Source organism: Narcine bancroftii, unplaced genomic scaffold (genome assembly GCF_036971445.1).
Source record: "Narcine bancroftii isolate sNarBan1 unplaced genomic scaffold, sNarBan1.hap1 Scaffold_130, whole genome shotgun sequence".
Taxonomy (NCBI): domain Eukaryota; kingdom Metazoa; phylum Chordata; class Chondrichthyes; order Torpediniformes; family Narcinidae; genus Narcine; species Narcine bancroftii.
Window position 1 is genome coordinate 391,233 of NW_027211865.1, and position 144,179 is coordinate 535,411.

Here is a 144,179-nt window from a genome sequence, read left to right on the forward strand (position 1 = left end):
ATGCCAGCAGGAATGAGGGGTACCAGTGGTGGGTGAACAGACTCACCTCACTATCAATGTTTGAACGGCAGTTAAAGAACACAGTCACATGGTAGAGCTTTTAAGACATTTTCCTGCCAACAAATTGGATAACATTTCTTGGAAGGTATTAGTACAGCTTCTGCTTTACATTTTGCACATCCTCTTCCTCAAGACACAGAAAGGATATGTTGTTGGCAATTTAATCTCATGTGCCCATTATAATTAAGAACATCCTTCTGGTCTACAAAATTTCAACAGAAATCTGGAAGGGTTGCTCACAGTACACATTGGTAATCATTCTCTGCCTGTCTGATTTCTGGTTTCCAATTTACACATGTAAATGTCTAATTTCATAGTCATTTTTAATTCTTGAAGTTGACAATGGTGGCTAACAGTTCAAAGCAGAAACAGCCATTCTGGGACTGAGTGGTGCTGAAGGCTTCTTGCAGCCTTTGGATCAGGCCTGATGAGCCTCCTTCAGGTGGCCAGAATACCCCAGATGTAAAGTCACATATTCTGCCCGAATGCGGCTGTAAGGAGGCCATGTGAAAGAGCAGATGCGGCTCGGAGGAGTACTTACCAATCTTCCTTCGGGAGGTATGATCTCCGTGTCTGAGCAATTCCCCCGAGGAACCTGAATGCAGCCGCCTGATGATAATCAGCCAGGGACCCAAATCCCCGCGCCTGACAGCCCCTCTCCTCATGCCCGACAACCCACCCTTCCCGCGTCCGACAGCCCCATTCACCTCACCCGAGAGCCCCCATCACTGCTCCCGACACCACCCATGCCTCCCCTGCCCCAACATCCTGTGCCAGCCGCACCTGCCCTGATGTCCTGCGCTGACAGGAACTGGAGTGCGCTCTGAGGCGCCTCTCCTGAAGCTTTCCCTTTCAGGCTGCCATCTGAAAGAACATTCCATAGGGCTGTTTCTGCTTCTGCAGACTGATTCTTGACGGAGAATGCAGCTGAAAGTGGCTCCAGCTGTAGTCAATTCACACTATTGTTTTAGAGATGAGGCAGGCATTAGGATATGAGACTCAGTCGTGGAGTTGAGAATTGATTCCTGTCTGAAATGTCCTTGGTCACTCTCTCTCCTAGCTTCCTGGCAAAATCTGTGTGATGATGTCTTCATCAGAATTATCAGAACAAGATCCAGCTAATATTCTGCACCCTTCATCAAATTGGAAAGTGAATGGGGGGAGTTGTGTGGTCAGGGCTTAATATGACACAGAATGATGCAGGTCTGTGTGGATTCAGTTGAAATGAGAGGGCAGATAACCTTTAACTTATCCCTGATCCCCCAACAAACCCACTCCCCCAATGCTAATCCCCCAAATGGCACAAGGTTGAACTGAGTCCTTTCAGGGTGAGAGGCAGAAGAGTGGCCTTTGTTCTGTACAAGGGCCAACAGATGCCAAGGACCGATCACCTCAAGGAGTGAACGAGGATTTAGAATAGGTTTTCCCCAACACAGAACAAAGTAGGAGCAGGAGGCTGTTTCTCCCCGTGAGCCTATTCTGCCTTTAGGTGAAGGACCACCAGAATGAGGAATAAAGAATGAAGCTGGAGGAACTCAGCAGGTTAGGCAGTGTCCATGGAGAGAGATGGTCAGTTAATGATTCAGGTCCGTACACAGACTGAAGCGAGAAGGGGAGCTGGCACAAAATTGGGAGGGGCCAGTGCCTCGGAAGCCACAGAGGATCACAAGACCACCCGACAGGCTGAACTTGTGATGGACACTATGAACTATGTATGTCATAAAGTACAGTACGTGCTCTGTGTCGCCAGATCACCTCGTTGGGTTTTATCTCAAAGAAGTGGTGAAAGGCTTTGATATAGATGTATGGACTGGCCAGTCCATATCTACCTGACCTTCTCCAACCTCTCCCTTAGCTCCACCCTGGATTTCCCGGACTTGCCCCCTCTTGCTTCTGTTCATGGAACCTGGCCCAGTCGTGTATCAGTAATGCTCAGGTTTTTGGTCATTGAAGGTGTTTAATCACTCCATCCTATTTGACGTGATTATTGTGTGCACCACAATGCTGATCCCAAAGGCTTTGGGCAATGTGTACACCTGGTGTAACTGTGCCCAAACTGTCTGTGCTGCACACGTGGATGAGGAATCGAACTCCCACTTTGAGGTGACTCAGAGAATTAATGAAGGACACAGAGTTTCACCAAACCACACTCCAACTCTCTTCGTTCTTATATGCAAGATTCTTTGCACAAAACAGAGAGAGAGTTATTGATCGTATTTACACCAGCTTGACTTCAAGTCACAAGATAGTCTCGCGAGCCATTTACTTGAATGATGGCTCGCGTGGCAGCACCCACTCCTGGCGACTGTGGGTCACTCTGATTAGGGCGTCCGAGCAATGCCAGCATAAATGTTGCCAATATTTAGGAGAAGTGTTGCCCAATTAAGGAATGGTTGTGGTGTTTTGGAGAATTTGTGTACAATGGTTGTTTTGGGAGAAGTGGAGGTTCTAATAAACAAAAACTGAAGGTTGTGTTTTGAAGGAAAGTATGGAGTGCTTTGCTAAAAAGGGACAAAAGTTGTATTTTTCAAAATAGGTCCTGTTTTTGGGTCAAAACCGACATCTTTACTGTGCAAAAATGTGTGCAATTTTCATTTCAAAAGCCAAAACTGTGATTTTCAAATTGGGGTTGAAAAAAACATCTGTGCTTTGTAAAATATGATACAATAAGATACAGGAGCAGAAGTAGGCCATTTGGCCCATTGTGTCCATTCCATCATGAACTGATCCATTCTCCCACTCACCTTTAATACCTTGACTATTCAGATATGTCACGGAGTTGTGTTAACCTTTAATATTAATTTAATATTTCTCGTATATAAAAATGTCTTAGTAAATTAAATTACTGAGGTAAAATATTGTACCTGTATTCTTGATGAGTTAGCTTGGATGTTTCCAGGTGTACAGAAGCCATACCACTTGGGATCATTAAAGCAAACACTGTGTCTGGGGCTCGAGAAAAATTTTTTCAATTGGTTTGGTTTGCCTCAAGAAATGAAATCAGATCAGGGAAAGAATTTTATGTCAGATGTATTTCAACCGTTAGTTTATAAACAAGGAGCTCAACAAATTGCATTGTCAGGATTTAAATATGGCGGTTCGGAAATTATGTAAAGATAAAATGCCCAGGGTTTCTTTGGAAAAATTGACTTGGAAATATGAGTTGGTGGGGGGGGGGGGGGGGTGGGTGTGGTTTGTGTCTTCCTCATTTTAAGAATTTTGAAAAGCAGCTCAATTGAGATTTATAAATATATTGAATAATTTAGATGATATTCCAGCTTGGGTTTCTGTTGAATTTAATGCAATAGGGAATACGAATCCCCAAGATTTTATTTACAAATGGAATCCTAAGCTTTATTTGGAAGTGGGGAATCATCTATTTTGAAACATTTGATTGAGTTGATAATGAAATTGGCATGAAAGGTTTAATATTGAAATAGGCATTTTCCTTCTTCAATAGACAACCAATCCTGGAAGATTTGGAGATGGAAGGGTATTAAGAAAATTAGTTTTGAGGATGTGAGATTGAAATCTTTGAAAGAATTATCTTGTTATTACCAAGTTAAAGCTTTTTTATCTGTAAAAATAGGTCTTACTTTGATGTTACCTAATCAAAGTGAATTAGAATTACTGATTTGTTATCCTACTGGAAATAAATTTATTTCAGTAATGTTTAACTTGCTTCAATCTCAGGCCCCCAAAACTGGAGTGAATAAATCTAGATGAAGATGGGAAATAGATTTAAATTCTCAAATAAGCGAAAAGGATTGGATGGATTTGTGTAAATAATATGACTAAGATATAGGTTGGTTCAATATAATTTTTTACATCAGTTCTATTTGACAACGTAGAAAAGTTTAATGAAGCTCATCAAGGCTGAGGGGGGTCGGGGACCCAGAAGGCTGAGGGGGGATGGGGTCCCAGAAGGCTGAGGGGGGACGGGGACCCAGAAGGCTGAGGGGGGACGGGGACCCAGAAGGCTGAGGGGGGACGGGGACGGGGACCCAGAAGGCTGAGGTGGGACGGGGACCCAGAAGGCTGAGGGGGGACGGCGACTCAGAAGGCTGAGGGGGACGGGGACTCAGAAGGCTGAGGGGGGCGGGGACCCTGAAGGCTGAGGAGGACGGGGACGGGGTCCCAGAATGCTGACGGGGGACGGGGACCCATAAGGCTGAGGTGGGACGGGGACGGGGACCCAGAAGGCTGAGGGGGGACGGGGACCAAGAAGGCTGAGGGGGGATGGGGACCCAGAAGGCTCAGGGGGGACGTGGACCCAGAAGGCTGAGTGGGGACGGGGACCCAGAAGGCTGAGGGGGGACGGGGACCCAAAAGGCTGAGGGGGGACGGGTCTGGGACCAAGAAGGCTAAGGGGGGACGGGGACAGGGACCCAGAATGCTGAGGGGCGACGGGGACCCCGAAGGCTGAGTGGGGACGTGGACCCACAAGGCTGCGGATGCCTGGAGCGCATGGCCGGGCAGGATAGTGGAGTCTGGAATAATAGGGACCTTTAACATTTAGACAGGCACATTGATGCAAGAAAAATAGTGGGTTACGGGTGTGAGGGGAGAACGGTTCAGTTTGTAGAAGGTTTGAGCTATTGTCTTGTGACACCAATACCCCTGAGCAAAAAGCTCTGCAAAAGTACGGACACCGCCCAGAACATCTCATGTAAAAACCCTCCACCATTGAGAACATTTGCAGGGAACGCTGCTGTCAGAGAGCAGCAGCAATCAAGGATCCACATCACCCGCTCTGTTCTCACTGCTCCCATCAGGGAAGAGGTATAGCCAGGTTCAGGAACAGCTGCTACCCCTTCACCACCAGACTCAACACACATTCAGGGACTCATTTAAAGACTCTCCCTTTTGCACTTTGAATTTTTTTCTCTCTGTTGCAGTTTGTTTTCATATCCACATTTTCAGAGATTACAAGTCGATGAGTCCAGTTGGGGAAACTTGGTTTTGGTCTATATAATGGTTACTTTCATCCCCTTTTATTGTTCATTTGTATTAGTGTCTGGGCCCCTATGTGGTCCAGGTACAGCTGACAGACCTTTACCAAAGGGTCACGTTTATGTGATTTTTTTTTCCCGTAGGTAACTGCAGTTCGTTTCCACAGCCCAACGTGCTATCGGACATCCAGTTGATCGTGATACATCTCTTCGCGAAGGCCAGTGCTATTTTTATAAATGAGATTAGATATTTGGTCAAGTTGTCGCTTGTTTCAATGAAGAGATTGTCAGGTCTCACGTGGAGGTCACTGCTGTGATCGTGGTTAATTTTTCTGCGCTTTCTTGCCAAAATGGCCTCACTTTCACGCACGACAACGTAGAAAAGATTAATGAAGCTCATCATCCCATTGGCCTTCATAACTATCTTATCAACCTGAGCGGCAACCTTGAGGGATGTTTGGATTTGAACCCCAAAGTCCCTCTGTTTATCCTCACTCATGTAACCGACTGGTAACCTTGTACCCAGCCTTCTGGTTTGTCCTTCCAAAATGCATCACCTCACACTTACCTGGATTGAAATCCTTATCCTTCGACAACCTTCAGCATCATCCACAACTCCTCCAACCTTCACATCATCTGCAGACATACTGACCCATCTTCTGCCTCTTCATCCAGGTCATTTATAAAAATCATCAAGAGCAGGGGTCCCAGAACAGATCCATGTGGCACTCCACTCCTCTCTGCTTTCTTCCAACAAGACAATTTTTTATCCACAGCCAAAGTTACCCTGATCCTTTGCCAAATTGCTTTCGAATGAGTCTCGTCAAATTCTTGCTAAAATCCATGTAGACCACATCTACCACACGACCCTCATTCATTTCCTTTGTTACCCCACTCAAATAAAACTCATTTAGACTCATGAGGCATGACCTTCCCATCACAAAGCCATGCTGACTGACCTTGAGAAGTCTGTACTTCTGCAAATGCTCATAGATCCTAACTGGTCTATAATTCCCAAGATTCTCCCCATTACCTTTTCTAAACAAGGCGACTGCATTTGATGGTTTGCGCTGGATTTTGGGGGCAGGGGGCTAGGTGTTTGTGGGCAAGGGCTGGGTTTGGGGGCTGTAGGGGACTCAGGGAATTCTCTTTTCCTCTTAACTGCAAGGAACACTATGTCTAACTTCCTGCTGATGTGACTCTGTCTGCTTTATGACTGAATGAAGTGAATTTTGTGTAATATTGCACTTTATACCATGACAATCAATTGAATTTTGATCTTGGCATGTTTGGAAGAATGTTCTGAGTGACAGTGACCCAGGTTCAAATCTGTCACCATGTAAGGGGTTTGAGTGTTTTTTTTTCTCACCCTTGTTGAAGTCGATTTCCTGTCAAGGTACAAAAAGGTACAGTAACAAACCACAAACTCTAAAACACAGTCTTTATTGAGTCATGCCAGCAGGAATGAGGGGTACCAGTGGTGGGTGAACAGACTCACCTCACTATCAATGTTTGAACGGCAGTTAAAGAACACAGTCACATGGTAGAGCTTTTAAGACATTTTCCTGCCAACAAATTGGATAACATTTCTTGGAAGGTATTAGTACAGCTTCTGCTTTACATTTTGCACATCCTCTTCCTCAAGACATAGAAAGGATTTGTTGTTGGCAATTTAATCTCATGTGCCCATTATAATTAAGAACATCCTTCTGGTCTACAAAATTTCAACAGAAATCTGGAAGGGTTGCTCACAGTACACATTGGTAATCATTCTCTGCCTGTCTGATTTCTGGTTTCCAATTTACACATGTAAATGTCTAATTTCATAGTCATTTTTAATTCTTGAAGTTGACAATGGTGGCTAACAGTTCAAAGCAGAAACTGCCATTCTGGGACTGAGTGGTGCTGAAGGCTTATTGCAGCCTTTGGATCAGGCTTGATGAGCCTCCTTCAGGTGGCCAGAATACCCCCGATGTAAAGTCACATATTCTATCCGAATGCGGCTGTAAGGAGGCCATGTGAAAGAGCCTGATGCGGCTCGGAGGAGTACTTACCAATCTTCCTTCGGGAGGTATGATCTCCGTGTCTGAGCAATTCCCCCGAGGACCCTGAATGCAGCCGCCTGATGATAATCAGCCAGGGACCCAAATCCCCGCGCCTAACAGCCCCCCTCCTCGTGCCCGACAACCCATCCTTCCTGCGTCCGACAGCCCCATTCACCTCACCCGAGAGCCCCCATCACCGCGCCCGACACCACCCATCACTGCTGCCTGACAGCCTCCCCTGCCCCAACATCCTGTGCCAGCCGCACCTGCCCTGATGTCCTGCGCTGACAGGAACTGGAGTGCGCTCTGAGGCGCCTCTCCTGCAGCTGTCCCTTTCAGGCTGCCATCTGAAAGAACATTCCATAGGGCTGTTTCTGCTTCTGCAGACTGATTCTTGACGTAGAATGCAGCTGAAAGTGGCTCCAGCTGTAGTCAATTCGCACTATTGTTTTAGAGATGAGGCAGGCATTAGGATATGAGACTCAGTCGAGGAATTGAGAATTGATTCCTGTCTGAAATGTCCTTGGTCACTCTCTCTCCTAGCTTCCTGGGAAAATCTGTGTGATGATGTCTTCATCAGAATTATCAGAACAAGATCCAGCTAATATTCTGCACCCTTCATCAAATTGGAAAGTGAATGGGGGGAGTTGTGTGGTCAGGGCTTAATATGACACAGAATGATGCAGGTCTGTGTGGATTCAGTTGAAATGAGAGGGCAGATAACCTTTAACTTATCCCTGATCCCCCAACAAACCCACTCCCCCAATGCTAATCCCCCAAATGGCACAAGGTTGAACTGAGTCCTTTCAGGGTGAGAGGCAGAAGAGTGGCCTTTGTTCTGTACAAGGGCCAACAGATGCCAAGGACCGATCACCTCAAGGAGTGAACGAGGATTTAGAATAGGTTTTCCCCAACACAGAACAAAGTAGGAGCAGGAGGCTGTTTCTCCCCGTGAGCCTATTCTGCCTTTAGGTGAAGGACCACCAGAACGAGGAATAAAGAATGAAGCTGGAGGAACTCAGCAGGTTAGGCAGTGTCCATGGAGAGAGATGGTCAGTTAATGATTCAGGTCCATACACAGACTGAAGCGAGAAGGGGAGCTGGCACAAAATTGGGAGGGGCCAGTGCCTCGGAAGCCACAGAGGATCACAAGACCACCCGACAGGCTGAACTTGTGATGGACACTATGAACTATGTATGTCATAAAGTACAGTATGTGCTCTGTGTCGCCACATCACCTCGTTGGGTTCTATCTCAAAGAAGTGGTGAAAGGCTTTGATATAGATGTATGGACTGGCCAGTCCATATCTTCCTGACCTTCTCCAACCTCTCCCTTAGCTCCACCCTGGATTTCCCGGACTAGCCCCCTCTTGCTTCTGTTCATGGAACCTGGCCCAGTCGTGTATCAGTAATGCTCAGGTATTTGGTCATTGAAGGTGTTTAATCACTCCATCCTATTTGACGTGATTATTGTGTGCACCACAATGCTGATCCCAAAGGCTTTGGGCAATGTGTACACCTGGTGTAACTGTGCCCAAACTGTCTGGGCTGCACACGTAGATGAGGAATCGAACTCCCACTTTGAGTTGACTCAGAGAATTAATGAAGGACACAGAGTTTCACCAAACCACACTCCAACTCTCTTTCGTTCTTATATGCAAGATTCTTTGCACAAAACAGAGAGAGAGTTATTGATCGTATTTACACCAGCTTGACTTCAAGTCACAAGATAGTCTCGCGAGCCATTTACTTGAATGATGGCTCACGTGGCAGCACCCACTCCTGGCGACTGTGGGTCACTCTGATTAGGGTGTCCGAGCAATGCCAGCATAAATGTTGCCAATATTTAGGAGAAGTGTTGCCCAATTAAGGAATGGTTGAGGTGTTTTGGAGAATTGCATTGTCAGGATTTAAATATGGCGGTTCGGAAATTATGTAAAGATAAAATGCCCAGGGTTTCTTTGGAAAAATTGACTTGGAAATATGAGTTGGTGGGGGGGGGGGGGGGGGATGTGGTTTGTGTCTTCCTCATTTTAAGAATTTTGAAAAGCAGCTCAATTAAGATTTATAAATATATTGTATAATTTAGATGATATTCCAGCTTGGGTTTCTGTTGAATTTAATGCAATAGGGAATACGGATCCCCAAGATTTTATTTACAAATGGAATCCTAAGCTTTATTTGGAAGTGGGGAATCATCTATTTTGAAACATTTGATTGAGTTGATAATGAAATTCGCATGAAAGGTTTAATATTGAAATAGGCATTTTCCTTTTTCAATAGACAACCAATTCTGGAGGATTTGGAGATGGAAGGGTATTAAGAAAATTAGTTTTGAGGATGTGAGATTGAAATCTTTGAAAGAATTATCTTGTTATTACCAAGTTAAAGCTTTTTTATCTTTAAAAATAGGTCTTACTTTGATGTTACCTAATCAAAGTGAATTAGAATTACTGATTTGTTATCCTGCTGGAAATAAATTTATTTCAGTAATGTATAACTTGCTTCAATCTAAGGCCCCAAAAACTGGAGTGAATAAATCTAGATGAAGATGGGAAATAGATTTAAATTCTCAAATAAGCGAAAAGGATTGGTTGATATAGGTTGGTTCAATATCATTTTTTACATCAGTTCTATTTGACTCCACAAAAATCAAATAGATTAAATCCTGCCGTATCGGATTAATGTTTTCGATGTGAACCTGAGATTGGAACATTTTAGCATTCAACTTGGCAATGTCCTAAAGTTAGACAATTTTGGATTGGGGTACGTAATTTTCACAGGCCTTCATGTTATTTTTACCGAGTAATATTAAGCTCACACCAAGACACAAGAGCAACTTGTCCGTGAACTACTCTTTGCAGACGATGCCGCTTTAGTTGCGCATTCAGAGCCAGCTCTTCAGCGCTTGATGTCCTGTTTTGCGGAAACTGCCAAAATGTTTGGCCTGGAAGTCAGCCTGAAGAAAACTGAGGTCCTCCATCAGCCAGCTCCCCACCATGACTACCAGCCCCCCCACATCTCCATCGGGCACACAAAACTCAAAATGGTCAACCAGTTTACCTATCTCAGCTGCACCATTTCATCGGATGCAAGGATCGACAACGAGATAGACAACAGACTCGCCAAGGCAAATAGCGCCTTTGGAAGACTACACAAAAGAGTTTGGAAAATCAACGAACTGAAAAACCTCACAAAGATTAGCGTATACAGAGCCATTGTCATACCCACACTCCTGTTTGGCTCCGAATCATGGGTCCTCTACCGGCATCACGCTTCCACCAGCGTTGTCTCTGCTCCATCCTCAACATTCATTGGAGCGACTTCACCTCCAACATCGAAGTACTCGATATGGCAGAGGCCGACGCTGCTGAAGATCCAACTGTGCTGGGTAGGTCACGTCTCCAGAATGGAGGACCATCGCCTTCCCAAGATGGTGTTATATGGCGAGCTCTCCACTGGCCACCGAGACAGAGGTGCACCAAAGAAGAGGTACAAGGACTGCCTAAAGAAATCTCTTGGTGTCTTCCACATTAACCACCGCCAGTGGGCCGATATCGCCTCAAACCGTGCATCTTGGCGCCTCTCAGTTTGGCCGGCAGCAACCTCCTTTGAAGAAGACCGCAGAGCCCACCTCACTGACAAAAGACAAAGGAGGAAAAACCCAACACCCAACCCCAACCCACCAATTTTCCCTTGCGACCGCTACAACCATGTCTGCCTGTCCTGCATCGGACTTGTCAGCCATAAACGAGCCTGCAGCTGACGTGGACATTACCCCTCCATAAATCTTCGTCCGCGAAGCCAAGCCAAAGAAAGATTAAGGTTATGAGGCCAAAATTAAATTGAAATATTTATCACATTGAATTTGTGTCAATTGCTTCAGCAGTTGCTCGGAAATGTATAGCTGTAGCGGCACACATCGAGACGCAGTCGAATCGGCTCTGCACTGTTACGGCCGCAGCAGCAGTGTAGCCGTGTCAAGATGTTACTGCTGGGCGCATCTTCTCCCCAGCTCAAACGGGCCATGCAGATGCACTTGGCTGCGTCGTTACATCACCGCCCCTGTGTGGGCGGCACTTACGGGCCACCTGATAAGGTGCAGCATGGGAATTTTCCAATATAAACTGTTGGAAGTGCAAGCGACTAACAAAGTCATCTCCTTATTTCATTTCTCCTTGTAGCTACCGCTACAATTGGTGACCCCGACGAGTCCAGACGATTCTGGACTCCACACCATGGATGCTGCAGCAGTCAACGCAGTGGCTATGAAATTGCCAACCTCTGGACGCTTCGCCCACGCACTTGGTTCAGGCAAGCGGAAGCACGATTTCACCTCCGGCAGATCACGTCTGACTCGACAACGTTCTACCATGTCGTCAGTTCCCTGGACCAAGAGACCGCGGCCAGGGTGGACGACCTGATACACGATCCCCGGAGGAAGGAAATACCCAGCCCTCAACAAACTCCTCTTGAGGGCTTTCGGCCTGTTCAGACGACAGTGCGCTGCCAGGCTGATGCACCTGCACAGCTAAGGAGACAGAACACCATGTGCCCTGATGGATGAGATGGTTGCACGAGCAGAGGGCCACAAGTCATGCCTCATGTCTGAGTAGGCTTTCTTGGAACAGATGCCAGATGACATACAACTGCCGTTGACGGACGAAGATTTCTCAGAGCCACGTAAGGTCACGGCCAGAGCTGATGCGCTGTGCACATGAAACATGAAAATGAGTCCGCCGTGAACCGATTGACTCATCCTCATGTGGGGCAGCAGAACTGATCCCACCCGAACCGAGCACAACCGCCCCCCACCAAATTAGCAGAGGCACTGAACGTTAGCTGGTGTCTTTATCAGCAACATCGATGGGCTCGAGCGTGAAGATGCAGCCAGCCCTGCTCATTTTCAGAAAATGCCCAGGCCAGCCGCCGCTCATGGACAAGGTGGCTGACCTCACCAATAGCCTCTTGAACATTACTGACAAGGCTAGTGGCCGGCACGGGTGCTGAACTCAGTGTCATCCCACCAATCGCCCTGAAGAGACGAATATACCCACAAGGTCCCACCCTCTGGGCGACAAAAAAGACTGCCATCAAGACCTTTGTCACGCACAATGTCCAAAAACAACTCGGCAGAGAAAATTTCTAGTGGAATTTCATTCGAGCCACTGTGGACACATCACTTCTCGGCGCAGACTTTCTACGAGCACACAGCCTGCCTTTGGACGTGAAGGCCAAACGCTTGGTCCATTCCCAGACATCCCAATAGATATTTCTCGAGGAATGCTTTATGTTCTTGGCATTCTCCAGTTTATTTGTTTTTTTAGGAGTGGGGGGGATGTTGGTAGGGTGGGTTGAGGGGGATGGGAGGATAATACCACATGTTTAATTTTAAAAAATAATTTACAGTTGAATGTAATACAATTATTATTTTGGTGAAAAATTGAGAAATAAAGTATTAAAAAACCAAATTGCATTGTCTGCAAATCACCCAGAATGTGTGATGTGTGGCGGCTCACCACCAGGCAGGCGAACCAGCCCCGCTTGTAAGCCACGCGGTGGGACAGCCGGCCAAAATGGCGCCATTGGATGTGTTCCTTTCCTCCCAGCACGGGGCTCAGAAGCCCCGAGCTGGGGGACCACGTGATGCCCAGGTGACGTCAGCGCCCTCCAGCATGGTTTTCAGCCAGGTCCAGGATGGGAGTATAAGTACAGCTTAGCAGCCTGCAATAAACTAGTCTGCTCACTGAGCTCAAACTGTCTGGTTGTGTGTGTTCTTTCAGGAGCACTGTAGCTGATGCAACAATTGGTGACCCTGATTGGATCAAACGTCTTTGAACCCATCATGAGTGAGCCTGGGGTGATCAGCGCCTTAGCCGCGAAACTCCATGAATTCTGGGTTCAGGAGCTGGAGACCTGCGTCAGCCACGCGGAGGCTCAGTTTCACCTCTGCCAGACCTCGTCCGACACAACCAAATTCTATCATGTGGTCGCTGCCCTGGACCTGGCCATCGGCAGACACGTGCTGCACCTTGCTCAGCACCCACCCGCCGAAGACAAATACGAGACCGTCAAGCAAGTGCTTACTGGATCCCTCGGACTATACAGACACCAGCATGCCGCTCAGATGCTACACCTCGGCCCCCTGAGGGACAGGTCCCCAATGGAGCTGATGGACGAGATGCTCACGCTCATGGGTGAGCACACCAACTCCCCACTCTTCGAGTGCATTTTCCTCGACCATATGCCCGGAGACGTCCAGCTGCTGCTGGTCCAGGAGAGCTTCACTGACGTGAGGAAGGTCCCCAAGAAGGCCCAGGAGCTATGGCACGCACTATTCCCAGAGGGCTCAGTGGTCCAGTAGGTCTCGAGGCACAGACATGACCACGCCAAGCCTGCCCCGAGCGCTGCAGTAGAGCATTTGGCTCCTGCAGGGGTGCCCAAGAGCATAACCAAGGCCACAGCATCCGCTCCATGCCTCTGCTCCTACCACCAGCGCTGGGGAGCCAAGGCTCGGAAGTGTCATCAGTCTGGCTCATTCCAGGGAAATGACCAGGCCGGCCAGGGTTAATGGCTGCGGGGGCTGGCGAAGAACACAGCCTCCTCTATCTGCGGGACTCAGTCAGCAGCTGGCAGTTCCTCGTTGATCTGGAGCCCAGATCAATGTCATCCTGGCCACGACCGTCGAGTCCAGGAACTGACCTTGTGGTCCTCCCCTCCGTGCAGCCAATGCAACAGCAATCCAGATGTATGGAGACAAGACAGTCCACTTCCAGATCAGCCAATGAAATTTCACGAGGTTCACCGTCTTGTCCTTTCCAACTGCCATCCTGGGTGCAGACTTCCTCCTCGCACATGGGCTTCTGGTAGATATTCGGGGTAGGCGCCTGGTGGATGCCGTACCTTCCAGGCCGTTCGCCTCGACGCCTCCTGCTCGGAGCAACCACAGATGGCCACGATTAGCACACCCAGAGACTCGTTCCAGTGAGTCCCGGAAGAGTTCACGACACTCATCAAGCCATAGTTCTCCGCTGCCTCACCGCACCACGGGCTGTTCCACCACATCCCCACTCAGGGCCCACTGGTTCACGCCAAGGCTCGCCGGCTCCTGCCTGACAATCTCAAGGAGGCGAAGGAGGAGTTTTGGCACCTGTTGGACCTGGGGATCATTCGGCGGTCTGAAAACCCATGGGCCTCGCCGCTCCACCTGGTCCTGAAAGCCTCCGGTGGCTGGCGTCCCTGCGGAGACTATCGACGGCTCAATGAGGTAACAGTTCCTGACCGTTATCCCATCCCTCACATCCAAGACTTTGCGGCCAACCTGCATGGTGCGAGGGTTTTCTCCATGGTTGACCTGGTGCGTGGATATTACCAGATCCCGGTGCACCCTGAGGACATACCAAAGACAGCAATCATCTCCCCCTTTGGCTTGTTCGAATTCCTGCGCATGCCATTCAGGCTCAAGGGTCCCGCTCAGACCATCAAGCGCCTCATGGACTCTGTGGGCAGGGACTTGGATTTTGGCTTTATTTATTAGGACGACATTCTCGTCGCCAGCAAGGGCCAGGCGCAACACAAGGCCCACCTTTGTGCCCTTTTCTCCCGGCTGGCCGATTTCAGCCTTGCCATCAACCTGGCCAAGTGCTAATTTGGGAAAGAGTCCATGCAGTTCCTGGGCCATACCATCACGGCCGAAGGAGCCACGCCCACCGCTGCAAAGGTCTCCGCTCTCAGGGAGTTACCATGTCCGGACAGCCTCAAGGAGCTGCAGGAGTTTGCGGGTATGGACTACTTTTACAACCGCTTCATCCCGGGATTTGATGGATGCAGCCAGTGCTGTATTAAAAATAAATATGTCTGATGATGTTAAAAATCCACTGGCTTATGATTCTCAGACATTGAATAAACACTCAAAAGAATTATTCTGCTGCTGGAAAATAATTTTTGTCCCTTGTATTAGCTCTGCAACATGTAGAAGAATGTGTTTGTGCTGCTATGGGATGAAGTATTGATCATAATTTTTGAGTAAGATTAAAAATAAGAATAGATGATGATTCAACTGGAGTTTAATTTTGCAAGAATAGGACTGAAGTATAAGACACTATAATGATATTAAGGGCCAGTGTCATTGAGGATTGCTTATTTAGATGTTGGATTTAGAGGTTTCTGCTATATTTGTTTTTATTCTATTGATTATGGCTGTGAAATCTATTAAGAACAAATCAGAGATTGCAGTTTAAAATTTTGACCTTTCAGAAGTCTAAAAATTTCTCCATGGGAAGGAGGTGTAATGGAATTGTGTTAACCTTTCAAATAAATCCTCAAAGGCTTAACTTTATCACACCACCAGACAGACAAAAAAAGGTATTAATTTGAATCCCACAATGAAAACATAAATCTGAATGACTAAAGTTAAATACAAATGATGTAAAAAAAATTATAATTCACCCAATTATATCGCACATTCATCAATTTAATCCACCATCTTCACACATAGTAAGTAGTCCGTTCTTCTTGGGTTAATTCTAAAGAAGAATCTCCCATTTAATCTAAAGTTGGTTTAGCCATTTTCTGTTGTCACAAACATTTCTGAAATAGATCCCTTTTTTTGCCCCATTTACAATTTTCAATTTTAGTTAACTTGGGTATCTTCAATTCCCGCCCAAATCCACCTGTGACAGCACTTGCATGGAATGACACCCGTTTACCATGTCGCTCTGTTCAACCTCACTCCTCAGTGCCCGACCGTTCACCGTGTCTATCTTTTCTTGGTTTGCCCTTCAAAATGTGACACCTCACACTTGTCTGCATTAAATTCCATCTGCCCTTTCTCCAGCTGGTCCAGATCCTTCTGCAAGCTTTCCTGGCTGTCCACAACTCCACCGTTCTTGGTGTCACCTGCAAACTTGCTAATCCAATTCACCACATTATTGTTCCAGCACCTATCCCTGAGGCACAGCTCTCGTCACAGGCCTCCACAGAGGATATATGGATGGATGTTAAAATTCTCAAAGGTACATTAGTTAAAATGGTGTCAAATTACAAGGAACAGAAGTTGGCCATTCAGCCCACTGTGTCTGCTATCCCCTGATCTAAACTGTTCTCGCCTCTCATTCCAAGTTCTGGCTTTTTCCCCTGATCCCTTGATACCCTGACTCATTAAACATCTATTAATTCCGCCACCCCCCCCCCCCCCACTTAAACTCCCTCAACAGTCCAGCAACAAATTCCATGACCTTCTGGTGAAATAAATTTCTCATCTGCTTTAAATAGGTATCTTCTAATTCTAAGACAATGTCTTTTTATCCAAGGGAAACATTATTCACATCTACTGTCCAATCCTTTCAGCATTGGAAAGGTTTCTGAGATCTCCTCTCCTTCTTCTATACTCCAATGAAGAGTGGAGATATATCATCCTGGTAAATCTCTTCTCTCTCTCCAACATCAGCACATCCTTTTTAAGATAAACTTCGCAGTTCTCCAAATGAGGTCTCTCCCATGCCCCATCAACACCTCCCTACCCTTGAAACAAAGGCCAACATAGAATTTGCTTTCTTTTCCTGCCGATCCAACCTGGTGGTTACCCACTCACTATGTTTTCCTGAACGAGAACCCCCCCCCAAGTCCCTTGACACTTGAAATAATTACATGTAATTTATGTAACAAATTTGAAATTTTTGGAAAGATTTGGGAATCCTATTTATAAACTGTAGGAATTAAGTTGTAATCGCCCAACCTGAACCTTCTGACTCCTAAAATCAAGAAAATTTGTTCGATTTTATTTGATAGCTTTTTAGTAATGTTTTTATAAATACTTTCCAGATGTTATCTTTCTTTTCTATTGGGTTGTTGGGCAGGGGGAATTTAAAAAAAAATACTATGTATTAATTTTTCATTATCTTTGAATGAGAAATTTATGTACGCATTTAATGCATGTGAAATTAAAATTTTCAAAGAGAAGCTTAACTTAACGTAATACATTTTGCTTATTTTCAAGAGTTGTGGAGAGTGAGGAGGCTTTTCATGGACTACAAAAGGATTTGGACTGTTTGGAAAGATGGCAGATGGAGTTTAATGTAGGTAAGTGTGAGGTGCTTTATTTTGGGAAGAATAACCAAGACGTATGCAGTGAAGGGGAAGGCATTGAGGAACAGAGGGACCTTGGAGGAATGGTTCAAAAGACAATAGGAGCAGGAGTAGGCCCTTCGGCCTGTCGAGCCAGCACCACCATTTTACAGATCATGGCTGATCACTACTGGAACCCCTTTCCAGCCTTATCCCCATAACCCTTAACTCCTTTGCCCACTAGAGTCTTATCTAATCTCTTTTGAACATAATCAGCGAATCTGCCTCGACCACCCTCTGTGGCAGAGCATTCCACAGATTCACACTTCTCTGTGTAAAAAAAAATGTTTTCTCATCTCCGTCCTAAAGGGCCTACCCTGTATTCTTAAACTATGCCCTCTAGTCCTCGTCTCCCCCATCACTGGGAACAAGTAATCCGACTTCACCCTGTCCATCCCCCTGATAATTTTGTATACCTCAATCATGTCCCCCCTCATCCTTCTAAACTCCATCGGATACAAGTCCAGTTTTTCTAGCCTTTCAGCATATGTCAACCCCGCCATCGCTGGAACTAACCTTGTAAATCTGCGCTGCACACCCACTATAGCTAGTATGTCCTTCCTCAAAATTGGAGACCAGTACTGGGTACAATACTCCAGGTGGGGTCTCACCAGGGCCCTGTACAACTGCAGAAGGGCGTCTCTGTTCCTATACTCCAATCCCCTCTTTATGAAAGCCAACATGCCATTTGCCTTCTTCACCACATTCTGAACCTGCATGTTAGCCTTCAGTGACCGGTGAACAAGTAAACCCAGATCCATTTTCTCCTCCCCACTCCCTAGCCTGTCTCCATTTAAATAATACTCACCTTTCCTATTATTGCCCCCAAAATGGATAACCTCACATTTGCTCACATTGAACGTCATCTTCCATTCAGCAGCCCAAACCCCCAACCTGTCCAAGTCCCTCTGCATTTTCCTGACTTCCTCCTCACACCCCACACCGCCACGCAGTTTAGTGTCATCTGCAAATTTGCTCATGTTATTAATAATACCCTCATCCAAATCATTTACATAAATTACAAACAACTGAGGACCCAATACCGATCCCTGCGGCACTCAACTCGTCACATCCTGCCATCCTGAAAAGGACCGGCTTACTCCAACCCTTTGTTTCCTATTTCTTAACCAATTTCCTATCCATGTCAGCACCTTACCTCCAATTCCATGCTCCCTGATCTTGCCCACTAGTCTCCCGTGCGGTACCTTATCAAAGGCCTTCTGGAAGTCCAAATACACCACATCCACTGGCTCTCCCAAGTCCACCCTCTTTGTCACATCCTCGAAAAATTCCAGAAGGTTAGTCAAGCATGACTTACCCTTAAGGAATCCATGCTGACTAGCCCTTATCCTATTTCTGCCTAAGTGTTCTGGTATTACTCCTTTTATGATAGATTCCAATATCTTCCCCACCACTGACGTCAGGCTGACCGGTCTATAATTTCCCGTTTTCTCCCTCCCTCCCTTCTTAAAAATCGGCACCACATCAGCCACTCTCCAATCCTCAGGGACCTCCCCCGAATCTATGGAACTTTGGAAAATGTCGACCAGTGCCTCCACAATTTCCATAGCAACTTCTGGGATGCAGCCCATCAGGCCCTGGGGATTTATCAGCCCTCAGTCCCAACAATTTACTCACAACCTTCTCCTTCTAGATCCGGATATCCATTAGATCCCCTACTTCCCCAGGAAAGATCCCCAAGTCTCTTGACTTATATCCTCCTTGGTGAAGACAGATGCAAAGTATTTGTTAAATTCCTCAGCCAACTCCTTGTTTCCGGTAATAATTCCAGCCTTTTCCATTCTTAATGGACCAATTTTAAACCGAACCAATTTCTTCCTCTTCACATATTTAAAAAAGCTTTTGCTATCCTCCATTATATTATTTGCTAATTTCCTCTCGTACTTCATTTTCCCCTCTCTTATGACTTTCTTAGTTACCCTCTGATGCTCTTTGAAGGTTTCCCAATCCTCTAACTTACCACTCCGCTTCGCTATCTTATACTTACTCCCTTTGGATTTGATAGTGCACTTGATTTCATTAGTTAGCCACGGCTGCCATTTGCATCTCCTAGAGCCTTTCCTCCACTTTGGAATAAATTTGTCTTGAATCCTGTAAAAAATGTCCAAAAATACCTGCCATTTTCCCCAGTTGTCCTCCCAGCTAGTGTATCTTTCCATTTTATTTTGGCTAGCTCCTCCCTCATAGCTGCATAATCCCCTTTATTTAACTGCAGTACAGATGCTTCCGACTTCCTTTCCTTTTCCCTTTCTAATTGCAGCTCAAAAGTAACCATACCATGGTCACTATTCCCTATGGCACCCCTACATCGAGGTCACTTATTAACTCTGCGTCGCTACACAGCACCAAATCCAGAATCGAGTTCCCCCTGGTATGTTCCTCCACTAGCTGCTCCAAGAAAGTATCTCGTAGACATTCAATAAACTCACTCTCTTGTGTTCCTGCCCCCGTCTGATTATCCCAGTCCACCTTCATGTTGAAGTCCCCCATAACTACCGTATTGCTACCACTTTGACATGCCACTCTTAATTCCTGATTTACACTGCCACCGATATCTGAGCTACTTTTCGACGGCCTGTAAATGACCCCCATTATGGTCCTCATGCCTTTACAATTTCTTAATTCTATCCAAACAGACTCTACCCACGTGTTTCAATGTTTTTCCTTTCAAATGCCTGAATTTCATTTCTTACCAACAGAGCTACCCCACCCCCCCTTCCCAACTTTCTGTCTTTTCTATAGGACGTGTACCCGGGAACATTGATTTCCCAATCCATTCGTGGGAATTCGGTCGTGTCCACAGGAAAAAGGGAATCTCAGGGTTGGATGTGATGTCGTGTATGTTCTCTGCCAATCAATGGGAAATCTCCAAATCTTCAATCTTGGTGCAAGAGCCCACGAGGTACAAACCAACCATCTCCTGTCCAAGCTGCAGATTGCAAGGGCTGTAAAGTGCTGCCACCGCCTGTTCACACCGAGTACTGCATGCATGAAGCAAGGGAGAGAGAGAGAGAGAGATAGGTATAATACCACCACCTGGTGTCCGGACTCGCGAACTACAGGATACATGATTTTTATTTTTCATGGGAGTGTTGGAGAATGAGAGGAGACTTGATTAAGGTTAACAAAATAGAGCAAGATGGATAATATGGAGCTCCAATGAACAGGGAGGTCTCACCTGTGAAGGAGCAAGTGTGAGATCTCCCAGTTCATTCTTGCTCGGGCAGTGGTGGCCAATTCAAGACAGCTCCAATTAGGGGAAGAGAATATGCTGTTTCAGGTCATGGGTTTGAAACGGTTTCCCCAGTTGTGCCATTCAGACTCAAGAGAGCAGATGCTTGCAAACAGGATGGAAACCTAGTTTTATTGTGGAGAATTGCTTGTTTTTTGGGGTGAAGGTTGTTTGTGGTCTGAGATTCCTAAATATTTTACAATGGAAGCAGCACTTTTCCTTGTGCCTGATTGCTACATAGCGGGTAATTGTCTCAAATCTATCGCTCAGCCAGTACTTTGGGTCATTGATTTGGAGAGAGAGTGATGGCTTGGCAATATTTATAGCATGGTGAGTCCAAAGCTCTCAAAGTGACAGTGTGGAAGGAGTTTGTCTGTTCTTTGTGTTTTCTGCCACCCTTGAGAACTTAAAAAGTGTCCGTGAATTGTGGTATTGGTGAGACACAAGCTTGTTTTGCCCTCTTTTTGTTCTGTATGTCTATAAAGTTTCAGTTTAGGGATAAAATGTCCAGACACTGTTCTGTTCAAAAGTCTAGTAACCAAATCAGATTCTCCCGAGTTCTTGTCATGGATATGCATCAAGAAGCCTGTTTTGCAGCAGTCGTGCTGCATTAGAGGTGCACATACAATTTTCAAAAATAATGAGTTTGAAACCAGAAAAAGATCAGGTCGTGCCCAAAGGTTCATCTGTGCTGTTGAATTGAATTGATGCCCCCAGGTCCAGAATGTGCACTTCCACCCCATGGTCTTGAGCTTCCCAAATCGCCAATGAACTTACGGCCCCCTTGAGCTGTGGAGTGTGGGAGGAAATCCACACAGACACCGAGAGGATGTAGAAACTTCTTGCAGTCAGTGCTGACTTGATCCTGGGGTGACTCGTGCTGGAGAGGTGGGACTACTGTCCTGCCTTCACCTTGTGATGGCTGATTTTTGTCTGTTGGTGGATGGACGTCTGACATGATATTCCCTTGGCCTTGAGGGAAAGAAGAGTAGAAATTGCAAGGGCTCTGACAGAAATATTTAAAACCTGTTTGTCCACGGGTGAGGTGCCAGAGGAATGGATGTAATCTAATGTTCCTTTGTTGAAAAACGGCTTCAAAAGCCAACCAGGTGAGCCTGACAGTGATAGGTTAATTATTGGAGGGTAATCAGAGAGTACCTCGAAAAGAATCTGTTCAAAATGCTGGCCTTGATCAACCATAGCATAGAATACGGGAGTCGGGCAGTGAGGTTGAGACGAGAGAAGATATTGGTGAGGCCCTGTTGAAGGTACTGTGTGCAGTTCTGGTCACCAAATGAGAGGAAAGCTATCAACAAAGTAGAGAGGGTGCAGAGAAGATTTAAGTCAATGTTACCTGGATATCAGCAACTGGATTACAAAGAAAGATTGAGCAAATGAAGTCTTTATTCTTTGGATTGTAGATGGTTGAGAGGGGATTTGATCGAGGTCTTTAAAATTACTAGGAGGATAGAACGAGTTGATGTGGATAGACTTTTTTCATTGCGGGAGCAGAGATTGAAACAGGAGGTAAAAGTTTGGAAGTAACATGAGGGGGAACTTCTTTACTCAGAGTGGTGGCTGAGTGGAGTGAGCTTCCGGGAGAAATAGTGGCGGCAGGGTCCATTTTGTCATTTCAGGGAAAATTGGAGGGGAGGGGAATGCAGAGAGGTGGTACGAGAGGAGAGTATTTAGTTCAGTGCAGACAAGAAGGGCCAAGTGACCTGTTTCTGTGCTGTAATTGTTATAGGGTTAAAATGTGTGGCAGTAACTTGGAAGTCCGATGCGTATTTGGGAATGGGTCGATGGCCACACTGAAATAGGCCGTTGATTCCCACTTGAAATAATTACATCGAATTCACGGAACAAATTTGAATTTCTCTTTTGAAGATTTGGGATGTGTATTTACCAATTGTCGGAATTAAGTTTTAACCACCCAACACGAACTTTCTGACTCCTAAAACCAAGAAAACCAAGATTTTATTTGAGAGTTTTGGTCAATTTTTATAAATACTATCTAGATGTTTTCTTTCTTTATTGTTTTCTATTGGGCAGCTGTGGGAGGGGTTACTTTTGAAATCACTATGCATTAATTTTATCTTATTTTCAAATAAGAAATTTAAGTTTTTTAATGCATATGTTAAATTAAATGTAAAAATGTTACAAATAAGATGAATGAAGAATTGTTTCAGGAACTGGCGATCTTCCACGAGTGCCGTCAACCCCAGGAAGCAGGAATGTGTGAATGAAACACAAAACTGGCCAGAAGAACTGAGGAAACACAGCTAAAAGTGTCCAAAAAGGTGCTGATGCCATCTTGATTTTAATGCAGGTGACACCGAGGAATGCGTTGGGGCAGAGATGGTCTATGGACAGCCAATACAGACGCCTTGGGGAACAAAGCCCACACCACCAGTAGGAATGGATAATGGTGGGTAATGAATAAGCAAATATTAGAGACACCGAGAGAGAGCGACACACACATACCCAGACAGACAGACACACAGACACAGAGAGACAGATACAGACACACAGAGAAACAGACAGAGACAGAGAAAGAAACACTGACAGCGAGAGAGAGACAGACAGAGACACACACAGAGACACAGACAGACAGAGACACACACAGAGACACACACAGACAGACAGATAGAGAGACACACACACAGACAGAGAGAGAGACACGCACACAGAAAGAGACAGAGAGACACACATAGAGACAGAGAGAGACACACACACGACACAAAGAGACAGACACACACACGACACAAAGAGACAGACACACACACTCAGCCAGAGACAGAGACAAACACACGACACAGAGAGACAGACACACACACACAGATACATACACACAGACATAGATAGAGAGTGACACACACACAGAGACATAGACACACAGATATAGAGACACACACAGAGACACAGACAGAGAGACACACAGACAGCGACACAGAGAGAGAGACACACACAAACAGAGAGAGAGAGACACAGACAGAGAGACACACACACGGACACACACAGATACAGAGACACAGAAAGAGACACAGACAGAGAGAGAGAGAGACACACACACATACAGACACAGAGAGACACACATTGTGACACGGAGAGAGAGACACACACAGACAGTGACACACAAAGAGACACAGACAGAGACACACAAACAGACACAGAGACACACAAACAGAGGGAGATACACACAGAGAGACGCAGAGAGAGAGATAGACACAGAGAGAGACACAGACACAGAGAGAAACACAGACAGAGAGACACTCAGACACAGAGACACACAGACACAGAGAGAGACACAGACACAGAGAGAAACACAGACAGAGAGACACTCAGACACAGAGACACACAGACACAGAGAGACATACAGACACAGAGAATCACACAGTCACAGATACACACACAGACCGATTGACAGACAGAGAGACACACAGACAGCAAGAGAGACACACACACAGAGACAGACACAGAGAATCACACACAGACACAGAGAGACACACAGAGACATAGAGAGAAACACACAGACGTAGTGACACACGCACACAGACAGACAGAGACCCCTTGGTTGTGCCCTTCACCTTCGCACTTAACTCCCTCATCTCTCCTGGCAGGATCTCATCACCTTTCCTACCCGTGGACCATGACATCTGTCTGCTCATCCTCCTTCCTGAGAATGGTGTGACCCTTCGGCCCTTCTCGTTCATGGTGAAATATCATTCTGCCAGTCTCATCGACCTGCACCCAGTCCCTAACCCTCCTGACTTCTCACATCCATGGATCTCTGCAATTGATTCTTAAAACGTAAGAGTTTGAATGTTAAATGGCAGACCATTGAGGAGTGTTGTCAAACAAAGGGATTGAGGAACTGTGGTACAGAACTGCCCAAAAGTGGAGTCCCTTGTAGAGATGGGGGGGTGGGGGGGAGTGAAGAAAGCTTCTGGTATTTTGACCTTCAGAAATGAGAGGATTGAGTGCAGGAGGTGGGAGGCCACGAGGAAGTTGGACGAGGCATGGGTGAGGCCAACTTGGGAACGTTGTGTGCCGTTTGGGTGGCCGGAGGAGAGGAAGGATAGGAATGAGACAGCGCGTCGAGGAGAGGGACAAGAAGGTGGTCTGGCTTTCGGGGTTTGAGTTCCAGGGGAAGGTTGGACAGGCTGGGACTTTATTCCCTGGAGCGTAGAAGATTGAGGAAGATTTGAAAATTGTGAGGGGGGACGGATCGTGTCCATGGGGACAGGCTGTTTCCAAGGAGAGTGGGAGAGATTCAAAGAGGAGGACATGGATTGAGATTGAAGGGGGATTTTTTTCCCTCAGAGGAGGGTGGGAGCGTGGAATGAGCTTTGGGCCAAGGTGGTGGAGGTGGGATGGACTGGACTCTTGTGGGGGGGGGGGGGGGAATGTGGGGCAGGTTCTGGTGTGGAAATGTGCAGCCTGAAGGGGAGATGGACTGGAGGCCCGAGGCAGCTCTCGGACCCTTCCCCAGTTGGACGAGGTTCTCAGGAGAGAGGGGGCTCCAAAGGGCTGGACCTCGAGCCCTGGGGCTCCATCCAGGGGCTCGGGGTGGTGGAGAGGAGATCCCGTGGAGGGGTGGCCCAAGCTCTCGCGAGAGCGACCCCTGGTGGCTGCCATGTTGTTGATCTTTGCCGCCTTTGGAGGAGTTGGTGGCGAGCGGGAGGGGGAGAGAGGTTCATGTCGGTTCCTCACGGGCGGGAATCGGGGCATTTTGGGAGCGAGACCAGGGAGGACAGAGATTCCACAGGTCGCCCTTTGGGTCGGGGGCGGCCGGAGCTCGGAGGGGAACGGGCAGGGGGATGGTTGTGAGGTGGGCCGGGGAACCGTGAGGGAGTTTGGGTCGGGGTGGCGTTAGGGTTTGTGGTAGTCGGGGACCCGCGAGGCTGAAGGGGGCGGTCGGGGTCTGTGAGGCTGTGGGGGGGGAGGGGGATCCGCGAGGCTGAGTGGGATCGGGGACCCGCGAGGCTGAGGAGGGTTGCGGCCCGCGAGGTTGAGGTGGGTCGTAGCCCGCTAGGCTGAGGGGCGTCGCGGCCTGCGAGTCTGAGGGGAGTCGGGGCCAACGAGGCTGAGGGGGGAACGCTCCAACGAGGCTGAGCGGTGTCGGGGCAAGCGAGGCAGACGGGTGTCGGGGCCCGCGAGGCAGAGGGGGGGGTTGGGGCCTGCGAGGCAGAGGGGGGAGAGGGACGGGGACCTAGAAAGGTGAGGGGGTCGGGGACCCAGAAGGGTGAGGGGGCCGGGGACCCAGGAGGGTGAGGGGGTCGGGGACCCAGGAGGGTGAGGGGGTCGGGGACCCAGGAGGGTGAGGGGGTCGGGGACCCAGGAGGGTGAGGGGGTCGGGGACCCAGAAGGGTGAGGGGGGTCGAGGACCCAGAAGGATGAGGGGGACCCGCCAGAGGGGTGTGGGAGATCTGCCAGAGGAGTGAGGGACACGCAAGGCTGTGGGGGGCGGGAATCCTGCGAGACTGAGGGGGACGGGTATCCAGAAGTTTGAGGGACACGCAAGGCTGAGGTACTCGTGGAACCAGAAGGGTGAGGGGAATGAGGACCCAGAAGGGTAATGGTGATCAGGACACAGAAGGGTGAGGGTGATCAGGACCCAGAAGGGTGAGGGTGATCAGGACCCAGAAGGGTGAGGGTGATCAGGACCCAGAAGGGTGAGGGTGATCAGGACCCAGAAAGGTGAGGGGGGACGGGGACCCAAAAAGCTGAGGGGGGACGGGGACCCAGAAGGCTGAGGGGGGACGGGGACCCAGAAGGCTGAGGGGGGACGGGGACCCAGAAGGCAGAGGGGGAACGGGGACCCAGAAGGCTGAGGGGGACGGGGACCCAGAAGGCTGAGGGGGGACGGGGACCCAGAAGGCTGAGGGGGGACGGGGACCCAGAAGGCTGAGGGGGGACGGGGACCCAGAAGGCTGAGGGGGGACGGGGACCCAGAAGGCTGAGGGGGGACCGGGACCCAGAAGGCTGAGGGGGGACGGGGACCCAGAAGGCTGAGGGGGGACGGGGACCCAGAAGGCTGAGGGGGGACGGGGACCCAGAAGGCTGAGGGGGGACGGGGACCCAGAAGGCTGAGGGGGGACGGGGACCCAGAAGGCTGAGGGGGGACGGGGACCCAGAAGGCTGAGGGGGGACGGGGACCCAGAAGGCTGAGGGGGGACGGGGACCCAGAAGGCTGAGGGGGGACGGGGACCCAGAAGGCTGAGGGGGGACGGGGACCCAGAAGGCTGAGGGGGGACGGGGACCCAGAAGGCTGAGGGGGGACGGGGACCCAGAAGGCTGCTGGGGGACGGGGACCCAGAAGGCTGCTGGGGGACGGGGACCCAGAAGGCTGAGGGGGGACGGGGACCCAGAAGGCTGAGGGGGGACGGGGACGGGGACCCAGAAGGCTGAGGGGGGACGGGGACGGGGACCCAGAAGGCTGAGGGGGGAAGGGGACGGGGACCCAGAAGGTTGAGGAGGTACGGTGACCCAGAAGGCTGAGGGGGGACGGGGACGGGGACCCAGAAGGCTGAGGGGGGAAGGGGACGGGGACCCAGAAGGTTGAGGAGGTACGGTGACCCAGAGGGCGGAGGGGGTACCGGTACGTGGACCCAGAAGGCTGAGGGCACCTGCGAGGCTGAAGGTGGGGGTGGGAACCCGCGTGGTTTGGTGGATCCGTATGGTTGAGGGGATCGGAGAACTGCGAGTGTGAGGGGGACCCGTGAGGTTGAGGGAATCCCGGCCCCATGGATGGGAATGAGCAGGAAGGTGTGCTGGTCAGTGGGACAAGAATATCAGTTCACCACAGACTGTAAGCTTTCAGCTCTGTAATGAGACGTCATTAACTATGACACCGACAGCCCAACCCTCTTTCTCCCAGTTTCACTGCAGACATTGGAAGACGGTCCTCTTTAAATTCTACAAATATGTTAATGGTAAGAGGAAAGCTAGAGACAAAATTGGTCCCTTAAAAAATCAGAGTGGAAAACTGTGTGTGGAACCTTGAGAAATGGGGGAGATATTGAACAGTTTCTTTTCTTCGGCATTCACTAAGGAGAAGGATATTGGGAGATGTGGGATAAAAAAAGCAAATTGGGTAAATATGGGGAATATAGAGATTACAAAAAGTGTAGTTTTAAGGCTTTTGAAGAATATAAAGGTGGATAAGTCTCCGGGACCAGACGGGATCTTCCCCAGGACATTGAGAGAAGTGAAGGAGGAAATAGCAGAGGCTCTGGCGGTAATTTTTCAAATGTCATTAGATATGGGGATAGTGCCGGAGGATTGGCGCATTGCGCATGTGGTTCCGTTATTTAAAAAGGGTTCAAGGAGGAAGCCTGGCAACTATCGGCCTGTAAGTTTGACGTATGTGGTAGGTAAATTAATGGAGAAAATTCTTAGAGATAGTACTTATAAACATCTGGATAGACAGGGTCTGATCAGGAGCACTCAACATGGATTTGTGGGAGGAAGGTCATGTTTGACCAATCTGATTGAATTTTTTGAAGAGGTGACTAGGAATGTGGATGAGGGTAGCGCAGTGGATGTTGTCTATATGGACTTCAGTAAGGCCTTCGATAAGGTACCACATGGAAGGTTAGTTAGGAAGGTGCAGTCTTTAGGTATAAATTTTGAGATAGTCAAATGGATTGAACATTGGCTGAAAGGGAGAGGCCAGAGAGTGGTAGTGGATAATTGTCTGTCAGGTTGGAGGCCGGTGACCAGTGGTGTGCCTCAAGGATCTGTATTGGGCCCATTGTTGTTCGTTATATACATTAATGATCTAGATGATGGGGTGGTGAATTGGATTAGTAAATATGCAGACGATACTAAGATAGGTGGAATAGTGGATAATGAAGAAGGTTTTCAAGGATTGCAGAGGGATTTGGGCTGCTTAGAAAAGTGGGCTGAAAAATGGCAGATGGAATTTAATGCTGATAAGTGTGAGGTGCTTCATTTTGGTAAGAAGAATCAGAATAGGACATATGTGGTAAATGGGAGAGCATTGAGGAATACAGAAGAGCAGAAAGATTTAGGAGTGACGGTACATCGTTCCCTGAAGGTAGAAACTCACGTGAATAGGGTGGTGAAGAAGGCTTTTAGTATGCTGGCCTTTATCAATCATTGCATGGAATATAGGAGTTGGGAGGTGATGTTGAGATTGTATAAGACGTTGGTGCGGCCTAATTTGGAGTTCTGTGTGCAGTTCTGGTCGCCTAATTATAGGAAGGATATAAACAGAGTGGAGAGAGTGCAGAGAAGGTTTACCAGAATGTTGCCTGGGTTTAAGCATCTGGACTATGGGGAGAGATTGGACAGATTGGGTCTTTATTCTTTGGAGCGTAGAAGGTTGAGAGGGGATTTGATAGAAGTATTTAAGATTATGAAAGGGATAGACAGAATGCATGTGGATAGACTATTTCCGTTAAGAGGAGGAAAGTTTAAAAAAAGAGGACATGAGTTAAGAATTAAGGGGCAGAGGTTTAGAGGTAACATGAGGGGGAACTTCTTTACTCAGAGAGTGGTAGCTGTGTGGAATGATCTTCCGGGAGAAATAGTGGCGGCGGAGTCAATTGTATTATTTAAGAAAAGGTTGGACAGGTATATGGATGAGAGGAAGATGGAGGGTTATGGGCATTGTGCAGGGAGGTGGGATTAGAAAGGGGTGTTTGGTTCGGTGCGGACTAGAAGGGCCTAATGGCCTGTTTCCGTACTGTAATTGTTATGTTATGTTATGTTAAAATAATTCAAATACCCCTGGGAGCGGACCCGCCGAAGCCACAGATTAGAATCTGCATCTCAGATGGTGAAGTCTTCAGATTTTTCTTTAAAATATTGTTTACATTGTAAAACCATTTGGAAAGTGCATTAACATATATTGCAATGTTCAATTCAAAAGGAAAAACTAGCACTAAGCAAGGTTCAAAAAAAAACACACAGGAATAAAGTGCCATCATCTTGGAGATGGATTTCACAGTGACTAAGGACAAGATTTGTTCTTGTCTCTACCTGTGCACACACGAGGATGAGAGCAGTGTTTGAGATGCTCTAGCCAGAAAGAATTCCGATCCATATCCCCACAGTTTTATTCCTCGTATTTCAGATTGAAATAGCAGAGAATGAGAATCCAGGCAAAAGGACAGAAGCCCAGACCAAGCAACAATTTGAGCAGAAGGATTTAGGTCCACCGGTAGAGAGAGAGAGAGAGAGAGAGAGAGTGGAAGGACACTGTCAGAATGCCCATAGGATTTAACCTGTTTAAAAGCAGGTGGCACAAATCTGTGCAGAGGGGCACAATTTAAAGGCGATTGCAGATGTTTGATTGGGAAGCTGCAGGAATTCAGCCCATCAGAATGAAGTAAATGCAATATCCAGAGAGAGAAACCTTGGGCTTTTCTCTGGAGTGATGCAGGAAGCTCATAGAGTGAATGGATTTGAGGCAGAGCTTGGTGGAGGAGCAGGCAGTGCTGAGGAAACACAAGGCTGCTGAAGGACTTGTAGAAAGAGAACGTGCAGAAGGCTGCGGGTGCCTGGAGTGCATGGCCGGGCAGGATGGTGTGGTCTGGAATAATAGGGACCTTTAACATTTAGACAGGCACATTGATGCAAGAAAAATAGTGGGTTTACGGGTGTGAGGGGTGAAAGGTTCAGTTTGTAGTAGGTTTGATCAGTTGTCTTGTGACACCAATACCCCTGAGCAAAAATCTCTACAAAAGTATGGACACCGCCCAGGACATCTCATGTAAAAACCCGCCACATTTGGGAACATTTGCAGGGAACGCTGCTGTCAGAGAGCAGCAGCAATCAAGGATCCACATCACCCGCTCTGTTCTCACTGCTCCCATCAGGGAAGAGGTATAGCCAGGTTCAGGAACAGCTGCTACCCCTTCACCACGAGACTCAACACACATTCAGGGACTCATTTAAAGACTCTCCCTTTTGCACTTTGAATTTTTTCTCTCTCTATTGCAGTTTGTTTTCATATCCACATTTTCAGAGATTACAAGTAGATGAGTCCAGTTGGGGAAACTTGGTTTTGGTATATATAATGGTTACATTCATCCCCTTTTATTGTTCATTTATATTAGTGTCTGGGCCCCTATGTGGTCCAGGTACAGCTGACAGACCTTTACCAAAGGGTCACGTTTATGTGATTTTTTTTTCCCGTAGGTAACAGCAGTTCATTTCCACAGCCCAGCGTGCTATCGGACATCCAGTTGATCGTGATACATCTTTTCGCGAAGGCCAGTGCTATTTTTATAAATGAGATTAGATATTTGGTCAAGTTGTCGCTTGTTTCCATGAAGATATTGCTCCAGGTCTCACGTGGAGGCCACTCCTGTGATCGTGGTTAATTTTTCTGCGCTTTCTTGCCAAAATGGCCTCACTTTCACGCACGACCACGTAGAAAAGTTTAATGAAGCTCATCATCCCATTGGCCTTCATTTCGGTTGAAGCACTGCATGCAGATTTTACAAAGCAGTCTGAAACCCTTTTTCCACGGGAATCCCAGTTCATTGGCCATGCAGTGTCTCAGGTTAGGAAGCCCTTGGTCCCATTTCCACTGGGACACAAGATTGCTTTTCCACTGAACACAACTCATCCCCGGGGAGCGGAGTGTTCTGCCTTCGACTGGAAACAGGTGATTTTCTGCTGTCTCTCTTCCACTGGTTTTACCATCAGGCCGACGTCGGCAAACGCCGAGGATATGAGTAGGGTTAGAGGTGGCGTGAAATGACATCGTTTGACACTGGCATTTGGACAGTGTCCCTTTTCCACTGGACCCTGTCCCAGTAAATTCCCGGGATTGGCCATGAGGGGCTGTACTTTTGAAGTTGAAACACTTTGCAGAGCAAAGTCTTGGAATTTAATTTCTTCAACTATGTACGCTATTCTGGCGCTCCATCCTGTAGGATGTAGATGGTTCCTTTCATAGCACCTGAATCAATTCCTGACTAATCACAGAGCACTTCTGGTGTAGGGATTGCTTCAAGTGGAATTTGAGTTTGAGAGCATTTTGAAAACCACAGGTCTAAGTTAGAGGGAAAGGTTAAGCAAAATTTTTATTCTGCGGAGCATAAAAGGTTGAGGTTGGATTGGGTTGAGGTATTTAAAATTATTGGGGTATAGATTTGACGTGGGTTGAGAGAAAGGGGCAGAAGTTTCGAGGAAATGTGAGGGGGGGACTTTCACTCAGAGTGGTGGGTGTGTGGAATGGACTTGCAGATGAAGTGGAGGAGGCAGGCTCAATATTAGCTCTTAAGGAGAAGTTGGATATGTATTTGGACAGGAAAGGAATGGAGGGTCAAGGGGCGAGTGTAGGTCAATGGGATTAGTTAGGACAAAGTGTTCGGCGTGGACTCGAAGGGCAAAGTTGGCCTATTTCGATGCTGTAATAGTTGGAGAGGTAAAACGTGTATGTGAACATTTTGGGTCCAGTGACCATAGATTAGTTTCCAATCAATTATGGATAAGAGTGGGGTCTGCTGCAACAGCACCACTCAATCAATGCACCGGACACAGTTAATCAGGAAAGATGTTTATTCAGACTTGTTCCTCTCTTAGGTCTCTTGCCCACGACCTTACCAGAGAGAGGGGGATCTTTTTCTCTTCTATCCATTAGTGACTGGTGTCATCCTCTGTTCTGCTAATATTTCAAACCAGCACTGAGCTCACGTTAAATGTTCCACTTGAAACTCAAACATGTTACAGACTAAACCAAGCCAGTCATCTTTGCTAAAATTAATGATGAGGGAGAAAATGAAGGGAATAGAAAGCAAGGGAGTAACAGGGAGAGGATGCAGAAAATAATGCAGGCTGAATGAGAGGGGAAAGAAATCAGGCTTCAGATGATTAAGGAAGACGAGGCGAAAGAAGGAGACCCTAGGACACTGCCACCCTATGTTGAGAATGAGGACTCAAAAGATTCCTTGTGGGCAAGGCTATCTGCATGTGCTTCCCAGCAGCCACCGTGACCAGTCCTGCATCTCACTTGATTCAATAAAAGGTGGTTTCAGACTTGGCTCTGACGTAAACAATTTGCTCATTTTCAAACCAACTTTCCTCCCTCCGTCATTGACGGCCGTGACACTGTGCACGAGTGAGGAAGATGGGGTGAAAGATCTTGAACTGAAAGTTACCTGCAGTAATTGGAAAGCTGCCTTCCAGAGAGCTTCAATCATGTCAATGTTTCACCAGTTGTTGGACTTTACCAGCGATGAAACAGCGTCCCACTCCCACAGTGTTTCCTGTTACTAACTTGGACAGGAGTAAAAAAATGATTCACACAAAGAATTATAAACCAGGGGAAAGATATACTCTGAAAACAACAAGAAATGTTGTTCATAGCCCACTGTGCTCCCGATAGAAGTCAAAATCCAATTGGCTTTATGAACTAAAACACAAATGGAACTTAACCCAAGATTATTCCCCCACCCCCCGTCCTATTAAATGTTGAATCCTGTTGCGTGAAGAAGGAGTTGCCTGGAACGTTAGCCCATCCCAGAAAGCTCACCAGACTTGGACTGCAGATCAACACTTAAGGATGACCAGCCGCAGCTTAATTTAATGCAATGCTTATTCCCCCCCTCCAGCAAAAATCTTCAGCATTGCTTCATTGAAACTGGTCTAATTCCAAATAAGATCAGCAATATCTTTTGGACCGAGTACAAAAGAGAGAGAGCTGAGGTACCTTCGAAACCCAGAACCAAATACATGCAACATTCAGTGGCAGCTCTCCTTGCATCTAATCAAGCACTTTTGAGCCACTATGAACTGTTCCCCAAGAGAATTCATCCAACCATCCATGAGTGCATTCCTGTCAACTCGAAAGCCGAGAGGGGATTTGGTAGAGTATTTAAAATTACAAGAAGGATGGATAGAGTTGATGTGGATAGGCAATTCCATTGCAAGTGGGAGAGATTGAAACAAGAGGTCTTGAGTTAAGAGGCAAAAGTTTTGAAGTAACGTGAGGGGGAACTTCTTGACTCAATGGTGGCTGAGTGGAGTGAGCTTCCGGGAGAAATAGTGAAAGCAGGGTCCATTTTGTCATTTAAGAGAAAATTGGAGGGGTGGGGAATGCAGAGAGGTGGTACTGGAGGAGAGTATTTAGTTCAGAGCAGACGAGAAGGGCCAAATGAGCTGTTTCTGTGCTGTAATTGTTCTAGGGGTAAAATGTGTGGCAGTAACTTGGAAGCTCAACATGAACCTTCCGACTCCTAAATTCAAGAAATTTAAGATGTTAGATTTTATTTGAAAGGTTTGGTAAATTTTTATAAATACTATCCAGATGTTTTTTTCTTTTTTTCTTTACATCAGGAAAAATTAAATGAAATGGTTCTTGCAGTCAAGAGCAAGAGAATTCCTCCAATCCAGCCCTTGCCCACAAACACCCCCCCCCCCCCCCATTCTGGGATCAACCCATCAGCAGCGTCCACTTCAGAGACAAACCTCAGGCACAAACATCCCAAAACCATCATCCCAAGACAAGGGGTTAATTTTTTTTAATCACTATGCATTCATTTGATGTTATTTCAAATAAAAAATTAGTTTTTAATGCATATGTGAAATTAAATAATTTTAAAAAAATAAGATGAATGAAGAATTATTTCAGGAATTATCAATCATCCACTACTCCCATTAACCCCAGACACCAGTACTGAATGAAAAACTAAACTGGCCAGATTGACTGAGTAAACACAGCTAAAATTGGCCAAAAGGTGCTGATGCCATCATTGATTTAAATGCAAGAGACACTGAGGACTGCATTGGGACAGAGATAGTCCATGGACAGCCAATACGGATGCCTTGGGGAACAAAGCCCGCACTGCCAGTTGGGATGAATTAGATTATGACATAAGCAAATATTAGATACTCCCCCCCCCCCCCACAGAGAGACCCAGCCTTGATTTTCATTTTTTATATTGATAGAGAGATCCCAGACATCACCAAATGTACCGAGACCCCACCGCATGTTATCAGTTAAAGGCAACGTATTCCTCTCTAATGGAACTTTTACTACCTCTATTACAGGAAACATCCTCCCTGCCTCATTTGCCATTGGAACGTTAGGCCCGCTTGTCGTCACAAGGCCAGAAAACGCTTGAGTCAGAATACTGATCATCGTTTGAGGAGTGACGAAGGAATTTGTGAGCACGATAAGAATCCTGTTTCCCTCTGGTCTGAGATTGGATGGTGAGTCCTCAGCTACACATCCCTGCAACACACTCTCCTTCGCCAACAACTGCCTCACACTCCTATTCACCCCACCAGCTCTGTGCATTCCCCCTCATTCACCTGTGATTTTCCCCCCCACAAACACCTGTTAACCTGCCACCTCCACTGAAGAGTGGGTGAACACACAAATCCCTTGCAGACGGGGCCAGATTTGATCCAGAGTCATTGACTTCTTTGGCTTGGCTTCGCGGACGAAGATTTATGGAGGGGGTAAAAAAGTCCACGTCAGCTGCAGGCTCGTTTGTGGCTGACCAGTCCGATGCGGGACAGGCAGACACGATCGCAGCGGTTGCAAGGGAAAATTGGTTGGTTGGGGTTGGGTGTTGGGTTTTTCCTCCTTTGCCTTTTGTCAGTGAGGTGGGCTCTGCGGTCTTCTTCAAAGGAGGCTGCTGCCCGCCAAACTGTGAGGCGCCAAGATGCACGGTTTGTGGCGTTATCAGCCCACTGGCGGTGGTCAATGTGGCAGGCACCAAGAGATTTCTTTAGGCAGTCCTTGTACCTTTTCTTTGGTGCACCTCTGTCACGGTGGCCAGTGGAGAGCTCGCCATATAATACGATCTTGGGAAGGCGATGGTCCTCCATTCTGGAGACGTGACCCATCCAGCGCAGCTGGATCTTCAGCAGCGTGGACTCGATGCTGTCGACCTCTGCCATCTCGAGTACCTCGACGTTATGGGTGTGAGCGCTCCAATGGATGTTGAGGATGGAGCGGAGACAACGCTGGTGGAAGCGTTCTAGGAGCCGTAGGTGGTGCCGGTAGAGGACCCATGATTCGGAGCCGAACAGGAGTGTGGGTATGACAACGGCTCTGTATACGCTTATCTTTGTGAGGTATTTCAGTTGGTTGTTTTTCCAGACTCTTTTGTGTAGTCTTCCAAAGGCGCTATTTGCCTTGGCGAGTCTGTTGTCTATCTCATTGTCGATCCTTGCATCTGATGAAATGGTGCAGCCGAGATAGGTAAACTGGTTGACCGTTTTGAGTTTTGTGTGCCCGATGGAGATGTGGGGGGGCTGGTAGTCATGGTGGGGAGCTGGCTGATGGAGGACCTCAGTTTTCTTCAGGCTGACTTCCAGGCCAAACATTTTGGCAGTTTCCGCAAAGCAGGATGTCAAGCGCTGAAGAGCTGGCTCTGAATGGGCAACTAAAGCGGCATCATCTGCAAAGAGTAGTTCACGGACAAGTTTCTCTTGTGTCTTGGTGTGAGCTTGCAGGCGCCTCAGATTGAAGAGACTGCCATCCGTGCGGTACCGGATGTAAACAGCGTCTTCATTGACTTAACAGGACCATAACACCACCTGTGGCATAAATATTCCCAAACCAATGCTCTAGGGCACTGTGAGAGCAAACAGCTCAAAATCTGCATTTGAGAAGTTTGAACTGCTGCACAACCATCAGGATCAAAGAAAACCCTAGTTTGCTTAGTTTTCAGCTGTCATAGACCACAAAAGGCTTCCAAACCAAAATTCATAAGACAAGCCCCACAAACAAACAAATCTCTCATAAAGCTCTAACACTCCCCTATCGAGAGGTATCATCTCCTCAAACATCTCAATGCCACAGGTGAGAAAACTGTTTTAACTCCCACTCCAAATTAAAAAGGTGCTATTCCCTTAATTGCAGCTCTCTTGAAGGGCGGAGATGGGCCTTGTTTAAAGGGCCAGCCACAATTTACTGAGATATTTCACACCTGAATTAATTGTCCTCCTGATTCCAGCTCAGGGTTTCAAACAGGAGAGTTTCCCCACTCTCGTCACTTGCAGCTTTCAGGCAGAGATGAGGTGATGCTGCCATCAGAGGAAGGTAGGAAGCCTGGTTTTACTGTGGCTGCTTTTTCTGGGGTGGTTCTTTGAGTTGTTGGGGTGAAAGGAATCCGGTGTTTGTGGAAGCCCCTGTTTGTGGGTAGTTTGCAAACTGGTGTTCCATGTGGTTCGTGGGTATTGAGCCAGAGAAATGTGTTGCTTTAATGTGTGTGGTTTATGGTGCCTGCAACTTTAGCTCTTGTCTTGGGATGATGGTTTTGGGATGTTTGTGCCTGAGGTTTGGCTCTGAAGTTGTCGGACTCTGGCTTTCCCTTACTCTTAATTTAGTCTGTATGTGGTCTGAGTCCAGCGTGTTCTTTGAATGAAGAGATAGGAGAAGGTATTCAGTTCAACAGTCAATTTATTACACAGCACAAGAATAAAACTTAACAGAGCTCTGGGTCAGTCGTTAGTTCATAGGTCACCTGCACAATGAGCTATTCCCCAAGACTGACCCCTATTGTCCAGTTGGCTCAGTTTATATAGATCAACCTTATCATACTGAACAAAAGTTGGCTTCCTTTGCTAGATCTTTTTGCACAAGGGTTATCACAAGTCATCTCCTGTTTTGCAGATATCTGGGGTGTAGCGCTCCCATCTTAATCCTCCAGGCCAGACTATCCTGTTGTTTTGATCAGAAATTAATTCATCACCAGATATTTCTAATCACCATTCTGTTCCTGTCTGGCCAATTTCTGCTGTTCTCTTTAACACCTCCTCATGCCTTAATCTTCCTCCTAGACTGGTTTTCCATTTCCTTGGTTTCTTGCAGGCCATTCTTTGTTCTGGTCTGGCCTGTGTCTCCTGTGCTACTCACCACCTCCTTCAGTTGGAGCTTTCTTCCTAAATCGTTTTATGAATTTCCTCTCCCTGTATTTGGGAGCAGACAATTTTGCTCAGCCAACTTCGCTCCATGCTGTGATTGCCACTTAATCACATTCCTCTTTTTCCCTGAACCATGCAGTACATATCAACTTATTAATTAATCATTTCTTTCATAATGTTTTAACCCCTAGATTCCAACAAAGTGTAGGCTGCTGATGGTTTGATCCCAGAATTGGGGTGGGGAGGGGGGCGGGGGGTGTTATTTGTGGGCAAGGGCTGGTTTGGAGGCTGCAGGGAATTCTTTTGCTCTTGACTGTAAGAAGCATTTCATTTAATTTTTACTGATGTAACCATCTTACCTTACGTGTGTGTAATATTGCACTATGTTACAGGACAGTCAGTCGAATTTTGATCTTGGCATGTTTAACAGAAAATGACAGTGACCCAGGTTCAAATCTGTCCCTTGTGTCAGGATTTTCCCCCCATCACCTTTTACAAAATGGCAAGGTGAACAGGGGCATTTGTGTGGGTCAGGGTTTTTTTTTAATTAATTTTTAAGAGTTAGTTATATTCTTGTTAATTTTACAAGAATATAATTCAAATCCCGATACATGTGGTTGATTAATACAAATTGAGATCTACCCAGACCCACCCTCTCCACATCCCATATGAGGGACCAGAGATCTTCAACAGATGTTTTATTTAACCATAATATTGTGAATATTTCAAAACTTCACTTCTACCCACCTTTAGGAAATGTGGGCTCCAAAGATAGAATGTTCATCTCGTGAACGATACATTATTTTCTTGTGGTGAACAGTTCCGAACCTCAGCCAGTTTGCAAGATATGGCCACACACTTTCTAGCTGTACAATTTGCAGCAATTTACACCTGGTAAATATTCAGTTCTAATTTAAATTTAATTCCTTAACATTTCTTTCTCATGGATCCTGTGGGAATTTAAAAAAAAATACTTATTTCAACCAAGCTGCCCAACTTTAGGACATTGCCAAGTCAAATGCAGAAAAGTACAAATGACTTGTTAACATTTGAAACAAATCCGATTCCATGTATTTTCTTTTGAGGTGTCTGGTGAATAAAATTGTATTGAACCAGTCTATCTCATTTATAACGATCAGTCCATTTTCTATGTTCAAATCTCCATCCCATCTTTGCCTCAGTTTATGAATTCCTAATTTCTCAGCTTTTGCAGTCATTTCTACATTACTGAATAAATTTATATTCCCATGACCTGTTTCAGATGGTCAGGGCTTGTTATGACCTGTTACTGTTCTATCTGCCACTGTATTTTACATTTTGCATATCCTCTTCCTAAAGACAAGGAAAGGACTTCTTCTTGGTCATCTAATCTCATGTACCAGTTAGGGTTAGGGAACACAAAAAAATCAACAGGAGTCTGGAAGAGTTGCTCACAGTTCACGTTAGTAATCATTCTCTGCCTGCCTGATTTCTGGTTTCCAATTTACCCAAATGTCTTAATTTCATAGCAGTCTTAAATTCTTCACTTCAAAGCAGAAACAATGCCATTCAGGGTCTGAGTGGTGCTGGGGGCTTATTGCAGCCTTTGGATCAGGTCTAACAATTTGCACCATTGTTTTGAAGATCAGGCAGGCATTTGGATATGTATGGCTCAGTAGAGGAGGTGAGAATTGATCCCTGTCTGGAATGTGCTTTTTAACTCTCTTTCCCAGCTTTCTGCCAAAGTGGTTTCTTCATCATAATTCCCAGAAGAAGATATTCTACAGCTAATATTCCACACACTTCACCAAATGAGGGTAGTTGTGGGAAAAAGAAGTTCCTGTCTGTGTGGATGGACAATTTAAGGGTGAAAAAATGACCTGATGTCCACATATAGTAACTCAACCAAATTCTGTAAGGACACAAATGCTGGAGAAGCTCATCTGATCAAGCAGTGAACCTTTATAGAGTACAGATACTCGTAGCCCTGTTAAAAGGCACAAGCCTGAAACACTGGTTGTGTATCTTTTTTTAAACTTTATTTATGAACATATAAAATACATAGTAAACAAAATAAACCAACCTCCCAAAAAAAACTATATTCCATCCCCCCTCCCCATAATTACCCCCACCAAACTCCCTCGACTGAGGGAGAGAAAAATCATATCAATTCGTTGCGGCAGAATGAAAACACCAAACCTAATTTTCCACGTCATCGCAATGCATTTACTGGCCACTGCTAATACTAACTGAATAAACTCAATTTGAGGTTTATCCATTCTTAATCCCGTTGTTCAAGTTGTAATATACCGCATTAGAAAAAGCAGTGGATCGAACATAAAAAGAGTTTCTTTAAAGTAGTTTCAAATAAATCCTCAAAGGCTTAACTTTATCACACAACCAGATAGACAAAAAAAAGTATTAATTTGAATCCCACAATGAAAACATTAGTCTGAATGACTAAATCCTTATCTTTTTTTCCTGGAGTTAAATACAACTGATGTAAAAAAAAATTATAATTCACCCAATTATATCGCACATTCATCAATTTAATCCACCATCTTCACACATAGTAAGTAGTCCGTTCTTCTTGGGTTAATTCTAAAGAAGAATCTCCCATTTAATCTAAAGTTGGTTTAGCCATTTTCTGTTGTCACAAACATTTCTGAAATAGATCCCTTTTTTTGCCCCATTTACAATTTTCAATTTTAGTTAACTTGGGTATCTTCAATTCCCGCCCAAATCCACCTGTGACAGCACTTGCATGGAATGACACCCGTTTACCATGTCCCTCTGTTCAACCTCACTCCTCAGTGCCCGACCGTTCACCGTGTCTATCTTTTCTTGGTTTGCCCTTCAAAATGTGACACCTCACACTTGTCTGCATTAAATTCCATCTGCCCTTTCTTCAGCTGGTCCAGATCCTTCTGCAAGATTTCCTGGCTGTCCACAACTCCTCCGTTCTTGGTGTCACCTGCCAACTTGCTAATCCAATTCACCACATTATTGTTCCAGCACCTATCCCTGAGGCACATCTCTCATCACAGGCCTCCAGTCTGAAGAGCAATTGGTCTCACCAACTCACTGGCTTCTCCTGCACAGCCGTGGTTTCACATCCAAAATACAGAGGACATATGGATGGATGTTAAAATTCTCAAAGGTACATTAGTTAAAATGGTGTCAAATCACAAGGAACAGAAGTTGGCCATTCATGCCACTGTGTCTGCTATCCCCTGATCTAAACAGTTCTCGCCTCTCATTCCAAGTTATGGCTTTTTCCCCTGATCCCTTGATACCCTGACTCATTAAACATCTATTAATTCCGCCACCCCCCCCCCCCCCCCACTTAAACTCCCTCAACAGTCCAGCAACAAATTCCATGACCTTCTGGTGAAATAAATTTCTCATCTGCTTTAAATAGGTACCTTCCAATTCTAAGACAATGTCTTTTTATCCAAGGGAAACATTATTCACATCTACTGTCCAATCCTTTCAGCATTGGAAAGGTTTCTGAAATCTCCTCTCCTTCTTCTATACTCCAATGAAGAGTGGAGATATATCATCCTGGTAAATCTCTGCTCTCTCTCCAACATCAGCACATCCTTTTTAAGATAAACTTCGCAGTTCTCCAAATGAGGTCTCTCCCATGCCCTATCAACACCTCCCTACCCTAGAAACAAAGGCCAACATAGAATTTGCTTTCTTTTCCTGCCGATCCAACCTGGTGGTTACCCACTCACTATGTTTTCCTGAACGAGAACCCCCCAAGTCCCTTGACACTTGAAATAATTACATGTAATTTCTGTAACAAATTTGAAATTTTTGGAAAGATTTGGGAATCCTATTTATAAACTGTAGGAATTAAGTTGTAATCGCCCAACCTGAACCTTCTGACTCCTAAAATCAAGAAAATTTGTTAGATTTTATTTGATAGTTTTTTAGTAATTTTTTTATAAATACTTTCCAGATGTTATCTATCTTTTCTATTGGGTTGTTGGGCAGGGGGAATTAAAAAAAATACTATGTATTAATTTTTCATTATCTTTGAATGAGAAATTTACGTACGCATTTAATGCATGTGAAATTAAAATTTTCAAAGAGAAGCTTAACATAACGTAATACATTTTGCTTATTTTCAAGAGTTGTGGAGAGTGAGGAGGGTTTTCATGGAGTACAAAAGGATTTGGACTGTTTGGAAAGATGGCAGATGGAGTTTAATATAGGTAAGTGTGAGGGGCTTTATTTTGGTAAGAATAACCAAGACGTATGCAGTGAAGGGGAGGGCATTGAGGAACAGAGGGATCTTGGAAGAATGGTTCAATAGACAATAGGAGCAGGAGTAGGCCCTTCTGCCTGTCGAGCCTTCAGTGACCGCCATTTCACAGATCATGGCTGATCACTACTATCAGTACCCCTTTCCAGCCTTATCCCCATAACCCTGAACTCCTTTGCCCACAAGAGTCTTATCTAACTCTCTTTTGAACATAATCAGCGAATCTGCCTCTACCACCCTCTATGGCAGAGCATTCCACAGATTCACACTTCTCTGAGTAAAACAATGTTTTCTCATCTCCGTCCTAAAGGGCCTACCCTGTATTCTTAAACTATGCCCTCTAGTCCTCGTCTCCCCCATCACTGGGAACAAGTAATCCGACTTCACCCTGTCCATCCCCCTGATAATTTTGTACACCTCAATCATGTCCCCCCTCATTCTTCTAAACTCCATCGGATACAAGTCTAGTTTTTCTAGCCTTTCAGCATATGTCAACCCCGCCATCGCTGGAACTAACCTTGTAAATCTGCGCTGCACATCCTCTATTGCTAGTATGTCCTTCCTCAAAATTGGAGACCAGTACTGGGTGCAATACTCCAGGTGGGGTCTCACCAGGGCCCTGTACAACTGCAGAAGGGCGTCTCTGTTCCTATACTCCAATCCCCTCTTTATGAAAGCCAACATGCCATTTGCCCATTTCACAGCTTTCTGAACGTGCATGTTAGCCTTCAGTGACCGGTGAACAAGTACACCCAGATCCATTTGCTCCTCCCCACTCCCGAGCTTGTCTCCATTTAAATAATACTCAGCTTTCCTATTATTGCCCCCGAAATGGATAACCTCACATTTGCTCACATTGAACGTCATCTTCCATTCAGCAGCCCACACCCCCAACCTGTCCAAGTCCCTCTGCATTTTCCTGACATCCTCCTCACACCCCACACCGCCACCCAGTTTAGTGTCATCTGCAAATTTGGTCATGTTATTAATAATCCCCTCATCCAAATCATTTACATAAATTACAAACAACTGAGGACCCAATACCGATTCCTGCGGCAATCCACTCGTCACATCCTGCCATCCTGAAAAAGACCGGCTTACTCCAACACTTTGTTTCCTATTTCTTAACCAATTTCCTATCCATGTCAGCACCTTACCTCCAATTCCATGCTCCCTGATCTTGCCCACTAGTCTCCCGTGCGGTACCTTATCAAAGGCCTTCTGGAAGTCCAAATACACCACATCCACTGGCTCTCCCAAGTCCACCCTCTTTGTCCCATCCTCGAAAAATTCCAGAAGGTTAGTCAAGCATGACTTACCCTTAAGGAATCCATGCTGACTAGCCCTTATACTATTATTTCTGCCTAAGTGTTCTGCTATTACTCCTTTTATGATAGATTCCAGTATCTTCCCCACCACTGACATCAGGCTGACCGGTCTATAATTTCCCGTTTTCTCCCTCCCTCCGTTCTTAAAAATCGGCACCACATCAGCCACTCTCCAATCCTCAGGGACCTCCCCCGAATCTATGGAACTTTGGAAAATGTCGACCAGTGCCTCCACAATTTCCATAGCAACTTCTTTAAGCACCCTGGGATGCAGCCCATCAGGCCCTGGGGTTTTATCAGCCCTCAGTCCCAACAATTTACTCACAACCTCCTGCTTCTAGATCCGGATATCCATTAGATCCCCTACTTCCCCAGGAAAGTTCCCCAAGTCTCTTGATACCGCATGACCACTACCCCCTAACTGTCCATAACCTATATCCTCCTTGGTGAAGACAGATGCAAAGTATTTGTTAAATTCCTCAGCCAACTCCTTGTTTCCGGTAATAATTCCACCCTTTTCCATTCTTAATGGACCAATTGTAGACAGAACCAATTTCTTCCTCTTCACATATTGAAAAAAGCTTTTGCTATCCTCCATTATATTATTTGCTAATTTCCTCTCGTACTTCATTTTCCCCTCTCATGACTTTCTTAGTTACCCTCTGATGCTCTTTGAAGGTTTCCCAATCCTCTAACTTACCACTCCGCTTCGCTATCTTATACTTACTCCCTTTGGATTTGATAGTGCACTTGATTTCATTAGTTAGCCACGGCTGCCATTTGCATCTCCTAGAGCCTTTCCTCCACTTTGGAATAAATTTGTCTTGAATCCTGTAAAAAATGTCCAAAAATACCTGCCATTTTCCCCAGTTGTCCTCCCAGCTAGTGTATCTTTCCATTTTATTTTGGCTAGCTCCTTCCTCATAGCTGCATAATCCCCTTTATTTAACTGCAGTACAGATGCTTCCGACTTCCTTTCCTTTTCCCTTTCTAATTGCAGCTCAAAAGTAACCATACCATGGTCACTATTCCCTATGGCACCCCTACATCGAGGTCACTTATTAACTCTGCGTCGCTGCACAGCACCAAGTCCAGAATCGAGTTCCCCCTGGTATGTTCCTCCACTAGCTGCTCCAAGAAAGTATCTCGTAGACATTCAATAAACTCACTCTCTTGTGTTCCTGCCCCCGTCTGATTATCCCAGTCCACCTTCATGTTGAAGTCCCCCATAACTACCGTATTGCTACCACTTTGACATGCCACTCTTAATTCCTGATTTACACTGCCACCGATATCTGAGCTACTTTTCGAAGGCCTGTAAATGACCCCCATTATGGTCCTCATGCCTTTACAATTTCTTAATTCTATCCAAACAGACTCTACCCACGTGTTTCAATGTCTTTCCTTTCAAACGCCTGAATTTCATTTCTTACCAACAGAGCTACCCCACCCCCCCTTCCCAACTTTCTGTCTTTTCTATAGGACGTGTACCCGGGAACATTGATTTCCCAATCCGTTCGTGGGAATTCGGTCGTGTCCACAGGAAAAAGGGAATCTCAGGGTTGGATGTGATGTCGTGTATGTTCTCTGCCAATCAATGGGAAATCTCCAAATCTTCAATCTTGGTGCAAGAGCCCACGAGGTACAAACCAACCATCTCCTGTCCAAGCTGCAGATTGCAAGGGCTGTAAAGTGCTGCCACCGCCTGTTCACACCGAGTACTGCATGCATGAAGCAAGGGAGAGAGAGAGAGAGAGATAGGTATAATACCACCACCTGGTGTCCGGACTCGCGAACTACAGGATACATGATTTTTATTTTTCATGGGAGTGTCGGAGAATGAGAGGAGACTTGATTAAGGTTAACAAAATAGAGCAAGATGGATAATATGGAGCTCCAATGAACAGGGAGGTCTCACCTCTGAAGGAGCAAGTGTGAGATCTCCCAGTTCATTCTTGCTCGGGCAGTGGTGGCCAATTCAAGACAGCTCCAATTAGGGGAAGAGAATATGCTGTTTCAGGTCATGGGTTTGAAACGGTTTCCCCAGTTGTGCCATTCAGACTCAAGAGAGCAGATGCTTGCAGACAGGAAGGAAACCTAGTTTTATTGTGGAGAATTGCTTGTTTTTTGGGGTGAAGGTTGTTTGTGGTCTGAGATTCCTAAATATTTTACAATGGAAGCAGCACTTTTCCTTGTGCCTGATTGCTACATAGCGGGTAAAATCTCTCAAATCTATCGCTCAGCCAGTACTTTTGGTCATTGATTTGGAGAGAGAGTGATGGCTTGGCAATATTTATAGCATGGTGAGTCCAAAGCTCTCAAAGTGACAGTGTGGAAGGAGTTTGTCTGTTCTTTGTGTTTCCTGCCACCCTTGAGAACTTAAAAAGTGTCCGTGAATTGTGGTATTGGTGAGACACAAGCTTGTTTTGCCCTCTTTTTGTTCTGTATGTCTATAAAGTTTCAGTTTAGGGATAAAATGTCCAGACACTGTTCTGTTCAAAAGTCTAGTAACCAAATCAGATTCTCCCGAGTTCTTGTCATGGATATGCATCAAGAAACCTGTTTAGCAGCAGTCGTGTTGCATTAGAGGTGCACATACAATTTTCAAAAATAATGAGTTTGAAACCAGAAAAAGATCAGGTCGTGCCCAAAGGTTCATCTGTGCTGTTGAATTGAATTGATGCCCCCAGGTCCAGTATGTGCACTTCCACCCCATGGTCTTGAGCTTTCCAAATCGCCAATGAACTTACGGCCCCCTTGAGCTGTGGAGTGTGGGAGGAAATCCACATGGACACCGAGAGGATGTAGAAACTTCTTGCAGTCAGTGCTGACTTGATCCTGGGGTGACTCGTGCTGGAGAGGTGGGACTACTGTCCTGCCTTCACCTTGTGATGGCTGATTTTTGTCTGTTGGTGGATGGACGTCTGACATGATATTCCCTTGGCCTTGAGGGAAAGAAGAGTAGAAATTGCAAGGGCTCTGACAGAAATATTTAAAACCTGTTTGTCCACGGGTGAGGTGCCAGAGGAATGGATGTAATCTAATGTTCCCTTGTTTAAAAACGGCTTCAAAAGCCAACCAGGTGAGCCTGACAGTGATAGGTTAATTATTGGAGGGTAATCAGAGAGTACCTCGAAAAGAATCTGTTCAAATAGCTGGCCTTGATCAACCATAGCATAGAATACGGGAGTCGGGCAGTGAGGTTGAGACTAGACAAGATATTGGTGAGGCCCTGTTGAGAGTACTGTGTGCAGTTCTGGTCACCAAATGAGAGGAAAGCTATCAACAAAGTCGAGAGGGTGCATAGAAGATTTAAGTCAATGTTACCTGGATATCAGCAACTAGATTACAAAGAAAGATTGAGCAAATGAAGTCTTTATTCTTTGGATTGTAGATGGTTGAGAGGGGATTTGATCGAGGTCTTTAAAATTACTAGGAGGATAGAACGAGTTGATGTGGATAGACTTTTTTCATTGCGGGAGCAGAGATTGAAACAGGAGGTAAAAGTTTGGAAGTAACATGAGGGGGAACTTCTTTACTCAGAGTGGTGGCTGAGTGGAGTGAGCTCCCGGGAGAAATAGTGGCGGCAGGGTCCATTTTGTCATTTCAGGGAAAATTGGAGGGGAGGGGAATGCAGAGAGGTGGTACGAGAGGAGAGTATTTAGTTCAGTGCAGAGAAGAAGGGCCAAGTGACCTGTTTCTGTGCTGTAATTGTTATAGGGTTAAAATGTGTGGCAGTAACTTGGAAGTCCGATGCGTATTTGGGAATGGGTCGATGGCCACACTGAAATAGGCCGTTGATTCCCACTTGAAATAATTACATCGAATTCACGGAACAAATTTGAATTTCTCTTTTGAAGATTTGGGATATGTATTTACCAATTGTCGGAATTAAGTTTTAACCACCCAACACGAACTTTCTGACTCCTAAAACCAAGAAAACCAAGATTTTATTTGAGAGTTTTGGTCAATTTTTATAAATACTATCTAGATGTTTTCTCTCTTTATTGTTTTCTATTGGGTAGCTGTGGGAGGGGTTACTTTTGAAATCACTATTCATTAATTTTATCTTATTTTCAAATAAGAAATTTAAGTTTTTTAATGCATATGTTAAATTAAATGTAAAAATGTTACAAATAAGATGAATGAAGAATTGTTTCAGGAACTGGCGATCTTCCACGAGTGCCGTCAACCCCAGGAAGCAGGAATGTGTGAACGAAACACAAAACTGGCCAGAAGAACTGAGGAAACACAGCTAAAAGTGTCCAAAAAGGTGCTGATGCCATCTTGATTTTAATGCAGGTGACACCGAGGAATGCGTTGGGGCAGAGATGGTCTATGGGCAGCCAATACGGACGCCTTGGGGAACAAAGCCCGCACCACCAGTAGGGATGGATAATGGTGGGTAATGAATAAGCATATATTAGAGACACCGAGAGAGAGCGACACACACATACCCAGACAGACAGACACACACACACAGACACAGAGAGACAGATACACACACACAGACACACACAGAGACACACACAGACACACACGTAATATTTGCTTAAGTTGTCGTTTGTTTCCATGAAATTACCTCAAAGATATTGCTGCGGGTCGACTGTGGAGGCCACTCCTGTGATCGCGGTTCGTTTTACTGCGCTTTTTTGGCCAAAATGGCCACACTTTCACGCACGACCACGCCGTACATGGAAAGATTAATGATGCCTGGCGTCCCATTGGCCTGAAATATTCTATTAAATTTTATTAAAATGTTCAAAAAAAAGCTTAACATAACGTAATACATTTTGCTTATTTTCAAGTTGTGGAGAGTGAGGAGGGTTTTCATGGACTACAAAAGGATTTGGACTGTTTGGAAAGATGGCAGATGGAGTTTAATGTAGGTAAGTGTGAGGTACTTTAATTTGGTAAGAATAACCAAGACGTATGCAGTGAAGGGGAGGGCATTGAGGAACAGAGGGATCTTGGAGGAATGGTTCAATAGACAATAGGAGCAGGAGTAGGCCCTTCGGCCTGTCGAGCCAGCACCACCATTTTAAAGATCATGGCTGATCACTACTATCAGTACCCCTTTCCAGCCTTATCCCCATAACCCTTAACTCCTTTGCCCAATAGACTCTTACCTAACTCTCTTTTGAACATAATCAGCGAATCTGCCTCTACCACCCTCTGTGGCAGAGCATTCCACAGATTCACACTTCTCTGTGTAAAAAAATGTTTTCTCATCTCCGTCCTAAAGGGCATACCCTGTATTCTTAAACTATGCCCTCTAGTCCTCGTCTCCCCCATCACTGGGAACAAGTAATCTGACTTCACCCTGTCCATCCTCCTGATAATTTTGTATACCTCAATCATGTCCCCCCTCATCCTTCTAAACTCCATCGGATACAAGTCCAGTTTTCTAGCCTTTCAGCATATGTCAACCCCGCCATCCCTGGAACTAACCTTGTAAATCTGCGCTGCACACCCTCTATAGCTAGTATGTCCTTCCTCAAAACTGGAGACCAGTACTGGACGCATTACTCCAGGTGGGGTCTCACCATGGCCCTGTACAACTGCAGAAGGGCGTCTCTGTTCCTATACTCCAATCCCCTCTTTATGAAAGCCAACATGCCATTTGCCTTCTTCACAGCTTTCTGAACCTGCATGTTAGCCTTCAGTGACCGGTGAACAAGTACACCAAGATCCATTTGCTCCTCCCCACTCCCAAGCTTGTCTCCATTTAAATAATATTCAGCTTTCCTATTATTGCCCCCGAAATGGATAACCTCACATTTGCTCACATTGAATGTCATCTTCCATTCAGCAGCCCACACCCCCAACCTGTCCAAGTCCCTCTGCATTTTCCTGACATCCTCCTCACACCCCACACCGCCACCCAGTTTAGTGTCATCTGCAAATTTGGTCATGTTATTAATAATCCCCTCATCCAAATCATTTACATAAATTACAAACAACTGAGGACCCAATACCGATCCCTGCGGCACTCCACTCGTCGCATCCTGCCATCCTGAAAAGGACCGGCTTACTCCAACCCTTTGTTTCCTATTTCTTAACCAATTTCCTATCCATGTCAGCACCTTACCTCCAATTGCATGCTCCCTGATCTTGCCCACTCGTCTCCCGTGCGGTACCTTATCAAAGGCCTTCTGGAAGTCCAAATACACCACATCCACTGTCTCTCCCAAGTCCACCCTCTTTGTCACATCCTCGAAAAATTCCAGAAGATTTGTCAAGCATGACTTACCCTTAAGGAATCCATGCTGACTAGCCCTTATACTATTATTTCTGCCTAAGTGTTCTGCTATGACACCTTTTATGATAGATTCCAATATCTTCCCCACCACTGACGTCAGGCTGACCGGTCTATAATTTCCCGTTTTCTCCCTCCCTCCCTTCTTAAAAATCGGCACCACATCAGCCATTCTCCAATCCTCAGGGACCTCCCCCGAATCTATGGAACTTTGGAAAATGTCGACCAGTGCCTCCACAATTTCCATAGCAACTTCTTTAAGCACCCTGTGATGCAGCCCATCAGGCCCTGGGGTTTTATCAGCCCTCAGTCCCAACAATTTACTCACAACCTCCTGCTTCTAGATCCGGATATCCATTAGATCCCCTACTTCCCCAGGAAAGATCCCCAAGTCTCTTGATACCGCATGACCACTACCCCCTAACTGACCATAACCTATATCCTCCTTGGTGAAGACCGATGCAAAGTATTTGTTAAATTCCTCAGCCATCTCCTTGTTTCCGGTAATAATTCCATCCTTTTCCATTCTTAATGGACCAATTTTAGACCGAACCAATTTCTTCCTCTTCACATATTTAAAAAAGCTTTTGCTATCCTCCATGATATTATTTGCTAATTTCCTCTCATACTTCATTTTCCCCTCTCTTATGACTTTCTTAGTTACCCTCTGATGCTCTTTGAAGGTTTCCCAATCCTCTAGCTTCCAACTCCACTTCTCTATCTTATACTTACTCCCTTTGGATTTGATATTGCACTTGATTTCATTAGTTAGCCACGACTGCCATTTGCATCTCCTAGAGCCTTTCCTCCACTTTGGAATAAATTTGTCCTGAATCCTGTGGAAAATGTCCAAAAGCACCTGCCATTTTTCCCGAGTTGTCCTCCCAGCTAGTGTATCTTTCCATTTTATTTTGGCTAGCTCCTCCCTCATAGCTGCATAATCCCCTTTATTTAACTGCAGTACAGATGCTTCCGACTTCCTTTCTTTTTCCCTTTCTAATTGCAGCTCAAAAGTAACCATACCATGCTCACTATTCCCTAATGGCTCTCCTACATCGAGGTCACTTATTAACTCTGCGTTGCTGCAATGTACCAAGTCCTGAATCGACTTCCTCATGGTATGTTCCTCCACTAGCTGCTCCAAGAAAGTATCTCCTAGACATTCAATAAACTCACTCTTGTGTTCCTGCCCCCATCTGATTATCCCAGTCCACCTTCATGTTGAAGTCCCCCATAACTACTGTATTGCTACCACTTTGACATGCCACTCTTAATTCCTGATTTATACTTCTACCGATATCTGAGTCAATTTTCGGAGGCCTGTAAATCACCCCCATTATGGTTTCATGCCTTTACAATTTCTTAATTCTATCCAAACAGACTCTACCCACCTGTTTCAATGTCTTTCCTTTCAAACGCCTGAATTTCATTTCTTACCAACAGAGCTACCCCACTTCCTCTTCCTAACTTTCTGTCTTTTCTATAGGACTATCTTGGGTAAACTTGTACCTTTCACTTTGTTTGTTTTAGATTGGTCACAGTGTTTGAGCTTCCGAAAGAAAATAGAGACACACACCGAGAGCAGTTCAGTCTACACAAATGTTTATTCCAAATATAAAGCAGGTTTCAAACTACAATATGCAAGCCTGCCTAATCATACTTAACAACGCCTGGACTGGTCCCAACTGCCGAAGCGAGGCAATGACGGCACACTTGTAGTAGGCTGCCGGGGCGCCGGTAGCAGCTCCTTCACCTCCCCCGACCGGGACGTTGCTCGGACTCTAGCTGTTCTTCCTTCTTGACAAAGGATGTTCCCATCCCTCGGAGAGTCTAAACTTCAGCAGCAGGACCACAGACTTTTATACCCCAAAAACAATTAATCATGCACCCACTCCCTCTAACATTTGTCAGTCAAAATCAAAGCTGAGCATACTATTCTACAATTTAGAAGATGAATTATTATGGAGAAGGATGCTATGATATCCTGGTTTATCTCGTAGATACAAAGACTTATTGAAACTTTTAAGGCTTTAGCAATACCGTGCCATCCTGTATTTCGGAAAGAACAATTAATCATGCACCCACTCCCTCTAACATTTGTCAGTCAAAATCAAAGCTGAGCATACTATTCTACAATTTAGAAGATTGATTATTATGGAACCAGGATGCTATGATTTCCTGGTTTATCTCGTAGATACAAGGACTCATTACAATTTCTTGAGCAAGACAGGTTGTGACCAAAACGTCAATTTCAGAGTGTCGTATTTGACAACTGCTTTCCCTGGGCCTCACGGTGGAATTCCATTTCAAAGTGTATCTTCAGATAAATCCCCATGGCTGAGTTTAATTACATCTGCTAATTCTGAAAGTAAGGTGACCTGAGTGTGGCCCCAGTGTTGTCAGTTTCACATAAGCAAGGAAGCATCTGAGCACATGGTTTTAACCCTCCATTACAAGGACGTGTACCCGGGAACATTGATTTCCCAATCCCGCCTTTCCCGCAGCCATGTCTCCGTAACTCCGACAACGTCATAACCTCCCATTGCCATTCGCGCCTCAAGCTCATCCCTTTTATTCCTTACACTCAGTGCATTCATACACAATACCTTGATACCATATCTCCTTTCTCCCTCCATCTTTGTTCTCGATGCACTTGCCCCTACTCTCCTATCACTTTTAGTTCCCTTTTTCCTTACTGTTTCACCGTCTAACAGAACCACTCCTATATTCACTCTCCTATCTGCTTCCCTATCAGTCCAGTTCACTTCCCCCTACCAAATTCGTTTTAAATTTGAAGGTGGATTCCAATGGAGATAGAAGGCTTTGGGTACGCTGGCCTTTATAAATCATAGCATGGAATATAGGATCTGGGGAGGTGATGTTCAGAGTGTTGGTGAGGCCAACTTTGGAGTATTGTATGCCATTCTGGTCTCCAAATTATAGGAAGGATATCAATAAGGTAGAGAGAGTGCAAAGAAGTTTGACGAAAATGTTGCCTGGATTGCAGTATTTTGAATACGTAGAAAGATTGAGTAGACTGGAACTTCATTCAGTGGAGCAGAGAGGGTTGAGCGGGGATTTGATAGAGGTATTTAAAATTATCAAGGGAATAGATAGAGTAGCTGTGAATAGGCTCTTTCCCCTAAGGGGAGCAGAGATTGGAACAAGGGGTCATAAGTTAAGGGGCAAAACTTGAGAAGTAATACAAGAGGATGCTTCACTCAGAGTGGTGGCTGAGTGGAATGATCTACTGGAAGAAGTTGCGCCAGGGTCAATTCTGTCATTTAAGATGAGGTTATATGAGTACATGAATGCGAGGGGGTGGGAGGGTTATGGGAAAGGGAAGTAGGTAGGTGGAACTCGTGGAGTTTCACGTAAATCGGTGCTTTAGATGCCATGAGCAAGTTGGCTCTTTCTTGCACTCGACTTGATTACGTGAAACCTTTCTGGGTTAGAATCAAGGAACTTATTAAAATTTAAACTTTCACTTGATCCTAAGGTATTGTTATTGGGTTATATGAAGAAATTGAGTTTAGAATTAAAATTAGATGAGTCTCAAATTGCTCTTTGAGATTGGCTTTAGCTGGGGCTAGAAAATGATGAGTATTCAATGGTGGCATTCAGAAAGGAGGTCTTGTATTCCATTGGAAAAGATAACGTATAATACAAGCCTCGTCTACCAGTGGAAATATTAAACAGGCAGAATACTATTCATAGTCTGAAAATGAGAGGTTATCCGTATAAAAGAGATCAGGAAGAACTTCTTTAGCCAGAGGGTCGTGGATGTGTGGAACTCACTGCGGCATACAGCAGTGGAAGCCAGATCGCTGGGAGTATTTTAAAAAGAACGACAAATATCTCATTAGTGAGGGCATCAAGGGTTTATGGGGGAAAGGCCAAAAATGAGAACTAGTGTAGAGTAGCTTAGTGTAGATTTATGGAACAGACTCGATGGGCCTAGTGGCCTGGTTCTGTTCCTTTGTCTGTGATCACTTCAGAAATGTACAGATAAAAAGCTCCTAAATTAGAAATTCATAAATCAAGATTAAAATGGGAATCTGATTTGAAAGTTAAAATATGAAAATGATTAAGTACAACTAAAATTATTAATGTCAGGTCGAGACTGGTACAATATAATCTTTTTTACATCGATTATACTTGACACCCAATTAAAATAAATTTAATTTGACATTATCAGATTTGTCTTGCATGTAATAAAGTAGGTTCTTTTTGTGTGGATAAATGTGAGGTGAACCACTTTGGAGGCAAGAACAGGAAAGAGGACTATTACCTCAACGGTATCTGTTCAGGAAATGCAGAGAGACTTGGGTGTTGCTGTGCATCAGTCGTTGAAAGTGGGTGTGCAGGTCCAACAGGCGGTGAGGAAGGCATTCATAGCAATAGGATTTGAGTACAGAGATCCTGCTGCAGCCGTACACGGCCTTGGTGAGACCACACCTGGAGTACTGCGTGCCATTTTGGCCTCTTTAATCCGAGGAAGGACATCCTCGCCGTGGAGTGGGTGCAGAGAAGATTCACTAGACTGATACCAGGGATGGAAGGACTTGCAGATGAAGAAAGGTTGGATAGACTAGGCTTGTATTCTCTGGAATTTAGGAAATTGAAGGGGGATCTTATAGAAACAAAATTCTAAAGGGTTTAGACAGACTAGATGCGGGTAGGTTGTTTGCAATGCTGGGAAATACAGAACCAGGGGTTACAGTTTAAGGATAACCATACTATAACCATATAACCATTTACGGAGCGGAAACAGGCCATGTTGGCCTTTCGAGTCCGCACCAGTTCACTGATTTTATGCGCCCTCTTCAGGCATTGGGGGAAGGTTTTCAGGACCGAGATGAGGAAAGATTTCTTCTCTTGGAGGATGATGGATCTATGGAATTCTTTGCTACAGAAAGTAGTTGAGGCTGGTTCCTTGTCAATGTTCAAGAGTAGGTTAGAATTGGCCCTTGTGGCTAAGGGGATCAGGAGGTATGGAGAGAAGGCAGGAACTGGGTACTGATCAGCCATGATCGTATTGAATGGCAGGGTAGGTTTGAAGGGCCAAATGGCCGAATCCTGCACCTATTTTTCTATGTTTATATATTCTACTTGGGTTTGTCCAAAATATATACATTTTGGTCCAAAATTAAAATTTTGAACACTCCCAATGGATCCTAGAATATTTTTCCTGGAAGAGACTAAAAATATTTGGATTAAACGGGATTTTTAAAGGTTGCTTTAGCTGTTTCATATTTGGAGGACCAAGTCACCAAATTGCAGAATCCATGTGATTGAAGGAGTGCAGAGATTGGTTAGGTTGTTGCTGGGACTTGAAGGTGAACCCACCAGGGCCTACAGCTGGTCCTCAATGTTGTCGACACATTCTTGGAAAGTGTGACTTGAAGTGAAATGAAGGTTTTACCATGGGCTCAATGATCAAAAATAAGAGAAGTTCCTATTTTGGACACCAAATATCATCATTCAGGTGCCTTACCGTCCAGCGAGGGCGATCCTGTCTCTCAATGCACCACAATCTCTGAACCTCTGAATTGTAGTTGTGGCCTCCCCGTTCTTTTCTGAGCTGAGACCAATATTGACGTTTAGGTCATGGTTACAGATGGGCTGGAAATACTGAAGAAGTTTCCTCTTGCCTTACTCAGTTGCAGTGTCCATACTGGATGGGTAACCCTGGCCATTGATCAGCAGATCCAGAGAACACAGCACAGTACAGGCCCTTCAGGCCTTGATGTTGTTCTAGCCCATATATTCATTCCTTAAATATAACGTACTAAACCAATGGTTCTCAACCTTTTTCCTTCCACTCACATACCACTTTTAGTGGTAAGTGGGTGGAAAGAAAGTTCAAACCCTATTTTAAAATAATCATATGAACAATCTAGAACCGTCATCCTCAACCTTCCCACTCACCTACCACATGAAGCAATCCCTTAATGTTCAGAGATTACTTAAGGTGGTAGGTGAGTGAGAAGATGAAGGTTGAGAACCTCTTTCTGCAGGCAAACTAATTCTGAATCCACACAGCCAAGGTTCCACAGATCCTTTGGCTCATGACAATCAGAATGAATCTACCCTGGGCAACCCTGTCAAAGGCCTCACTAAAATCCACACACCCCACATCCACTCCCCTGCCCTTCATTTGTTATTTCATTGTTTTCAAACACTTTCTTTCCCCCCCCATTCTTGAGTCATCCCTGACTAATCACGGAACCAACAGTCAAAGGACAAGGCCAGTGCCATTTTTATAAATGAGATTTGATATTTGCTTAAGTTGTCGTTTGTTTCTACGAAATTACCTCAAACATATTGCTGCGGGTCGCCTGTGGAGGCCACTCCTGTGATCGCGGTTCGTTTTACTGCGCTTTTTTGGCCAAAATGGCCACACTTTCACACACGACCACGCGGTACATAGAAAGATTAATGATGCCTAGCGTCCCATTGGCCTGAAATATTCTATTAAATTTTATTAAAATTTTCAAAGAAAAGCTTAACATAACGTAATACATTTTGCTTATTTTCAAGTTGTGGAGAGTGAGGAGGGTTTTCATGGATTACAAAAGGATTTGGACTGTTTGGAAAGATGGCAGATGGAGTTGAATGAAGGTAAGTGTGAGGTGCTTTATGTTGGGAAGAATAACCAAGACATATGCAGTGAAGGGGAGGGCATTGAGGAACAGAGGGATCTTGGAGGAATGGTTCAATAGACAATAAGAGCTGGAGTAGGCCCTTCGGCCTGTCGAGCCAGCACCGCCATTTTACAGATCATGGCTGATCACTACTATTAGTACCCCTTTCCAGCCTTATCCCCATAACGCTTAACTCCTTTGCCCACTAGAGTCTTATCTAACTCTCTTTTGAACATAATCAGCGAATCTGCCTCTACCACCCTCTGTGGCAGAGCATTCCACAGATTCACACTTCTCTGTGTAAAAAAATGTTTTCCCATCTCCGTCCTAAAGGACCTACCCTGTATTCTTAAACTATGCCCTTTAGACCTCGTCTCCCCCATCACTGGGAACAAGTAATCTGACTTCACCCTGTCTGTGCCCCTGATAATTTTGTATACATCAATCATGTCCCCCCTCATCCATCTAAACTCCATCGGATACAAGTCCAATTTTCTAGCCTTTCAGCAGATGTCAACCCCGCCATCCCTGGAACTAACCTTGTAAATCTGCTCTGCACATCCTCTATAGCTAGTATGTCCTTCCTCAAAATTGGAGACCAGAACTGGACACAATACTCCAGGTGGGGTCTCACCAGGGCCCTGCACAAGTGCAGAAGGGCGTCTCTGTTCCTATACTCCAATCCCCTCTTTATGAAAGCCAACATGCCATTTGCCTTCTTCACAGCTTTCTGAACGTGCATGTTAGCCTTCAGTGACCGGTGAACAAGTACACCCAGATCCATTTGCTCCTCCCCACTCCCTAGCCTGTCTCCATTTAAATAATACTCAGCTTTCCTATTATTGCCCCCGAAATGGATAACCTCACATTTGCTCACATTGAACGTCATCTTCCATTCAGCAGCCCACACCCCCAACCTGTCCAAGTCCCTCTGCATTTTCCTGACATCCTCCTCACACCCCACACCGCCACCCAGTTTAGTGTCATCTGCAAATCTGCTCATGTTATTAATAATCCCCTCATCCAAATCATTTACATAAATTACAAACAACTGAGGACCCAATACCGATCCCTGCGGCACTCCACTCATCACATGCTGCCATCCTGAAAAAGACCCGCTTTCTCCAACCCTTTGTTTCCTATTTCTTAACCAATTTCCTATCCATGTCAGCACCTTAACTCCAATACCATGCTCCCTGATCTTGCCCACTAGTCTCCCGTGTGGTACCTTATCAAAGGCCTTCTGGAAGTCCAAATACACCACATCCACTGGCTCTCCCAAGTCCACCCTCTTTGTCACATCCTCGAAAAATTCTAGAAGTTTAGTCAAGCATGACTTACCCTTAAGGAATCCATGCTGACTAGCCCTTATACTATTTCTGCCTAAGTGTTCTGCTATTACTCCTTTTATGATAGATTCCAGTATCTTCCCCACCACTGACATCAGGCTGACCGGTCTATAATTTCCCGTTTTCTCCCTCCCTCCCTTCTTAAAAATCGGCACCACATCAGCCACTCTCCAATCCTCAGGGACCTCCCCCGAATCTATGGAACTTTGGAAAATGTCGACCAGTGCCTCCACAATTTCCATAGCAACTTCTGGGATGCAGCCCATCAGGCCCTGGGCATTTATCAGCCCTCAGTCCCAACAATTTATTCACAACCTCCTGCTTCTAGATCCGGATATCCATTAGATCCCTTACTTCCACAAGAAAGTTCCCCAAGTCTCTTGATACCGCATGACCACTACCCCCTAACTGACCATAACCTATATCCTCCTTGGTAAAGACCGATGCAAAGTATTTGTTAAATTCCTCAGCCATCTCCTTGTTTCCGGTAATAATTCCAGCCTTTTCCATTCTTAATGGACCAATTTTAGACTGAACCAATTTCTTCCTCTTCACATATTTAAAAAAGCTTTTGCTATCCTGCATGATATTATTTGCTAATTTCCTCTCATACTTCATTTTCCCCTCCCTTATGACTTTCTTAGTTACCCTCTGATGCTCTTTGAAGGTTTTCCAATCCTCTAGCTTCCCACTCCACTTCGCTATCTTATACTTACTCCCTTTGGATTTGATATTGCACTGGATTTCATTAGTTAGCCACGACTGCCATTTGCATCTCCTCGAGCCTTTCCTCCACTTTGGAATAAATTTGTCCTGAATCCTGTGGAAAATGTCCAAAAGCACCTGCCATTTTTCCCGAATTGTCCTCCCAGCTAGTGTATCTTTCCATTTTATTTTGGCTTGCTCCTCCCTCATAGCTGCATAATCCCCTTTATTTAACTGCAGTACAGATGCTTCCGACTTCCTTTCTTTTTCCCTTTCTAATTGCAGCTCAAAAATAACCATACCATGGTCACTATTCCCTAATGGCTCCCCTACATCGAGGTCACTTATTAACTCTGCGTCGCTGCACAGCACCAAGTCCAGAATCGACTTCCCCCTGGTAGGTTCCTCCAATAGCTGCTCCAAGAAAGTATCTCGTATTGGGTAGGACACGTAACAGCAGCATCGTATAATTCAAAAGCAAGAGGAGTAGCTATATTAATTAGTAAAAATGTGCCATTTAAAATATAAGAGGAAATAATAGATCCAGCAGGGAGATGTGTAATGATAAAATGTCAGATATATTCGGAGTTTTGGAATCTACTCAATGTATATTCACCTAACGAAGAAGATCAAAAGTTTATGCAAGATATCTTTTTGAAGGTAGCAGATACGCAAGGGAACATATTAATAGGAGGGGATTTCAACCTGAATTTGGATTCAAATATGGATAAAACTGGGAAAAAAATTAACAGAAAGAACAGAGTAACCAAATTTATAATTAAATCAATGGAAGAAAGTATCTCGTAGACATTCAATAAACTCACTCTCTTGTGTTCCTGCCCCCGTCTGATTATCCCAGTCCACCTTCATGTTGAAGTCCCCCATAACTACCGTATTGCTACCACTTTGACATGCCACTCTTAATTCCTGATTTCTACTGCTACCGATATCTGAGCTATTTTTCGGAGGCCTGTAAATGACCCCCATTATGGTCCTCATGCCTTTACAATTTCTTAATTCTATCCAAACAGACTCTACCCACCTGTTTCAATGTCTTTTCTTTCAAAGGCCTGAATTTCATTTCTTACCAACAGAGCTACCCCACCCCCTCTTCCTAACTTTCTGTCTTTTCTATAGGACGTGTACCCGGGAACATTGATTTCACAATCCTGCCCTTCCCGCAGCCATGTCTCCGAAACTCCGACATCTCCTGTCCAAGCTGCAGATTGCAAGGGCTGTAAAGTGCTGCCACCGCCTGTTCACACCGAGTACTGCATGCATGAAGCGAGAGGGGGAGAGAGAGAGAGAGAGATCTAGGTATAATACCACCACCTGGTGTCCAGACTCGCGAACTACAGGATACATGATTTTTATTTTTCATGGGAGTGTTGGAGTATGAGAGGAGACTTGATTAAGGTTAACAAAATTGAGCAAGATGGATAATATGGAGCTCCAATGAACAGGGAGGTCTCACCTGTGAAGGAGCAAGTGTGAGATCTCCCAGTTCATTCTTGCTCGGGCAGTGGTGGCCAATTCAAGACAGCTCCAATTAGGGGAAGAGAATATGCTGTTTCAGGTCATGGGTTTGAAATGGTTTCCCCAGTTGTGCCATTCAGACTCAAGAGAGCAGATGCTTGCAGACAGGAAGGAAACCTAGTTTTATTGTGGAGAATTGCTTGTTTTTCGGGGTGAAGGTTGTTTGTGGTCTGAGATTCCTAAATACTTTACAATGGAAGCAGCAATTTTCCTTGTGCCTGATTGCTACATAGCGGGTAAAATGTCTCAAATCTATCGCTCAGCCAGGACTTTGGGTCATTGATTTGGAGAGAGAGTGATGGCTTGGCAATATTTATAGCATGGTGAGTCCAAAGCTCTCAATGTGACAGTGTGGAAGGAGTTTGTCTGTTGTTTGTGTTTTCTGCCACCCTTGAGAACTTTAAAAATGTCCGTGAATTGTGGTATTGGTGAGACACAAGCTTGTTTTGCCCTCTTTTTGTTCTGTATGTCTATAAAGTTTCAGTTTAGGGATAAAATGCCCAGACACTGTTCTGTTCAAAAGTCTAGTAACCAAATCAGATTCTCCCGAGTTCTTGTCATGGATATGCATCAAGAAGCCTGTTTTGCAGCAGTCGTGTTGCATTAGAGGTGCACATACAATTTTCAAAAATAATGAGTTTGAAACCAGAAAAAGATCAGGTCGTGCCCAAAGGTTCATCTGTGCTGTTGAATTGAATTGATGCCCCCAGGTCCAGAATGTGCACTTCCACCCCATGGTCTTGAGCTTCCCAAATCGCCAATGAACTTACGGCCCCCTTGAGCTATGGAGTGTGGGAGGAAATCCACACAGACACCGAGAGGATGTAGAAACTTCTTGCAGTCAGTGCTGACTTGATCCTGGGGTGACTCGTGCTGGAGAGGTGGGACTACTGTCCTGCCTTCACCTTGTGATGGCTGATTTTTGTCTGATGGTGGATGGAGGTCTGACATGATATTCCCTTGGCCTTGAGGGAAAGAAGAGTAGAAATTGCAAGGGCTCTGACAGAAATGTTTAAAACCTGTTTATCCACGGTTGAGGTGCCAGAGGAATGGATGTAATCTAATGTTCCCTTGTTTAAAAACGGCTTCAGAAGCCAACCAGGTGAGCCTGACAGTGATAGGTTAATTATTGGAGGGTAATCAGAGAGTACCTCGAAAAGAATCTGTTCAAATAGCTGGCCTTGAGCAACCATAGCATAGAATACAGGAGTCAGGCAGTGAGGTTGAGACTAGACAAGATATTGGTGAGGCCGTATTGAGAGTACTGTGTGCAGTTCTAGTCACCAAATGAGAGGAAAGCTATCAACAAAGTAGAGAGGGTGCAAAGAAGATTTACGTCAATGTTACCTGGATATCAGCAACTAGATTACAAAGAAAGATTGAGCAAATGAAGTCTTTATTCTTTGGATTGTAGATGGTTGAGAGGGGATTTGATCGAAGTCTTTAAAATTACTAGGAGGATAGAACGAGTTGATGTGGAGAGACTTTTTTCATTGCGGGGAGCAGGGATTGAAACAGGAGGTAAAAGTTTGGAAGTAACATGAGGGGGAACTTCTTTACTCAGAGTGGTGGCTGAGTGGTGTGAGCTTCCGGGAAAAGTAGTGGCGGCAGGGTCCATTTTGTCATTTCAGGGAAAATTGGAGCGGAGGGGAATGCAGAGAGGTGGTACGAGAGGAGAATATTTCGTTCAGTGTAGACAAGAAGGGCCAAATGACCTGTTTCTGTGCTGTAATTGTTATAGGGTTAAAATGTGTGGCAGTAACTTGGAAGTCCGATGCGTATTTGGGAATGGGTCGATAGCCACACTGAAATAGGCCGTTGTATCCCACTTGAAATAATTACATTGAATGCACGGAACAAATTTGAATTTCTCTTTTGAAGATTTGGGATGTGTATTTTCCAATTGTAGGAATTAAGTTGTACTCACCCAACACGAACTTTCTGACTCCTAAAACCAAGAAAAGCAAGATTTTATTTGAGAGTTTTGCTCAATTTTTATGAATACTATCTAGATGTTTCCTCTCTTTATTGTTTTCTATTGGGCAGCTGTGGGAGGGGTTACTTTTTAAATCACTATGCATTAATTTTATCTTATATTCAAATCAGAAATTTAGGTTTTTTCATGCATATGTTAAATTAAATGTAAAAATGTTACAAATAAGATAAATGAAGAATTGTTTCAGGAACTGGCGATTTTCCTCGAGTGCCATTAACCCCAGGCAGCAGGAATGTGTGAACGAAACACAAAACTGGCCAGAACAACTGAGGAAATACGGCTAAAAGTGTCCAAAAAGGTGCTGATGCCACCTTGATTTTAATGCAGGTGACACCGAGGAATGCGTTGGGGCAGAGATGGTACATGGACAGCCAATACGGACGCCTTGGGGAACAAAGCCCGCACCACCAGTCGGGATGGATAATGGTGGGTAATGAATTAGCAAATATTAGAGACACCGATAGAGAGCGACACACATACCCAGACAGACAGACAGACAGAGACACACACACACACACACACACACAGGCAGAGACAGAGAGAGACTCTGACAGCGAGAGAGAGACAGAGATACACACAGACGGAGACACACACAGATGGAGAGAGAGATACACACAGACAGAGACAGGGAGACACACATAGAGACAGAGACAGACATACACACAGACAGACACAGAGAGACACACATAGAGACAGAGAGAGACACACACACGACACAGAGAGACAGATACACACACACACACAGACACACACATACAGACACAGAGAGAGTCACACATTGAGACACAGAGGGAGAGACAGAGAGAGAGACACACACAGACAGCGAGACACACAGAGACACAGAGAGGGAAACACACACAAACAGACAGAGAGAGAGACACAGAGAGAGAGAGAGACACACACACACAGACCCACACAGAGAGAGACACAGACAGAGAGAGAGAGGTAGACAGAGAGAGAGACATGGACAGAAAGACACAGACAGAGAGACACAGACAGAGAGACACAGACAGAGAGAGACAGACACACGGACACAGACACAGACACACAGACACAGAGAGAGACACACAGAGAGAGAGAGACACACACACAGAGACACACACACAGAGACAGACACACAGAGACAGACACAGATACAGAGACACAGACAGAGAGAGACACACACACATACCCAGACAGACAGACACACTCACACACAGACACAGAGAGACAGATATACAGACACAGACACACAGAGAGACACATACAGACAGAGAGAGAGACACTGACAGCGAGAGAGAGACAGAGGGAGAGACACAGACAGAGAGAGACACAGCGAGAGAGTCACAGACATACACACAAAGAGACACACACAGACAGAGACAGACACAGAGACAAACACAGAGTGACACAAAGAGAGACACAGATAGAGAGACACAGACTGAGAGAGAGACACAGACAGAGAGAGAGAGACACAGACAGACAGAGACACAGACAGACAGACACAGACAGAGAGAGAGAGAGACACAGAGAGATAGAGACACACACAGACTGACAGAGAGAGACCCCTTGGTTGTGCACTTAACTTCCTCATCTCTCCTGGCAGGATCTACCCGTGGACCATGACATCTGTCTGCTCATCCTCCTTCCTGAGAATGGTGTGAACTCTACCCTAGAAACACCACAGCAAAGAAAAGAGACCCTTCTGCCCTTCTCGTCCATGGTGAAATATCATTCTGCCAGTCTCATCGACCTGCACCCAGTCCCTAACCCTCCTGACTTCTCACATCCATGGATCTCTGCAATTGATTCTTAAAACGTAAGAGTTTGAATGTTAAATGGCAGACCATTGAGGAGTGTTGTCAAACAAAGGGATTGAGGAACTGTGGTACAGAACTGCCCGAAAGTGGAGTCCCTTGTAGAGATGGGGGGGGGTGGGGGGGAGTGAAGAAAGCTTCTGGTATTTTGGCCTTCAGAAATGAGAGGATTGAGTGCAGGAGGTGGGAGGCCACGAGGAAGTTGGACGAGGCATGGGTGAGGCCAACTTGGGAACGTTGTGTGCCGTTTGGGTGGCCGGAGGAGAGGAAGGATAGGAATGAGACAGCGCGTCGAGGAGAGGGACAAGAAAGTGGTCTGGCTTTCGGGGTTTGAGTTCCAGGGGAAGGTTGGACAGGCTGGGACTTTATTCCCTGGAGCGTAGAAGATTGAGGAAGATTTGAAAATTGTGAGGGGGGACGGATCGTGTCCATGGGGACAGGCTGTTTCCAAGGATAGTGGGAGAGATTCAAAGAGGAGGACATGGATTGAGATTGAAGGGGGATTTTTTTCCCTCAGAGGAGGGTGGGAGCGTGGAATGAGCTTTGGGCCAAGGTGGTGGAGGTGGGATGGACTGGACTCTTGGGGGGGGGAATGTGGGGCAGGTCCTGGTGTGGAAATGTGCAGCCTGAAGGGGAGATGGACTGGAGGCCCGAGGCAGCTCTCGGACCCTTCCCCAGTGGGACGAGGTTCTCAGGAGAGAGGGGGCTCCAAAGGGCTGGACCTCGAGCCCTGGGGCTCCATCCAGGGGCTCGGGTGGTGGAGAGGAGATCCCGTGGAGGGGTGGCCCAAGCTCTCGCGAGAGCGACCCCTGGTGGCTGCCATGTTGTTGATCTTTGCCGCCTTTGGAGGAGTTGGTGGCGAGCGGGAGGGGGAGAGAGGTTCATGTCGGTTCCTCACGGGCGGGAATCGGGGCATTTTGGGAGCGAGACCAGGGAGGACAGAGATTCCACGGGTCGCCCTTTGGGTCGGGGGTGGCCGGAGCTCGGAGGGGAACGGGCAGGGGGATTGTTGTAAGGTGGGGCCGGGGAACCGTGAGGGAGTTTGGGTCGGGGTGGCGTTAGGGTTTGTGGTAGTCGGGGACCCGCGAGGCTGAAGGGGGCGGTCGGGGTCCGTGAGGCTGTGGGGGGGAGGGGGATCCGCGAGGCTGAGGGGGATCGGGGACCCGCGAGGCTGAGGAGGGTTGCGGCCCGCGAGGTTGAGGGGAGTCGTAGCCCGCTAGGCTGAAGGGCGTCGCGGCCCGCGAGTCTGAGGGGGGTCGGGGCACACGAGGCTGAGGGGGGAACGCTCCAACGAGGCTGAGCGGTGTCGGGGCCCGCGAGGCAGATGGGTGTCGGGGCCCGCGAGGCAGAGGGGGGTGTTGGGGCCCGCGAGGCAGAGGGGGGTGTTGGGGCCCGCGAGGCAGAGGGGGGAGAGGGACGGGGACCCAGAAAGGTGAGGGGGTCGGGGACCCAGAAGGGTGAGGGGGACCCGCCAGAGGGGTGTGGGAGATCTGCCAGAGGAGTGAGGGACACGCAAGGCTGTGGGGGGCGGTGATCCTGCGAGACTGAGGGGGACGGGTATCCAGAAGGTTGAGGGACACGCAAGGCTGAGGTACTCGTGGAACCAAAAGGGTGAGGGGAATGAGGACCCAGAAGGGTGAGGGTGATCAGGACCCAGAAGGGTGAGGGTGATCAGGACCCAGAAGGGTGAGGGTGATCAGGACCCAGAAAGGTGAGGGGGGACGGGGACCCAAAAAGCTGAGGGGGGACGGGGACCCAGAAGGCTGAAGGGGGACGGGGATCCAGAAGGCTGAGGTGGGACGGGGACCCAGAAGGCTGAGGGGGAAACGGGGACCCAGAAGGCTGAGGGGGGACGGAGACTGAGACGGGGACCCAGAAGGCTGAAGGGGGACGGGGACGGGAACCCAGAAGGCTGAGGGGGGACGGGGACCCAGAAGGCTGAGGGGGGACGGTGACGGCGATCCAGAAGGCTGAGGGGGGACGAGGACGCAGAAGGCTGAGGGGGGACGGGGACGGGGACCCAGAAGGCTTAGGGGGAATGGGGACGGCGACCCAGAAGGCTGAGGGGGGACGGGGACGGGGACCCAGAAGGCTGAGGGGGGACGGGGACCCAGAAGGCTGAGGGGGGACGGGGACCCAGAAGGCTGAGGGGGGACGGGGACCCAGAAGGCTGAGGGGGGACGCCGACGGGGACGGTGACCCAGTGGGCTGAGTGGGGACGTGAACGGGGACCCAGAAGGCTGAGGGGGAACGGGGACCCAGAAGGATGAGGGGGGACGGGGACGGGAACTCACAAGGCTGAGGGGGGACGGAGACGGGGACCCAGAAGGCTGAGGGGGGAAGGGGACCCAGAAGGCTGAGGGGGGACGGGGACCCAGAAGGCTGAGGGGGGACGGGGACCGAGAAGGCTGAGGGGGGACGGGGACCCAGAAGGCTGCGGGAGGACCGGGACCTAGAAGGCTGAGGGGGGACAGGGACCCAGAAGGCTGAGGGGGGACGGTGACGGCGATCCAGAAGGCTGAGGGGGGACGAGGACCCAGAAGGCTGAGGGGGGACGGGGACGGGGACCCAGAAGGCTTAGGGGGAATGGGGACGTCGACCCAGAAGGCTGAGGGGGGACGGGGACGGGGACCCAGAAGGCTGAGGGGGGACGGGGACGGGGACCCAGAAGGCTGAGGGGGGACGGGGACGGGGACCCAGAAGGCTGAGGGGGGACGGGGACCCAGAAGGCTGAGGCGGGACGGGGACCCAGAAGGCTGAGGGGGGAACGGGGACCCAGAAGGCTGCGGGGGGACGGGGACCCTGAAGGCTGCGGGGGGACGGGGACCCAGGAGGCTGCGGGGGGACGGGGACCCAGGAGGCTGAGGGGGGACGGGGATCCAGAAGGCTGCGGGGGGACGGGGACCCAGAAGGCTGCGGGGGGACGGGGACCCAGAAGGCTGAGGGGGGACGGGGACCCAGAAGGCTGAGGGGGGAGGGGACGGGGACCCAGAAGGCTGAGGGGGGACGTGGACGGGGACCCAGAAGGCTGAGGGGGGAAGGGGACGGGAACCCAGAAGGTTGAGGAGGTACGGTGACCCAGAAGGCTGATGGGGGACGGGGATGGGGACCCAGAAGGCTGAGGGGGGGAGGGGACGGGGACCCAGAAGGTTGAGGAGGTATGGTGACCCAGAGGGCGGAGGGGGGACCGGGACGTGGACCCAGAAGGCTGAGGTGGGGGTGGGAACCCGGTTGCTTTGGGGGATCCGTATGCTTGAGGGGATCGGAGAACTGCGAGTGTGAGGGGGACCCGTGAGGTTGAGGGAGTCCCGGCCCCATGGATGGGAATGAGCAGGAAGAGGTGCTGCTCAGTGGGACGAGAATATCAGTTCACCACAGACTGTAAACTTTCAGTTCTGTAATGAGACGTCATTAACTATGACACCGACAGCCCAACCCTCTTTCTCCCAGTTTCACTGCAGACATTGGAAGACGGTCCTCTTTAAAATAATTCAAATACCCCTGGGCGCGGACCCGCCGAAGCCACAGATTAGAATCTGCATCTCAGATGGTGAAGTCTTCAGATTTTTCTTTAAAATATTGTTTACATTGTAAAACCATTTGGAAAGTGCATTAACATATATTGCAATGTTCAATTCAAAAGGAAAAACTAGCACTAAGCAAGGTTAAAAAAAAACACACAGGAATCAAGTGCCATCATCTTGGAGATGGATTTCACAGTGACTAAGGACAAGATTTGTTCTTGTCTCTACCTGTGCACACACGAGGATGAGAACAGTGTTTGAGATGCTCCAGCCAGAAAGAATTCCGATCCATATCCCCACGGTTTTATTCCTCGTATTTCAGATTGAAATAGCAGAGAATGAGAATCCAGGCAAAAGGACAGAAGCCCAGACCAAGCAACAATTTGAGCAGAAGGATTTAGTTCCACCGGTAGAGAGAGAGAGAGAGTGGAAGGATACTGTCAGAATGCCCATAGGATTTAACCTGTTTAAAAGCAGGTGGCACAAATCTGTGCAGAGGGGCACAATTTAAAGGCGATTGCAGATGTTTGATTGGGAAGCTGCAGGAATTCAGCCCATCAGAATGAAGTAAATGCAATATCCAGAGAGAGAAACCTTGGGCTTTTCTCTGGAGTGATGCAGGAAGCTCATAGAGTGTTGGATTTCAGGCAGAGCTTGGTGGAGGAGCAGGCAGTGCTGAGGAAACACAAGGCTGCTGAAGGACTTGTAGAAAGAGAACGTGCAGAAGACTGCGGGTGCCTGGAGTGCATGGCCGGGCAGGATGGTGTGGTCTGGAATAATAGGGACCTTCAACATTTAGACAGGCACATTGATGCAAGAAAAATAGTGGGTTTACGGGTGTGAGGGGTGAAAGGTTCAGTTTGTAGTAGGTTTGATCAGTTGTCTTGTGACACCAATACCCCTGAGCAAAAATCTCTACAAAAGTATGGACACCGCCCAGGACATCTCAGGTAAAAACCCGCCACATTTGAGAACATTTGCAGGGAACGCTGCTGTCAGAGAGCAGCAGCAATCAAGGATCCACATCACCCGCTCTGTTCGCACTGCTCCCATCAGGAAAGAGGTATAGCCAGGTTCAGGAACAGCAGCTACCCCTTCATCACGAGACTCAACACACATTCAGGGACTCATTTAAAGACTCTCCCTTTTGCACTTTGAATTTTTTCTCTCTCTATTGCAGTTTGTTTTCATATCCACATTTTCAGAGATTACAAGTAGATGAGTCCAGTTGGGGAAACTTGGTTTTGGTCTATATAATGGTTACATTCATCCCCTTTTATTGTTCATTTATATTAGTGTCTGGGCACCTATGTGGTCCAGGTACAGCTGACAGACCTTTACCAAAGGGTCACGTTTATGTGATTTTTTTTTCCCGTAGGTAACAGCAGTTCATTTCCACAGCCCAGCGTGCTATCGGACATCCAGTTGATCGTGATACATCTTTTCGCGAAGGCCAGTGCTATTTTTATAAATGAGATTAGATATTTGGTCAAGTTGTCGCTTGTTTCCATGAAGATATTGCTCCAGGTCTCACGTGGAGGCCACTCCTGTGATCGTGGTTAATTTTTCTGCGCTTTCTTGCCAAAATGGCCTCACTTTCACGCACGACCACGTAGAAAAGTTTAATGAAGCTCATCATCCCATTGGCCTTCATTTCGGTTGAAGCACTGCATGCAGATTTTACAAAGCAGTCTGAAACCCTTTTTCCACGGGAATCCCAGTTCATTGGCCATGCAGTGTCTCAGGTTAGGAAGCCCTTGGTCCCATTTCCACTGGGACACAAGATTGCTTTTCCACTGAACACAACTCATCCCCGGGGAGCGGAGTGTTCTGCCTTCGACTGGAAACAGGTGATTTTCTGCTGTCTCTCTTCCACTGGTTTTACCATCAGGCCGACGTCGGCAAACGCCGAGGATATGAGTAGGGTTAGAGGTGGCGTGAAATGACATCGTTTGACACTGGCATTTGGACAGTGTCCCTTTTCCACTGGACCCTGTCCCAGTAAATTCCCAGGATTGGCCATGAGGGGCTGTACTTTTGAAGTTGAAACACTTTGCAGAGCAAAGTCTTGGAATTTAATTTCTTCAACTATGTACGCTATTCTGGCGCTCCATCCTGTAGGATGTAGATGGTTCCTTTCATAGCACCTGAATCAATTCCTGACTAATCACAGAGCACTTCTGGTGTAGGGATTGCTTCAAGTGGAATTTGAGTTTGAGAGCATTTTGAAAACCACAGGTCTAAGTTATAGGGAAAGGTTAAGCAAAATTTTTATTCTGCGGAGCATAAAAGGTTGAGGTTGGATTGGGTTGAGGTATTTAAAATTATTGGGGTATAGATTTGACGTGGGTTGAGAGAAAGGGGCAGAAGTTTCGAGGAAATGTGAGGGGGGGACTTTCACTCAGAGTGGTGGGTGTGTGGAATGGACTTGCAGATGAAGTGGAGGAGGCAGGCTCAATATTAGCTCTTAAGGAGAAGTTGGATATGTATTTGGACAGGAAAGGAATGGAGGGTCAAGGGGCGAGTGTAGGTCAATGGGATTAGGTAGGACAAAGTGTTCGGCGTGGACTCGAAGGGCAAAGTTGGCCTATTTCGATGCTGTAATAGTTGGAGAGGTAAAACGTGTATGTGAACATTTTGGGTCCAGTGACCATAGATTAGTTTCCAATCAATTATGGATAAGAGTGGGGTCTGCTGCAACAGCACCACTCAATCAATGCACCGGACACAGTTAATCAGGAAAGATGTTTATTCAGACTTGTTCCTCTCTTAGGTCTCTTGCCCACGACCTTACCAGAGAGAGGGGGATCTTTTTCTCTTCTATCCATTAGTGACTGGTGTCATCCTCTGTTCTGCTAATATTTCAAACCAGCACTGAGCTCACGTTAAATGTTCCACTTGAAACTCAAACATGTTACAGACTAAACCAAGCCAGTCATCTTTGCTAAAATTAATGATGAGGGAGAAAATGAAGGGAATAGAAAGCAAGGGAGTAACAGGGAGAGGATGCAGAAAATAATGCAGGCTGAATGAGAGGGGAAAGAAATCAGGCTTCAGATGATTAAGGAAGACGAGGCGAAAGAAGGAGACCCTAGGACACTGCCACCCTATGTTGAGAATGAGGACTCAAAAGATTCCTTGTGGGCAAGGCTATCTGCATGTGCTTCCCAGCAGCCACCGTGACCAGTCCTGCATCTCACTTGATTCAATAAAAGGTGGTTTCAGACTTGGCTCTGACGTAAACAATTTGCTCATTTTCAAACCAACTTTCCTCCCTCCGTCATTGACGGCCGTGACACTGTGCACGAGTGAGGAAGATGGGGTGAAAGATCTTGAACTGAAAGTTACCTGCAGTAATTGGAAAGCTGCCTTCCAGAGAGCTTCAATCATGTCAATGTTTCACCAGTTGTTGGACTTTACCAGCGATGAAACAGCGTCCCACTCCCACAGTGTTTCCTGTTACTAACTTGGACAGGAGTAAAAAAATGATTCACACAAAGAATTATAAACCAGGGGAAAGATATACTCTGAAAACAACAAGAAATGTTGTTCATAGCCCACTGTGCTCCCGACAGAAGTTAAAATCCAATTGGCTTTATGAACTAAAACACAAATGGAACTTAACCCAAGATTATTCCCCCACCCCCCGTCCTATTAAATGTTGAATCCTGTTGCATGAAGAAGGAGTTGCCTGGAACGTTAGCCCATCCCAGAAAGCTCACCAGACTTGGACTGCAGATCAACACTTAAGGATGACCAGCCGCAGCTTAATTTAATGCAATGCTTATTCCCCCCCTCCAGCAAAAATCTTCAGCATTGCTTCATTGAAACTGGTCTAATTCCATATAAGATCAGCAATGTCTTTTGGACCGAGTACAAAAGAGAGAGAGCTGAGGTACCTTCGAAACCCAGAACCAAATACATGCAACATTCAGTGGCAGCTCTCCTTGCATCTAATCAAGCACTTTTGAGCCACTATGAACTGTTCCCCAACAGAATTCATCCAACCATCCATGAGTGCATTCCTGTCAACTCGAAAGCCGAGAGGGGATTTGGTAGAGTATTTAAAATTACAAGAAGGATGGATAGAGTTGATGTGGATAGGCAATTCCATTGCAAGTGGGAGAGATTGAAACAAGAGGTCTTGAGTTAAGAGGCAAAAGTTTTGAAGTAACGTGAGGGGGAACTTCTTGACTCAATGGTGGCTGAGTGGAGTGAGCTTCCGGGAGAAATAGTGAAAGCAGGGTCCATTTTGTCATTTAAGAGAAAATTGGAGGGGTGGGGAATGCGGAGAGGTGGTACTGGAGGAGAGTATTTAGTTCAGAGCAGACGAGAAGGGCCAAATGAGCTGTTTCTGTGCTGTAATTGTTCTAGGGGTAAAATGTGTGGCAGTAACTTGGAAGCTCAACATGAACCTTCCGACTCCTAAAATCAAGAAATTTAAGATGTTAGATTTTATTTGAAAGGTTTGGTAAATTTTTATAAATACTATCCAGATGTTTTTTTCTTTTTTTCTTTACATCAGGAAAAATTAAATGAAATGGTTCTTGCAGTCAAGAGCAAGAGAATTCCTCCAATCCAGCCCTTGCCCACAAACACCCCCCCCCCCCCCATTCTGGGATCAACCCATCAGCAGCGTCCACTTCAGAGACAAACCTCAGGCACAAACATCCCAAAACCATCATCCCAAGACAAGGGGTTAATTTTTTTAATCACTATGCATTCATTTGATGTTATTTCAAATAAAAAATTAGTTTTTAATGCATATGTGAAATTAAATAATTTAAAAAAAATAAGATGAATGAAGAATTATTTCAGGAATTATCAATCATCCACTACTCCCATTAACCCCAGACACCAGTACTGAATGAAAAACTAAACTGGCCAGATTGACTGAGTAAACACAGCTAAAATTGGCCAAAAGGTGCTGATGCCATCATTGATTTAAATGCAAGAGACACTGAGGACTGCATTGGGACAGAGATAGTCCATGGACAGCCAATACGGATTCCTTGGGGAACAAAGCCCGCACTGCCAGTTGGGATGAATTAGATTATGACATAAGCAAATATTAGATACCCCCCCCCCCCCCACAGAGAGACCCAGCCTTGATTTTCATTTTTTATATTGATAGAGAGATCCCAGACATCACCAAATGTACCGAGACCCCACCGCATGTTATCAGTTAGAGGCAACGTATTCCTCTCTAATGGAACTTTTACTACCTCTATTACAGGAAACATCCTCCCTGCCTCATTTGCCATTGGAACGTTAGGCCCGCTTGTCGTCACAAGGCCAGAAAACGCTTGAGTCAGAATACTGATCATCGTTTGAGGAGTGACGAAGGAATTTGTGAGCACGATAAGAATCCTGTTTCCCTCTGGTCTGAGATTGGATGGTGAGTCCTCAGCTACACATCCCTGCAACACACTCTCCTTCGCCAACAACTGCCTCACACTCCTATTCACCCCACCAGCTCTGTGCATTCCCCCTCATTCACCTGTGATTTTCCCCCCCACAAACACCTGTTAACCTGCCACCTCCACTGAAGAGTGGGTGAACACACAAATCCCTTGCAGACGGGGCCAGATTTGATCCAGAGTCATTGACTTCTTTGGCTTGGCTTCGCGGACGAAGATTTATGGAGGGGGTAAAAAAGTCCACGTCAGCTGCAGGCTCGTTTGTGGCTGACCAGTCCGATGCGGGACAGGCAGACACGATCGCAGCGGTTGCAAGGGAAAATTGGTTGGTTGGGGTTGGGTGTTGGGTTTTTCCTCCTTTGCCTTTTGTCAGTGAGGTGGGCTCTGCGGTCTTCTTCAAAGGAGGCTGCTGCCCGCCAAACTGTGAGGCGCCAAGATGCACGGTTTGTGGTGTTATCAGCCCACTGGCGGTGGTCAATGTGGCAGGCACCAAGAGATTTCTTTAGGCAGTCCTTGTACCTTTTCTTTGGTGCACCTCTGTCACGGTGCCAGTGGAGAGCTCGCCATATAATACGATCTTGGGAAGGCGATGGTCCTCCATTCTGGAGACGTGACCCATCCAGCGCAGCTGGATCTTCAGCAGCGTGGACTCGATGCTGTCGACCTCTGCCATCTCGAGTACCTCGACGTTAGGGGTGTGAGCGCTCCAATGGATGTTGAGGATGGAGCGGAGACAACGCTGGTGGAAGCGTTCTAGGAGCCGTAGGTGGTGCCGGTAGAGGACCCATGATTCGGAGCCGAACAGGAGTGTGGGTATGACAACGGCTCTGTATACGCTTATCTTTGTGAGGTATTTCAGTTGGTTGTTTTTCCAGACTCTTTTGTGTAGTCTTCCAAAGGCGCTATTTGCCTTGGCGAGTCTGTTGTCTATCTCATTGTCGATCCTTGCATCTGATGAAATGGTGCAGCCGAGATAGGTAAACTGGTTGACCGTTTTGAGTTTTGTGTGCCCGATGGAGATGTGGGGGGGCTGGTAGTCATGGTGGGGAGCTGGCTGATGGAGGACCTCAGTTTTCTTCAGGCTGACTTCCAGGCCAAACATTTTGGCAGTTTCCGCAAAGCAGGATGTCAAGCGCTGAAGAGCTGGCTCTGAATGGGCAACTAAAGCGGCATCATCTGCAAAGAGTAGTTCACGGACAAGTTTCTCTTGTGTCTTGGTGTGAGCTTGCAGGCGCCTCAGATTGAAGAGACTGCCATCCGTGCGGTACCGGATGTAAACAGCGTCTTCATTGACTTAACAGGACCATAACACCACCTGTGGCATAAATATTCCCAAACCAATGCTCTAGGGCACTGGGAGAGCAAACAGCTCAAATTCTGCATTTGAGAAGTTTGAACTGCTGCACAACCATCAGGATCAAAGAAAACCCTAGTTTGCTTAGTTTTCAGCTGTCATAGACCACAAAAGGCTTCCAAACCAAAATTCAAAAGACAAGCCCCACAAACAAACAAATCTCTCATAAAGCTCTAACACTCCCCTATCTAGAGGTATCATCTCCTCAAACATCTCAATGCCACAGGTGAGAAAACTGTTTTAACTCCCACTCCAAATTAAAAAGGTGCTATTCCCTTAATTGCAGCTCTCTTGAAGGGCGGAGATGGGCCTTGTTTAAAGGGCCAGCCACAATTTACTGAGATATTTCACACCTGAATTAATTGTCCTCCTGATTCCAGCTCAGGGTTTAAAACAGGAGAGTTTCCCCACTCTAGTCACTTGCAGCTTTCAGGCAGAGATGAGGTGATGCTGCCATCAGAGGAAGGTAGGAAGCCTGGTTTTACTGTGGCTGCTTTTTCTGGGGTGGTTCTTTGAGTTGTTGGGGTGAAAGGAATCCGGTGTTTGTGGAAGCCCCTGTTTGTGGGTAGTTTGCAAACTGGTGTTCCATGTGGTTCATGGGTATTGAGCCAGAGAAATGTGTTGCTTTAATGTGTGTGGTTTACGGTGCCTGCAACTTTAGCTCTTGTCTTGGGATGATGGTTTTGGGATGTTTGTGCCTGAGGTTTGGCTCTGAAGTTGTCGGACTCTGGCTTTCCCTTACTCTTAATTTAGTCTGTATGTGGTCTGAGTCCAGCGTGTTCTTTGAATGAAGTGATAGGAGAAGGTATTCGGTTCAACAGTCAATTTATTACCCAGCACAAGAATAAAACTTAACAGAGCTCTGGGTCAGTCGTTAGTTCATAGGTCACCTGCACAGTGAGCTATTCCCCAAGACTGACCCCTATTGTCCAGTTGGCTCAGTTTATATAGATCAACCTTATCATACAGAACAAAAGTTGGCTTCCTTTGCTAGATCTTTTTGCATAAGGGTTATCACAAGTCATCTCCTGTTTTGCAGATATCTGGGGTGTAGCGCTCCCATCTTAATCCTCCAGGCCAGACTATCCTGTTGTTTTGATCAGAAATTAATTCATCACCAGATATTTCTAATCACCTTTCTGTTCCTGTCTGGCCAATTTCTGCTGTTCTCTTTAACACCTCCTCATGCCTTAATCTTCCTCCTAGACTGGTTTTCCATTCCCTTGGTTTCTTGCAGGCCATTCTTTGTTCTGGTCTGGCCTGTGTCTCCTGTGCTACTCACCACCTCCTTCAGTTGGGGCTTTCCTCCTAAATCGTTTTATGAATTTCCTCTCCCTGTATTTGGGAGCAGACAATTTTGCTCAGCCAACTTCGCTCCATGCTGTGATTGCCACTTAATCACATTCCTCTTTTTCCCTGAACCATGCAGTACATATCAACTTATTAATTAATCATTTCTTTCATAATGTTTTAACCCCTAGATTCCAACAAAGTGTAGGCTGCTGATGGTTTGATCCCAGAATTGGGGTGGGGAGGGGGGCGGGGGGTGTTATTTGTGGGCAAGGGCTGGGTTGGAGGCTGCAGGGAATTCTTTTGCTCTTGACTGTAAGAAGCATTTCATTTAATTTTTGCTGATGTAACCATCTTACCTTACGTGTGTGTAATATTGCACTATGTTACAGGACAGTCAGTCGAATTTTGACCTTGGCATGTTTAACAGAAAATGACAGTGACCCAGGTTCAAATCTGTCCCTTGTGTCAGGATTTTCCCCCCATCACCTTTTACAAAATGGCAAGGTGAACAGGGGCATTTGTGTGGGTCAGGGTTTTTTTTTAAATTAATTTTTAAGAGTTAGTTATATTCTTGTTAATTTTACAAGAATATAATTCAAATCCCGATACATGTGGCTGATTAATACAAATTGAGATCTACCCAGACCCACCCTCTCCACATCCCATATGAGGGACCAGAGATCTTCAACAGATGTTTTATTTAACCATAATATTGTGAATATTTCAAAACTTCACTTCAACCCACCTTTAGGAAATGTGGGCTCCAAAGATAGAATGTTCATCTCGTGAACGATACATTATTTTCCTGTGGTGAACAGTTCCGAACCTCAGCCAGTTTGCAAGATATGGCCACGCACTTTCTAGCTGTACAATTTGCAGCAATTTAAACCTGGTAAATATTCAGTTTTAATTTAAATTTAATTCCTTAACATCTCTTTCTCATGGATCCTGTGGGAATTTTTAAAAAAATACTTATTTCAACCAAGCTGCCCAACTTTAGGACATTGCCAAGTCAAATGCAGAAAAGTACAAATGACTTGTTAACATTTGAAACAAATCCGATTCCATGTATTTTCTTTTGAGGTGTCTGGTGAATAAAATTGTATTGAACCAGTCTATCTCATTTATAACGATCAGTCCATTTTCTATGTTCAAATCTCCATCCCATCTTTGCCTCAGTTTATGAATTCCTAATTTCTCAGCTTTTGCAGTCATTTCTACATTACTGAATAAATTTATATTCCCATGACCTGTTTCAGATGGTCAGGGCTTGTTATGACCTGTTACTGTTCTATCTGCCACTGTATTTTACATTTTGCATATCCTCTTCCTAAAGACAAGGAAAGGACTTCTTGTTGGTCATCTAATCTCATGTACCAGTCAGGGTGAGGGAACACAAAAAAATCAACAGGAGTCTGGAAGAGTTGCTCACAGTTCTCGTTAGTAATCATTCTCTGCCTGCCTGATTTCTGGTTTCCAATTTACCCAAATGTCTGAATTTCATAGCAGTCTTAAATTCTTCACTTCAAAGCAGAAACAATACCATTCAGGGTCTGAGTGGTGCTGGGGGCTTATTGCAGCCTTTGGATCAGGTCTAACAATTTGCACCATTGTTTTGAAGATCAGGCAGGCATTTGGATATGTATGGCTCAGTAGAGGAGGTGAGAATTGATCCCTGTCTGGAATGTGCTTTTTAACTCTCTTTCCCAGCTTTCTGGCAAAGTCTGTGTGATGGTTTCTTCATCATAATTCCCAGAAGAAGATATTCTACAGCTAATATTCCACACACTTCACCAAATGAGGCTTGTTGTGGGAAAAAGAAGTTCCTGTCTGTGTGGATGGACAGTTTAAGGGTGAAAAAATGACCTGATGTCCACATATAGTAACTCAACCAAATTCTGTAAGGACATAAATGCTGGAGAAGCTCATCTGATCAAGCAGTGAACCTTTATAGAGTACAGATACTCGTAGCCCTGTTAAAAGGCACAAGCCTGAAACACTGGTTGTGTATCTTTTTTTAAACTTTATTTATGAACATATAAAATACATAGTAAACAAAATAAACCAACCTCCCAAAAAAAACTATATTCCATCCCCCCTCCCCATAATTACCCACCCCCAAACTCCCTCGACTGAGGGAGAGAAAAATCATATCAATTCGTTGCGGCAGAATGAAAACACCAAACCTAATTTTCCACGTCATCGCAATGCATTTACTGGCCACTGCTAATACTAACTGAATAAACTCAATTTGAGGTTTATCCATTCTTAATCCCGTTGATCAAGTTGTAATATACCGCATTAGAAAAAGCAGTGGATCGAACATAAAAAGAGTTTCTTTAAAGTAGTTTCAAATAAATCCTCAGAGGCTTAACTTTATCACACAACCAGACAGACAAAAAAAAGTATTAATTTGAATCCCACAATGAAAACATTAGTCTGAATGACTAAATCCTTATCTTTTTTTCCTGGAGTTAAATACAACTGATGTAAAAAAAAATGATAATTCACCCAATTATATCGCACATTCATCAATTTAATCCACCATCTTCACACATAGTAAGTAGTCCGTTCTTCTTGGGTTAATTCTAAAGAAGAATCTCCCATTTAATCTAAAGTTGGTTTAGCCATTTTCTGTTGTCACAAACATTTCTGAAATAGATCCCTTTTTTTGCCCCATTTACAATTTTCAATTTTAGTTAACTTGGGTATCTTCAATTCCCGCCCAAATCCACCTGTGACAGCACTTGCATGGAATGACACCCGTTTACCATGTCCCTCTGTTCAACCTCACTCCTCAGTGCCCGACCGTTCACCGTGTCTATCTTTTCTTGGTTTGCCCTTCAAAATGTGACACCTCACACTTGTCTGCATTAAATTCCATCTGCCCTTTCTCCAGCTGGTCCAGATCCTTCTGCAAGATTTCCTGGTTGTCCACAACTCCACCGTTCTTGGTGTCACCTGCAAACTTGCTAATCCAATTCACCACATTATTGTTCCAGCACCTATCCCTGAGGCACATCTCTCATCACAGGCCTCCAGTCTGAAGAGCAATTGGTCTCACCAACTCACTGGCTTCTCCTGCACAGCCGTTGTTTCACATCCAAAATACAGAGGACATATGGATGGATGTTAAAATTCTCAAAGGTACATTAGTTAAAATGGTGTCAAATCACAAGGAACAGAAGTTGGCCATTCAGCCCACTGTGTCTGCTATCCCCTGATCTAAACAGTTCTCGCCTCTCATTCCAAGTTATGGCTTTTTCCCCTGATCCCTTGATACCCTGACTCATTAAACATCTATTAATTCCGCACCCCCCCCACCACTTAAACTCTCTCAACAATCCAGCAACAAATTCCATGACCTTCTGGTGAAATAAATTTCTCATCTGCTTTAAATAGGTACCTTCCAATTCTAAGACAATGTCTTTTTATCCAAAGGAAACATTATTCACATCTACTGTCCAATCCTTTCAGCATTGGAAAGGTTTCTGAAATCTCCTCTCCTTCTTCTATACTCCAATGAAGAGTGGAGATATATCATCCTGGTAAATCTCTGCTCTCTCTCCAACATCAGCACATCCTTTTTAAGATAAACTTCGCAGTTCTCCAAATGAGGTCTCTCCCATGTCCCATCAACACCTCCCTACCCTAGAAACAAAGGCCAACATAGAATTTGCTTTCTTTTCCTGCCGATCCAACCTGGTGGTTACCCACTCACTATGTTTTCCTGAACGAGAACCCCCCAAGTCCCTTGACACTTGAAATAATTACATGTAATTTCTGTAACAAATTTGAAATTTTTGGAAAGATTTGGGAATCCTATTTATAAACTGTAGGAATTAAGTTGTAATCGCCCAACTGAACCTTCAAACTCCTAAAATCAAGAAAATTTGTTAGATTTTATTTGATAGTTTTTTAGTAATTTTTTTATAAATACTTTCCAGATGTTATCTATCTTTTCTATTGGGTTGTTGGGCAGGGGGAATTAAAAAAAAATACCATGTATTAATTTTTCATTATCTTTGAATGAGAAATTTACGTACGCATTTAATACATGTGAAATTAAAATTTTCAAAGAGAAGCTTAACATAACGTAATACATTTGGCTTATTTTCAAGAGTTGTGGAGAGTGAGGAGGGTTTTCATGGATTACAAAAGGATTTGGACTATTTGGAAAGATGGCAGATGGAGTTTAATGTAGGTAAGTGTGTGGTGCTTTATGTTGGGAAGAATAACCAAGATGTATGCATTGAAGGGGAGGGGAATGAGGAACAGAGGGATCTTGGAGGAATGGTTCAATAGACAATAAGAGCTGGAGTAGGCCCTTCGGCCTGTCGAGCCAGCACCACCATTTTACAGATCATGGCTGATCACTACTATCAGTACCCCTTTCCAGCCTTATCCCCATAAACCTTAACTCCTTTGCCCACTAGAATCTTATCTAACTCTCTTTTGAACATAATCAGCGAATCTGCCTCTACCACCCTCTGTGGCAGAGCATTCCACAGATTCACACTTCTCTGGGTAAAAAAATGTTTTCTCATCTCCGTCCTAAAGGGCCTACCCTGTATTCTTAAACTATGCCCTCTAGTCCTCGTCTCCCCCATCACTGGGAACAAGTAATCCGACTTCACCCTATCTGTGCCCCTGATAATTTTGTATACCTCAATCATGTCCCCCCTCATCCTTCTAAACTCCATCGGATACAAGTCCAGTTTTTCTAGCCTTTCAGCATATGTCAACCCCGCCATCCCTGGAACTAACCTTGTAAATCTGCTCTGCACATCCTCTATAGCTAGTATGTCCTTCCTCAAAATTGGAGACCAGAACTGGACACAATACTCCAGGTGGGGTCTCACCAGGGCCCTGCAGAACTGCAGAAGGGCGTCTCTGTTCCTATACTCCAATCCCCTCTTTATGAAAGCCAACATGCCATTTGCCGCCTTCACAGCTTTCTGAACGTGCACGTTAGCCTTCAGTGACCGGTGAACAAGTACACCCAGATCCATTTGCTACTCCCCACACCCTAGCCTGTCTCCATTTAAATAATACTCAGCTTTGCTATTATTGCCCCCAAAATGGATAACCTCACATTTGCTCACATCGAACGTCATCTTCCATTCAGCAGCCCACACCCCCAACCTGTCCAAGTCCCTCTGCATTTTCCTGACATCCTCCTCACACCCCACACCGCCACCCAGTTTAGTGTCATCTGCAAATCTGCTCATGTTATTAATAATCCCCTCATCCAAATCATTTACATAAATTACAAACAACTGAGGACCCAATACCGATCCCTGCGGCACTCCACTCGTCACATGCTGCCATCCTGAAAAATACCCGCTTACTCCAACCCTTTGTTTCCTATTTCTTAACCAATTTCCTATCCATGTCAGCACCTTACCTCCAATACCATGCTCCCTGATCTTGCCCACTAGTCTCCCGTGCGGTACCTTATCAAAGGCCTTCTGGAAGTCCAAATACACCACATCCACTGGCTCTCCCAAGTCCACCCTCTTTGTCACATCCTCGAAAAATTCTAGAAGGTTAGTCAAGCATCACTTACCCGTAAGGAATCCATGCTGACTAGCCCTTATACTATTATTTCTGCCTAAGTGTTCTGCTATTACTCCTTTTATGATAGATTCCAATATCTTCCCCACCACTGACGTCAGGCTGACCGGTCTATAATTTCCCGTTTTCTCCCTCCCTCCCTTCTTAAAAATCGGCACCACATCAGCCACTCTCCAATCCTCAGGGACCTCCCCCGAATCTATGGAACTTTGGAAAATGTCGACCAGTGCCTCCACAATTTCCATAGCAACTTCTGGGATGCAGCCCATCAGGCCCTGGGGATTTATCAGCCCTCAGTCCCAACAATTTACTCACAACCTCCTCCTTCTAGATCCGGATATCCATTAGATCCCCTACTTCCCCAGGAAAGATCCCCAAGTCTCTTGACTTATATCCTCCTTGGTGAAGACAGATGCAAAGTATTTGTTAAATTCCTCAGCCAACTCCTTGTTTCCGGTAATAATTCCACCCTTTTCCATTCTTAATGGACCAATTGTAGACAGAACCAATTTCTTCCTCTTCACATATTTAAAAAAGCTTTTGCTATCCTCCATTATATTATTTGATAATTTCCTCTCGTACTTCATTTTCCCCTCTCTTATGACTGCTCTTTGAAGGTCTCCCAATCCTCTAACTTCCCACTCCGCTTCGCTATCTTATACTTACTCCCTTTGGATTTGATAGTGCACTTGATTTCATTAGTTAGCCACGGCTGCCATTTGCATCTCCTAGAGCCTTTCCTCCACTTTGGAATAAATTTGTCTTGAATCCTGTAAAAAATGTCCAAAAATACCTGCCATTTTCCCCAGTTGTCCTCCCAGCTAGTGTATCTTTCCATTTTATTTTGGCTAGCTCCTCCCTCATAGCTGCATAATCCCCTTTATTTAACTGCAGTACAGATGCTTCCGACTTCCTTTCCAATTGCAGCTCAAAAGTAACCATACCATGGTCACTATTCCCTATGGCTCCCCTACATCGAGGTCACTTATTAACTCTGCGTCGCTGCACAGCACCAAGTCCAGAATCGACTTCCCCCTGGTATGTTCCTCCACTAGCTGCTCCAAGAAAGTATCTCGTAGACATTCAATAAACTCACTCTCTTGTGTTCCTGCCCCCGTCTGATTATCCCAGTCCACCTTCATGTTGAAGTCCCCCATAACTACCGTATTGCTACCACTTTGACATGCCACTCTTAATTCCTGATTTATACTGCCACCGATATCTGAGCTACTTTTCTGAGGCCTGTAAATGACCCCCATTATGGTCCTCATGCCTTTACAATTTCTAAATTCTATCCAAACAGACTCTACCCACGTGTTTCAATGTCTTTCCTTTCAAACGCCTGAATTTCATTTCTTACCAACAGAGCTACCCCACCCCCTCTTCCCAACTTTCTGTCTTTTCTATAGGACGTGTACCCGGGAACATTGATTTCCCAATCCATTCGTGGGAATTCGGTCGTGTCCACAGGAAAAAGGGAATCTCAGGGTTGGATGTGATGTCGTGTATGTTCTCTGCCAATCAATGGGAAATCTCCAAATCTTCAATCTTGGTGCAAGAGCCCACGAGGTACAAACCAACCATCTCCAGTCCAAGCTGCAGATTGCAAGGGCTGTAAAGTGCTGCCACCGCCTGTTCACACCGAGTACTGCATGCATGAAGCTTGGGAGAGAGAGAGAGAGAGAGAGAGAGAGAGGTATAATACCACCACCTGGTGTCCGGACTCGCGAACTACAGGATACATGATTTTTATTTTTCATGGGAATGTTGGAGAATGAGAGGAGACTTGATTAAGGTTAACAAAATAGAGCAAGATGGATTATATGGAGCTCCAATGAACAGGGAGGTCTCACCTGTGAAGGAGCAAGTGTGAGATCTCCCAGTTCATTCTTGCTCGGGCAGTGGTGGCCAATTCAAGACAGCTCCAATTAGGGGAAGAGAATATGCTGTTTCAGGTCATGGGTTTGAAACGGTTTCCCCAGTTGTGCCATTCAGACTCAAGAGAGCAGATGCTTGCAGACAGGAAGGAAACCTAGTTTTATTGGGGAGAATTGCTTGTTTTTTGGGGTGAAGGTTGTTTGTGGTCTGAGATTCCTAAATATTTTACAATGGAAGCAGCACTTTTCCTTGTGCCTGATTGCTACATAGCGGGTAAAATGTCTCAAATCTATCACTCAGCCAGTAGTTTTGGTCATTGATTTGGAGAGAGAGTGATGGCTTGGCAATATTTATAGCATGGTGAGTCCAAAGCTCTCAAAGTGACAGTGTGGAAGGAGTTTGTCTGTTCTTTGTGTTTTCTGCCACCCTTGAGAACTTAAAAAGTGTCCGTGAATTGTGGTATTGGTGAGACACAAGCTTGTTTTGCCCTCTTTTTGTTCTGTATGTCTATAAAGTTTCAGTTTAGGGATAAAATGTCCAGACACTGTTCTGTTCAAAAGTCTAGTAACCAAATCAGATTCTCCCGAGTTCTTGTCATGGATATGTATCAAGAAGCCTGTTTAGCAGCAGTCGTGTTGCATTAGAGGTGCACATACAATTTTCAAAAATAATGAGTTTGAAACCAGAAAAAGATCAGGTCGTGCCCAAAGGTTCATCTGTGCTGTTGAATTGAATTGATGCCCCCAGGTCCAGAATGTTCACTTCCACCCCATGGTCTTGAGCTTCCCAAATCGCCAATGAACTTACGGCCCCCTTGAGCTGTGGAGTGTGGGAGGAAATCCACACAGACACCGAGAGGATGTAGAAACTTCTTGCAGTCAGTGCTGACTTGATCCTGGGGTGACTCGTGCTGGAGAGGTGGGACTACTGTCCTGCCTTCACCTTGTGATGGCTGATTTTTGTCTGATGGTGGATGGAGGTCTGACATGATATTCCCTTGGCCTTGAGGGAAAGAAGAGTAGAAATTGCAAGGGCTCTGACAGAAATGTTTAAAACCTGTTTATCCACGGTTGAGGTGCCAGAGGAATGGATGTAATCTAATGTTCCTTTGTTGAAAAACGGCTTCAAAAGCCAACCAGGTGAGCCTGACAGTGATAGGTTAATTATTGGAGGGTAATCAGAGAGTACCTCGAAAAGAATCTGTTCAAATAGCTGGCCTTGATCAACCATAGCATAGAATACGGGAGTCGGGCAGTGAGGTTGAGACTAGACAAGATATTGGTGAGGCCCTGTTGAGAGTACTGTGTGCAGTTCTGGTCACCAAATGAGAGGAAAGCTATCAACAAAGTAGAGAGGGTGCAGAGAAGATTTAAGTCAATGTTACCTGGATATCAGCAACTGGATTACAAAGAAAGATTGAGCAAATGAAGTCTTTATTCTTTGGATTGTAGATGGTTGAGAGGGGATTTGATCGAGGTCTTTAAAATTACTAGGAGGATAGAACGAGTTGATGTGGATAGACTTTTTTCATTGCTGGAGCAGAGATTGAAACAGGAGGTAAAAGTTTGGAAGTAACATGAGGGGGAACTTCTTTACTCAGAGTGGTGGCTGAGTGGAGTGAGCTTCCGGGAGAAATAGTGGCGGCAGGGTCCATTTTGTCATTTCAGGGAAAATTGGAGGGGAGGGGAATGCAGAGAGGTGGTACGAGAGGAGAGTATTTAGTTCAGTGCAGACAAGAAGGGCCAAGTGACCTGTTTCTGTGCTGTAATTGTTATAGGGTAAAAATGTGTGGCAGTAACTTGGAAGTCCGATGCGTATTTGCGAATGGGTCGATGGCCACACTGAAATAGGCCGTTGATTCCCACTTGAAATAATTACATCGAATTCACGGAACAAATTTGAATTTCTCTTTTGAAGATTTGGGATGTGTATTTACCAATTGTCGGAATTAAGTTTTAACCACCCAACACGAACTTTCTGACTCCTAAAACCAAGAAAACCAAGATTTTATTTGAGAGTTTTGGTCAATTTTTATAAATACTATCTAGATGTTTTCTCTCTTTATTGTTTTCTATTGGGCAGCTGTGGGAGGGGTTACTTTTGAAATCACTATGCATTAATTTTATCTTATTTTCAAGTAAGAAATTTAAGTTTTTTAATGCATATGTTAAATTAAATGTAAAAACGTTACAAATAAGATGAATGAAGAATTGTTTCAGGAACTGGCGATCTTCCACGAGTGCCGTGAACCCCAGGAAGCAGGAATGTGTGAACGAAACACAAAACTGGCCAGAAGAAATGAGGAAACACAGCTAAAAGTGTCCAAAAAGGTGCTGATGCCATCTTGATTTTAATGCAGGTGACACCGAGGAATGCGTTGGGGCAGAGATGGTCTATGGGCAGCCAATACAGACGCCTTGGGTAACAAAGCCCGCACCACCAGTAGGGATGGATAATGGTGGGTAATGAATAAGCATATATTAGAGACACCGAGAGAGAGCGACACACACATACCCAGACAGACAGACACACACACACACAGACACAGAGAGACAGATACAGACACACAGAGAAACACACAGAGACAGAGAGAGAAACACTGACAGAGAAAGAGACAGACAGAGACACACACAGATACAGAGACACAGAAAGAGACACAGACAGAGAGAGAGAGACACACACATACAGACACAGAGAGACACACATTGTGACACAGGGAGAGAGAGACACACACAGACAGAGACACACAAACAGACACAGAGACACACACACAGAGTGAGATACACACAGAGAGACGCAGAGAGAGAGATAGACACAGAGAGAGACACAGACACAGAGAGAGACACAGACACAGAGAGAAACACAGACAGAGAGACACTCAGACACAGAGACACACAGACACAGAGAGACACACACAGACACAGAGAGACACACACAGACACAGAGAGACACACAGACACAGAGAATCACACAGTCACAGATACACACACAGACCGATAGACAGACAGAGAGAGAGACACACAGACAGAGAGAATCACACACAGACACAGAGAATCACACACAGACACAGAGAATCACACACAGACACAGAGAGACACACAGAGACATAGAGAGAAACACACAGACGTAGTGACACACGCACACAGACAGACAGAGACCCCTTGGTTGTGCCCTTCACCTTCGCACTTAACTCCCTCATCTCTCCTGGCAGGATCTCATCACCTTTCCTACCCGTGGACCATGACATCTGTCTGCTCATCCTCCTTCCTGAGAATGGTGTGACCCTTCGGCCCTTCTCGTTCATGGTGAAATATCATTCTGCCAGTCTCATCGACCTGCACCCAGTCCCTAACCCTCCTGACTTCCCACATCCATGGATCTCTGCAATTGATTCTTAAAACGTAAGAGTTTGAATGTTAAATGGTACACCATTGAGGAGTGTTGTCAAACAAAGGGATTGAGGAACTGTGGTACAGAACTGCCCGAAAGTGGAATCCCATGTGGAGATGGGGGGGTGGGGGTGGGGGGAGTGAAGAAAGCTTCTGGTATTTTGGCCTTCTGAAATGAGAGGATTGAGTGCAGGAGGTGGGAGGCCATGAGGAAGTTGGACGAGGCATGGGTGAGGCCAACTTGGGAACATTGTGTGCCGTTTGGGTGGCCGGAGGAGAGGAAGGATAGGAATGAGACAGCGCGTCGAGGAGAGGGACAAGAAGGGGTTGGCTTTCGGGGTTTGAGTTCCAGGGGAAGGTTGGACAGGCTGGGACTTTATTCCCTGGAGCGTAGAAGATTGAGGAAGATTTGAAAATTGTGAGGGGGGACGGATCGTGTCCATGGGGACAGGCTGTTTCCAAGGAGAGTGAGAGAGATTCAAAGAGGAGGACATGGATTGAGATTGAAGGGGGATTTTCTTCCCTCAGAGGGGGGTGGGAGCGTGGAATGAGCTTTGGGCCAAGGTGGTGGAGGTGGGATGGACTGGACTCTTGGGGGGGAATGTGGGGCAGGTCCTGGTGTGGAAATGTGCAGCCTGAAGGGGAGATGGACTGGAGGCCCGAGGCAGCTCTCGGCCCCTTCCCCAGTGGGACTGGGCTGGCGAAGAGATCCCGTGGAGGGGTGGCTCAAGCTCTCGCGAGAGCGACCCCTGGGGGCCGCCATGTTGTTGATCTTTCCCGCCTTCGGAGCAGTTGGTCGCGAGCGGGAGAGGTTCGTGTCGGTGCTTCACGGGCGGGAATCGGGGCATTTTGGGAGCGAGACCAGGGAGGAGGGAGTTTCAATGGGTCGCCCTTTGGGTCTTGGGCGGACGGAGCTCGGAGGGGAACGGGCGGGGAGATGGTTGTGAGGTGGGGCCGGGGAACCGTGAGGGAGTTTGTGTCGGGGTGACATTAGGGTGTGTGGTAGTCGGGGCGCGCGAGGCTGAGGGGGGTCGGGGTCCGCGAGGCTGAGGGGGGGGTCGGGGGCGGCGAGGTTGAGGGGGGTCGGGGGCCGCGAGGCTGAAGGGGGGTCGGGGGCCGCGAGGCTGAGGTGGGGGGTCGGGGCCCACGAGGCTGAGGGGGGGGTCGGGGGCGGCGAGGTTGAGGGGGGTCGGGGGCCGCGAGGCTGAAGGGGGGTCGGGGGCCGCGAGGCTGAGGTGGGGGGGCGGGGCCCGCGAGGCTGAGGGGGGTGGGTCGGTCGGGTCCCGCGAGGCTGAAGGTGGGGGGGGGGGTCGGGTCCCGCGAGGCTGAAGTGGGGTCGGGTCCCACGAGGATGAGGGGGGGGGTTGGGGGCGGCGAGGCTGAAGGGTGGTCGGGGGCCGCGAGGCTGAGGTGGGGGGGGCGGGGGCGGCGAGGCTGAGGGGGGTCGAGTCCCGCGAGGCTGGGTAGGGGGCCGCGAGGCTGAAGGGGGGTCGGGGGCCGGGAGGCTGAGGGGGGGGTCGGGGCCCGCGAGCCTGAGGGGGGGGTCTGGGCCCGCGAGCCTGAGGCGGGGGGTGCGGGGGCCGCGAGGCTGAGGGGGGACGGGTCCCAGAAGGCTGAAGGGGGGATCGGGGCCCGCGAGCCTGAGGGGGGGGTCGGGGCCCGCGAGCCTGAGGTGGGGGTCGGGGCCCGCGAGCCTGAGGTGGGGGGGGCGGGGGCCGCGAGGCTGAGGGGGGATGGGGACCGGGACCCAGAAGGCTGAGGGGGGACGGGGACCGGGACCCAGATGGCTGAGGGGGGACAGGGACCGGGACCCAGAAGGCTGAGGGGGAACGGGGACCGGGACCCAGAAGGCTGAGGGCGGACGGGGACCGGGACCCAGAAGGCTGAGGGCGGACGGGGACCGGGACCCAGAAGGCTGAGGGGGGACGGGGACCCAGAAGGCTGAGGGGGGACGGGGACCCAGAAGGCTGAGGGTATACGGGGTCGGAGACCCAGAAGGCTGAGGGGGTACGGGGTCGGAGACCCAAAAGGCTGAGCGGGGACGGGAACCGGGTCCCAGAAGGCTGAGGAGGGAAGGGGACGGGGATCCAGAAGGCTGAGGGGGGACGGGGACCCAGAAGGCTGAGGGGGGACTGGGACCCAGAAGGCTGAGGAGGGACGGGGACGGGCACCCAGAAGGCTGAGGTGGGACGGGGACCCAGAAGGCTGAGGGGGGACGGGGACCGGGACCCAGAAGGCTGAGGGGGAACGGGGACCGGGACCCAGAAGGCTGAGGGCGGACGGGGACCGGGACCCAGAAGGCTGAGGGCGGACGGGGACCGGGACCCAGAAGGCTGAGGGGGGACCGGGACCCAGAAGGCTGAGGGGGGACGGGGACCTAGAAGGCTGAGGGGGGACGGGGACCCAGAAGGCTGAGGGGGGACTGGGACCCAGAAGGCTGAGGAGGGACGGGGACGGGCACCCAGAAGGCTGAGGGGGGACGGGGACCCAGAAGGCTGAGGGCGGACGGGGACCGGGACCCAGAAGGCTGAGGGCGGACGGGGACCGGGACCCAGAAGGCTGAGGGGGCACGGGGACCCAGAAAGCTGAGGGGGGACGGGGACCCAGAAGGCTGAGGGGGGACGGGGACCCAGAAGGCTGAGGGGGGACGGGGACCCAGAAGGCTGAGGGGGGTCAGGGACCCAGAAGGCTGAGGGGGGACGGGGACCCAGAAGGCTGAGGGGGGACGGGGACCCAGAAGGCTGAGGGGGGACGGGGACCCAGAAGGCTGAGGGGGGGACGGGGACCCAGAAGGGTGAGGGGGGACCGGGACCCAGAAGGCTGAGGGGGGACGTGGACCCAGAAGGCTGTGGGGGGACGGGGACCCAGAAGGCTGAGGAGGGACGGGGAGCCAGAAGGCTGAGGGGGGACGGGGACGGGGACCCAGAAGACTGAGGAGGGACGGGGACGGGGACCCTGAAGGCTGAGGGGGGACGGGGACCCTGAAGGCTGAGGAGGGACGGGGACCCAGAAGGCTGAGGGGGGACGGGGACCCAGAAGGCTGAGGGGGGACGGAGACACAGAAGGCTGAGGGGGGATGGGGACCCAGAAGGCTCGGGGGGACGGGGACCCAGAAGGCTCAGGGGGGACGGGGACCCAGAAGGCTCAGGGGGGACGGGGACCCAGAAGGCTCAGGGGGGACGGGGACCCAGAAGGCTCAGGGGGGACGGGGACCCAGAAGGCTCAGGGGGGTCGGGGACCCAAAAGGCTGAGGGGGGACGGGTCTGGGACCCTGAAGGCTAAGGGGGGAAGGGGACCCAGAATGCTGAGGTGGGACGGGTCTGGGTCCCAGAAGGCTGAGTGGGGACGGGAACAGGGACCCACAAGGCTGCGGATGCCTGGAGCGCATGGCCGGGCAGGATAGTGGAGTCTGGAATAATAGGGACCTTTAACAATTAGACAGGCACATTGATGCGAGAAAAATAGTGTTTTACGGGTGTGAGGGGGGAAAGGTTCAGTTTGTAGAAGGCTTGAGATATTGTCTTGGACACCGCCCTGGACATCTCAGGTAAAAACCCTCCACCATTGAGAACATTTGCAGGGAACGCTGCTGTCAGAGAGCAGCAGCAATCAAGGATCCACATCACCCGCTCGGTTCTCACTGCTCCCATCAGGAAAGAGGTATAGCCAGGTTCAGGAACAGCTGCTACTCCTTCACCACGAGACTCAACACACATTCAGGGACTCATTTAAAGACTCTCCCTTTTGCACTTTGAATTTTTTCTCTCTCTATTGCAGTTTGTTTTCATTTCCACATTTTCAGAGACTTCAAGTAGATGAGTCCAGTTGGGGAAACTTGGTTTTGGTCTATATCATGGTTACTTTTAACTCCTTTTATTGTTCATTTATATTAGTGTCTGGGCCCCTATGTGGTCCAGGTACAGCTGACAGACCTTTACCAAAGGGTCACGTTTATGTGATTTTTTTTTTTCCGTAGGTAACTGCAGTTCATTTCCACAGCCCAGCGTGCTATCGGACATCCAGTTGACCATGATACATCTATTCGCGAAGGCCAGTGCTATTTTTATCAATGAGATTAGATATTTGGTCAAGTTGTCGCTTGTTTCAATGAAGAGATTGCTCCAGGTCTCACGTGGAGGTCACTGCTGTGATCGTGGTGAATTTTTCTGCGCTTTCTTGCCAAAATGGCCTCACTTTCACGCACGACAACGTAGAAAAGTTTAATGAAGCTCATCATCCCATTGGCCTTCATAACTATCCTATCAACCTGAGTGGCAACCTTGAGGGATGTTTGGATTTGAACCCCAAAGTCCCTCTGTTTAGCCTCACTCATGTAACCGACTGGTAACCTTGTACCCAGCCTTCTGGTTTGTCCTCTCAAAATGCATCACCTCACACTTACCTGGATTGAACTCCTTATCCTTCGACAACCTTCAGCTTCATCCACAACTCCTCCAACCTTCACATCATCTGCAGACATACTGACCCATCTTCTGCCTCTTCATCCAGGTCATTTATAAAAATCATCAAGAGCAGGGGTCCCAGAACAGATCCTTGTGGCACTCCACTCCTCTCTGCTTTCTTCCAACAAGACAATTTTTTATCCACAGCCAAAGTTACCCCGATCCTTTGCCAAATTGCTTTCTGATGAGTCTCGTCAAATTCTTGCTAAAATCCATGTAGACCACATCTACCACACGACCCTCATTCATTTCCTTTGTTACCCCACTCAAATAAAACTCATTTAGACTCATGAGGCATGACCTTCCCATCACAAAGCCATGCTGTCTGACCTTGAGAAGTCTGTACTTCTGCAAATGCTCATAGATCCTAACTGGTCTATAATTCCCAAGATTCTCCCCATTACCTTTTCTAAACAAGGCGACTGCATTTGATGGTTTGCGCTGGATTTTGGGGGCAGGGGGCTGGGTGTTTGTGGGCAAGGGCTGGGTTTGGGGGCTGTAGGTGACTCGAAATTCTCTTCTCCTCTGAACTGCAAGGAACACTATGTCTAACTTCCTGCTGATGTGACTCTGTCTGTTTTATGACTGAATGAAGTGAATTTTGTGTAATATTGCACTTTATACCATGACAATCAATTGAATTTTGATCTTGGCATGTTTGGAAGAATGTTCTGAGTGACAGTGACCCAGGTTCAAATCTGTCACCATGTAAGGGGTTTGAGTGTTTTTTTTTCTCACCCTTGTTGAAGTCGATTTCCTGTCAAGGTACAAAAAGATACAGTAACAAACCACAAACTCTAAAACACAGTCTTTATTGAGTCATGCCAGCAGGAATGAGGGGTACCAGTGGTGGGTGAACAGACTCACCTCACTATCAATGTTTGAACGGCAGTTAAAGAACACAGTCACATGGTAGAGCTTTTAAGACATTTTCCTGCCAACAAATTGGATAACATTTCTTGGAAGGTATTAGTACAGCTTCTGCTTTACATTTTGCACATCCTCTTCCTCAAGACACAGAAAGGATATGTTGTTGGCAATTTAATCTCATGTGCCCATTATAATTAAGAACATCCTTCTGGTCTACAAAATTTCAACAGAAATCTGGAAGGGTTGCTCACAGTACACATTGGTAATCATTCTCTGCCTGTCTGATTTCTGGTTTCCAATTTACACATGTAAATGTCTAATTTCATAGTCATTTTTAATTCTTGAAGTTGACAATGGTGGCTAACAGTTCAAAGCAGAAACAGCCATTCTGGGACTGAGTGGTGCTGAAGGCTTCTTGCAGCCTTTGGATCAGGCCTGATGAGCCTCCTTCAGGTGGCCAGAATACCCCAGATGTAAAGTCACATATTCTGCCCGAATGCGGCTGTAAGGAGGCCATGTGAAAGAGCAGATGCGGCTCGGAGGAGTACTTACCAATCTTCCTTCGGGAGGTATGATCTCCGTGTCTGAGCAATTCCCCCGAGGAACCTGAATGCAGCCGCCTGATGATAATCAGCCAGGGACCCAAATCCCCGCGCCTGACAGCCCCTCTCCTCATGCCCGACAACCCACCCTTCCCGCGTCCGACAGCCCCATTCACCTCACCCGAGAGCCCCCATCACTGCTCCCGACACCACCCATGCCTCCCCTGCCCCAACATCCTGTGCCAGCCGCACCTGCCCTGATGTCCTGCGCTGACAGGAACTGGAGTGCGCTCTGAGGCGCCTCTCCTGAAGCTTTCCCTTTCAGGCTGCCATCTGAAAGAACATTCCATAGGGCTGTTTCTGCTTCTGCAGACTGATTCTTGACGGAGAATGCAGCTGAAAGTGGCTCCAGCTGTAGTCAATTCACACTATTGTTTTAGAGATGAGGCAGGCATTAGGATATGAGACTCAGTCGTGGAGTTGTGAATTGATTCCTGTCTGAAATGTCCTTGGTCACTCTCTCTCCTAGCTTCCTGGCAAAATCTGTGTGATGATGTCTTCATCAGAATTATCAGAACAAGATCCAGCTAATATTCTGCACCCTTCATCAAATTGGAAAGTGAATGGGGGGAGTTGTGTGGTCAGGGCTTAATATGACACAGAATGATGCAGGTCTGTGTGGATTCAGTTGAAATGAGAGGGCAGATAACCTTTAACTTATCCCTGATCCCCCAACAAACCCACTCCCCCAATGCTAATCCCCCAAATGGCACAAGGTTGAACTGAGTCCTTTCAGGGTGAGAGGCAGAAGAGTGGCCTTTGTTCTGTACAAGGGCCAACAGATGCCAAGGACCGATCACCTCAAGGAGTGAACGAGGATTTAGAATAGGTTTTCCCCAACACAGAACAAAGTAGGAGCAGGAGGCTGTTTCTCCCCGTGAGCCTATTCTGCCTTTAGGTGAAGGACCACCAGAATGAGGAATAAAGAATGAAGCTGGAGGAACTCAGCAGGTTAGGCAGTGTCCATGGAGAGAGATGGTCAGTTAATGATTCAGGTCCGTACACAGACTGAAGCGAGAAGGGGAGCTGGCACAAAATTGGGAGGGGCCAGTGCCTCGGAAGCCACAGAGGATCACAAGACCACCCGACAGGCTGAACTTGTGATGGACACTATGAACTATGTATGTCATAAAGTACAGTACGTGCTCTGTGTCGCCAGATCACCTCGTTGGGTTTTATCTCAAAGAAGTGGTGAAAGGCTTTGATATAGATGTATGGACTGGCCAGTCCATATCTACCTGACCTTCTCCAACCTCTCCCTTAGCTCCACCCTGGATTTCCCGGACTTGCCCCCTCTTGCTTCTGTTCATGGAACCTGGCCCAGTCGTGTATCAGTAATGCTCAGGTTTTTGGTCATTGAAGGTGTTTAATCACTCCATCCTATTTGACGTGATTATTGTGTGCACCACAATGCTGATCCCAAAGGCTTTGGGCAATGTGTACACCTGGTGTAACTGTGCCCAAACTGTCTGTGCTGCACACGTGGATGAGGAATCGAACTCCCACTTTGAGGTGACTCAGAGAATTAATGAAGGACACAGAGTTTCACCAAACCACACTCCAACTCTCTTCGTTCTTATATGCAAGATTCTTTGCACAAAACAGAGAGAGAGTTATTGATCGTATTTACACCAGCTTGACTTCAAGTCACAAGATAGTCTCGCGAGCCATTTACTTGAATGATGGCTCGCGTGGCAGCACCCACTCCTGGCGACTGTGGGTCACTCTGATTAGGGCGTCCGAGCAATGCCAGCATAAATGTTGCCAATATTTAGGAGAAGTGTTGCCCAATTAAGGAATGGTTGTGGTGTTTTGGAGAATTTGTGTACAATGGTTGTTTTGGGAGAAGTGGAGGTTCTAATAAACAAAAACTGAAGGTTGTGTTTTGAAGGAAAGTATGGAGTGCTTTGCTAAAAAGGGACAAAAGTTGTATTTTTCAAAATAGGTCCTGTTTTTGGGTCAAAACCGACATCTTTACTGTGCAAAAATGTGTGCAATTTTCATTTCAAAAGCCAAAACTGTGATTTTCAAATTGGGGTTGAAAAAAACATCTGTGCTTTGTAAAATATGATACAATAAGATACAGGAGCAGAAGTAGGCCATTTGGCCCATTGTGTCCATTCCATCATGAACTGATCCATTCTCCCACTCACCTTTAATACCTTGACTATTCAGATATGTCACGGAGTTGTGTTAACCTTTAATATTAATTTAATATTTCTCGTATATAAAAATGTCTTAGTAAATTAAATTACTGAGGTAAAATATTGTACCTGTATTCTTGATGAGTTAGCTTGGATGTTTCCAGGTGTACAGAAGCCATACCACTTGGGATCATTAAAGCAAACACTGTGTCTGGGGCTCGAGAAAAATTTTTTCAATTGGTTTGGTTTGCCTCAAGAAATGAAATCAGATCAGGGAAAGAATTTTATGTCAGATGTATTTCAACCGTTAGTTTATAAACAAGGAGCTCAACAAATTGCATTGTCAGGATTTAAATATGGCGGTTCGGAAATTATGTAAAGATAAAATGCCCAGGGTTTCTTTGGAAAAATTGACTTGGAAATATGAGTTGGTGGGGGGGGGGGGGGGGTGGGTGTGGTTTGTGTCTTCCTCATTTTAAGAATTTTGAAAAGCAGCTCAATTGAGATTTATAAATATATTGAATAATTTAGATGATATTCCAGCTTGGGTTTCTGTTGAATTTAATGCAATAGGGAATACGAATCCCCAAGATTTTATTTACAAATGGAATCCTAAGCTTTATTTGGAAGTGGGGAATCATCTATTTTGAAACATTTGATTGAGTTGATAATGAAATTGGCATGAAAGGTTTAATATTGAAATAGGCATTTTCCTTCTTCAATAGACAACCAATCCTGGAAGATTTGGAGATGGAAGGGTATTAAGAAAATTAGTTTTGAGGATGTGAGATTGAAATCTTTGAAAGAATTATCTTGTTATTACCAAGTTAAAGCTTTTTTATCTGTAAAAATAGGTCTTACTTTGATGTTACCTAATCAAAGTGAATTAGAATTACTGATTTGTTATCCTACTGGAAATAAATTTATTTCAGTAATGTTTAACTTGCTTCAATCTCAGGCCCCCAAAACTGGAGTGAATAAATCTAGATGAAGATGGGAAATAGATTTAAATTCTCAAATAAGCGAAAAGGATTGGATGGATTTGTGTAAATAATATGACTAAGATATAGGTTGGTTCAATATAATTTTTTACATCAGTTCTATTTGACAACGTAGAAAAGTTTAATGAAGCTCATCAAGGCTGAGGGGGGTCGGGGACCCAGAAGGCTGAGGGGGGATGGGGTCCCAGAAGGCTGAGGGGGGACGGGGACCCAGAAGGCTGAGGGGGGACGGGGACCCAGAAGGCTGAGGGGGGACGGGGACGGGGACCCAGAAGGCTGAGGTGGGACGGGGACCCAGAAGGCTGAGGGGGGACGGCGACTCAGAAGGCTGAGGGGGACGGGGACTCAGAAGGCTGAGGGGGGCGGGGACCCTGAAGGCTGAGGAGGACGGGGACGGGGTCCCAGAATGCTGACGGGGGACGGGGACCCATAAGGCTGAGGTGGGACGGGGACGGGGACCCAGAAGGCTGAGGGGGGACGGGGACCAAGAAGGCTGAGGGGGGATGGGGACCCAGAAGGCTCAGGGGGGACGTGGACCCAGAAGGCTGAGTGGGGACGGGGACCCAGAAGGCTGAGGGGGGACGGGGACCCAAAAGGCTGAGGGGGGACGGGTCTGGGACCAAGAAGGCTAAGGGGGGACGGGGACAGGGACCCAGAATGCTGAGGGGCGACGGGGACCCCGAAGGCTGAGTGGGGACGTGGACCCACAAGGCTGCGGATGCCTGGAGCGCATGGCCGGGCAGGATAGTGGAGTCTGGAATAATAGGGACCTTTAACATTTAGACAGGCACATTGATGCAAGAAAAATAGTGGGTTACGGGTGTGAGGGGAGAACGGTTCAGTTTGTAGAAGGTTTGAGCTATTGTCTTGTGACACCAATACCCCTGAGCAAAAAGCTCTGCAAAAGTACGGACACCGCCCAGAACATCTCATGTAAAAACCCTCCACCATTGAGAACATTTGCAGGGAACGCTGCTGTCAGAGAGCAGCAGCAATCAAGGATCCACATCACCCGCTCTGTTCTCACTGCTCCCATCAGGGAAGAGGTATAGCCAGGTTCAGGAACAGCTGCTACCCCTTCACCACCAGACTCAACACACATTCAGGGACTCATTTAAAGACTCTCCCTTTTGCACTTTGAATTTTTTTCTCTCTGTTGCAGTTTGTTTTCATATCCACATTTTCAGAGATTACAAGTCGATGAGTCCAGTTGGGGAAACTTGGTTTTGGTCTATATAATGGTTACTTTCATCCCCTTTTATTGTTCATTTGTATTAGTGTCTGGGCCCCTATGTGGTCCAGGTACAGCTGACAGACCTTTACCAAAGGGTCACGTTTATGTGATTTTTTTTTCCCGTAGGTAACTGCAGTTCGTTTCCACAGCCCAACGTGCTATCGGACATCCAGTTGATCGTGATACATCTCTTCGCGAAGGCCAGTGCTATTTTTATAAATGAGATTAGATATTTGGTCAAGTTGTCGCTTGTTTCAATGAAGAGATTGTCAGGTCTCACGTGGAGGTCACTGCTGTGATCGTGGTTAATTTTTCTGCGCTTTCTTGCCAAAATGGCCTCACTTTCACGCACGACAACGTAGAAAAGATTAATGAAGCTCATCATCCCATTGGCCTTCATAACTATCTTATCAACCTGAGCGGCAACCTTGAGGGATGTTTGGATTTGAACCCCAAAGTCCCTCTGTTTATCCTCACTCATGTAACCGACTGGTAACCTTGTACCCAGCCTTCTGGTTTGTCCTTCCAAAATGCATCACCTCACACTTACCTGGATTGAAATCCTTATCCTTCGACAACCTTCAGCATCATCCACAACTCCTCCAACCTTCACATCATCTGCAGACATACTGACCCATCTTCTGCCTCTTCATCCAGGTCATTTATAAAAATCATCAAGAGCAGGGGTCCCAGAACAGATCCATGTGGCACTCCACTCCTCTCTGCTTTCTTCCAACAAGACAATTTTTTATCCACAGCCAAAGTTACCCTGATCCTTTGCCAAATTGCTTTCGAATGAGTCTCGTCAAATTCTTGCTAAAATCCATGTAGACCACATCTACCACACGACCCTCATTCATTTCCTTTGTTACCCCACTCAAATAAAACTCATTTAGACTCATGAGGCATGACCTTCCCATCACAAAGCCATGCTGACTGACCTTGAGAAGTCTGTACTTCTGCAAATGCTCATAGATCCTAACTGGTCTATAATTCCCAAGATTCTCCCCATTACCTTTTCTAAACAAGGCGACTGCATTTGATGGTTTGCGCTGGATTTTGGGGGCAGGGGGCTAGGTGTTTGTGGGCAAGGGCTGGGTTTGGGGGCTGTAGGGGACTCAGGGAATTCTCTTTTCCTCTTAACTGCAAGGAACACTATGTCTAACTTCCTGCTGATGTGACTCTGTCTGCTTTATGACTGAATGAAGTGAATTTTGTGTAATATTGCACTTTATACCATGACAATCAATTGAATTTTGATCTTGGCATGTTTGGAAGAATGTTCTGAGTGACAGTGACCCAGGTTCAAATCTGTCACCATGTAAGGGGTTTGAGTGTTTTTTTTTCTCACCCTTGTTGAAGTCGATTTCCTGTCAAGGTACAAAAAGGTACAGTAACAAACCACAAACTCTAAAACACAGTCTTTATTGAGTCATGCCAGCAGGAATGAGGGGTACCAGTGGTGGGTGAACAGACTCACCTCACTATCAATGTTTGAACGGCAGTTAAAGAACACACTCACATGGTAGAGCTTTTAAGACATTTTCCTGCCAACAAATTGGATAACATTTCTTGGAAGGTATTAGTACAGCTTCTGCTTTACATTTTGCACATCCTCTTCCTCAAGACATAGAAAGGATTTGTTGTTGGCAATTTAATCTCATGTGCCCATTATAATTAAGAACATCCTTCTGGTCTACAAAATTTCAACAGAAATCTGGAAGGGTTGCTCACAGTACACATTGGTAATCATTCTCTGCCTGTCTGATTTCTGGTTTCCAATTTACACATGTAAATGTCTAATTTCATAGTCATTTTTAATTCTTGAAGTTGACAATGGTGGCTAACAGTTCAAAGCAGAAACTGCCATTCTGGGACTGAGTGGTGCTGAAGGCTTATTGCAGCCTTTGGATCAGGCTTGATGAGCCTCCTTCAGGTGGCCAGAATACCCCCGATGTAAAGTCACATATTCTATCCGAATGCGGCTGTAAGGAGGCCATGTGAAAGAGCCTGATGCGGCTCGGAGGAGTACTTACCAATCTTCCTTCGGGAGGTATGATCTCCGTGTCTGAGCAATTCCCCCGAGGACCCTGAATGCAGCCGCCTGATGATAATCAGCCAGGGACCCAAATCCCCGCGCCTAACAGCCCCCCTCCTCGTGCCCGACAACCCATCCTTCCTGCGTCCGACAGCCCCATTCACCTCACCCGAGAGCCCCCATCACCGCGCCCGACACCACCCATCACTGCTGCCTGACAGCCTCCCCTGCCCCAACATCCTGTGCCAGCCGCACCTGCCCTGATGTCCTGCGCTGACAGGAACTGGAGTGCGCTCTGAGGCGCCTCTCCTGCAGCTGTCCCTTTCAGGCTGCCATCTGAAAGAACATTCCATAGGGCTGTTTCTGCTTCTGCAGACTGATTCTTGACGTAGAATGCAGCTGAAAGTGGCTCCAGCTGTAGTCAATTCGCACTATTGTTTTAGAGATGAGGCAGGCATTAGGATATGAGACTCAGTCGAGGAATTGAGAATTGATTCCTGTCTGAAATGTCCTTGGTCACTCTCTCTCCTAGCTTCCTGGGAAAATCTGTGTGATGATGTCTTCATCAGAATTATCAGAACAAGATCCAGCTAATATTCTGCACCCTTCATCAAATTGGAAAGTGAATGGGGGGAGTTGTGTGGTCAGGGCTTAATATGACACAGAATGATGCAGGTCTGTGTGGATTCAGTTGAAATGAGAGGGCAGATAACCTTTAACTTATCCCTGATCCCCCAACAAACCCACTCCCCCAATGCTAATCCCCCAAATGGCACAAGGTTGAACTGAGTCCTTTCAGGGTGAGAGGCAGAAGAGTGGCCTTTGTTCTGTACAAGGGCCAACAGATGCCAAGGACCGATCACCTCAAGGAGTGAACGAGGATTTAGAATAGGTTTTCCCCAACACAGAACAAAGTAGGAGCAGGAGGCTGTTTCTCCCCGTGAGCCTATTCTGCCTTTAGGTGAAGGACCACCAGAACGAGGAATAAAGAATGAAGCTGGAGGAACTCAGCAGGTTAGGCAGTGTCCATGGAGAGAGATGGTCAGTTAATGATTCAGGTCCATACACAGACTGAAGCGAGAAGGGGAGCTGGCACAAAATTGGGAGGGGCCAGTGCCTCGGAAGCCACAGAGGATCACAAGACCACCCGACAGGCTGAACTTGTGATGGACACTATGAACTATGTATGTCATAAAGTACAGTATGTGCTCTGTGTCGCCACATCACCTCGTTGGGTTCTATCTCAAAGAAGTGGTGAAAGGCTTTGATATAGATGTATGGACTGGCCAGTCCATATCTTCCTGACCTTCTCCAACCTCTCCCTTAGCTCCACCCTGGATTTCCCGGACTAGCCCCCTCTTGCTTCTGTTCATGGAACCTGGCCCAGTCGTGTATCAGTAATGCTCAGGTATTTGGTCATTGAAGGTGTTTAATCACTCCATCCTATTTGACGTGATTATTGTGTGCACCACAATGCTGATCCCAAAGGCTTTGGGCAATGTGTACACCTGGTGTAACTGTGCCCAAACTGTCTGGGCTGCACACGTAGATGAGGAATCGAACTCCCACTTTGAGTTGACTCAGAGAATTAATGAAGGACACAGAGTTTCACCAAACCACACTCCAACTCTCTTTCGTTCTTATATGCAAGATTCTTTGCACAAAACAGAGAGAGAGTTATTGATCGTATTTACACCAGCTTGACTTCAAGTCACAAGATAGTCTCGCGAGCCATTTACTTGAATGATGGCTCACGTGGCAGCACCCACTCCTGGCGACTGTGGGTCACTCTGATTAGGGTGTCCGAGCAATGCCAGCATAAATGTTGCCAATATTTAGGAGAAGTGTTGCCCAATTAAGGAATGGTTGAGGTGTTTTGGAGAATTGCATTGTCAGGATTTAAATATGGCGGTTCGGAAATTATGTAAAGATAAAATGCCCAGGGTTTCTTTGGAAAAATTGACTTGGAAATATGAGTTGGTGGGGGGGGGGGGGGGGATGTGGTTTGTGTCTTCCTCATTTTAAGAATTTTGAAAAGCAGCTCAATTAAGATTTATAAATATATTGTATAATTTAGATGATATTCCAGCTTGGGTTTCTGTTGAATTTAATGCAATAGGGAATACGGATCCCCAAGATTTTATTTACAAATGGAATCCTAAGCTTTATTTGGAAGTGGGGAATCATCTATTTTGAAACATTTGATTGAGTTGATAATGAAATTCGCATGAAAGGTTTAATATTGAAATAGGCATTTTCCTTTTTCAATAGACAACCAATTCTGGAGGATTTGGAGATGGAAGGGTATTAAGAAAATTAGTTTTGAGGATGTGAGATTGAAATCTTTGAAAGAATTATCTTGTTATTACCAAGTTAAAGCTTTTTTATCTTTAAAAATAGGTCTTACTTTGATGTTACCTAATCAAAGTGAATTAGAATTACTGATTTGTTATCCTGCTGGAAATAAATTTATTTCAGTAATGTATAACTTGCTTCAATCTAAGGCCCCAAAAACTGGAGTGAATAAATCTAGATGAAGATGGGAAATAGATTTAAATTCTCAAATAAGCGAAAAGGATTGGTTGATATAGGTTGGTTCAATATCATTTTTTACATCAGTTCTATTTGACTCCACAAAAATCAAATAGATTAAATCCTGCCGTATCGGATTAATGTTTTCGATGTGAACCTGAGATTGGAACATTTTAGCATTCAACTTGGCAATGTCCTAAAGTTAGACAATTTTGGATTGGGGTACGTAATTTTCACAGGCCTTCATGTTATTTTTACCGAGTAATATTAAGCTCACACCAAGACACAAGAGCAACTTGTCCGTGAACTACTCTTTGCAGACGATGCCGCTTTAGTTGCGCATTCAGAGCCAGCTCTTCAGCGCTTGATGTCCTGTTTTGCGGAAACTGCCAAAATGTTTGGCCTGGAAGTCAGCCTGAAGAAAACTGAGGTCCTCCATCAGCCAGCTCCCCACCATGACTACCAGCCCCCCCACATCTCCATCGGGCACACAAAACTCAAAATGGTCAACCAGTTTACCTATCTCAGCTGCACCATTTCATCGGATGCAAGGATCGACAACGAGATAGACAACAGACTCGCCAAGGCAAATAGCGCCTTTGGAAGACTACACAAAAGAGTTTGGAAAATCAACGAACTGAAAAACCTCACAAAGATTAGCGTATACAGAGCCATTGTCATACCCACACTCCTGTTTGGCTCCGAATCATGGGTCCTCTACCGGCATCACGCTTCCACCAGCGTTGTCTCTGCTCCATCCTCAACATTCATTGGAGCGACTTCACCTCCAACATCGAAGTACTCGATATGGCAGAGGCCGACGCTGCTGAAGATCCAACTGTGCTGGGTAGGTCACGTCTCCAGAATGGAGGACCATCGCCTTCCCAAGATGGTGTTATATGGCGAGCTCTCCACTGGCCACCGAGACAGAGGTGCACCAAAGAAGAGGTACAAGGACTGCCTAAAGAAATCTCTTGGTGTCTTCCACATTAACCACCGCCAGTGGGCCGATATCGCCTCAAACCGTGCATCTTGGCGCCTCTCAGTTTGGCCGGCAGCAACCTCCTTTGAAGAAGACCGCAGAGCCCACCTCACTGACAAAAGACAAAGGAGGAAAAACCCAACACCCAACCCCAACCCACCAATTTTCCCTTGCGACCGCTACAACCATGTCTGCCTGTCCTGCATCGGACTTGTCAGCCATAAACGAGCCTGCAGCTGACGTGGACATTACCCCTCCATAAATCTTCGTCCGCGAAGCCAAGCCAAAGAAAGATTAAGGTTATGAGGCCAAAATTAAATTGAAATATTTATCACATTGAATTTGTGTCAATTGCTTCAGCAGTTGCTCGGAAATGTATAGCTGTAGCGGCACACATCGAGACGCAGTCGAATCGGCTCTGCACTGTTACGGCCGCAGCAGCAGTGTAGCCGTGTCAAGATGTTACTGCTGGGCGCATCTTCTCCCCAGCTCAAACGGGCCATGCAGATGCACTTGGCTGCGTCGTTACATCACCGCCCCTGTGTGGGCGGCACTTACGGGCCACCTGATAAGGTGCAGCATGGGAATTTTCCAATATAAACTGTTGGAAGTGCAAGCGACTAACAAAGTCATCTCCTTATTTCATTTCTCCTTGTAGCTACCGCTACAATTGGTGACCCCGACGAGTCCAGACGATTCTGGACTCCACACCATGGATGCTGCAGCAGTCAACGCAGTGGCTATGAAATTGCCAACCTCTGGACGCTTCGCCCACGCACTTGGTTCAGGCAAGCGGAAGCACGATTTCACCTCCGGCAGATCACGTCTGACTCGACAACGTTCTACCATGTCGTCAGTTCCCTGGACCAAGAGACCGCGGCCAGGGTGGACGACCTGATACACGATCCCCGGAGGAAGGAAATACCCAGCCCTCAACAAACTCCTCTTGAGGGCTTTCGGCCTGTTCAGACGACAGTGCGCTGCCAGGCTGATGCACCTGCACAGCTAAGGAGACAGAACACCATGTGCCCTGATGGATGAGATGGTTGCACGAGCAGAGGGCCACAAGTCATGCCTCATGTCTGAGTAGGCTTTCTTGGAACAGATGCCAGATGACATACAACTGCCGTTGACGGACGAAGATTTCTCAGAGCCACGTAAGGTCACGGCCAGAGCTGATGCGCTGTGCACATGAAACATGAAAATGAGTCCGCCGTGAACCGATTGACTCATCCTCATGTGGGGCAGCAGAACTGATCCCACCCGAACCGAGCACAACCGCCCCCCACCAAATTAGCAGAGGCACTGAACGTTAGCTGGTGTCTTTATCAGCAACATCGATGGGCTCGAGCGTGAAGATGCAGCCAGCCCTGCTCATTTTCAGAAAATGCCCAGGCCAGCCGCCGCTCATGGACAAGGTGGCTGACCTCACCAATAGCCTCTTGAACATTACTGACAAGGCTAGTGGCCGGCACGGGTGCTGAACTCAGTGTCATCCCACCAATCGCCCTGAAGAGACGAATATACCCACAAGGTCCCACCCTCTGGGCGACAAAAAAGACTGCCATCAAGACCTTTGTCACGCACAATGTCCAAAAACAACTCGGCAGAGAAAATTTCTAGTGGAATTTCATTCGAGCCACTGTGGACACATCACTTCTCGGCGCAGACTTTCTACGAGCACACAGCCTGCCTTTGGACGTGAAGGCCAAACGCTTGGTCCATTCCCAGACATCCCAATAGATATTTCTCGAGGAATGCTTTATGTTCTTGGCATTCTCCAGTTTATTTGTTTTTTTAGGAGTGGGGGGGATGTTGGTAGGGTGGGTTGAGGGGGATGGGAGGATAATACCACATGTTTAATTTTAAAAAATAATTTACAGTTGAATGTAATACAATTATTATTTTGGTGAAAAATTGAGAAATAAAGTATTAAAAAACCAAATTGCATTGTCTGCAAATCACCCAGAATGTGTGATGTGTGGCGGCTCACCACCAGGCAGGCGAACCAGCCCCGCTTGTAAGCCACGCGGTGGGACAGCCGGCCAAAATGGCGCCATTGAATGTGTTCCTTTCCTCCCAGCACGGGGCTCAGAAGCCCCGAGCTGGGGGACCACGTGATGCCCAGGTGACGTCAGCGCCCTCCAGCATGGTTTTCAGCCAGGTCCAGGATGGGAGTATAAGTACAGCTTAGCAGCCTGCAATAAACTAGTCTGCTCACTGAGCTCAAACTGTCTGGTTGTGTGTGTTCTTTCAGGAGCACTGTAGCTGATGCAACAATTGGTGACCCTGATTGGATCAAACGTCTTTGAACCCATCATGAGTGAGCCTGGGGTGATCAGCGCCTTAGCCGCGAAACTCCATGAATTCTGGGTTCAGGAGCTGGAGACCTGCGTCAGCCACGCGGAGGCTCAGTTTCACCTCTGCCAGACCTCGTCCGACACAACCAAATTCTATCATGTGGTCGCTGCCCTGGACCTGGCCATCGGCAGACACGTGCTGCACCTTGCTCAGCACCCACCCGCCGAAGACAAATACGAGACCGTCAAGCAAGTGCTTACTGGATCCCTCGGACTATACAGACACCAGCATGCCGCTCAGATGCTACACCTCGGCCCCCTGAGGGACAGGTCCCCAATGGAGCTGATGGACGAGATGCTCACGCTCATGGGTGAGCACACCAACTCCCCACTCTTCGAGTGCATTTTCCTCGACCATATGCCCGGAGACGTCCAGCTGCTGCTGGTCCAGGAGAGCTTCACTGACGTGAGGAAGGTCCCCAAGAAGGCCCAGGAGCTATGGCACGCACTATTCCCAGAGGGCTCAGTGGTCCAGTAGGTCTCGAGGCACAGACATGACCACGCCAAGCCTGCCCCGAGCGCTGCAGTAGAGCATTTGGCTCCTGCAGGGGTGCCCAAGAGCATAACCAAGGCCACAGCATCCGCTCCATGCCTCTGCTCCTACCACCAGCGCTGGGGAGCCAAGGCTCGGAAGTGTCATCAGTCTGGCTCATTCCAGGGAAATGACCAAGCCGGCCAGGGTTAATGGCTGCGGGGGCTGGCGAAGAACACAGCCTCCTCTATCTGCGGGACTCAGTCAGCAGCTGGCAGTTCCTCGTTGATCTGGAGCCCAGATCAATGTCATCCTGGCCACGACCGTCGAGTCCAGGAACTGACCTTGTGGTCCTCCCCTCCGTGCAGCCAATGCAACAGCAATCCAGATGTATGGAGACAAGACAGTCCACTTCCAGATCAGCCAATGAAATTTCACGAGGTTCACCGTCTTGTCCTTTCCAACTGCCATCCTGGGTGCAGACTTCCTCCTCGCACATGGGCTTCTGGTAGATATTCGGGGTAGGCGCCTGGTGGATGCCGTACCTTCCAGGCCGTTCGCCTCGACGCCTCCTGCTCGGAGCAACCACAGATGGCCACGATTAGCACACCCAGAGACTCGTTCCAGTGAGTCCCGGAAGAGTTCACGACACTCATCAAGCCATAGTTCTCCGCTGCCTCACCGCACCACGGGCTGTTCCACCACATCCCCACTCAGGGCCCACTGGTTCACGCCAAGGCTCGCCGGCTCCTGCCTGACAATCTCAAGGAGGCGAAGGAGGAGTTTTGGCACCTGTTGGACCTGGGGATCATTCGGCGGTCTGAAAACCCATGGGCCTCGCCGCTCCACCTGGTCCTGAAAGCCTCCGGTGGCTGGCGTCCCTGCGGAGACTATCGACGGCTCAATGAGGTAACAGTTCCTGACCGTTATCCCATCCCTCACATCCAAGACTTTGCGGCCAACCTGCATGGTGCGAGGGTTTTCTCCATGGTTGACCTGGTGCGTGGATATTACCAGATCCCGGTGCACCCTGAGGACATACCAAAGACAGCAATCATCTCCCCCTTTGGCTTGTTCGAATTCCTGCGCATGCCATTCAGGCTCAAGGGTCCCGCTCAGACCATCAAGCGCCTCATGGACTCTGTGGGCAGGGACTTGGATTTTGGCTTTATTTATTAGGACGACATTCTCGTCGCCAGCAAGGGCCAGGCGCAACACAAGGCCCACCTTTGTGCCCTTTTCTCCCGGCTGGCCGATTTCAGCCTTGCCATCAACCTGGCCAAGTGCTAATTTGGGAAAGAGTCCATGCAGTTCCTGGGCCATACCATCACGGCCGAAGGAGCCACGCCCACCGCTGCAAAGGTCTCCGCTCTCAGGGAGTTACCATGTCCGGACAGCCTCAAGGAGCTGCAGGAGTTTGCGGGTATGGACTACTTTTACAACCGCTTCATCCCGGGATTTGATGGATGCAGCCAGTGCTGTATTAAAAATAAATATGTCTGATGATGTTAAAAATCCACTGGCTTATGATTCTCAGACATTGAATAAACACTCAAAAGAATTATTCTGCTGCTGGAAAATAATTTTTGTCCCTTGTATTAGCTCTGCAACATGTAGAAGAATGTGTTTGTGCTGCTATGGGATGAAGTATTGATCATAATTTTTGAGTAAGATTAAAAATAAGAATAGATGATGATTCAACTGGAGTTTAATTTTGCAAGAATAGGACTGAAGTATAAGACACTATAATGATATTAAGGGCCAGTGTCATTGAGGATTGCTTATTTAGATGTTGGATTTAGAGGTTTCTGCTATATTTGTTTTTATTCTATTGATTATGGCTGTGAAATCTATTAAGAACAAATCAGAGATTGCAGTTTAAAATTTTGACCTTTCAGAAGTCTAAAAATTTCTCCATGGGAAGGAGGTGTAATGGAATTGTGTTAACCTTTCAAATAAATCCTCAAAGGCTTAACTTTATCACACCACCAGACAGACAAAAAAAGGTATTAATTTGAATCCCACAATGAAAACATAAATCTGAATGACTAAAGTTAAATACAAATGATGTAAAAAAAATTATAATTCACCCAATTATATCGCACATTCATCAATTTAATCCACCATCTTCACACATAGTAAGTAGTCCGTTCTTCTTGGGTTAATTCTAAAGAAGAATCTCCCATTTAATCTAAAGTTGGTTTAGCCATTTTCTGTTGTCACAAACATTTCTGAAATAGATCCCTTTTTTTGCCCCATTTACAATTTTCAATTTTAGTTAACTTGGGTATCTTCAATTCCCGCCCAAATCCACCTGTGACAGCACTTGCATGGAATGACACCCGTTTACCATGTCGCTCTGTTCAACCTCACTCCTCAGTGCCCGACCGTTCACCGTGTCTATCTTTTCTTGGTTTGCCCTTCAAAATGTGACACCTCACACTTGTCTGCATTAAATTCCATCTGCCCTTTCTCCAGCTGGTCCAGATCCTTCTGCAAGCTTTCCTGGCTGTCCACAACTCCACCGTTCTTGGTGTCACCTGCAAACTTGCTAATCCAATTCACCACATTATTGTTCCAGCACCTATCCCTGAGGCACAGCTCTCGTCACAGGCCTCCACAGAGGATATATGGATGGATGTTAAAATTCTCAAAGGTACATTAGTTAAAATGGTGTCAAATTACAAGGAACAGAAGTTGGCCATTCAGCCCACTGTGTCTGCTATCCCCTGATCTAAACTGTTCTCGCCTCTCATTCCAAGTTCTGGCTTTTTCCCCTGATCCCTTGATACCCTGACTCATTAAACATCTATTAATTCCGCCACCCCCCCCCCCCCCCACTTAAACTCCCTCAACAGTCCAGCAACAAATTCCATGACCTTCTGGTGAAATAAATTTCTCATCTGCTTTAAATAGGTATCTTCTAATTCTAAGACAATGTCTTTTTATCCAAGGGAAACATTATTCACATCTACTGTCCAATCCTTTCAGCATTGGAAAGGTTTCTGAGATCTCCTCTCCTTCTTCTATACTCCAATGAAGAGTGGAGATATATCATCCTGGTAAATCTCTTCTCTCTCTCCAACATCAGCACATCCTTTTTAAGATAAACTTCGCAGTTCTCCAAATGAGGTCTCTCCCATGCCCCATCAACACCTCCCTACCCTTGAAACAAAGGCCAACATAGAATTTGCTTTCTTTTCCTGCCGATCCAACCTGGTGGTTACCCACTCACTATGTTTTCCTGAACGAGAACCCCCCCCCAAGTCCCTTGACACTTGAAATAATTACATGTAATTTATGTAACAAATTTGAAATTTTTGGAAAGATTTGGGAATCCTATTTATAAACTGTAGGAATTAAGTTGTAATCGCCCAACCTGAACCTTCTGACTCCTAAAATCAAGAAAATTTGTTCGATTTTATTTGATAGCTTTTTAGTAATGTTTTTATAAATACTTTCCAGATGTTATCTTTCTTTTCTATTGGGTTGTTGGGCAGGGGGAATTTAAAAAAAAATACTATGTATTAATTTTTCATTATCTTTGAATGAGAAATTTATGTACGCATTTAATGCATGTGAAATTAAAATTTTCAAAGAGAAGCTTAACTTAACGTAATACATTTTGCTTATTTTCAAGAGTTGTGGAGAGTGAGGAGGCTTTTCATGGACTACAAAAGGATTTGGACTGTTTGGAAAGATGGCAGATGGAGTTTAATGTAGGTAAGTGTGAGGTGCTTTATTTTGGGAAGAATAACCAAGACGTATGCAGTGAAGGGGAAGGCATTGAGGAACAGAGGGACCTTGGAGGAATGGTTCAAAAGACAATAGGAGCAGGAGTAGGCCCTTCGGCCTGTCGAGCCAGCACCACCATTTTACAGATCATGGCTGATCACTACTGGAACCCCTTTCCAGCCTTATCCCCATAACCCTTAACTCCTTTGCCCACTAGAGTCTTATCTAATCTCTTTTGAACATAATCAGCGAATCTGCCTCGACCACCCTCTGTGGCAGAGCATTCCACAGATTCACACTTCTCTGTGTAAAAAAAAATGTTTTCTCATCTCCGTCCTAAAGGGCCTACCCTGTATTCTTAAACTATGCCCTCTAGTCCTCGTCTCCCCCATCACTGGGAACAAGTAATCCGACTTCACCCTGTCCATCCCCCTGATAATTTTGTATACCTCAATCATGTCCCCCCTCATCCTTCTAAACTCCATCGGATACAAGTCCAGTTTTTCTAGCCTTTCAGCATATGTCAACCCCGCCATCGCTGGAACTAACCTTGTAAATCTGCGCTGCACACCCACTATAGCTAGTATGTCCTTCCTCAAAATTGGAGACCAGTACTGGGTACAATACTCCAGGTGGGGTCTCACCAGGGCCCTGTACAACTGCAGAAGGGCGTCTCTGTTCCTATACTCCAATCCCCTCTTTATGAAAGCCAACATGCCATTTGCCTTCTTCACCACATTCTGAACCTGCATGTTAGCCTTCAGTGACCGGTGAACAAGTAAACCCAGATCCATTTTCTCCTCCCCACTCCCTAGCCTGTCTCCATTTAAATAATACTCACCTTTCCTATTATTGCCCCCAAAATGGATAACCTCACATTTGCTCACATTGAACGTCATCTTCCATTCAGCAGCCCAAACCCCCAACCTGTCCAAGTCCCTCTGCATTTTCCTGACTTCCTCCTCACACCCCACACCGCCACGCAGTTTAGTGTCATCTGCAAATTTGCTCATGTTATTAATAATACCCTCATCCAAATCATTTACATAAATTACAAACAACTGAGGACCCAATACCGATCCCTGCGGCACTCAACTCGTCACATCCTGCCATCCTGAAAAGGACCGGCTTACTCCAACCCTTTGTTTCCTATTTCTTAACCAATTTCCTATCCATGTCAGCACCTTACCTCCAATTCCATGCTCCCTGATCTTGCCCACTAGTCTCCCGTGCGGTACCTTATCAAAGGCCTTCTGGAAGTCCAAATACACCACATCCACTGGCTCTCCCAAGTCCACCCTCTTTGTCACATCCTCGAAAAATTCCAGAAGGTTAGTCAAGCATGACTTACCCTTAAGGAATCCATGCTGACTAGCCCTTATCCTATTTCTGCCTAAGTGTTCTGGTATTACTCCTTTTATGATAGATTCCAATATCTTCCCCACCACTGACGTCAGGCTGACCGGTCTATAATTTCCCGTTTTCTCCCTCCCTCCCTTCTTAAAAATCGGCACCACATCAGCCACTCTCCAATCCTCAGGGACCTCCCCCGAATCTATGGAACTTTGGAAAATGTCGACCAGTGCCTCCACAATTTCCATAGCAACTTCTGGGATGCAGCCCATCAGGCCCTGGGGATTTATCAGCCCTCAGTCCCAACAATTTACTCACAACCTTCTCCTTCTAGATCCGGATATCCATTAGATCCCCTACTTCCCCAGGAAAGATCCCCAAGTCTCTTGACTTATATCCTCCTTGGTGAAGACAGATGCAAAGTATTTGTTAAATTCCTCAGCCAACTCCTTGTTTCCGGTAATAATTCCAGCCTTTTCCATTCTTAATGGACCAATTTTAAACCGAACCAATTTCTTCCTCTTCACATATTTAAAAAAGCTTTTGCTATCCTCCATTATATTATTTGCTAATTTCCTCTCGTACTTCATTTTCCCCTCTCTTATGACTTTCTTAGTTACCCTCTGATGCTCTTTGAAGGTTTCCCAATCCTCTAACTTACCACTCCGCTTCGCTATCTTATACTTACTCCCTTTGGATTTGATAGTGCACTTGATTTCATTAGTTAGCCACGGCTGCCATTTGCATCTCCTAGAGCCTTTCCTCCACTTTGGAATAAATTTGTCTTGAATCCTGTAAAAAATGTCCAAAAATACCTGCCATTTTCCCCAGTTGTCCTCCCAGCTAGTGTATCTTTCCATTTTATTTTGGCTAGCTCCTCCCTCATAGCTGCATAATCCCCTTTATTTAACTGCAGTACAGATGCTTCCGACTTCCTTTCCTTTTCCCTTTCTAATTGCAGCTCAAAAGTAACCATACCATGGTCACTATTCCCTATGGCACCCCTACATCGAGGTCACTTATTAACTCTGCGTCGCTACACAGCACCAAATCCAGAATCGAGTTCCCCCTGGTATGTTCCTCCACTAGCTGCTCCAAGAAAGTATCTCGTAGACATTCAATAAACTCACTCTCTTGTGTTCCTGCCCCCGTCTGATTATCCCAGTCCACCTTCATGTTGAAGTCCCCCATAACTACCGTATTGCTACCACTTTGACATGCCACTCTTAATTCCTGATTTACACTGCCACCGATATCTGAGCTACTTTTCGACGGCCTGTAAATGACCCCCATTATGGTCCTCATGCCTTTACAATTTCTTAATTCTATCCAAACAGACTCTACCCACGTGTTTCAATGTTTTTCCTTTCAAATGCCTGAATTTCATTTCTTACCAACAGAGCTACCCCACCCCCCCTTCCCAACTTTCTGTCTTTTCTATAGGACGTGTACCCGGGAACATTGATTTCCCAATCCATTCGTGGGAATTCGGTCGTGTCCACAGGAAAAAGGGAATCTCAGGGTTGGATGTGATGTCGTGTATGTTCTCTGCCAATCAATGGGAAATCTCCAAATCTTCAATCTTGGTGCAAGAGCCCACGAGGTACAAACCAACCATCTCCTGTCCAAGCTGCAGATTGCAAGGGCTGTAAAGTGCTGCCACCGCCTGTTCACACCGAGTACTGCATGCATGAAGCAAGGGAGAGAGAGAGAGAGAGATAGGTATAATACCACCACCTGGTGTCCGGACTCGCGAACTACAGGATACATGATTTTTATTTTTCATGGGAGTGTTGGAGAATGAGAGGAGACTTGATTAAGGTTAACAAAATAGAGCAAGATGGATAATATGGAGCTCCAATGAACAGGGAGGTCTCACCTCTGAAGGAGCAAGTGTGAGATCTCCCAGTTCATTCTTGCTCGGGCAGTGGTGGCCAATTCAAGACAGCTCCAATTAGGGGAAGAGAATATGCTGTTTCAGGTCATGGGTTTGAAACGGTTTCCCCAGTTGTGCCATTCAGACTCAAGAGAGCAGATGCTTGCAGACAGGAAGGAAACCTAGTTTTATTGTGGAGAATTGCTTGTTTTTTGGGGTGAAGGTTGTTTGTGGTCTGAGATTCCTAAATATTTTACAATGGAAGCAGCACTTTTCCTTGTGCCTGATTGCTACATAGCGGGTAAAATGTCTCAAATCTATCGCTCAGCCAGTACTTTTGGTCATTGATTTGGAGAGAGAGTGATGGCTTGGCAATATTTATAGCATGGTGAGTCCAAAGCTCTCAAAGTGACAGTGTGGAAGGAGTTTGTCTGTTCTTTGTGTTTCCTGCCACCCTTGAGAACTTAAAAAGTGTCCGTGAATTGTGGTATTGGTGAGACACAAGCTTGTTTTGCCCTCATTTTGTTCTGTATGTCTATAAAGTTTCAGTTTAGGGATAAAATGTCCAGACACTGTTCTGTTCAAAAGTCTAGTAACCAAATCAGATTCTCCCGAGCTCTTGTCATGGATATGCATCAAGAAGCCTGTTTTGCAGCAGTCGTGTTGCATTAGAGGTGCACACACAATTTTCAAAAATAATGAGTTTGAAACCAGAAAAAGATCAGGTCGTGCCCAAAGGTTCATCTGTGCTGTTGAATTGAATTGATGCCCCCAGGTCCAGAATGTGCACTTTCACCCCATGGTCTTGAGCTTCCCAAATCGCCAATGAACTTACGGCCCCCTTGAGCTGTGGAGTGTGGGAGGAAATCCACACGGACACCGAGAGGATGTAGAAACTTCTTGCAGTCAGTGCTGACTTGATCCTGGGGTGACTCGTGCTGGAGAGGTGGGACTACTGTCCTGCCTTCACCTTGTGATGGCTGATTTTTGTCTGTTGGTGGATGGACGTCTGACATGATATTCCCTTGGCCTTGAGGGAAAGAAGAGTAGAAATTGCAAGGGCTCTGACAGAAATATTTAAAACCTGTTTGTCCACGGGTGAGGTGCCAGAGGAATGGATGTAATCTAATGTTCCTTTGTTGAAAAACGGCTTCAAAAGCCAACCAGGTGAGCCTGACAGTGATAGGTTAATTATTGGAGGGTAATCCAGAGAGTACCTCGAAAAGAATCTGTTCAAATAGCTGGCCTTGATCAACCATAGCATAGAATACGGGAGTCGGGCAGTGAGGTTGAGACTAGACAAGATATTGGTGAGGCCCTGTTGAGAGTACTGTGTGCAGTTCTGGTCACCAAATGAGAGGAAAGCTATCAACAAAGTCGAGAGGGTGCAGAGAAGATTTAAGTCAATGTTACCTGGATATCAGCAACTAGATTACAAAGAAAGATTGAGCAAATGAAGTCTTTATTCTTTGGATTGTAGATGGTTGAGAGGGGATTTGATCGAGGTCTTTAAAATTACTGGGAGGATAGAACGAGTTGATGTGGATAGACTTTTTTCATTGCGGGAGCAGAGATTGAAACAGGAGGTAAAAGTTTGGAAGTAACATGAGGGGGAACTTCTTTACTCAGAGTGGTGGCTGAGTGGAGTGAGCTCCCGGGAGAAATAGTGGCGGCAGGGTCCATTTTGTCATTTCAGGGAAAATTGGAGGGGAGGGGAATGCAGAGAGGTGGTACGAGAGGAGAGTATTTAGTTCAGTGCAGAGAAGAAGGGCCAAGTGACCTGTTTCTGTGCTGTAATTGTTATAGGGTTAAAATGTGTGGCAGTAACTTGGAAGTCCGATGCGTATTTGGGAATGGGTCGATGGCCACACTGAAATAGGCCGTTGATTCCCACTTGAAATAATTACATCGAATTCACGGAACAAATTTGAATTTCTCTTTTGAAGATTTGGGATGTGTATTTACCAATTGTTGGAATTAAGTTTTAACCACCCAACACGAACTTTCTGACTCCTAAAACCAAGAAAACCAAGATTTTATTTGAGAGTTTTGGTCAATTTTTATAAATACTATCTAGATGTTTTCTCTCTTTATTGTTTTCTATTGGGTAGCTGTGGGAGGGGTTACTTTTGAAATCACTATGCATTAATTTTATCTTATTTTCAAATAAGAAATTTAAGTTTTTTAATGCATATGTTAAATTAAATGTAAAAATGTTACAAATAAGATGAATGAAGAATTGTTTCAGGAACTGGTGATCTTCCACGAGTGCCGTCAACCCCAGGAAGCAGGAATGTGTGAACGAAACACAAAACTGGCCAGAAGAACTGAGGAAACACAGCTAAAAGTGTCCAAAAAGGTGCTGATGCCATCTTGATTTTAATGCAGGTGACACCGAGGAATGCGTTGGGGCAGAGATGGTCTTTGGGCAGCCAATACGGACGCCTTGGGGAACAAAGCCCGCACCACCAGTAGGGATGGATAATGGTGGGTAATGAATAAGCATATATTAGAGACACCGAGAGAGAGCGACACACACATACCCAGACAGACAGACACACACACACAGACACAGAGAGACAGATACACACACACAGACACACACAGAGACACACACAGACACACACGTAATATTTGCTTAAGTTGTCGTTTGTTTCCATGAAATTACCTCAAAGATATTGCTGCGGGTCGACTGTGGAGGCCACTCCTGTGATCGCGGTTCGTTTTACTGCGCTTTTTTGGCCAAAATGGCCACACTTTCACGCACGACCACGCCGTACATGGAAAGATTAATGATGCCTGGCGTCCCATTGGCCTGAAATATTCTATTAAATTTTATTAAAATGTTCAAAAAAAAGCTTAACATAACGTAATACATTTTGCTTATTTTCAAGTTGTGGAGAGTGAGGAGGGTTTTCATGGACTACAAAAGGATTTGGACTGTTTGGAAAGATGGCAGATGGAGTTTAATGTAGGTAAGTGTGAGGTACTTTAATTTGGTAAGAATAACCAAGACGTATGCAGTGAAGGGGAGGGCATTGAGGAACAGAGGGATCTTGGAGGAATGGTTCAATAGACAATAGGAGCAGGAGTAGGCCCTTCGGCCTGTCGAGCCAGCACCACCATTTTACAGATCATGGCTGATCACTACTATCAGTACCCCTTTCCAGCCTTATCCCCATAACCCTTAACTCCTTTGCCCAATAGAGTCTTACCTAACTCTCTTTTGAACATAATCAGCGAATCTGCCTCTACCACCCTCTGTGGCAGAGCATTCCACAGATTCACACTTCTCTGTGTAAAAAAATGTTTTCTCATCTCCGTCCTAAAGGGCATACCCTGTATTCTTAAACTATGCCCTCTAGTCCTCGTCTCCCCCATCACTGGGAACAAGAAATCTGACTTCACCCTGTCCATCCTCCTGATAATTTTGTATACCTCAATCATGTCCCCCCTCATCCTTCTAAACTCCATCGGATACAAGTCCAGTTTCTCTAGCCTTTCAGCATATGTCAACCCCGCCATCCCTGGAACTAACCTTGTAAATCTGCGCTGCACACCCTCTATAGCTAGTATGTCCTTCCTCAAAACTGGAGACCAGTACTGGACGCATTACTCCAGGTGGGGTCTCACCATGGCCCTGTACAACTGCAGAAGGGCGTCTCTGTTCCTATACTCCAATCCCCTCTTTATGAAAGCCAACATGCCATTTGCCTTCTTCACAGCTTTCTGAACCTGCATGTTAGCCTTCAGTGACCGGTGAACAAGTACACCAAGATCCATTTGCTCCTCCCCACTCCCAAGCTTGTCTCCATTTAAATAATACTCAGCTTTCCTATTATTGCCCCCGAAATGGATAACCTCACATTTGCTCACATTGAACGTCATCTTCCATTCAGCAGCCCACACCCCCAACCTGTCCAAGTCCCTCTGCATTTTCCTGACATCCTCCTCACACCCCACACCGCCACCCAGTTTAGTGTCATCTGCAAATCTGCTCATGTTATTAATAATCCCCTCATCCAAATCATTTACATAAATTACAAACAACTGAGAACCCAATACCGATCCCTGCGGCACTCCACTCGTCACATCCTGCCATCCTGAAAAGGACCGGCTTACTCCAACCCTTTGTTTCCTATTTATTAACCAATTTCCTATCCATGTCAGCACCTTACCTCCAATTGCATGCTCCCTGATCTTGCCCACTCGTCTCCCGTGCGGTACCTTATCAAAGGCCTTCTGGAAGTCCAAATACACCACATCCACTGGCTCTCCCAAGTCCACCCTCTTTGTCACATCCTCGAAAAATTCCAGAAGATTTGTCAAGCATGACTTACCCTTAAGGAATCCATGCTGACTAGCCCTTATACTATTATTTCTGCCTAAGTGTTCTGCTATGACACCTTTTATGATAGATTCCAATATCTTCCCCACCACTGACGTCAGGCTGACCGGTCTATAATTTCCCGTTTTCTCCCTCCCTCCCTTCTTAAAAATCGGCACCACATCAGCCATTCTCCAATCCTCAGGGACCTCCCCCGAATCTATGGAACTTTGGAAAATGTCGACCAGTGCCTCCACAATTTCCATAGCAACTTCTTTAAGCACCCTGGGATGCAGCCCATCAGGCCCTGGGGTTTTATCAGCCCTCAGTCCCAACAATTTACTCACAACCTCCTGCTTCTAGATCCGGATATCCATTAGATCCCCTACTTCCCCAGGAAAGTTCCCCAAGTCTCTTGATACCGCATGACCACTACCCCCTAACTGACCATAACCTATATCCTCCTTGGTGAAGACCGATGCAAAGTATTTGTTAAATTCCTCAGCCATCTCCTTGTTTCCGGTAATAATTCCAGCCTTTTCCATTCTTAATGGACCAATTTTAGACCGAACCAATTTCTTCCTCTTCACATATTTAAAAAAGCTTTTGCTATCCTCCATGATATTATTTGCTAATTTCCTCTCATACTTCATTTTCCCCTCTCTTATGACTTTCTTAGTTACCCTCTGATGCTCTTTGAAGGTTTCCCAATCCTCTAGCTTCCCACTCCACTTCGCTATCTTAGACTTACTCCCTTTGGATTTGATATTGCACTTGATTTCATTAGTTAGCCACGACTGCCATTTGCATCTCCTCGAGCCTTTCCTCCACTTTGGAATAAATTTGTCCTGAATCCTGTGGAAAATGTCCAAAAGCACCTGCCATTTTTCCCGAGTTGTCCTCCCAGCTAGTGTATCTTTCCATTTTATTTTGGCTAGCTCCTCCCTCATAGCTGCATAATCCCCTTTATTTAACTGCAGTACAGATGCTTCCGACTTCCTTTCATTTTCCCTTTCTAATTGCAGCTCAAAAGTAACCATACCATGCTCACTATTCCCTAATGGCTCTCCTACATCGAGGTCACTTATTAACTCTGCGTTGCTGCAATGTACCAAGTCCAGAATCGACTTCCTCATGGTATGTTCCTCCACTAGCTGCTCCAAGAAAGTATCTCGTAGACATTCAATAAACTCACTCTTGTGTTCCTGCCCCCGTCTGATTATCCCAGTCCACCTTCATGTTGAAGTCCCCCATAACTACTGTATTGCTACCACTTTGACATGCCACTCTTAATTCCTGATTTATACTTCTACCGATATCTGAGTCAATTTTCGGAGGCCTGTAAATGACCCCCATTATGGTCTCATGCCTTTACAATTTCTTAATTCTATCCAAACAGACTCTACCCACCTGTTTCAATGTCTTTCCTTTCAAACGCCTGAATTTCATTTCTTACCAACAGAGCTACCCCACCTCCTCTTCCTAACTTTCTGTCTTTTCTATAGGACTGTCTTGGGTAAACTTGTACCTTTCACTTTGTTCGTTTTAGATTGGTCACAGTGTTTGAGCTACCGAAAGAAAATAGAGACACACACCGAGAGCAGTTCAGTCTACACAAATGTTTATTCCAAATATAAAGCAGGTTTCAAACTACAATATGCAAGCCTGCCTAATCATACTTAACAACGCCTGGACTGGTCCCAACTGCCGAAGCGAGGCAATGACGGCACACTTGTAGTAGGCTGCCTGGGCGCCGGTAGCAGCTCCTTCACCTCCCCCGACCGGGACGTTGCTCGGACTCTAGCTGTTCTTCCTTCTTGACAAGGGATGTTCCCATCCCTCGGAGAGTCTAAACTTCAGCAGCAGGACCACAGACTTTTATACCCCAAAAACAATTAATCATGCACCCACTCCCTCTAACATTTGTCGGTCAAAATCAAAGCTGAGCATACTATTCTACAATTTAGAAGATTGATTATTATGGAACCAGGATGCTATGATTTCCTGGTTTATCTCGTAGATACAAGGACTCATTACAACTTCTTGAGCAAGACACGTTGTGACCAATACGTCAATTTCAGAGTGTCGTATTTGACAACTGCTTTCCCTGGGCCTCACGGTGGAATTCCATTTCAAAGTGTATCTTCAGATAAATCCCCATGGCTGAGTTTAATTACATCTGCTAATTCTGAAAGTAAGGTGACCTGAGTGTGGCCCCAGTGTTGTCAGTTTCACATAAGCAAGGAAGCATCTGAGCACATGGTTTTAACCCTCCATTACAAGGACGTGTACCCGGGAACATTGATTTCCCAATCCCGCCTTTCCCGCAGCCATGTCTCCGTAACTCCGACAATGTCATAACCTCCCATTGCCATTCGCGCCTCAAGCTCATCCCTTTTATTCCTTACACTCAGTGCATTCATACACAATACCTTGATACCATATCTCCTTTCTCCCTCCATCTTTGTTCTCGATGCACTTGCCCCTACTCTCCTATCACTTTTAGTTCCCTTTTTCCTAACTGTTTCACCGTCTAACAGAACCACTCCTATATTCACTCTCCTATCTGCTTCCCTATCAGTCCTGTTCCCTTCCCCCTACCAAATTCGTTTTAAATTTGAAGGTGGATTCCAATGGAGATAGAAGGCTTTGGGTACGCTGGCCTTTATAAATCATAGCATGGAATATAGGATCTGGGGAGGTGATGTTCAAAGTGTTGGTGAGGCCAAGTTTGGAGTATTGTATGCCTTTCTGGTCCCCAAATTATAGGAAGGATATCAATAAGGTAGAGAGAGTGCAAAGAAGTTTGACGAAAATGTTGCCTGGATTGCAGTATTTTGGATACGTAGAAAGATTGAGTAGACTGGGACTTCATTCATTGGAGCGTAGAGGGTTGAGCGGGGATTTGATAGAGGTATTTAAAATTATCAAGGGAATAGATAGAGTAGCTGTGAATAGGCTCTTTCCCCTAAGGGGAGCAGAGATTGGAACAAGGGGGTCAAAAGTTAAGTGGCAAAACTTGAGAAGTAATACAAGAGGATGCTTCTTCACTCAGAGTGGTGGCTGAGTGGAATGATCTACTGGAAGAAGTTGCGTCAGGGTCAATTCTGTCATTTAAGATGAGGTTATATGAGTACATGGATGTGAGGGGGTGGGGGGGTTATGGTCAAGGGAAGTAGGTAGGTGGAACTCGTGGAGTTTCACATAAATCGGTGCTTGAGGTGCCATGAGCAAGTTGGCGCTTTCTTGCACTCGACTTGATTACGTGAAACCTTTCTGGGATAGAATCAAGGAACTTATTAAAATTTAAACTTTCACTTGATCCTAAGGTATTTTTATTGGGTTATATGAAGAAATTGAGTTTAGAATTAAAATTAGATGAGTCTCAAATTGCTCTTTGAGATTGACTTTAGCTGGGGCTAGAAAATGACGAGTATTCAATGGTGGCATTCGGAAAGGAGGTCTTGTATTCCATTAGAAAAGATAACGTATAATACAAGCCTCGTCTACCAGTGGAAATATTAAACAGGCAGAATACTATTCATAGTCTGAAAATGAGAGGTTATCCGTATAAAAGAGATCAGGAAGAACTTCTTTAGCCAGAGGGTCGTGGATGTGTGGAACTCACTGCGGCATACAGCAGTGGAAGCCAGATCGCTGGGAGTATTTTAAAAAGAACGACAAATATCTCATTAGTGAGGGCATCAAGGGATTATGGGGGAAAGGCCAAAAATGAGAACTAGTGTAGAGTAGCTTAGTGTAGATTTATGGAACAGACTCGATGGGCCTAGTGGCCTGGTTCTGTTCCTTTGTCTGTGATCACTAATGGAGTAACTTCAGAAATGTACAGATAAAAAGCTCCTAAATTAGAAATTCATAAATCAAGATTAAAATGGGAATCTGATTTGAAAGTTAAAATATGAAAATCATTATTAATGTCAGGTCGAGACTGTTACAATATAATCTTTTTTACATCGATTATACTTGACACCCAATTAAAATAAATTTAATTTGACATTATCAGATTTGTCTTGGATGTAATAAAGTAGGTTCTTTTATGTGGATAAATGTGAGGTGATCCACTTTGGAGGCAAGAACAGGAAAGAGGACTATTATCTCAACGGTATCTGTTCAGGAAATGCAGAGAGACTTGGGTGTTGCTGTGCATCAGTCGTTGAAAGTGGGCATGCAGGTGCAACAGTCGGTGAGGAAGGCATTCATAGCAAGAGGATTTACAGAGATCCTGCTGCAGCCATACACGGCCTTGGTGAGACCACACCTGCAATACTGCGTGCCGTTTTGGCCTCTTTAATCCGAGGAAGGACATCCTCGCCGTGGAGTGGGTGCAGAGAAGATTCACTAGACTGATACCATTGAAGGAAGGACTTGCAGATGAAGAAAGGTTGGATAGACTAGGCTTTTATTCTCTGGAATTTAGGAAATTGAAGGGGGATCTTATAGAAACAAAATTCTAAAGGGTTTAGACAGACTAGATGCGGGTAGGTTGTTTGCAATGCTGGGAAATACAGAACCAGGGGTTACAGTTTAAGGATAACCATACTATAACCATATAACCATTTACGGAGCGGAAACAGGCCATGTTGGCCTTTCGAGTCCGCACCAGTTCACTGATTTTATGCGCCCTCTTCAGGCATTGGGGGAAGGTTTTCAGGACCGAGATGAGGAAAGATTTCCTCTCTTGGAGGATGATGGATCTATGGAATTCTTTGCTACAGAAAGTAGTTGAGGCTGGTTCCTTGTCAATGTTCAAGAGTAGGTTAGAATTGGCCCTTGTGGCTAAGGGGATCAGGAGGTATGGAGAGAAGGCAGGAACTGGGTACTGATCAGCCATGATCGTATTGAATGGCAGGGTAGGTTTGAAGGGCCAAATGGCCGAATCCTGCACCTATTTTTCTATGTTTATATATTCTACTTGGGTTTGTCCAAAATATATACATTTTGGTCCAAAATTAAAATTTTGAACACTCCCAATGGATCCTAGAATATTTTTCCTGGAAGAGACTAAAAATATTTGGATTAAACGGGATTTTTACAGGTTGCTTTAGCTGGTTCATATTTGGAGGACCAAGTCACCAAATTGCAGAATCCATGTGATTGAAGAAGTGCAGAGATTGGTTAGGATATTGCTGGGACTTGAAGGTGGACCCACCAGGGCCTACAGCTGGTCCTCAATGTTGTCGACACATTCTTGGAAAGTGTGACTTGAAGTGAAATGAAGGTTTTACCATGGGCTCAATGATCAAAAATAAGAGAAGTTCCTATTTTGGACACCAAATATCATCATTCAGGTGCCTTACCGTCCAGCGAGGGCGATCCTGTCTCTCAATCCACCACAATCTCAGAACCTCTGAATTGTAGTTGTGGCCTCCCCGTTATTTTCTGAGCTGAGACCAATATTGACGTTTAGGTCATGGTTGCAGATGGGTTGGAAATACTGAAGAAGTTTCCTCTTGCCTTACTCAGTTGCAGTGTCCATACTGGATGGGTAACCCTGGCCATTGATCAGCAGATCCAGAGAACACAGCACAGTACAGGCCCTTCAGGCCTTGATGTTGTTCTAGCCCATATATTCACTCCTTAAATATAATGTACTAAACCAATGGTTCTCAACCTTTTTCCTTGCACTCACATACCACTTTTAGTGGTAAGTGGGTGGAAAGAAAGTTCAAACCCTATTTTAAAATAATCATATGAACAATCTAGAATCGTCATTCTCAAGCTTCCTTTCCCACTCACCTACCACATGAATCAATCCCTTAATGTTCAGAGATTACTTAAGGTGGTAGGTGAGTGAGAAGATGAAGGTTGAGAACCTCTTTCTGCAGGCAAACTAATTCTGAATCCACACAACCAAGGTTCCACAGATCCTTTGCCTCATGACTATAAGAATGAATCTACCCTGGGCAACCCTGTCAAAGGCCTCACTAAAATCCACACACCCCACATCCACTCCCCTGCCCTTCATTTGTTATTTCATTGTTTTCAAACACTTTCTTTCCCCCCCATTCATGAGTCATCCCTGACTAATCACGGAACCAACAGTCAAAGGACAAGGCCAGTGCCATTTTTATAAATGAGATTTGATATTTGCTTAAGTTGTCGTTTGTTTCCATGAAATTACCTCAAAGATACTCCTGTGATCGCGGTTCGTTTTACTGCGCTTTTTTGGCCAAAATGGCCACACTTTCACACACGACCACGCGGTACATAGAAAGATTAATGATGCCTAGCGTCCCATTGGCCTGAAATATTCCATTAAATTTTATTAAAATTTTCAAAGAAAAGCTTAACATAACGTTATACATTTTGCTTATTTTCAAGTTGTGGAGAGTGAGGAGGGTTTTCATGGATTACAAAAGGATTTGGACTGTTTGGAAAGATGGCAGATGGAGTTTAATGTAGGTAAGTGTGAGGTGCTTTATGTTGGGAAGAATAGCCAAAACGTATGCAGTGAAGGGGAGGGCATTGAGTAACAGAGGGATCTTGGAGGAATGGTTCAATAGACAATAAGAGCTGGAGTAGGCCCTTCGGCCTGTCGAGCCAGCACCGCCATTTTACAGATCATGGCTGATCACTACTATCAGTACCCCTTTCCAGCCTTATCCCCATAACCCTTAACTCCTTTGCCCACTAGAGTCTTTTCTAACTCTCTTTTGAACATAATTAGCGAATCTGCCTCTACCACCCTCTGTGGCAGAGCATTCCACAGATTCACACCTCTCTGGGTAAAAAAATGTTTTCTCATCTCCGTCCTAAAGGACCTACCCTGTATTCTTAAACTATGCCCTCTAGTCCTCGTCTCCCCCATCACTGGGAACAAGTAATCCGACTTCACCCTGTCTGTGCCCCTGATAATTTTGTATACCTCAATCATGTCCCCCCTCATCCTTCTAAACTCCATCGGATACAAGTCCAATTTTCTAGCCTTTCAGCATATGTCAACCCCGCCATCCCTGGAACTAACCTTGTAAATCTGCTCTGCACATCCTCTATAGCTAGTATGTCCTTCCTCAAAATTGGAGACCAGAACTGGACACAATACTCCAGGTGGGGTCTCACCAGGGCCCTGCAGAACTGCAGAAGGGCGTCTCTGTTCCTATACTCCAATCCACTCTTTATGAAAGCCAACATGCCATTTTCCTTCTTCACAGCTTTCTGAACGTGCATGTTAGCCTTCAGTGACCGGTGAACAAGTACACCCAGATCCATTTGCTCCTTCCCACTCCCTAGCCTGTCTCCATTTAAATAATACTCAGCTTTCCTATTATTGCCCCCAAAATGGATAACCTCACATTTGCTCACATTGAACGTCAGCTTCCATTCAGCAGCCCACACCCCCAACCAGTCCAAGTCCCTCTGCATTTTCCTGACATCCTCCTCACACCCCACACCGCCACCCAGTTTAGTGTCATCTGCAAATCTGCCCATGTTATTAATAATCCCCTCATTCAAATCATTTACATAAATTACAAACAACTGAGGACCCAATACCGATCCCTGCGGCACTCCACTCGTCACATGCTGCTATCCTGAAAAAGACCCGCTTACTCCAACCCTTTATTTCCTATTTCTTAACCAATTTCCTATCCATGTCAGCACCTTACCTCCAATACCATGCTCCCTGATCTTGCCCACTAGTCTCCCGTGTGGTACCTTATTAAAGGCCTTCTGGAAGTCCAAATACACCACATCCACTGGCTCTCCCAAGTCCACCCACTTTGTCACATCCTCGAAAATTTCCAGAAGGTTAGTCAAGCATGACTTACCCTTAAGGAATCCATGCTGACTAGCCCTTATACTATTATTTCTGCCTAAGTGTTCTGCTATTACTCCTTTTATGATAGATTCCAATATCTTCCCCACCACTGACGTCAGGCTGACCGGTCTATAATTTCCCGTTTTCTCCCTCCCTCCCTTCTTAAAAATCGGGACCACATCAGCCACTCTCCAATCCTCAGGGACCTCCCCCGAATCTATGGAACTTTGGAAAATGTCGACCAGTGCCTCCACAATTTCCATAGGAACTTCTGGGATGCAGCCCATCAGGCCCTGGGGATTTATCAGCCCTCAGTCCCAACAATTTACTCACAACCTCCTGCTTCTAGATCCGGATATCCATTAGATCCCCTACTACCCCAGTAAAGATCCCCAAGTCTCTTGACTTATATCCTCCTTGGTGAAGACAGATGCAAAGTATTTGTTAAATTCCTCAGCCAACTCCTTGTTTCCGGTAATAATTCCAGCCTTTTCCATTCTTAATGGACCAATTTTAAACCGAACCAATTTCTTCCTCTTCACATATTTAAAAAAGCTTTTGCTATCCTCCATTATATTATTTGCTAATTTCCTCTCGTACTTCATTTTCCCCTCTCTTATGACTTTCTTAGTTACCCTCTGATGCTCTTTGAAGGTTTCCCAATCCTCTAACTTACCACTCCGCTTCGCTATCTTATACTTACTCCCTTTGGATTTGATAGTGCACTTGATTTCATTAGTTAGCCACGGCTGCCATTAGCATCTCCTAGAGCCTTTCCTCCACTTTGGAATAAATTTGTCTTGAATCCTGTAAAAAATGTCCAAAAATACCTGCCATTTTCCCCAGTTGTCCTCCCAGCTAGTGTAACTTTCCATTTTATTTTGGCTAGCTCCTCCCTCATAGCTGCATAATCCCCTTTATTTAACTGCAGTACAGATGCTTCCGACTTCCTTTCCTTTTCCCTTTCTAATTGCAGCTCAAAAGTAACCATACCATGGTCACTATTCCCTATGGCTCCCCTACATCGAGGTCACTTATTAACTCTGCGTCGCTGCACAGCACCAAGTCCAGAATCGACTTCCCCCTGGTAGGTTCCTCCACTAGCTGCTCCAAGAAAGTATCTCTTAGACATTCAATAAACTCACTGTCTTGTGTTCCTGCCCCCGTCTGATTATCCCAGTCCACCTTCATGTTGAAGTCCCCCATAACTACCGTATTGCTACCACTTTGACATGCCACTCTTAATTCCTGATTTATACTGCCACCGATATCTGAGCTACTTTTCGGAGGCCTGTAAATGACCCCCATTATGCTCCTCACGCCTTTACAATTTCTTAATTCTATCCAAACAGACTCTACCCACCTGTTTCAATGTCTTTCCTTTCAAACGCCTGAATTTCATTTCTTACCAACAGAGCTACCCTACCCCCTCTTCCCAACTTTCTGTCTTTTCTATAGGACGTGTACCCGGGAACATTGATTTCCCAATCCATTTGTGGGAATTCGGTCGTGTCCACAGGAAAAAGGGAATCTAAGGGTTGGATGTGATGTGTATATTCTCTGCCAATCAATGGGAAATCTCCAAATCTTCAATCTTGGTGCAAGAGCCCACGAGGTACAAAGCAACCATCTCCTGTCCAAGCTGCAGATTGCAAGGGCTGTAAAGTGCTGCCACCGCCTGTTCACACCGAGTACTGCATGCATGAAGCGAGAGAGAGAGAGAGAGAGAGAGAGAGATATAGGTATAATACCACCACCTGGTGTCCGGACTCGCGAACTACAGGATACATGATTTTTATTTTTCTTGGGAGTGTTGGAGTATGAGAGGAGACTTGATTAAGGTTAACAAAATAGAGCAAGATGGATAATATGGAGCTCCAATGAACTGGGAGGTCTCACCTGTGAAGGAGCAAGTGTGAGATCTCCCAGTTCATTCTTGCTCGGGCAGTGGTGGCCAATTGCAAGACAGCTCCAATTAGGGGAAGAGAATATGCTGTTTCAGTTCATGGGTTTGAAACGGTTTCCCCAGTTGTGCCATTCAGACTCAAGAGAGCAGATGCTTGCAGACAGGAAGGAAACCTAGTTTTATTGTGGAGAATTGCTTGTTTTTTGGGGTGAAGGTTGTTTGTGGTCTGAGATTCCTAAATATTTTACAATGGAAGCAGCACTTTTCCTTGTGCCTGATTGCTACATAGCGGGTAAAATGTCTCAAATCTATCGCTCAGCCAGTACTTTTGGTCATTGATTTGGAGAGAGAGTGATGGCTTGGCAATATTTATAGCATGGTGAGTCCAAAGCTCTCAAAGTGACAGTGTGGAAGGAGTTTGTCTGTTCTTTGTGTTTCCTGCCACCCTTGAGAACTTAAAAAGTGTCCGTGAATTGTGGTATTGGTGAGACACAAGCTTGTTTTGCCCTCATTTTGTTCTGTATGTCTATAAAGTTTCAGTTTAGGGATAAAATGTCCAGACACTGTTCTGTTCAAAAGTCTAGTAACCAAATCAGATTCTCCCGAGTTCTTGTCATGGATATGTATCAAGAAGCCTGTTTTGCAGCAGTCGTGTTGCATTAGAGGTGCACATACAATTTTCAAAAATAATGAGTTTGAAACCAGAAAAAGATCAGGTCGTGCCCAAAGGTTCATCTGTGCTGTTGAATTGAATTGATGCCCCCAGGTCCAGAATGTGCACTTCCACCCCATGGTCTTGAGCTTCCCAAATCGCCAATGAACTTACGGCCCCCTTGAGCTGTGGAGTGTGGGAGGAAATCCACACAGACACCAAGAGGATGTAGAAACTTCTTGCAATCAGTGCTGACTTGATCCTGGGGTGACTCGTGCTGGAGAGGTGGGACTACTGACCTGCCTTCACCTTGTGATGGCTGATTTTTGTCTGATGGTGGATGGAGGTCTGACATGATATTCCCTTGGCCTTGAGGGAAAGAAGAGTAGAAATTGCAAGGGCTCTGACAGAAATATTTAAAACCTGTTTATCCACGGGTGAGGTGCCAGAGGAATGGAGGTAATCTAATGTTCCTTTGTTTAAAAACGGCTTCAAAAGCCAACCAGGTGAGCCGGACAAAATAGGTAAATTATTGGAGGGTAATCAGAGAGTACCTCGAAAAGAATCTGTTCAAATAGCTGGCCTTGATCAACCATAGCTTAGAATACGGGAGTCGGGCAGTGAGGTTGAGACTAGACAAGATATTGGTGAGGCCCTGTTGAGAGTACTGTGTGCAGTTCTGGTCACCAAATGAGAGGAAAGCTATCAACAAAGTCGAGAGGGTGCAGAGAAGATTTAAGTCAATGTTACCTGGATATCAGCAACTAGATTACAAAGAAAGATTGAGCAAATGAAGTCTTTATTCTTTGGATTGTAGATGGTTGAGAGGGGATTTGATCGAGGTCTTTAAAATTACTAGGAGGATAGAACGAGTTGATGTGGATAGACTTTTTTCATTGCGGGAGCAGAGATTGAAACAGGAGGTAAAAGTTTGGAAGTAACATGAGGGGGAACTTCTTTACTCAGAGTGGTGGCTGAGTGGAGTGAGCTCCCGGGAGAAATAGTGGCGGCAGGGTCCATTTTGTCATTTCAGGGAAAATTGGAGGGGAGGGGAATGCAGAGAGGTGGTACGAGAGGAGAGTATTTAGTTCAGTGCAGACAAGAAGGGCCAAGTGACCTGTTTCTGTGCTGTAATTGTTATAGGGTTAAAATGTGTGGCAGTAACTTGGAAGTCCGATGCGTATTTGGGAATGGGTCGATGGCCACACTGAAATAGGCCGTTGATTCCCACTTGAAATAATTGCATCGAATTCACGGAACAAATTTGAATTTCTCTTTTGAAGATTTGGGATGTGTATTTACCAATTGTCGGAATTAAGTTTTAACCACCCAACACGAACTTTCTGACTCCTAAAACCAAGAAAACCAAGATTTTATTTGAGAGTTTTGGTCAATTTTTATAAATACTATCTAGATGTTTTCTCTCTTTATTGTTTTCTATTGGGCAGCTGTGGGAGGGGTTACTTTTTAAATCACTATGCATTAATTTTATCTTATTTTCAAATAAGAAATTTAAGTTTTTTTAATGCATATGTTAAATTAAATGTAAAAATGTTTCAAATAAGATGAATGAAGAATTGTTTCAGGAACTGGCGATCTTCCACGAGTGCCGTGAACCCCAGGAAGCAGGAATGTGTGAACGAAACACAAAACTGGCCAGAAGAACTGAGGAAACACAGGTAAAAGTGTCCAAAAAGGTGCTGATGTCATCTTGATTTTAATGCAGGTGACAACGAGGAATGCGTTGGGGCGGAGATGTTCTATGGGCAGCCAATACGGACGCCTTGGGGAACAAAGCCCGCAACACCAGTAGGGATGGATAATGGTGGGTAATGAATAAGCATATATTAGAGACACCGAGAGAGAGCGACACACACATACCCAGACAGACAGACAGACACACACACACAGACACAGAGAGACAGATACACACACACAGACACACAGAGAAACACACACAGACAGAGACAGAGAGAGAAACACTGACAGCGAGAGAGAGACAGACAGAGACACACACAGACAGAGACACACACAGACAGAGACAGACAGAGACACACACAGACAGACACAGACAGACAGATAGAGAGACACACACACAGACAGAGAGAGAGACACGCACACAGAAAGAGACAGAGAGGCACACATAGAGACAGAGAGAGACACACACACGACACAAAGAGACAGACACACACACACAGCCAGAGACAGAGACAAACACACGACACAGAGAGACAGACACACACACACAGATACATACACACAGACATAGATAGAGAGAGACACACACAGAGACATAGACACACAGATATAGAGACACACACAGAGACACAGACAGAGAGACACACAGACAGCGACAGAGAGAGAGAGACACACAAACAGAGAGAGAGAGACACAGACAGAGAGACACACACACGGACACACACAGATACAGAGACACAGACAGAGAGAGAGACACACACACACATACAGACACAGAGAGACACACATTGTGACACAGGGAGAGAGAGACACACACAGACAGAGACACACAAACAGACACAGAGACACACACACAGAGTGAGATACACACAGAGAGACGCAGAGAGAGAGATAGACACAGAGAGAGACACAGACACAGAGAGAAACACAGACAGAGAGACACTCAGACACAGAGACACTCAGACACAGAGAATCACAGACACAGAGAGACACACACAGACACAGAGAGACTCACTCAGACACAGAGAGACACACAGACACAGAGAATCACACAGTCACAGATACACACACAGACCGATAGACAGACAGAGAGAGAGACACACAGACAGAGAGAATCACACACAGACACAGAGAATCACACACAGACACAGAGAATCACAGACACAGAGAGACACACACAGACACAGAGAGACTCACTCAGACACAGAGAGACACACAGACACAGAGAATCACACAGTCACAGATACACACACAGACCGATAGACAGACAGAGAGAGAGACACACAGACAGAGAGAATCACACACAGACACAGAGAATCACACACAGACACAGAGAATCACACACAGACACAGAGAGACACACAGAGACATAGAGAGAAACACACAGACGTAGTGACACACGCACACAGACAGACAGAGACCCCTTGGTTGTGCCCTTCACCTTCGCACTTAACTCCCTCATCTCTCCTGGCAGGATCTCATCACCTTTCCTACCCGTGGACCATGACATCTGTCTGCTCATCCTCCTTCCTGAGAATGGTGTGAACTCTACCCTAGAAACCCCACAGCAAAGAAAAGGGACCCTTCGGCCCTTCTCATCAATGGTGAAATATCATTCTGCCAGTCTCATCGACCTGCACCCAGTCCCTAACCCTCCTGACTTCCCACATCCATGGATCTCTGCAATTGATTCTTAAAACGTAAGAGTTTGAATGTTAAATGGCAGACCATTGAGGAATGTTGTCAAAGAAAGGGATTGAGGAACTGTGGTACAGAACTGCCTGAAAGTGGAGTCCCATGTAGAGATTGGGGGGGTGGGGGGGAGTGAAGAAAGCTTCTGGTATTTTGGCCTTCAGAAATGAGAGGATTGAGTGCAGGAGGTGGGAGGCCACGAGGAAGTTGGACATGGCCTGGGCGAGGCCAACTTGGGAACATAGTGTGCCGTTTGGGTGGCCGGAGGAGAGGAAGGATAGGAATGAGACAGCGCGTCGAGGGGAGGGACAAGAAGGTGGTCTGGCTTTCGGGGTTTGAGTTCCAGGGGAAGGTTGGACAGGCTGGGACTTTATTCCCCAGAGCGTAGAAGATTGAGGAAGATTTGAAAATTGTGAGGGGGGACGGATCGTGTCCATGGGGACAGGCTGTTTCCAAGGAGATTGGGAGAGATTCAAATAGGAGGACATGGATTGAGATTGAAGCGGGATTTTTTTCCCTCAGAGGGGGGTGGGAGCGTGGAATGAGCTTTGGGCCAAGGTGGTGGAGGTGGGATGGACTGGAATCTTGGGGGGGAATGTGGGGCAGGTCCTGGTATGGAAATGTGCAGCCTGAAGGGGAGATGGACTGGAAGCCTGAGGCAGGTCTCGGACCCTTCCCCAGTTGGACTGGGGTGGCGAAGAGATCCCGTGGAGGGGTGGCCCAAGCTCTCGCGAGAGCGACCCCTGGGGGCCGCCATGTTGTTGATCTTTCCCGCCTTCGGAGCAGTTGGTCGCGAGCGGGAGAGGTTCGTGTCGGTACTTCACGGGCGGGAATCGGGGCATTTTGGGAGCGAGACCAGGGAGGAGGGAGTTTCCACGGGTCGCCCTTTGGGTCTGGGGCGGCCGGAGCTCGGAGGGGAACGGGCGGGGAGATGGTTGTGAGGTGGGGCCGGGGAACCGTGAGGGAGTTTGTGTCGGGGTGACAATAGGGTGTGTGGTAGTCGGGGCCCGTGAGGCTGACGGGGGGGTCAGGGCCCGCGAGGCTGAGGGGGGACGGGGCCCGCGAGCCTGAGGGGGGGTCGGGGCCCGCGAGCCTGAGGTGGGGGGGCGGGGGCCACGAGGCTGAAGGGGGGATCGGGGCCCGCGAGCCTGAGAGGGGGTCGGGGCCCGCGAGCCTGAGGTGGGGGGGGCGGGGGCCGCGAAGCTGAGGGGCGATGGGGTCGGAGACCCAGAAGGCTGAGGGGGGAAGGGGACGGGGACTCAGAAGGCTGAGGGGGGACGTGTACCCAGAAGGCTGACGGGGGGGGGGGGAACCAGAAGGCTGAGGGGGGACCGGGACCCAGAAGGCTGAGGGGGGACGGGGACCGGGACCCAGAAAGCTGAGGGGGGACGGGGACCGGGACCCAGAAGGCTGAGGGCGGACGGGGACTGGGACCCAGAAGTCTGAGGGGGGACGGGGACCGGGACCCAGAAGGCTGAGGGGGGACGGGGACCGGGACCCAGAAGGCTGAGGGCGGACGGGGACCGGGACCCAGAAGGCTGAGGGGGGACGGGGACCGGGACCCAGAAGGCTGAGGGGGGACGGGGACCGGGACCCAGAAGGCTGAGGGGGGACGGGGACCGGGACCCAGAAGCCTGAGGGGGGACGGGTACCGGGACTCAGAAGGCTGAGGGGGGATTGGGACACAGAAGGCTGAGGGGGGACGGGGACCCAGAAGGCTGAGGGGGGACGGCGACCCAGAAGGCTGATGGGGGACGGGGACCCAGAAGGCTGAGGGGGGTGGGGACCCAGAAGGCTGAGGGGGGACGTGTACCCAGAAGGCTGAGGGGGGACGGGGACCCAGAAGGCTGAGGGGGGAAGGGGACCCAGAAGGCTGAGGGGGGACGGGGACCCAGAAGGCTGAGGGGGGACGGGGACCCAGAAGGCTGAGGGGGGACCGCGACCCAGAAGGCTGATGGGGGACGGGGACCCAGAAGGCTGAGGGGGGTGGGGACCCAGAATGCTGAGGGGGGACGTGTACCCAGAAGGCTGAGGGGGGCGGGGACCCAGAAGGCTGAGGGGGTACCGGGACCCAGAAGGCTGAGGGCGGACGGGGACCGGGACCCAGAAGGCTGAGGGGGGATGGGGACCTGGACCCAGAAGGCTGAGGGGGGACGGGGACCGGGACCCAGAAGACTGAGGGGGGACGGGTACCGGGACTCAGAAGGCTGAGGGGGGACTGGGACCCAGAAGACTGAGGGGGGACGGGGACCCAGAAGGCTATGGGGGGACGGGGACCCAGAAGGCTGAGGGGGGAAGGGGACCCAGAAGGCTGAGGGGGGACGGGGACTCAGAAGGCTGAGGGGGGACGGGGACCCAGAAGGCTGAGGGGGGACGGGGACCCAGAAGGCTGAGGGGGGACGGGGACCCAGATGGCTGAGGGGGGACGGGGACCCAGAAGGCTGAGGGGGGACGGCGACCCAGAAGGCTGATGGGGGACGGGGACCCAGAAGGCTGAGGTGGGACGGGGACCCAGAAGGCTGAGGGGGGTGGGGACCCAGAAGGCTGAGGGGGGACGTGTACCCAGAAGTCTGAGGGGGGCGGGGACCCAGAAGGCTGAGGGGGGACCGGGACCCAGAAGGCTGAGGGGGGACGGGGACCGGGACCCAGAAGCCTGAGGGGGGACGGGTATCGGGACTCAGAAGGCTGAGGGGGGACTGGGACGGGGACCCAGAAGGCTATGGGGGGACGGGGACCCAGAAGGCTGAGGGGGGAAGGGGACCCAGAAGGCTGAGGGGGGACGGGGACCCAGAAGGCTGAGGGGGGACGGGGACCCAGAAGGCTGAGGGGGGACGGGGACCCAGAAGGCTGAGGGGGGACGGGGACCCAGAAGGCTGAGGGGGGACGGGGACCCAGAAGGCTAAGGGGGGACGGGGACCAAGATGGCTGAGGGGGGACGGCGACCCAGAAGGCTGAGGGGGGACGGCGACCCAGAAGGCTGATGGGGGACGGCGACCCAGAAGGCTGAGGTGGGACGGGGACCCAGAAGGCTGAGGGGGATGGGGACCCAGAAGGCTGAGGGGGGACGTGTACCCAGAAGGCTGAGGGGGGCGGGGACCCAGAAGGCTGAGGGGTGACCGGGACCCAGAAGGCTGAGGGGGGACGGGGACCGGGACCCAGAAGGCTGAGGGCGGACGGGGACCGGGACGCAGAAGGCTGAGGGCGGTCGGGGACCGGGACGCAGAAGGCTGAGGGGGGACGGGGACCGGGACCCAGAAGGCTGAGGGGGGACGGGGACCGGGACCCAGAAGGCTGAGGGGGGACGGGGACCGGGACCCAGAAGGCTGAGGGGGGACGGGGACCCAGAAGGCTGAGGGGGACGGGGACCCAGAAGGCTGAGGGGGGACGGGGACCCACAATGCTGAGCGGGGACGGGGACCCAGAAGGTTGAGCGGGGACGGGGACCCAGAAGGCTGAGGGGGGACGGGGACCCAGAAGGCTGAGGGGAGACGGCGACCCAGAAGGCTGATGGGGGACGGGGACCCAGAAGGCTGAGGTGGGACGGGGACCCAGAAGGCTGAGGGGTGACCGGGACCCAGAAGGCTGAGGGGGGTCGGGGACCCAGAAGGCTGAGAGGGGATGGGGACCCAGAAGGCTGAGGAGGGACGGGAACTGGGACCCAGAAGGCTGAGGAGGGATGGGGACGGGGACCCAGATGGCTGAGGGGGGACGGGGATCCAGAAGGCTGAGGGGGGAAGGGGACCCAGAAGGCTGAGGGGGGACGGGGATCCAGAAGGCTCAGGGCGGACGGGGACCCAGAAGGCTCAGGGGGGACGGGGACCCAGAAGGCTGAGGGGGGACGGGGACCGGGACCCAGAAGGCTGAGGGGGGACGGGGACCGGGACCCAGAAGGCTGAGGGGGGACGGGGACCGGGACCCAGAAGGCTGAGGGGGGACGGGGACCGGGACCCAGAAGGCTGAGGGGGGACTGGGACACAGAAGGCTGAGGGGGGACGGGGACCCAGAAGGCTGAGGGGGGAAGGGGACCCAGAAGGCTGAGGGGGGACGGAGACCCAGAAGGCTGAGTGGGGACGGGGACCCAGAAGGCTGAGGGGGGACGGGGACCCAGAAGGCTGAGGGGGGACGGGGACCCAGAGGCTGAGGGGGGACGGGGACCCAGAAGGCTGAGGGGGGACGGGGACCCAGAAGGCTCAGGGGGGACGGGGACCCAGAAGGCTGAGGGGGACCCACAAGGCTGAGGGGGGACGGGGACCCACAAGGCTGAGGGGGGACGGGGACCCACAAGGCTGAGGAGGGACGGGGACCGGGACCCAGAAGGCTGAGAGGGGACGGGGACCGGGACCTAGAAGGCTGAGGGGGGACTGGGACTCAGAAGGCTGAAGGGGGGACGGGGACCCAGAAGGCTGAGGGGGGACATGGACTCAGAAGGGTGTGGGGGGACGGGGACCCAGAAGGCTGAGGGGGGGACCCAGAAGGCTGAGGGGGGGACCCAGAAGCCTGAGGGCGGACGGGGATCCAAAAGGCTCAGGGGGGACGGGGACCCAGAAGGCTGAGGGGGGACGGGTCCCAGAAGGCTGAGGGGGGACGGGGACCCAGAAGGCTGAGGCGGGACGGGAACCCAGAAGGCTGAGGGGGGACGGGGACCCAGAAGGCTGAGCAGGGACAGGGACGGGGACCCAGAAGGCTGAGGGGGGACGGGGAACCAGACGGCTGAGGGGGGACGGGGACCCAGAAGGCTGAGGGGGGACGGTGACCCAGAAAGCTGATGGGGGACGGGGACCCAGAAGGCTGAGGGGTGACGGGGACCTGGACCCAGAAGGCTGAGGAGGAACGGGGACCGGGACCCAGAAGGCTGAGGGTGGACAGGGACCGGGACCCAGAAGGCTGAGGGGGGACTGGGACACAGAAGGCTGAGGGGGTACGGCGACCCAGAAGGCTGAGGGGCGACGGGGACCCAGAAGGCTGAGGGGGGACGTGGACCCAGAAGGCTGAGGGGGGACGTGGACCCAGAAGTCTGAGGGGGGACCGGGACCCAGAAGGTTGAGAGGGGACGGGGACCCAGAAGGCTGTGGGGGGACGGAGACCCAGAAGGCTGAGGGGGGACGGGGACCCAGAAGGCTGAGGGGGGACGGGGACGGCGACCCAGAAGGCTGAGGGGGGACGGGGACCCAGACGGCTGAGTGGGTACGGGGACCCAGAAGGCTGAGGGGGGACGGGGACCCAGAAGGCTGAGGGGGGACGGGGACCCACAAGGCTGAGCGGGGACGGGGACCCAGAAGGCTGAGCAGGGACGGGGACGGGGACCCAGACGGCTGAGGGGGGACAGGGACCCAAAAGGCTGAGGGAGGACGGCGACCCAGAAGGCTGATGGGGGACGGGGACCCAGAAGGCTGAGGAGAGACGGGCACCCAGAAGGCTGAGGAGGGATGGGGACGGGGACCCAGATGGTTGAGGGGGGACGGGGACCCAGAAGGCTGAGGAGGGACGTGGACGGGGACCCAGAAGGCTGAGGGGGGACTGGGACCCAGAAGGCTGAGGGGGGACGGGGACCCAGAATGCTGAGGGGGGACGGGAACCTAGAATGCAGAGGGGGGACGGGGATGGGGACCCAGAAGGCTGAGGGGGGACGGTGACGGTGACCCAGAAGGCTGAGGGGGAACGGGGACCCAGAAGGCTGAGGGGGGACGGGGACCCAGAAGGCTGAGGGGGACGGCGACCCAGAAGGCTGAGGGGGGACGGGGACCCAGAAGGCTGAGGGGGGACGGGGACCCAGAAGGCTGAGGGGGGACCGGGACCCAGAAGGCTGAGGGGGGACGGGGACCCAGAAGGCTGAGGGGGGACGGGGACACAGAAGGCTGAGGGGGGACGTGGATCCAGAAGGCTGAGGGGGGACGGGGAGCCAGAAGGCTGTGGAGGGACGGGGAGCCAGAAGGCTGAGGGGGGACGGGGACGGGGACCCAGAAGGCTGAGGAGGGACGGGGACCCAGAAGGCTGAGGGGGGACGGGGACCCTGAAGGCTTAGGAGGGACGGGGACCCAGAAGGCTGAGGGGGGACGGGGACCCAGAAGGCTGAGGGGGAACGGGGACGGGGACCCAGAAGTCTGAGGGGGAACGGGGACGGGGACCCAGAAGGCTGAGGGGGGACGGGGACGGGGACCCAGAAGGCTGAGGGGGTACGGGGACACAGAAGGCTAAGGTGGGATGGGGACCCAGAAGGCTCGGGGGGACGGGGACCCAGAAGGCTCGGGGGGACGGGGACCCAGAAGGCTCGGGGGTACGGGGACCCAGAAGGCTCGGGGGGATGGGGACCCAGAAGGCTCAGGGGGGACGGGGACCCAGAAGGCTCAGGGGAGACGGGGACGGGGACCCAGAAGGCTGAGGGGTGACGGGAACGGTGACCTAAAAGGCTGAGGGGGTATGGGGACACAGAAGGCTGATGGGGGATGGGGACCCAGAAGGCTGAGGGGGGACGGGGACGGGGACCCAGAAGGCTCGGGGGGACGGGGACCCAGAAGGCTCAGGGGGGACGGGGACCCAGAAGGCTCAGGGGCGATGGGGACCCAGAAGGGTCAGGGGGGACGGGGACCCAGAGGCTGAGGGGGGACGGGGACGCAAAAGGCTGAGGGGGGACGGGTCTCGGACCCAGAAGGCTAAGGGGGGACGGGGACCCAGAATGCTGAGGTGGGACGGGGCTGGGTCCCAGAAGGCTGAGTGGGGACGGGTTCGGGGACCCACAAGGCTGCGGATGCCTTGAGCGCATGGCCGGGCAGGATAGTCGAGTCTGGAATAATAGGGACCTTTAACATTTAGACCGGCACATTGATGCGAGAAAAATAGTGGTTTACGGGTGTCAGGGGTGAAAGGTTCAGTTTGTAGAAGGCTTGAACTATTGTCTTGGACACCGCCCTGGACATCTCAGGTAAAAACCCTCCACCATTGAGAACATTTGCAGGGAATGCTGCTGTCAGAGAGCAGCAGCAATCAACGATCCACTTCACCCGCTCTGTTCTCACTGCTCCCATCAGGAAAGAGGTATAGCCAGGTTCAGGAACAGCAGCTACCCCTTCACCACCAGACTCAACACACATTCAGGGACTCATTTAAAGACTCTCCCTTTTGCACTTTGAATTTTTTCTCTCTCTATTGCAGTTTGTTTTCATTTCCACATTTTCAGAGACTTCAAGTAGATGAGTCCAGTTGGGGAAACTTGGTTTTGGTCTATATCATGGTTACTTTTAACTCCTTTTATTGTTCATTTATATTAGTGACTGGGCCCCTATGTGGTCCAGGTACAGCTGACAGACCTTTACCAAAGGGTCACGTTTATGTGATTTTTTTTTCTGTAGGTAACTGCAGTTCATTTCGACAGCCCAGCGTGCTATCGGACATCCAGTTGATCGTGATACATCTCTTCGCGAAGGCCAGTGCTATTTTTATCAATGAGATTAGATATTTGGTCAAGTTGTCGCTTGTTGCAATGAACAGATTGCTCCAGGTCTCACGTGGAGGTCACTGCTGTGATCGTGGTTAATTTTTCTGCGCTTTCTTTGCAAAATGGCCTCACTTTCACGCACGACCACGTAGTAAAGTTTAATGAAGCTCATCATCCCATTGGCCTTCATAACTATCCTATCAACCTGAGCGGCAACCTTGAGGGATGTTTGGATTTGAACCCCAAAGTCCCTCTGTTTAGCCTCACTCATGTAACCGACTGGTAACCTTGTACCCAGCCTTCTGGTTTGTCCTTCCAAAATGCTTCACCTCACACTTACCTGGATTGAACTCCTTATCCTTCGACAACCTTCAGCTTCATCCACAACTCCTCCAACCGTCACATCATCTGGCACAATTTAAAGGTGATTGCAGATGTTTGATTGGGAAGCTGCAGGAATTCAGCCCATCAGAATGAAGTAAATGCAATATCCAAAGACAGAAACCTTGGGCTATCGGACATCCAGTTGATAGTGATACATCTTTTCGCGAAGGTCAGTGCTATTTTTATAAATGAGTTTATATATTTGGTTAAGTTGTCGCTTGTTTCCATGAAGATATTGCTCCAGGTCTCACGTGGAGGCCACTCCTGTGATCGTGGTTAATTTTTCTGCGCTTTCTTGCCAAAATGGCCTCACTTTCACGCACGACCACGTAGAAAAGTTTAATGAAGCTCATCATCCCATTGGCCTTCATTTCGGTTGAAGCACTGCATGCAGATTTTATAAAGCAGTCTGAAACCCTTTTTCCACGGGAATCCCAGTTCATTGGCCGTGCAGTGTCTCAGGTTAGGAAGCCCTTGGTGCCATTTCCACTGGGACACAAGATTGCTTTTTCACTGAACACAACTCATCCCCGGGGTGCGGAGTGTTCTGCCTTTGACTGGAAACAGGTGATTCTCTGCTGTCTCTCTTCCACTGGTTTTACCATCAGGCCGACGTTGGCAAACACCGAGGATGTGAGTAGGGTTAGAGGTGGCGTGAAATGACATCATTTGACACTGGCATTTGGACAGTGTCCCTTTTCCACTGGACCCTGTCCCAGTAAATTCCCGGGATTGGCCATGAGGGGCTGTACTTTTGAAGTTGAAACACTTTGCAGAGCAAAGTCTTGGAATTTAATTTCTTCAACTATGTACGCTATTCTGGCGCTCCATTCTGTAGGATGTAGATGGTTCCTTTCATAGCACCTGAATCAATCCCTGACTGATCACAGAGCACTTCTGGTGTAGGGATTGCTTCAAGTGGAATTTGAGTTTGAGAGCATTTTGAAAACCACAGGTCTAAGTTATAGGGAAAGGTTAAGCAAGATTTTTATTCTGCGGAGCATAAAAGGTTGAGGTTGGATTGGGTTGAGGTATTTAAAATTATTGGGGTATAGATTGGACGTGGGTTGAGAGAAAGGGGCAGAAGTTTCGAGGAAATGTGAGGGGGGGACTTTCACTCAGAGTGGTGGGTGCGTGGAATAGACTTGCAGATGAAGTGGAGGAGGCAGGCTCAATATTAGCTCTTAAGGAGAAGTTGGATATGTATTTGGACAGGAAAGGAATGGAGGGTCAAGGGGCGAGTGTAGGTCTATGGGATTAGGTAGGACAAAGTGTTCGGCGTGGACTCGAAGGGCCAACTTGGCCTATTTCGATGCTGTAATGGTTAGAGAAGTAAAACGTGTATGTGAACATTTTGGGTCCAGTGACCATAGATTAGTTTCCAATCAATTATGGATAAGAGTGGGGTCTGCTGCAACAGCACCACTCAATCAATGCACCGGACACAGTTAATCAGGAAAGATGTTTATACAGACTTGTTGCTCTCTTAGGTCTCTTGCCCACGACCCTACCAGAGAGAGGGGGATCTTTTTCTCTTCTATCCATCAGTGACTGGTGTCACCCTCTATTCTGCTAATATTTCAAAACAGCACTGAGCCCACGTTAAATGTTCCACTTGAAACTCAAACATGTTACAGACTAAACCAAGCCAGTCATCTTTGCTAAAATTAAAGATGAGGGAGAAAATGAAGGGAATAGAAAGCAAGGGAGTAACAGGGAGAGGATGCAGAAAATAATGCAGGCTGAATGAGAGGGGAAAGAAATCAGGCTCCAGATGATTAAGGAAGACGAGGCGAAAGAAGGAGACCCTAGGACACTGCCACCCTATGTTGAGAATGAGGACTCAAAAGATTCCTTGTGGGCAAGGCTATCTGCATGTGCCCCCCAGCAGCCACCGTGACCAGTCCTGCATCTCGCTTGGTTCAATAAAAGGTGGTTTCAGACTTGGCTCTGACGTAAACAATTTGCTCATTTTCAAACCAACTTTCCTCCCTCCGTCATTGACGGCCATGACACTGTGCACGAATGAGGAAGATGGGGTGAAAGATCTTGAACTGAAAGTTACCTGCAGTAATTGGAAACCTGCCTTCCAGAGAGCTTCAATCATGTGAATGTTTCACCAGTTGTTGGACTTTACCAGCGATGAAACAGCGTCCCACTCCCACAGTGTTTCCTGTTACTAACTTGGACAGGAGTAAAAAAATTATTCACACAAAGAATTATAAACCAGGGGAAAGATATACTCTGAAAACAACAAGAAATGTTGTTCATAGCCCACTGTGCTCCCGACAGAAGTTAAAATCCAATTGGCTTTATGAACTAAAACACAAATGGAACTTAACCCAAGATTATTCCCCCACCCCCCGTCCTATTAAATGTTGAATCCTGTTGTGTGAAGAAGGAGTTGCCTGGAACGTTAGCCCATCCCAGAAAGCTCACCAGACTTGGACTGCAGATCAACACTTAAGGATGACCAGCCGCAGCTTAATTTAATGCAATGCTTATTCCCCCCCTCCAGCAAAAATCTTCAGCATTGCTTCATTGAAACTGGTCTAATTCCAAATAAGATCAGCAATGTCTTTTGGACCGAGTACAAAAGAGAGAGAGCTGATGTACCTTCGAAACCCAGAACCAAATACATGCAACATTCAGTGGCAGCTCTCCTTGCATCTAATCAAGCACTTTTGAGCCACTATGAACTGTTCCCCAAGAGAATTCATCCAACCATCCATGAGTGCATTCCTGTCAACTCGAAAGCCAAGAGGGGATTTGGTAGAGTATTTAAAATTACAAGAAGGATGGATAGAGTTGATGTGGATAGGCAATTCCATTGCAAGTGGGAGAGATTGAAACAAGAGGTCTTGAGTTAAGAGGCAAAAGTTTTGAAGTAACGTGAGGGGGAACTTCTTGACTCAATGGTGGCTGAGTGCAGTGAGCTTCCGGGAGAAATAGTGAAAGCAGGGTCCATTTTGTCATTTAAGAGAAAATTGGAGGGGTGGGGAATGCAGAGAGGTGGTACTGGAGGAGAGTATTTAGTTCAGAGCAGACGAGAAGGGCCAAATGAGCTGTTTCTGTGCTGTAATTGTTCTAGGGGTAAAATGTGTGGCAGTAACTTGGAAGCTCAACATGAACCTTCCGACTCCTAAAATCAAGAAATTTAAGATGTTAGATTTTATTTGAAAGGTTTGGTAAATTTTTATAAATACTATCCAGATGTTTTTTTCTTTTTTTCTTTACATCAGGAAAAATTAAATGAAATGGTTCTTGCAGTCAAGAGCAAGAGAATTCCTCCAATCCAGCCCTTGCCCAGAAACACCCCCCCCCCCCCCCATTCTGGGATCAACCCATCAGCAGCGTCCACTTCAGAGACAAACCTCAGGCACAAACATCCCAAAACCATCATCCCAAGACAAGGGGTTAATTTTTTTTAATCACTATGCATTCATTTGATGTTATTTCAAATAAAAAATTAGTTTTTAATGCATATGTGAAATTAAATAATTTAAAAAAAATAAGATGAATGAAGAATTATTTCAGGAATTATCAATCATCCACTACTCCCATTAACCCCAGACACCAGTACTGAATGAAAAACTAAACTGGCCAGATTGACTGAGTAAACACAGCTAAAATTGGCCAAAAGGTGCTGATGCCATCATTGATTTAAATGCAAGAGACACTGAGGACTGCATTGGGACAGAGATAGTCCATGGACAGCCAATACGGATTCCTTGGGGAACAAAGCCCGCACTGCCAGTTGGGATGAATTAGATTATGACATAAGCAAATATTAGATACCCCCCCCCACAGAGAGACCCAGCCTTGATTTTCATTTTTTATATTGATAGAGAGATCCCAGACATCACCAAATGTACCGAGACCCCACCGCATGTTATCAGTTAAAGGCAACGTATTCCTCTCTAATGGAACTTTTACTACCTCTATTACAGGAAACATCCTCCCTGCCTCATTTGCCATTGGAACGTTAGGCCCGCTTGTCGTCACAAGGCCAGAAAACGCTTGAGTCAGAATACTGATCATCGTTTGAGGAGTGACGAAGGAATTTGTGAGCACGATAAGAATCCTGTTTCCCTCTGGTCTGAGATTGGATGGTGAGTCCTCAGCTACACATCCCTGCAACACACTCTCCTTCGCCAACAACTGCCTCACACTCCTATTCACCCCACCAGCTCTGTGCATTCCCCCTCATTCACCTGCGATTTTCCCCCCCACAAACCCCTGTTAACCTGCCACCTCCACTGAAGAGTGGGTGAACACACAAACCCCTTACAGACGGGGCCAGATTTGATCCAGAGTCATTGACTTAACAGGACCATAACACCACCTGTGGCATAAATATTCCCAAACCAATGCTCTAGGGCACTGGGAGAGCAAACAGCTCAAATTCTGCATTTGAGAAGTTTGAACTGCTGCACAACCATCAGGATCAAAGAAAACCCTAGTTTGCTTAGTTTTCAGCTGTCATAGACCACAAAAGGCTTCCAAACCAAAATTCAAAAGACAAGCCCCACAAACAAACAAATCTCTCATAAAGCTCTAACACTCCCCTATCTAGAGGTATCATCTCCTCAAACATCTCAATGCCACAGGTGAGAAAACTGTTTTAACTCCCACTCCAAATTAAAAAGGTGCTATTCCCTTAATTGCAGCTCTCTTGAAGGGCGGAGATGGGCCTTGTTTAAAGGGCCAGCCACAATTTACTGAGATATTTCACACCTGAATTAATTGTCCTCCTGATTCCAGCTCAGGGTTTAAAATAGGAGAGTTTCCCCACTCTAGTCACTTGCAGCTTTCAGGCAGAGATGAGGTGATGCTGCCATCAGAGGAAGGTAGGAAGCCTGGTTTTACTGTGGCTGCTTTTTCTGGGGTGGTTCTTTGAGTTGTTGGGGTGAAAGGAATCCGGTGTTTGTGGAAGCCCCTGTTTGTGGGTAGTTTGCAAACTGGTGTTCCATGTGGTTCATGGGTATTGAGCCAGAGAAATGTGTTGCTTTAATGTGTGTGGTTTACGGTGCCTGCAACTTTAGCTCTTGTCTTGGGATGATGGTTTTGGGATGTTTGTGCCTGAGGTTTGGCTCTGAAGTTGTCGGACTCTGGCTTTCCCTTACTCTTAATTTAGTCTGTATGTGGTCTGAGTCCAGCGTGTTCTTTGAATGAAGTGATAGGAGAAGGTATTCGGTTCAACAGTCAATTTATTACCCAGCACAAGAATAAAACTTAACAGAGCTCTGGGTCAGTCGTTAGTTCATAGGTCACCTGCACAGTGAGCTATTCCCCAAGACTGACCCCTATTGTCCAGTTGGCTCAGTTTATATAGATCAACCTTATCATACAGAACAAAAGTTGGCTTCCTTTGCTAGATCTTTTTGCATAAGGGTTATCACAAGTCATCTCCTGTTTTGCAGATATCTGGGGTGTAGCGCTCCCATCTTAATCCTCCAGGCCAGACTATCCTGTTGTTTTGATCAGAAATTAATTCATCACCAGATATTTCTAATCACCTTTCTGTTCCTGTCTGGCCAATTTCTGCTGTTCTCTTTAACACCTCCTCATGCCTTAATCTTCCTCCTAGACTGGTTTTCCATTCCCTTGGTTTCTTGCAGGCCATTCTTTGTTCTGGTCTGGCCTGTGTCTCCTGTGCTACTCACCACCTCCTTCAGTTGGAGCTTTCCTCCTAAATCGTTTTATGAATTTCCTCTCCCTGTATTTGGGAGCAGACAATTTTGCTCAGCCAACTTCGCTCCATGCTGTGATTGCCACTTAATCACATTCCTCTTTTTCCCTGAACCATGCAGTACATATCAACTTATTAATTAATCATTTCTTTCATAATGTTTTAACCCCTAGATTCCAACAAAGTGTAGGCTGCTGATGGTTTGATCCCAGAATTGGGGTGGGGAGGGGGGCGGGGGGTGTTATTTGTGGGCAAGGGCTGGGTTGGAGGCTGCAGGGAATTCTTTTGCTCTTGACTGTAAGAAGCATTTCATTTAATTTTTGCTGATGTAACCATCTTACCTTACGTGTGTGTAATATTGCACTATGTTACAGGACAGTCAGTCGAATTTTGACCTTGGCATGTTTAACAGAAAATGACAGTGACCCAGGTTCAAATCTGTCCCTTGTGTCAGGATTTTCCCCCCATCACCTTTTACAAAATGGCAAGGTGAACAGGGGCATTTGTGTGGGTCAGGGTTTTTTTTTAAATTAATTTTTAAGAGTTAGTTATATTCTTGTTAATTTTACAAGAATATAATTCAAATCCCGATACATGTGGCTGATTAATACAAATTGAGATCTACCCAGACCCACCCTCTCCACATCCCATATGAGGGACCAGAGATCTTCAACAGATGTTTTATTTAACCATAATATTGTGAATATTTCAAAACTTCACTTCAACCCACCTTTAGGAAATGTGGGCTCCAAAGATAGAATGTTCATCTCGTGAACGATACATTATTTTCCTGTGGTGAACAGTTCCGAACCTCAGCCAGTTTGCAAGATATGGCCACGCACTTTCTAGCTGTACAATTTGCAGCAATTTAAACCTGGTAAATATTCAGTTTTAATTTAAATTTAATTCCTTAACATCTCTTTCTCATGGATCCTGTGGGAATTTTTAAAAAAAATACTTATTTCAACCAAGCTGCCCAACTTTAGGACATTGCCAAGTCAAATGCAGAAAAGTACAAATGACTTGTTAACATTTGAAACAAATCCGATTCCATGTATTTTCTTTTGAGGTGTCTGGTGAATAAAATTGTATTGAACCAGTCTATCTCATTTATAACGATCAGTCCATTTTCTATGTTCAAATCTCCATCCCATCTTTGCCTCAGTTTATGAATTCCTAATTTCTCAGCTTTTGCAGTCATTTCTACATTACTGAATAAATTTATATTCCCATGACCTGTTTCAGATGGTCAGGGCTTGTTATGACCTGTTACTGTTCTATCTGCCACTGTATTTTACATTTTGCATATCCTCTTCCTAAAGACAAGGAAAGGACTTCTTGTTGGTCATCTAATCTCAT